Consider the following 138,898-nt stretch of genomic DNA (forward strand, 5'->3'; position numbering starts at 1 on the left):
ATGAAGCTTTTAAAAGTGGGAGGAACTTCCCTGGTGGTGCAGTGGTTAAGAATCCACCTGCCAATGCAGGGGACACTGGTTCAAGCCCTGGTCTGGGAAGATCCCACGTGCCGCAGAGCAACTAAGCCCGTGCGCCACAACTACTGAGCCTGCACGCCACAACTACTGAAGCCTGCGCGCCTAGAGCCTGTGCCCCGTAACAAGAGAAGCCACCGCAATGAGAAGCCCGCACACAGCAAGGAAGAGTAGCCCCCGCTTGCCGCAACTAGAGAAAGCCCATGCACAGCAATGAAGACCCAACGCAGCCATAAATAAATAAATAAATATTTTTAAAAGTGAGAAATTGTGCTTCTAAAGCCTATCAGCTCCCAGATGGGCAGCTACCCACTGGAACCCCGGCTGGCTTCTATAATTGGTATGGATCCAGTACTTTCAAGTATGTATCTAGCCCTAAAATGGCCAGGACAGGACTCTTGACATTCCAAATCTGATTTTTTGCACATTCAGTTAAAGAAAGCTAGCTTGGCAAAACATCTTTTCAAAATTCAGACCCTGAGAGAACAAAAGTACTCCTAGGAGAACGCTTGATGTTATGACACTTATCATGTCTTTGAAACGCAAGCAGCACACATTGCCTGAGACAACAGCCTGGGCTCAATTAGTAGAAACTAAAACTGAAAAAAATAAAGGGGAAACTTTTAAAACTCAAGCAGGAAAACTATGAGATCTCTCTCTGTGTCCATCTGGATGTATGTAGGTCTTTGTGTATTTATAAATATGATCTGTCTCGACCTGTGGATAATATTATCAAAATTAATTTGTAAAAGAGCTCTATTTAGTTGACTTACATGTAAGTGCTTACAAATCAACTATTTCTAAATAAAGCAAAAAACTAACCTAATTTTTAAAAAAGGAATCATGATCTAGGATTAATCTTTAATAAATGAAAATAAGTTTAAATCGTTGGTTTGATTAACACAGACATGTCTTTAGAGCCATCAACATTAAGTATAATACTTTTATTGTATCCAGGTTTACTACAAGCCAATCAGCTCACGGTACACATTTTTTTAATCTCAGTTACAGAATTTGTCAACAAGAAATCTAACTTGGTATGATGATATTTTCATAAATAATGAAATAGAGATCAATGGGATAAATGTTTTTAGGTAAACTCTTCAAGAATAATTATGGTTTTAATGGAGTACTACTCAGCCATAAAAAAGAGTGAAATCATGCCATTTGCAGCCACATGGATGGACCTGGAGATGATCATACTAAGTGAAGTAAGTCAGAAAGAGAAAGACGAATACCATATGATATCACTTATATGTTGAATCTAAAATATGACACAATGAACTTATCTATAAAACACAAACACTCACAGACAAAGAGAACTGACTTGTGGCTGCCAAAGGGGGGGGGGAGGGATGGATTGGGAACTTGGGATTAGCAGATTACATATTATATATAGGATGGATAAACAAAAAGGTCCCACTGCATAACACGGGGAACTATATTCAGTATCCTGTCATTAGCCATAATAGAAAAGAATATTAAAAAAAAGAATGTCTCTATGTGTATAACTGAGTCACTTTGCTGTACAGCAGAGAATGAAACAACACTGTAAATCAACTCTACTTCAATTTTTTAAATTGAAAAAAAAAGAATAATTATGTTTTATGGTATGTCTACTTATAAACAGTTTCTCCACATTTTGGCAAATTGAAACTTTACTTTTGCTAAATTAAGTTAAATGATGGGAACTCATTGAATATCCAGATCATTTCCAATTAAGGTAAAAATACTAAGACATTAATTGCTAAGCAAGTCTAAGTTTACCTACTTTGTCTGCTTACTAGAGAAAAACTAAAGATGTTTGGGTTTATTGGTGACATGTCTTGTACCACACTGAGGGAGGAAATAATGCTGTGAGAAAATGTATGTTTCTAGAGGTTATAGAATATGTTCATAAGTTTGCCAATCAGGAAATGCTGGTATGACAAACAGTTCAGAGTTGCTTGCTTCTCGGTTTTTGCTAGAGATTCAGGTTTTTTTAAGGGTTAAAAATTATAGTATATATGTAATTAAAGAGACTTTAAAAAGGGAAACATTTCAGTATACAATGAAAGTAAGAAGGAAAATAATAAGATGTATGTTTTCATTAAAAATAAAGGTATGAAAAATTGAAATATATTTTGTTACAGGAAAAGGAAGTGAAGCATTTTAAAGAGAGATATTAAACTAATTAGGCTTATCTGGTACATTAAGTTACATGGGAAGCGTTATCAAATAAAAGATAACATTAAGCCTTCTTTATGTTATGTCTATATAAATATATATTATGTGTTCCAGAAATTGTACGAAATTCCTGGAAGTCTTATATGACCTGACATAAAGTGTTAGCTGACATTAAAACTGAGCCTCACACTAAAGGCTGAGCGCTGAGTATTAGGGAAATGCCTTTTCCTGCAAAGGGAACAACAGAATCTGTAAAGTTTATGGCACATGTAGATAAAGTCCATTGTGCTTCTACAAAATTAATCCCTCAGTGTCAGACTTTTCCCATCCTGATGTCCTAGGGACATGACAACAGTCTGGTTCTGAATCAGAGAAATTAAGATGGGTAAACAATGGCTGTAAATTACATGAACAGTCAGGGCTGTGGGAAAAATTAAGATGGGTAAACAATGGCTGTAAATTAAATGAACAGTCAGGGCTGTGGGAAACCAGAGAAGGCAACTTGATTCTTCCCATCTCCCTGGCAAACCACATTTTTTATTTGATGGATCAAAGCCTTCCCTTGCTGCAAGATTTATGCCCTCATGGTGACAAAGAAATGGTTGAAAAGTGTGTTTTCCACTTGGGATATACCTTCCACAGTCTCCAGTAATCAAGGCACCCACTTCACTGGGCAAACCACCTGAGTCTTCACAAAAAAAACTCACAAACTTTTTGGAATTATCATTGTCACTAACATCCTCAATCATCAGGCAAGGTCAACAAAACTAATGGAAAACCTGGACTTAAACAGAACAAAAATTAATAATATGGCATTGAATGAACTGATAAGTGTGATTTTAATTTTTATGACTTTTTGTCTGACATATTACCAGCTTTTAATCTTTGTTTTTCAGATGTAAGGGAACCTTTCCCCTTAAGCTTATTATGACTTATAGCAATTTAGTAAATTACACCTCGGTAAACAGAATCGAAGCAATTATCTTTTCTCTCTACCTGATCCCTCCAGAATTCGGAAACTCTTATGTTCCCAGCATCCTTTCCAGGTGAATAAGGCAGGCCTCTTCCTGGTAGGCGCAGGAACCTCAACATGCTCTGAACCTTGCGAAGGGAGGAATCCACCTAAGTCTCTAGGCATTGCTTTCCTGGCCATGAGAGGACTTTTAAAAGTCCAATTTGAGATTCTTTATGAATAGTTACAGCACAGCCAAATTTAAAAGAGCCTGTAACTCCAAAGAAGACATACTGATGGCCAACAGGCACGTGAAAAGATGCTCAACATCGTTAATCAACAGAGAAATGCAAATCAAAACCACAGTGAGATATCACTTCACTCCCATCACGATGGATATCATCAAAAAGACCACAAATAACAAATGTTGGCGAGGATGTGGAGAAAAGGGAACCTTCCTACACTGTTGGTGGGAATGTAAATTGGTGCAGCTGCCATGAAGAACAGTATGGAGGTTCCTCAAAAAACTAAAAATAGAACTACCATATGATCCAGCAATTCTACTTCTGGGTATATATCCAAAGAAAACGAAAACACTAATTTGAAAAGATACATGCACCCCAACGTTTATAGCAACATTATTTACAAAAGCCACAACATGGGAACAACCCAAGTGTTCACCAATGGATCCATGGATAAAGAAGATGTGGTGTATATATATACAATGGACTATTACTCGATTATATTACAGCCATAAAAAATGAAATTCTGCCATTTGCAACATGTGGATGAACCTAGAGAATATTACGGTTAGTGAAATAAACCAGGCAGAGAAAGACAAATATTCTATGTTATCATTTATAATGTGGAAGCTAAACAATAAAACAAATGACTGTATATAACAAAACAAAAACAGACTTAGAGAGCTAGAGAACAAACTAGTGGTTACCAGTGGGGAGAAAGAAGGGGGAGGTGCAAGATAGGGGCATGGGATTAAGAAGTACAAACTACTATGTATAAAGTAGATGAGCAGCGAGGGTATATTGCACAGCACAGGGAAATACAGCTGCTATTTTGTAATAACTGTAAATGGAGTATAATCTATAAAAATGATGAACCACCATGTTATATACCTGAAACTAATATAATATTGTAAATCAACTATACCTCAATAAAAAATAAATAAAGGAGCCTATATGTTCAATTACACTTATGTAAATAATCAGGCCAAATTTATTGAAACTAGACTTATTTTTGCAAACAAGACTATTTGCAATTTGGCTATATTTGATGCAAATAAGGATAATTTTTGAGAGAAAAATTATGTTTCAGACAATATACCTTTGTGGATATTAAGTTCTAGTGCTATTGTCTTTGAGGTTTGGTATTTTCTGCCTAAAACTCACTTCCTAGATGACTCCTTGTTACTGTGTTACAGTATTGTAGAGTTTAATTGAATTATTAAGAGGATATTCTAAGCTTGTTTCTGAAGCTGATCACAGTAAATTATCTTTGGTTGAAGATCAGATGCTCCATGACCTGCACCCAGGAGATTGTGCAGACTGGAAAAGACATCATTTAAAGGACTATCTCCAACCTAGATGGAAGGACCCTTATCAGGTGCTCTTAACTAGCTCATGCACAGTGAAACTGAAGGGAATTGACTCTGGAATTCATATTTCCACTTTAAAAAGGCCTCTGCATCAGACTCGTCTATAGAGAGGACTGCTGACCTCAAAGTCACCTTAAAACAACCATCAAGACAGAACAGGAAGACGATTACAACACTGGAGACAGAGCTGACTCAAGAATCCAGGCCAGGCCTGTAAGACCCATCCTACTAGTTCAATTGAACTGTTATTCAAATGTTTGTCTCCCTATCAAAATAAAAAGTTACTGTTTTGGCTATACTTTTTCCCCATTGTTTAGGATGGAAAAAAAAATTCTTTGGTAAAGTTGTCACAAAAGGTATAGCTACCAGCAGCAATCTAACCAATTGTTAGCTCTGTCATCAAATTCCTCAGTCAATACAAGACTGATATAGACCCCTCAGAATACCTGTCACTGACTTCTCAGGTGTTCCTAATGTAACCACTTACCTACACCAAACCTAACCTTTCAGGTTCAAATTCTTCAACATATGAATGTGTCCGTCTCTTGTCTGGTACTACCCTCTGTCCTTAGAGACCAAGCACAACTTATGGTAGGACACCCCCACCCCCACTCTGTTCCTTACTTAATTAACAAATGTCGTAAAGAGAAAAACACAAGTAAATTATGCCAGCAACTCCCTTATGTCAAATACCGTACAGATGGCTTTTGGAAAGAGTGCAAGAGAAATGACCCATGGTTTAATACCATGTTAACTAAACTTCCAATTAATGAGGCTATCAATGAGAGCTCTCTGGGAGGATCACTTTCACTCCCCCAGGTTTTGTCTTCTTGTGTGATATTGGAACTGATCCACCTTCCCAAGGATGGGCATATAAATGTCTTAACAGCTGGCAAATAGATTTATGCTTGTTGGGTCATTAGTTTACTCCATTGTCAATACACAAGGAAATAAATGAACCTCCTTTCTCTCCCCATTACAGAGTCAACAAATCCATGTTAGCAGGATACCAAGAAACCTGGTGGCAAATTATCTTAGAAAACCTAATTCCTAATGCAGGAATGTATGTAAACAGGAGGTGATCGGAAATCTATCAGCCACTGTTGGTCAAATAGCTGAGGAGACTGCAAAAATCACTGAAGCACAACAGACATCCCTAAACTCCTTAGCCTAAGTCGTATTAGATAACAGGGTTGCCTTAGATGTTCCGCTGGCTAAACAAGGAGGCATTTGTGCTATTGCTCACACTACTTATTGTGTTTACTTACCTCCGGAGAACTTGAGACTTGTCTAGAAAGAATTTCCCAAAAGGAAATTTCCCATCTTGTAATTTCTTACAAGATGTAAGAAAAACTGACGCTTTAAATGAGCTGTTTAGTTGCTCTCTTCAGGCACCAGTAACTTTTTCTCTCTGCTTTACAGATGATTATTATTTTCATAACATGTATTTATCACTCTTTTCCTAACTATCAATCGACTTGTGACATGTATCACTGCCTGCTTTAAGCCTACTGCTAAAATCACATGTACAATGTTTGTGTGAGCATTCAGCATAATGGATCAAATGTATAGCCTATAAAACGTTTCCCCATTAGCGTACTTCTGTGCTTGTTTATACTATGTCTGATTAGTTTCCCCCCAACGTGGATAACTAGGCAAATCTCTATACACATGTAAACAAACAGAGGAGGCCTAACACCAAAGGGCATGACGGACCCAGGGCGGATAGCAACCACCCTGGCATCAAGGGACAAATATGTGGATCGTCAATGCTTTCTACTGAGATTTTATGATCAAAGGGGAGAAATAATGAAAGAAATTTTCGCATATTCAGGTTTGGGGAAATCATTCTGGCTTATACATGATTTAACTTGAATTTTATGCTAAGAAAAACAGCCTATTTGTGGCCTAGCATACATGCATTGTACATCTGCTTTAATCATTAAAGAAAAGAGCGTATTGACCAGAAGTAAAGAACGTCCACGTTAAAAATAAAGAAAAATGGCTCCCTTCCTGGGATGCCAATGCTAGCCCTCCTCTGATGATAAGACTCCCTTCCCAGGCGCCCAGGCCATGCTGACTCACTGTGTACGTGCTGATCTGTTTTTTCTCGAAAACTTGAAGGAATGTACCCCTGACTTGTTTGATGTTCTTTGTTCCAAAAAGACATAAAACTGTGCTGAGAACCATGCTTCTTGGGAGCAATCCCTCAGCGTTATCTGAAAGGCTATCTTCTGGGTTATAGCCCTCAGTTTGGCTCAAATAAAATTCTTTTCTATTCCTATTGTAGACTCTTTGAGTATTTCTGTCAACATAAGTCTTCAGAGGGGTGTTACCTGGAGACTGAATAATTCTGTACTCCACTAATTTTTCATCCAGTCATGTCAGTGATGACCCTTGCCTCAGTCAAGCATCACATTAATGAAGATTTTCTCGTTCTATCCCTCCCTCTGCATTTATTAGCTGCATTCTTTCCTTCCCCTCAACTGACATCTGTGTTCTGTTCATCTAGTTGGTCTGAACTGGCATCAGTGGTAGTTTACTTTTGATTTCCCATTTGCTATGATCACACAGGTTCTCTTTTCTGTGAGCTGATTACTCCCAACTTGGCCCATTTTTCTGTTCAATTGCTTGCCTTTCTAATGGTATCCTAAAGTTCCTTATATATCCATCCTCCGTGTCTGAGGGGGATTGGTTCCAGGACTCCACAGATACCAAAATCCAGGGATGGTTAAGTCCCTTATATAAAACAGTGATGTGTTTGCAACCTAAGCATATCCTCCTGTGTACTTCAAACCATCTCTACATTATCTATAATATCTAATGCAATATAAATGCTATGTAACTAGTTGTAAATACCACATAAATAGTTGCTGGCATGCGGCAAATGCAAGTTTTGCTTTTGAGAACTTCCTGGAATTTTCCTTTCTGTGCATTTTCAATCCGAGGTTTGTTGAATTCATGGATGCAGAGGGCCTACTGTATACATTGAATACTAATTCTTCATCACTGACATGTGTTACAAATATCTCCTCCCAAGAGATGCCTTGCATTTTCACTTGCAGAGAAGTTTACTTTTTAAACTTTATTCTTGTTGAATTTATCAATCTTTCATTTTATGATTTGTGGGGTTTACACCTTATTTAAGAAATTTTCCCTGATAGGAGAGCTTTCTGATTACACTCCTATAGTTTTTTCCTAAAATTTTGAATGTTTTCTTTTTCAGACTTAGGTCTTTCAATGACCAGGAATGGATTTTTGGTGGATGGTATGAAGGAGGACAGCACTGTTATTTTATTTTGTTCTCAGTGGATAGGCAGCTGTTTCAGCTGTAAAAGAATGTTGCCCACCACCCAGTTCCACCTACAACACACCCTGAAAGGAATTCAAGGCAAAGATCAGGAATGAGACACTCAGTGCTCTGGGAAAACAGGCAGAACAGGCCCTCAGGTAGTTAGATATTTTCAGGAGAAAATTTATGAACCCAGATTCTTGCATCTTCTCATACTTAGAAAAACACTAAAATCATTCACTGAGGTACCTATTCCTCGTGACCAGCAGCAAACTTCTACCAAGATGTGCTCTTGATGGCACGTACCCCTTTGCCAAAATCACATATATACTGATCACCCTCTCCTACCTCTTTGGAACAGTTCCTCAGAGCTACTGCGATGCTGTTTCCCAGGCTATAGTCTTTAGTAAGACCCCAAATGAAACTGAAACTCACAGCTCTCCCATTGTGGGTTTTTATTTCAGTCAACATATCCCATACTTTCCCCGTTTTTCCTGGCACCATATCTGCCCCCCCAGCAAATCAAGTTCCCCTGTGTGGGAGGCTTCACTCTCTTTTCTGTGTCCATCTGGGAGCAGACATTCCAGCGGCTTAGGGAACCCAGCTTCACATGGGAGGGTGCCTGGTAGGTCAGATTCCCCAACCTCAGTCTTCTGATATTCAGACCCCATTTCCTTCCACAGGAATTTTAGAATCAGTGTCAATTTACGTGTGAATCCATATTGGAATGTGGGTGAGTTGCCCTGAATTCACAGAGTAATTCAGGGAGAACAAACATTTTAAAGATCTTGTGGAACATGGTGACATCTCCAGTGACGTAGCTCTTCTGTAATACTTTTCAATAAAGGGATTTTATTATCACTCTAATTATCTTGCACATCTTTTGTTAGATTTGTTTTTATCCTATGTTTTTTACATTTCTCTTGTAAATGGCATCTTTGAACATTGCCTCCTACCTTTCGATTTTTCTTTCTTATGCTCACATGCACACATCCTCACACTTCTTAATTCTAAAAACTTAGAATTGCAGATTTTCCTGGGTTTCCTTATAGACAGTTATTTGATTGTGAATAATGGTAGTTTCTTTTAAGGGACTAGTAGGCAAGAAAACCTTCTAACCTTTTACTGTTAAGATGATTTGCTGTAGGATTTTGGAAGATGTCTTCCTCAGGTTGAGGAAATTGCCTTTTATTCCTAATTGACTAAGAATTCGTAAACTGTGTTCTGTGTCATCCAATTTTTTTTCCCCAGCCTTTAAACTGTTTATGTGTCATAAATCATCATATTACTCAGTTTTCTAATATAAAACTAATTTTGCATTAGAGAGGACCCCCTTGGTCATGATGTAATTTTCAAAATCTTAGTATTTTTTGATGGGGAGTTGTTTAATTGTTGGTTCAACATCTTTAAAATGAAGTCAGTCTATTCAAGTTTCATGCTTCAATGCAGTAAGTCTATTTCCCCTGGAAACTGGCCACTTTATCTAGTTTTCAAATATACTGTCATAGAGTTGTCTATGCTGTGCTCTTACTGCTAATTTAGTCTCTGCCATCTTTGTCACATGCTCTCTCTTCATTTCAATGTGGTTTATGTCTTCTCCTCTTCCTACCTGATTTTCATGCCAGACGTTGGACTGTTTTATCAGTCCTTTTGAAGAGCCAATTTTTTACTCTGTTGACCCTCCCTGCCAATTTTGTTTCTTTATTTTACTGCCTTCTTCTCTTTTCCTTACTCATTTCCATGCTTCTCTTTTACTCAGTTTTAGTTTTTTGTTCCTTTTCTAACTTCTTGAATTTGATGTGTAACTTATTAAATATATGGGTGTCCCCCAACCCCAACCTTTTCTAATGTAAGCATTCAGGCCCTGACATTTCCCTGTAGGTCTGGAGTCAGCAGCACCAAGTTCTGCCCTGGTCCTGCATTATCACTCAGCTCCAAGGTGCTTCCCAAGTCCCATCCCAATTTCCTCTGTGATCCCTCAATGATTCAGTGGGTTTTTGCATTTCTAAACATCCGCTAATAAGCTACCTGCCCTTGGTTCTGACTGGGCTGCAGATCGTTGGCTGGGACATTCCCATTAGAGCTTGAGACTTGTTCTGAATCCTCCTCTATAATCTGCTTCTGAAATGTTTCACACGCCACTCTAGATTGGAGGAACAGTGGCCCATCAATGTCCATCAGTCGAGCCTAACTGTTTTGTTTGAACCTCAAATGCCTGCCCCCTCAACTTAGATCCTCCTGACCCTTCTGTGACTATGAGATGTGCTTGAAAATCTCCCACTCAGATCCCGGACTTGTTCATTCCCTGGGTTTCCACCATGTGTGACTCAGCTCACATTGTTCTGAATCTGTACAGTCTCGGTGAGCTGAATCTGCTTCTCACGTGTGCTGACTGCCTCTCCCCAGGGCAGCTTTAATCCTGTTAGTTCTGTGCGAGTGGAGGGACAGTGCTAGGGGGTCAATGGACCCCACCATTGACTACGTGAAGGTGTTCGTCTTCGAATCACTGCAGGAAAGCACACTGGCTGTGCTCAGAGTATTTACACCGACTGCAAATAGCCCTGTTGTGTGGGGGGGGGCCGCGGTCCACGCATATTTATGGATGTATATTGCGGGGGAGGGTACATGAGGGGGCATGGATGTGTGTGATGGGGTGCATGCCATGTGCGTGCATGTGCAGTCTGGGCGGGCGACCTCATTGTCAGGATCCCGGCCCCCATGGCAGACTGATCGGGGAGGCTCCCTACTTTCCACCACTCTGCAGAGCCTTCCCAGGGGGCGGTTCCAGACTCCAGCAGCTTCCTCTGTGGATACTTGGCTGTGCAAGCTTGTATGTCTTGATCCAATTTTTGTGATTTATATTTTCCGTAATTCTATTTGGTCAGGACTTTCAGAATTATTACACAGTGAGCACTGTATTCTCAGATAATATAGAAAGAACGGTCTGTGTTTGCTGTGTCTGCTCCCTGAAACGTGCTTTTCCACTCCTTTCCTGGGGCTGTGTGCACCTCTCATGCTCTGGACTCTCCTCCTGCCCCATCTCTGGGGGACATTTGTGAAGTGTCCATCTGTGCCCTGGGCCCGCCTCCCAGACCCCCTGCAAAGGCCAAGCTCTACTGCCCCAAACCAGCTTCAGAGCTGACCCGGGGGGCTGGGCACTGGGGTGGAGAACTGAGCAGTGTGTGGGCTCTCTGAGTGGAGACAGGAGGTTCTAGGGGTGAAAGCCCGTTGACAGAAGTGTAAGCCACTGGCAGGGAAGGGAATTAACAGTAGAGCCATGGCCCCACGGTCTCCGGAGCTGACCCCTAAGATGAGCGCCCAGGGTCCTGCGGGCCCCCTAGCTGTAGAATGGCCACCCCCCAGGGCCCCATCCATGAGCCAGGGCACACCTGTCTGAGGGGAGTCTGCTAGCTTTATTTACAGACCCCAGAGGTTGGGGGCAGCGAGGACAGAGACACAGGAGGTGCCTGGGAGCCAGATGCCTCCACGTGGGCCCCACGGGCTGAGAGTGTCTGCCTCTGGGAACCTCTTCGGCTGCTTTACCTCCAGCGCCCGCCGACTTTGCCCTTGGCCGTAGTCCCAGCCTTCTTGCTGCTACAAATGGGAAGCAAGGTGGTCTTGAGCATGAGGGTAGGCAGGACCCTGGCCAACCCTTTCCCTGGCCACCGGCAGACCCCAGACCCTGGCAGCTCTGCCCGGCCCGGCTCTGGAAGCCCCAGCGTATCCGCCAGCTCCAGTCCAGCAGCAGTGACTCACCTGTACCTGCCCAGCCAGGCTTGGGCGGCTTTGTGCAGAGGGAGTCTGTGAGGCTACGTGGGGGCTGGCGAGAGCCTGGTGCCCCTCCCCCTCCCTCCCTTCCCCACCCGAGGGGCTCGAGGCACAGGCAGCAGGGAGACTCTGGGGCCCTACGTCAAGCTGACCCAAGCCCGCACGGGAAGCTGCCACCTTCCCAGTTACTTTGTCCTGAAAAGAGTCTCTGCCCCCTGAGTCACAGCCTCCTGGGGCAGTGGACTATTCTGATCCTTCACTCCAGGCCCGCAGCCCCAGCCCGATGGACTCGGCAGCAGGGAGGCTTCTGTCTTGTTCCAGAATCTCGGCCCCTCAGCCACTACTTAGAACTGGATCCCGGGGCCGGGAGGTCCTACCCCAAGGGAAGGTGGTCCTCAGGAGCCCGCCCCATCTGTCTGAGCCCTCTGCACCAGGAGCGCGTGGTGAGCCAGGAGCGAGCCTCTGAGCCAGGAGCGAGCTGGGTGCCGAGTCAGGACGGGCTGGTGACCAGAGCTCTTTTATGGACAACTTCGGGCTGGAATGGGCCCTCCATCTCCCAAGGCTTTAGGAGAAGGCCTGGCGCCGGGGCTGTGCCCACAGCCTGAGAACCCTCCCAGCCATGCCCACGCATGCACACACACGTGCTCGTGCACACACCTGGCCAAACGGCCCCCTCTGGAAGGGACCTGCAAAAACCCCTGCCCTGCACAAAGGCAGGGAGGAGGGCGTGTCTCCTTCACCAGCCCCGCTGCTCACCTTGGGGCGTGCCCCATCTCAGCCACCAGGCTCCGGGACAAAATCCCTCTCTGGGCCTTACCCGGCAGTGATTGTAAAGGGTCCCATGGACCCCGAGGGTTCACCGTCCTGAGGAACCAGTGATTTCACCCAGGGCCACGGAGGAGCTGGTGACAAAGCCCAGGCCCCCGATTCCTGGTCCCAGGTCACCTTTGAAGTGACATGCTGCTGGCACGTCCAGGAGCCCAGTCTGGCTTCACCAGGCCGCTCTGAAGGCTGCCCAGGGGGCTCCTGCCGGCCCTCCCCCAACCTGCCACCCTTCTGGGCTCTGGGGGTAGGGCTGAGAGGAGCCTGCGGGTCCAGGGGTGCAGGGTCCCGACATGCTGGCCCACGTGGCCGGCTGGTTCGTCCCATTACTACTCTGCTGAAGGCCGGGTGCCACCGACACAGGCTAAAATCGCCAGGCCCCTGGCGCAGCAGTGGCCACTGCCCCGTGGGGCCGCGTGCCCCGTGCAGAGCAAGGGACAGGCAGAGCTACTCACTGCTTCTGGGCCTGGTCGATGCGGCTCCTGAGGTTGGTGACCTGCAAACAACACAGGTGACTCACCTGCCGCGTCCACGCAGGGCCAGGCCGGGTAGCGGCCTCCTGCCCTGTGGGCCCCTTGGCGGCCCTGGCAGGTCTTGGCACTCTTACTGTGTCCCGGCTTCTTTGGTTGGAGGACCCTTGGGCTACATGCACTGTAGCCTCCCTCAGAGGGAGGACCCTCTGACCTCTCGGTGGCCTGAGCTGGAGACCTGGGCTATGACACGCAGCAGCCCAGGAGCTGTTGGCCACTTACCTTCCAGCCTCTGCGGGATGTGGGGCAGGGGGCACGGGGCGGAGGTGAGGCTTGCAAACAGAGCCCCTACCTGGTGCGCCCGAGCTCAGGGCCCTGCGGCGTCTCACTCCTTGGCCCAGCTGCTCTCTCCTGCCGACTGCCCGGGGGAGGCTGGGGGAAGGCAAGGCCCAGCCCCTGCTGCCAGCCAAGACAGCAGGTCAGCCTCAGCAGCCCCCAGGTGGCAGGCAGGGGGGAGGAGGAAGGCGGGAGGAGAAGAGGAAGGCCTCCGGGGTCTCCGTGCCCCCTGCCGCCGACACCTGCAACGACCCAGGTTTTTGCCACATGCAAGAGGCCCACCGTGCATGAACGCTACGAGCCTGGCCCAGGGTGGACCCCGGCTACTTACAACTTGGCCAGCATCTCCACTCTGGCCCGGACGTTCATGATCTAGAAAGACCGAGACGGTGAGGGGGCCGGCTGGGTAGCTGAGGCTGCAGCACCCACCGTACGCTGTTCTGGGCCAGAGCTCTTGTGGTCCTTTTAGCCCCCGGGGACCCACCGTGGGCCACGCACAGTCTGCCAGGAAGCTGCTCGTCCCTGGCTCAGCCTCCCCTACATGAGCAGGGCCAGTCTGGGCTCTCTCTGAAGCCCATTTCCAAGGCCGGCCCTCCCAGGGGAGTATCAGCAGAGAGCAGCGATGCCCCCGGCGCCTGGCCCTGCCAGCCAGCCAGCAGCGACACACAGGCCCCTGGGGGTGACCTGGGAGGGGCGAGGCCCTGCTGCAGTTAGAGGTGGGGAAATGGAGGCACAGGAAGGCCAAGTAGCTCGCCCAAGGGCACCAGGATCCTGAGAAGGAGCCACAACTCGCCTGTCTGTCCGTACTGGTCTCCCACACCCTCTGTCTCAGGGGCCAGTAGGGGAAGCTGGGAGAGGTGCCCTGAGAGTGGAAGGTCCTCCCCCGGCACCCTGGAGGCCAGAAGGGTCTGTGCTTCATGCAGCGGGTCCTTCCCCAGGACTGGTGCCCCCAGCGCCACCCCCAGGCCCAGACTCAGAGGGACAGTGTCCACCCAAGGCTGCCGTCCTGAGTCGTGAGTCCCTCTCCGGCAACTCCTGGCGCCCAACCCCCGGGGGAGGGGCACTGTCCCAGCCCCCTCCCCAGCTCTGAGCTTGGGGACCTGGGAGGGGGCTGGGGAGGACCCCCACCACAGAGGAGCCTAGTGCCAACCTGGTGGGCTTGGGACAGCGCTGGCTTTCCATGGTCTCCCCCTAGTCCCCTGAGGGCACTCTGCCCCAAGGCTCCCTCCCGCCAGCCCTGGGAGCCAGAATGATGCGGGGACGCTGGCCTGGAGGACACCCAGGCAGGGTCCCCAGCAGGACAGGGGCCTCAGTCGGGGTCCGAGGGGACTCGGGGCTGCTCGGGGGTGCCCGCTGGCAGGTGAGGGCAGAGGGGCTTCACTCACTTCGTATTTCTGGCGCTTCAGCTTCTCCGCGTAATCAAACTTGTTGGTCTCCAGCTGGTACAGGGTTTCCCAGAGCTCCTTGGCCTTGTCCCTGGGGAGGGAGCAGCAGAGAGGGAGGGGTGGCAGGTCAGCCCCGGGAGGCTGGGGCCGGTCAACCCCCACCCCAAGGGGCGTCCTCACATGAGCTTCTCCTGGCTGAGGTGGTCGATGTTGAGGGGCTTCCGCCTCTCGGCCAGGACTTTCTTCTTCATCTCCCGGGCCGTCTGCTTCTTGCCTCTCTTCTGGTCAGCCTGAGGGGACACAGCAGTGGGGATGTGGCGCCGCCGGCCTGAGGGCATGGCGGGGACCCCCGGGCCCCCGGCACCGTGCTCACCTTGGCCAGGTAGCTGCTGTAGGTGGCACCCATGGAGGACAGAGCCTTCTTCTTCTTCAAGTCGTCCTCGGCCCTCCTCTTGGCCTCCTCCTCCTCCCGCCGGGCCTTCTCCTCCTGCGGAGACCCCACCCCAAGACCTCAGGGCAGGCATCCAGGATGCCTGGGCTTGGAACCTTCTGGAAGGTCCAGGTCCTGGTCGTGTGTGCCCTCTCGCGGGGGTCCTGCAGGGCGTGGGGACCTTAGCCCCCGGCCTGTGTCCTTGGCCGATGTCGAGGGAAACATCGGGAGAAGGGAGGTCTGGGAGCCGGGCACCTCCCGGGCCAGGAGCTGGGGGCCGGGGGGGCCGGGGGCCGGGGGTGCCTCACCGCCAGTCTGCTCTGGCGTTCCCTCTCCCTCTCGGCCCGGATCCTCTGCTGCTCAGCCCTTTCCGCACGGCGCTTCTCCTGCAGCAGGACGAGGGGCAGGTCACTCCGGCCTGGCCCTCGCCGGCCCCGCCACCACGTCCAGCAGCCCCACCTCCGCCCACAGCTGCCGGGACTCACGATCCTCTCCTTGAGCGCGACCAGCTCCTCTTCCTCTTTCTTGCGGGCCTCGAAGTGGCTGTCGATGAGAGCCTGCAGCTCCAAGAGGTCCTTGTTCTGGCGCTTCTTCTGGATGTCCTGTGGGGACAGGCCCGTCACCCCACCCCTCCTTTGGAACTTCGGGCTCCCCAACCCTCCTGGGGGCCAGCGGCTGCCTGCTCCCTTAGCCACGGGGTAGGAGCGGTGCCCTCCCCGCGGGTGAGTCCAGGCAGGGCGCCGCCCTGGGGTTAGTCAGCCCCCTGGGATGGACTGGCCCTGACGTGGTGCCGTTGTCGTGCCCAGAGGTGCCCTGCGTGGATCAGGCAGAGAGGAAATTGGGGAGTGAGGTAGTCTGTTGGATACACAGATGGACGGGTGGGTGAATGGATGGGTGAGTGGATGGGTGGGTAGGTGGGTGCCTGCATGAGTGGGTAGATGAGTGGATGGATGATGGGTAGATAAATATGATGGATAGATGAATGGATGGATGAAGGATACAGATGGATGGAGGAAAGGACAGATGGGTGGATGCACAGATGGATGGATGGGCGGGTGGATGGATGGATGGATGGGTGGATGAATGGATGGGTGGGTGGATGGGTGGGTGGGCGGATGGATGGGTGGGTGGATGGATGGATGGATGGATGGGTGGGTGGGTGGATGGGTGGGTGAGTGGATAGATGGATGGGTGGGTGGGTGGATGGATGGTTGGGTGGATGGATGGATGGTTGGGTGGATGGATGGATGGATGGATGGATGGGTGGATGGGTGGGTAGGTTGGTGGAGGAAAGCATGGATGTGTAGATCGGTGGGTGAGTATCTGGATGAGTGGGTGTATGATGGGTGAATAAATGGATGGATGAGTGAATGGATGGACAGATTGATCAATGGATGGATGAAGGATACAGATGGATGGAGGAAAGGACAAATGGGTGGATGCACAGATGGATGAGGGGGTGGGGAAGGAGGGAAGAAAAGTGTCCATTACTGGAGGAGTTTCTTCTGGTCAAGGAATGAATTAAAGCAGAATTGCATGGAACCAGGAAGCCTTAGCTCTGGCTGCTCTAGAGGAGGTGACCTCCTCAGGCTTAACCTGGAGCCTGAAGGCTGGGGGCTGGGGGGAGAGTGTGTTGATCTGGGTCCCGGAAACTTACATCGAAGTCTACTTTCTCCCCTTCCGGAATCTTAGGAGCAGTGAGTCTGAAGAAGAGAGAGAGGCTCATGAGTGGGGACGAGTGGAGACCCCGCCAGGACAGCTGGCCTGACCCAACTTGGCCTGGCCCTCCCGCCCTTCGCCCTGGCACCTGGCTGAGGGCACACTGCCTGACATTTGCTCTCATCAGATGTATAACCCACTGTCCCCAGAATGGCTTGACCCTTCGAGGAGGTTTCAAGCATCCCTCTGTTTTGCCAACTTCTGCACCTCGCAAGAGCTGTTTCACCCCCCTCTGTCCAGGAAGGGTAGCCTTGCTTTCTTTCTCAAACAAATAAACAAATGTGGCGAGGTCAGACCAGAAGGCAGGGTGGTCACCGCACACCCTCCCAGGGCCTTTGGCCTCTGTGGTCAGGAACGGCTGTCTCGGATGACCCTTTGCGTTTCTCTGGCCCCTCTCTGATCTTTCTTTCTGGGGACCCAGAGGAAGGGGGGCTGGGCAAAAAGCAGTGTGAAGAAGAAATGAGACCTCTCCCTGAATCCGGCCGGCTGTAACAGCCATGGTCTCCACCCTCCCCTGAATACAGTTCAGATGGAGCAAAGAGTTAAATCAACAACAACAACAACAACAATTACTTCAAAAAAGCAGAAAGTGGAACTGAATATGGACCGGGATGCTGGCGCAGGAAAGGATTTTCTAAGCTCGGAAGGTCCTGCTCGGGAACTCCATGCAAATGAAAAACTTATGGACATGGAAAAAGGCTCAACGCAAAAGGGGGGAAAGAAAAACCAGACTAGAAAAATCTTTTCAGCAAATACAGAGAAGACTTATATCCTTATGCAAACTGATGATTAAGAAAACACAGAGACACCCCCGCCGTTAGATAAATGGGCAGAGAGCGTAAGCTAGCAGCTCCCCAAGAAGAAAGACCACCAGTCAACACACGAGGGAAAGGCCATCAAAGGAATGTGAAGGAAAACAACCCAGAGAGGCCGTTTCTCATCCATCCGTCAGAGGCTCCGTGTGCAGGCACGTCGCGGTCCCCGGGCATGCGGCATGGAGACCGCGCTGGCGGCCCTCGTGGAAGCCGTTTGGCAGACCATATCAAAAGCCTTAAGAACGTTCCTACTCTTTGACCCAGTAATTCCATTCTGGGAATGAGGCCTAGGGAAATAACCCGAAAGACAGAAAATGCTTTCCACCCTGCGTTATTTATGATAGTAAAATATTGGGGAAAGCCTTAATATCCTGCAACAGAGGAATGGTTAGGAAAATTATGGTTTGTTCAATTGATGGAATATTATGTGGCCATTCAAAATATTTAAGAAGACTATGTAAAAACATGGAAAAATACTTAGGAACAGCGCTGCATTTGAAAAAAGCAGAATTCAAGGCTGTATAGACAGGACGATGTTTGAAAAACAGCTCAGAGTTTCAGTCTTTTTTTCCGAGCCCTATGCATGGAAAAAGAGTAGGAAGAAATAAGCCTTTTTATTCCTTTCTACTCTTTTCCGCAGTCTGGCAGGCGGGGTGGGAGAGTTATAGATGATTTTTTTTCATTGGACTTTTACGTATTTTCCAAATTTTCTTTAATGAGGTGTTTTATTTTCATAATGAAAACACAAACATTTTTTTAAAACTAGAAAATATCTTGTGACCCGGCAGCTTTCTTTAAAACTGCTGAAAAATAAAGTGTAACGGATGGAAATGTGCTGGCTATACGTTCGCATATTTCCAGTCTTCTTTGGAGAGTCCGTAAGGCTCCCCTAAGTGGGAGCGAACACTTGGCGTGCGCTCATACGCGCTGACATTCCATCCCGTGCAGAGCAAAGGCAGGCGTGAATCCTCTGAAGGATAAGGGGGGATGAAGCGTGTGCAAAGTGCCGTGGGTTCGTACGTACTTATCAGAAACAGAAAAGTCAGGAAAGTCGGATTAAAACAAAACATCTCTGAACCACTCACTGACATGTGGGCAAAACGAGGGAAAGAAAGTGCCTTCGAACAAGGAAGATGGTTCCCCAGAGAGGGTCGAGGCCCCCGTGAAGGGAGGGATCGTGGCTCCGGTCAAAGTTTTGTTCCCAAGTGGGTTTCAGGGGTGAGACCCTCCTTCCCACAGCCCCACTTCCACACCTATTTCACATCTAGGGCCCTGGGCGATGGGGGGCAGCAGGCTGGTACAGAGGGGCCGGAGAGGGCACAGGGGGCTGCGTGGGCCTCCCTCTCTCTGCCCTGTGTCGTCCCCAACTTCCTGCACCCCTTCCTCCCTCCACCCATTGTCTTCTCCTAGAGGAAGCCCTCCTTGCCAGCCCTGGATGATCCGGGGCGGAGCCATGCCCGACTGGACTTCCAGAGTCCGTCTCTGCCTGTCTCTGGGAGGTCTGACCCCCACCTGTGGGGGGGGGCTGTCCCCAGTGACCCCATTCTCATGACGTGCCTCATCAGATATCTGGAACCTTCAACACCAAACCAAGGAGCAAAGAAGCGGCTGCTGTCCTCAGGGCTTTGGGTCTCCAGAGCCTAATGCACTTTGTTGCCTTCCTCGGGGGGCCCGGAGCCCAGCCCCCACCAGCCCTGGGACACCTGGTTCCGCAGGTGGCCTCGGGCCCCGTCCAGCCTGCCCACCCGGGCTTCTCCTCCAAGCATGGGCTCCAGGCCTCACCTGGCCCGCCCCGCCCGCCCGGCATCCATCCTTGCCAACCCCACACTCACTTGAGTCTTGGCTTCTCCTCTGGTCAGCAGGACACCGGCGTGGGGAGAGGGGAGAGGGGAGAGAGACCAAGTGAGAAGGACAGCACACTCTGGCCAACGGGTCCCTGTGGGCCTCAGGCTGGGGGCCGCTTGCCCCTCCAGCTGAGCCTACCCCCCGCCCTCCCCACCCACCGGGGGCAAGGGGCCTTGCCCCCACTCTGGGCCCACGGAGGTCCCTGTGGGGTCTGAGGAGGGGAGCTTGGGTGCGGGGCCCAGGACACTAGCGGGAGAAGGGAGGGAGGGAGAAGGGAAAACGGAGCCCAGACATAGAGCCTCCTCAGGGGGCAGAGGCAGGAGAGAAAGACCAGAGATGGTGGTGGGCGGGGGGGGCGGTGGCAAAGACCGGGGATAAGGGAGCATCCCCCCACCCAGGCTCCGGTCTGCTGGCCGTTCCCCACTGACCGCCCCATCATATGGTGCCAGGCAGTACTAAGTCCCGAGGCGGATGCAGGGCGAAGCAGCAAGGCCTGGCTTTGGAGGCCCTGGTGCCTGGAGGAGAGGACAGACGGCAGACAGGCGCGTGTGCTGGTCTGTGCAGACGCGCTGCGCGCAGCCAGGGGCTGGCCCTGACCTGCCTCTCCCTCCCACTCCCCCTCCGTGGCATCTTCAGGAAAGCGCACATGCAAGAGAAAGCGGCGGGGCTGCAGGGGTGAGTCGTGGCGCGAGCAGGGGCACGGCTGAGGGCCCAGGGCAGGCGCCAGCCAGGGGGCACACCCCGACCCCTCTTGCCCTGGGTGTGCGTTGGCCTGGACCCTGTTTGTGACCCCAGCTGAAGGCCAGAGAACTTGCGTCTGGGGAGCAGCTGGAGAAGCTGTGCGCCCGGGATGCCCCAGGAGAGCCCCGGCCCCCACCCCCGGAGGCTGGCTGTGGCTGGAGAGGCCACTGAGGGCCTGTGGGTGCTGGCTGCTGGCTTCTTTGAGTCTTTCCACTGGGGGTGAGCGGTTCTGGGGACCGAACGCCTGGGTTTTGTTGGGCTGAAACCTGAGCGGGTCTGGAACAACTAGGTTAATAAAGCTTCTTGGGGCCTCAGACCTGCAGAAGCCTGGCTGGTTCCAGTCTCAGCCCAAGGGGACGAGGGTGCTCAGGCAGAGCCCCGAGGGGCCCTGGGTCAGCTCAGCCCCAAGGTGGGGGCTCCTGACTCCCACGGGAGCCTGTCCCAGCCCCTTAAGAGGCTTCTCTTCCAGAGCCAAGCTGGACCATCTCACAGGACTGGCCTTATGACAGGTGGCCTGTCCAGGCTGCAGCCTTCAGACCTGAGACCCCACCTGCCTGGGCTGGCCCAGCCTCCTCACGTGGGGGGCTGCCTCCTTTGATCCTCCCTGCCTCCCCGGGCCTCGGGGAGCTCCTGGCCGGCCTGGATGCAGCCTGGGATCTGCAGGGGGCCTGGCAGCACCCTAGCCCCGTCCTTCAGTCCCTGCTCTGGGCCCTTTGGTGGCAATGACGCCTGGCCGTCAGCCTGTCTGAACCGCCAACGCCCCCCTGCACTTGGCCTGGCCCCAGACCTGTTGGGGGTGGGAGGGCTTTTGGCAGGGTCTCCCCTCACATCCCCCTCAGCTCACAGATCACTTGGTTCCTTAGCAACCAACCCCACTCCCACAAATAGCGCCCCCAGCCCTCTGGCACTACTCAGTTTTCAGGCGGGCCTGACATCACGGCCCCCCCGCACCTAGTGGGGGCTGTGAGCGTGGGGACCCTGAGGGAGATGGCGCTTTGGGAGCAGACGCCAGGGGGGGTATGGGGGGAGGCCAAGGGCCACGCATCAAAGCTCCCCAGGCAGCAGGCAAGTGGGCAGCGGCCTGGCACCGCCCCCCACCGTCTGTCTGTCTGTTGGCCTCAAGGCTGGTTCCAGGGTGACCTGGTGACCTTGTGACCACCACAGCCCTTGCCTGGACCCTGGTTCCTGCAATGCTCAGCGTTCACTGCCAGACCCTCAGGGCCGGCACGTCCCTTTCTCTTACAGATGGCCTCGCTTTGGTGGCTGTGCTCCGGGTTCTGGCCCAACCGGGAGGCCCCCTGTGGCCCCTCGAGACGTTGTGTAAAGGCAGGGGCTCCCCGACTAGGGCTCTGGCTTGAGCCTGCACCTCCATCACCTCCACCCCGGGGTACGGCCAGCCCCGCTGCGGGTAGGGCAGGGCCACCCAAGGGGCCTCCTCGTGCCTGGGTGTGTCTGGCTCTGGCCCAGAGCTGGGTGGGATGCCGGGACCTGACTGATCGCTCGTTTGCACGCAAGGCCCCCAGCTGTTCCGGGTCCCCGACATCCCCACCTCAGCCTCAGCCTGACTTTCTGCTTCACCCCACTTGCCTCTCCACCCTTCCTTTAGCCCCCGCCTTACTTCCCCTCTCTGCCTCACTATCTGGGGCAGGGCGGAGGCCACCTGCCCTGCCTCTCCTCCTCTGCTCCTACCCACCCAAACCTGGTGGATCCTGAGGGTCCCAGTGGACCCCAGCACAATCCTCCCAAGGCCCACACCCCTCTCAGGCCCTACACTCGGCTCTGCTCTTGACCTCGAGGCTGACCGCCTCCATCTGCCTCTGCTGGTGACCCGGGAATGGCCTTGTCCCCCCAGCCCTGAACGCCCTCCGCCTGCTTCCCGCCAGCCGGTCCCGCCTGAGCCAGCACCCAAGGACTGACTGTCCCCTCCCTGTCCCCAGCCCTCAGGAATGGCGGCGAGAGTCATGCAGGGAAGGAGGAAGAAGTGGTGGGGGCTCAGGCCCCGGGACGGGGACTGGGGTGGGGGACGAGCCTACCTTCCTGGACTTCCTCTGCAAAAGCGGCACCGTGGGGGGAAAGTGGGGGAAGAGAGAGAACCAGCTGTGAACCCTGGGGCAGAGGCTGAGGGGAGGGGGGCAGCGGGCGAGCAGAGACACACGGGAAGTAGGTTACGCGGCCCCTCTTGTTCCTTCGGGGCCAGGAGGCAGCTCACACCCACACACGGCCGCGTGTGCGCATGCGCCCACACGGGACTGAAGGCATGGCACATACCTGGTTCATGAACTTCATGGACTAAGGAGGGCCATGGAACAAGAGGCAATGCGTGGGTCAGAGGTCAAAGGAGAAAGGATCCAAGGTTAATGGAAACAGCCGGTCGCCATGGCAGGGTCAGTGGCCGAGGCCGAGGGGTGGGGAGGGTGCGGGGAGTGAGCGAGACAAGGTCAATGTTGGCCCGGGGCAGCGTCCCCTCAGGTCCTGTCCCTGCCTCTCCTCGGAGTTCCCAGCCCGGCTCTTGGTCCTGTCATGACTTCGCTGCTGGTCACGGGGCTGTCGGGGTCCTGCCTGCCTCTGCCACCTGCCCTCTTCCTGCCTTCTTCAGGCCCCCCAGAAGGACGTCCATGCAGGGGCAGGGCTGTGACCTGGCGGGGTGGCACCAGGGGCTGCGGGCCTGTAGCCCAGGAAGCTTCCTACCAGCCCGAGGGTGGGGGCACGCTGCCTTTTCTTTCTGAGCCTGCCAGGGCACTTGGACAGCAGGTGCCAGGCCTCAGCTGCTCAGACCAAGGATCCAAGCACAGGCTCCCCCACCCTTCCGTCCTCCACGCCACCGACCTGACTCCCTCCGAGGGAGCCCACTGGGGCGGGCCGGAGGGGGGCTGGGGAGTGACAAGGGCTCTGGCGGGCTGCTGATGGGCCCGGCTCAGGGCACTGACGCGGGGCCTGTTCCTCCATCGCCCTGTGCTCACCGAGATCCAGCCTGGGTCCCTGGCCCTGCCGAGGGGTCGGGCGCTGCAGGGCTCTGAGGTACCCACCCTGGGGTGGAAGGCTGGCTTCAGGGCTGTCTCTGGGGCAGCTAGGTCTACGTCTGGTCCAGCAGTCCCCCCACTGACCAGCCCTCCCTGGGCGGGGGGGTGGAGGACCCCGTCTGCCACCCTGACCACGTTTGGGGGTGCGGGCCCTCGGGGCCCCCTATCTGGTCAAGCTCTGGCCGTGGTTAGTGGGTTACGCTGGGGCCACATGTGGGGGCCCCTTGGCTGGCTGGCACCTGGCTATTCCCCCCGCCCCACCCCGCTGCGTGCCCCAGCCAGCCCCGGGCGCCACATGGGGCCAGAAGTCCTGTGTCCTCATACCTTCCTCGTGGACCTCATGGACTTCTGCAGGCGGGGGGGGCGCTGGGTGTGCGGTGACAGGAGGAGAGAGGAGAGGTTAGGCCGGGAGCACACTGCATGTCCTTAGAGGGGTGGGGGCACACAGGGTCACTGAGGTCGGGGGGAAGAGGGTCGGAGGGCGGGCGGGGTCTGGGGTCCTGGACCCCACTTACCTTCCTCCTGAGCCTCTTCTGAGGAGGGAGCCGGAGGGCGCCGGAGGGAGAGAGGGGACAGGACAGCTGTTAGGGGCCGCGTGGCAAGGGCAGGGAAGGGAGGCAGCCCCGGGTGCGGGCTGTGTGGCGGGCAGGAGACGCTCCAGGGACCGGGGAGGCTGGCCCTGCTTCGAGGGCCTGCAGGGCCTCGGAGAGCTCGGGCCTCGGCCTCGCCTCGGTGGCGTGACCTCCTCCCGGCCCTGGGGGTCTCCGAGCCCCTTCCCCACCCGCGGGGAGCCTGCTCTGGACTGCGGTGCCTATGCACCGGAGGGTCTCGCTGAGTCTGACTCTGAAGGTGCCGGAGGTGAGACGGGTGTTGTGCGACAAGCCCAGGAGACGGGGCCTGAAGGCGGGCAGCCGAGGCAGGTGTTCGGGGACCCAGCTTGGGGGACCTGTCCCCCCAGCCCCGTCGCCTTCCCTGGGGAAGGGCGGCTCCCGGGACCACGGTTCCCTCTCAGAAAGGAGTCTTTCTACCTTTTCAGCAGAAAAAGAAATGTTTTGCTCATGTTGTTAGGGTAGCCAAGTGTTTTCAAAATATTTTCAAAACCTAGCGCCCAGAACACCCCACAGGAGAAGCCTGGCGGAGTTCGGGAAAGCCTTCCCGCGGTTGAGCGGGTGCCAGCGGCCGCGCACGAGCGCCCGTTGGGCCTGAGAACCACCCGTGCGCACCCTTCCCAGGGGCCGTGGCTCCGCTCCCACGCCTGCCTGGGCATGGCCCACCGGGAGGCTCCCACAGACTCAGGCTAGGGAGGGGTCTCCAGATCGGCCTGGAGGTTCCTGCTCCCAGAGGGAGGGGGAGGGGGAGGATGCCGGGAGAGACAGAGAGAGACAGAGAGACAGAGGCACAGACGGAGACAGAGAGAGACAGAGCTGGGGAGAGACAGGCAGGGCCCCCACACACCCAGGCTTGCTATTAACGAGGTGAGCGTCCTCACAACCAAATCCCAGGTAACTCCACACGCCATGGACACCGTGGATGAGGTTATTATGTATAAATAATACATAATAATGCAAAAAATATCAATGAGCGATCCATTGAATGCTTTCTATTAATCGAGTAAAGAGGTGGGCAGTCGGGGTGATGGCAAGTGGGGATTAAGAATGAGGAAGGTGCACGGTTACTTGGTGAGTCTGTGGAGGGGCCGGAGGCCCCCTGGGGACGAGAGTGGACACATGGAGGGGCGGGGGGGGGACGCCGGGGTGGTGGGGGGCGAGGGCACTTCCGGGGCTACCTCGGTTACCTTCCCTCTCTACTCCTTTGCCCAGGGTAGAACAAAGGAGAGGGTCCAGCCTGGGAGGGGAGGAGGGCGGCGCCCGCCTGCCCCACCGCCCACTGTCATGTCACTCCGGCTGGCCAGGGAGGGGACCGCACGAGGAAGAGGCTCTGGTGGTGCCTGCAGCCCTCAGGGAGCCCGGCTCCTCTCCTGCGAGGGTGGCCCCGCTGCCCAGACGACCCTGCAGTGCAGGCCGGGCGGCTCAGGGACTGGGCCCAGGGCCCTGGCCTTTGAGAAGAGGTGCAGGGCCAGGAGTGGGAGCCGTTCACAGAGGGGGCGATTGGACGCGGCTTCCAGCGGGGGCTCCCCGGGAGAGGCGCTGGCAGTGGCTGGCGATGCCCTCCCCACCTGGACTTTCTGTCTAGAGGCCGATGCAGAGACAGTCTGGCTTCCACACTTACCCTCGAAGTGCTCACTGTGGGGGAGAGAGGGGGAGGGGAGTGAGGGGGGTGGGAGCTCTCGGCAGGGGCTCCTCTGACCTCTGAGCACAGCCGAGGTCCAGGGGTCCCGAGGCAGGGTGGGTACTCACACTTCCTCCTCGTCCGACATGGTGGGCGGGTGGTTTCTGCAGCGGGGGAGGGAGACCAGGGCGAGGATTAGGAATTGCCTTGACCTAGAGGGGCTGGAATGGGTGGGGGATGGGCCCTTGGAGTGGGGCTGCGAGGGGACCTCCATCAACAGGGGTCTTGGGCCAACCCTCCGGCCTTGGGCGGGCCGGCTCCTGCGCTTGGGGCCTCCTCAGCAGGCGGCCTTGCTTCCTCCAAGGCTCCAGGCCCCCCAGCCCTCTTCGCCCCTGATCTGATCCCATTCCGCCCCCCTTCCTGCCCTGGCTCCAGCCTGGAGCTTGGACTCCCGGAGCTGGACGGGATGCTGGAAGGTCGTGGCAGGGCAGACATCCTCTCTATAGCATTCCCCGAGGAGGGTCATCCAGAATGCACGCGGCTCGTCCAGGCCAGCGGGGGACGGGGGGTGGGGGCATGCAGGCTGCTCTGGACCGCGGAGAGGTGCGGCTGATGTTGCCTCAAAACCTCCCTCTTGGTGGTCTCTGCTCTTGGGCCTAGATGGGGGGGGCTCCCAGGGAGCCCCCAAATTACAGAGCTTGGCACCTCCTGATGGGAACCTTGGACTTTCCCTGGCCTTCCCTCCCGCCATCCCCACGAGGCCCCCTCCTCAGGTGTGAGCCCAGGCTCCCTTCTCTGACTGATGGTTTTCCGTGAGGACCCCGTGTCCTTTTATGGGGGTGCCCAGGGATCCCCTGGCATCTCCCATGGCCCTCTGCAGAGCCCTCTTCCAGAATCACAAGAGTGCACGAGACATTCTGTTACCCCCCCAACCCCCGTCTCCGCCTTGCCCCAGCAGGTAGCAGACTGAGCCCCGGCTCGTGAGGACGGGGTCTGGGCTGTTTCTCTGTGTGGGCCCCCCAGCCTGGTGCCCACGCCAGGCGCACATGTCTTCCAAGAACTGAGTGGACGGCCCCGTCCCTCCCTCAGCCTGCTTTCCCAGGCCCTGTGGATGCCCTTGAAAGTGTCAACGTGTGCGGGGAAGCCTGTACCCGGGCCTGGCTGCACGTGTCCAGGTGTGGCCGGCACCGGGCCAGCGCACTCGGGGACCATCTATCCGTGAGCTGGCCACCGCACAGACCTGAGGCAGCCGGGCCTGGGAACGCTCGGAGCAGCTGCATCAGAATGTTGGCCCCGGGTTTCGAAAAACAGAGTTCATGACAACTTGCTACAGCTTTTACTTGAAGACAATGGTTATGGCCCCCCGCCCCAGGAGGTTTGTATAAGAAAAACACAAGTTCATCATCTAAAAATGCGTTTACATCGCATTGCTAAGGTGGGAACAGTTTTCCAAAGCCTCTGTCAAGAATGTTAATTTTCCCAGAGCAATTTAAGCTCCATGCAAAATTAGCCAACGGATGGGTCTCTGCTAACCCCTCCAGGAAGCTGAGCAGCCTTTTCGCAGCCTGAAGTCTCTTCCCGGGGCTCTGCTGCCCCCTCAAGTCACAGCCTCCTGCTTTGTCTATAGCTGGGGTCTCACGGTCTCTTGGCCCAAACCCTCCTGGTGGGCCCTGCCCCTGGGTGTCGGGCCCCCGCTCCACCCAGGCCACTGTCCTCGCCCTACTGTGCCCACCTCTCCCCCTGGCAGGGCCCGACACCTGTCAGTGCCTTGAAAAGGGGTGGTCATGGCCTGAGTCCAGGGGTGGGTTATTTTTAAGGAGCCAGTGGCAGCTGAGACGTCCAGAAATAGGCACCCAAATTAGCCAAGACACCTCTGCCCAGAAACCCAAGACGATGGGAGGGGGACTGGGAAGGCAGCCCCCTCTCAGGTCTCGGCCTGCATCCCCTCCCCCACCGACCCCCCCGCCGGCCTCCGGGGCCGGCCCTCTTGTCTTCTGGGCCAGAGTGCCAGGGGGCATGCAGGCGGGCTCCCACAAAGCCAGGCAGGGTGCCATACCCTCTAAAGAGGGAAACTGAGGCCCCTCTGGGCTCCAGTTCCTCTTCTCAGCAAAGCCCTGGGGGTGACACCACGGGCTGCTCTGTCCCATCCGCCCTCCCTCTGAGAGGGGCCCAGGGTGGGGTGTGCTTGGGGGCAGGGTGGCATTTCGACAGCTGAGAAGGAAACCAGTTGTCCATTTAATGTCCTGCCCTCAGAGGGGCCATTGTGAAAACAGCCTCTGAGGTCACCGCTCCTTGGGGACACCCTCTCCTTCCTTCCTTCCCAAGTGACAAGATGGGGGCGGGGAGGCAGGAGGCCCTGCCGTTCGCTTGCTGTGGGCCCTGACCCTGTTCCCTGACCCTCGGGCCCCATCCCATCTCCTCCCAGAATGATTGAGGGCACCAGAGAGGTTGCTTGCCCGGGGAAGGCGCCCCCATCCCGTGACGTCAAAAGGGTCAGCTGAGCCCTGGTTCGAGGGGGCACAGGAAGGGCAGGAGGGGCGTTGGGGGCCAGGAGCTCAGGCGGGGCCTCCTGGGAGCTCCTGTTCCTCCTGTCCAGGCTGAGGTGGGACACGTCTTCCTAGGGCAGACAGGACGGACGCCCAGCTCCCCACTCCTCCCCCTGTCTGGCCCCAGCCCAGGCCCTGTCCACTGCAGGCCTTGGCCTCCGGACGCTGCCCCCCGGGCTGCTGGGGTCCCCGCCACCCCTCCCCACAGACCCACTCCTGCAGCGAACCCCACCAGCCACGTCGCAGTTGCCATCTTTACAGAGGCAGTGGCCGCTGGGCCGAGGGCCCCAGCCTCCTGGGAGAAGCTGGCTGAGGCGCCCCTCAGCTTAGCAGAGCCCCGTGGAGAGGCCGTTGGGGGGGAGGGAGGCTGCACTGTGGCAGGTAGCCTCGAAGCCCTGGGCAGCGCCCTTCCCGGCTTCTTTACCTCGAATCGTCACCGTTCTCCAGCTGTCTGCCTCGGGACCACCCGCTCACCCCCAGGCCTTCCAGGGAACCCCCTCCTTCCTCCTTCTTGGGCCTCCCCTGCCCCTGTACTCTGGTCTGAAAGGGCTTCCTCTGCCTCTGATGTTCAGAGAACGTCACCCCGCGATGCCAGCACCCCAGACCGTGGGGACCCTGCGGTGGCTTCCTGGGTCTCCAAGACACCATGCTTAAAGGGGCCAAAGGCTGGGGAGGCACAGCGTCCTGCACCCGGGACCTCAGGACGCATCCAGGCCCGCCGGCACACAGCAGGCCGGCCCGGTCCCAGGGCTGCTCTCAGATGTACTGACCTGCGGCTGGGTCTGGAGAGATGGGCAGGAGCTCCCTGTGGACAGGACCGGCTCAGGCAGTGCCCGTTCGGCCGCACGCTCTCATGTTATAGTGACATTCGATCTTTCCCGGCAGCCCATTGGCCAGGGGCTGGGTGGCCAGGTGCGTGGGACGGGCGGGAAGGGGCTGTGCCTTGAGGCCCCTTACCAAGTATAGGAAGAACAGAGGAGGGGGCCCAAGGAGGCGAGGATGGGGGGGAAGGAGATGAGGGCCGCCCTCCTCCCCCAGGAAGTGTCAGCTTCTATTTTTACTCTCCTGACAGTGGGCACATTCTTCGTGGGTGGAGGAGGGGGAAGGAGGGCATCGGGTGGCCCTAGGGAGGAAGCTGAGGTCTCTCCTTGGGCCAGGCTGGTGTGGGGTCCCCAGATCTGGGGCCCCATCTTCCCCAGGGGAGCTGCCCCTCCCTCCGAGGTGTCTGCCCAGGAAAGGGGTCTGCCCAGCCAGGCTGCATTACGCAGGCCCCAGGCCCGCCCCGCCTCCCCATCAGAGGCAGCGGCCCAAGGTCCCTGAGACTCCCAAGGAATGGAAGACCCTGTGAGTCTTCGGCCAGGCCCTCAGCAGGTCTGAGTCCCACTGCGTGGCTCTCTGAGTGATGGCGTTGGGACACACAGCAGAAATGGTCAAGAGAACTACTAACCCAAGTCTGACTGGGGAGTCTGGCATCTCCCCAGTGGCTGGTGCCTCTCAACGCCAGGGGCCACACCTCTGAGGTCTGCCCGGGAGCTCCCTGTCTGGGGGTCCCGACCCTGCAGGCCTCTCTCTCGCCACGGGCCAGCCTCAGTGTGCCACCCACAGCGGGCTCCACTGTTCGCCCGTGGAGCCCAGTCTTTCTTTGCTCGGAACTCCAGGTGGCACCATCCAACCGGCAGACACCTCACCCAGGGCTTTCCATGGTCCCCACGCTGGCCAGTGAGGCCACGAGCTCCTACGGCCCCACCCCTCGGATCAGGGAAACCGAGACGCAGAGTAGGAAAGAGCAGCCCCAAGCCTCCTTCCAGACGTGGAAGGCTCTAGGCGAGGGCCTGGTCGGTCACGGATGGCGGGGGCCGTGGATGCTCCATGGATACTCCGTGGATGCCCCATGGGTTCTCCACGGATGCTGGCCTGATCCAGAGCAACGGCTGGCGGGCTGGAGCGCAGGACGGGGGTTGGTCCCGAGGACACTCAGATGAAGCGCCTGCCCTCTGGAGGCTTATGGGCGTCAGGACGACTGGCTCTCACACCCCAGCCCTGGCTTCCCCTGGCTCTGCGCCCCACTCTGGGTCCCCGGAGCCTTCTGGAAGGTTTCTCTCAGCACCTCATCCAATTTGTACACATTGGAAACAAGGCTACGGGGACCCGATGGGCTAGCTGGGCCCATCGTCCATGGCGAGGGGAGCCGGAGCCCTGGGCCCCTGGTGGGCAGGACAGAGCCCCTCCCCAGAGCTCCTGGGGGCGGGAAGCCCCCACGGCCAGAGTTGCTGGGGCCGTTCCCGCCTCCCTTGTCGGAACTCTGAATCCCCCCTCCCGTCCAGGTCCTCGGATGGGAGAGTGTTTGACGGGCCACACGCGTGCCCGACCCTCGGATAACTCTGACCCACTTTCTGTCCAGTGGGGGTCAGCTGTAGAGCCGCTTCCGAGAAAGGCCCTGAGCGACTGCTGGGGCCGCCCCGGCCCAGCTCCTCCTCACGGTGGGAGCTGACAGCGCTTCTCAGGCTGGGTCCTCTCACTCCACCTAGAGTCTCACACCACCCCCCGCCCTGCAGTCGCAGGTGCGTCCCTGGGGAAAGCACAGCTGGGAGCGCCGAGTCTGAGAAGCCCCGTGTGCACCAGCCCCACTGACTGTGGGTGTCTTGCTCCTGGGAACTGCCGGCCACACCTCGCACAGGCCTGGGGTGTCCTTGGGGGCTGCACACACAGGTGGGCACTCCATGGCCCTGCAGTGGCCCCGCTCGGCCAGCAGAGGAAGGTGGCTGCCCGCTCAGTAGCCTCAGGCTCTGGCAGGTACTCTCCCGCGAGCGAGCGGGCGCTGAGGCCAGAGGGATGGGGCAGGTTTTATTTTGGGTATCGGCAACCTCCTCCTCGGGGTGCCAGGCCCGTGGCGCAGCAGGACAGCATCAAGCAGGCACTGCTGGACGGGCTGCCGGCCGCCGAGGGCCTGCGACAGGTAATCCACACCCTGGTCCACCTGGCCAGGCCGGGCTGGGGTGGGAGGAGAGGGGGGCAGGGCAGGGCAGTGCAGGGCTGCCCCTGGGGGCTGGAGGGGGGCTGGAGACCTGGGCTGGAGGCACGGGATGGGGTGGCCCAGCCCAGGGTGGGTGGGGCACGGATCTGAACCCCAGGAAGAATTTGAGGGCTGCTGGGGCAGGGCCTCCACCCGGGGACAATAGGAGTAGGGGTGGGCTTCTCAAGTCTGCCAAGCTGAGCTGAGCCAGCCAGCAGTGAGGAGGCCGTGGGCGCCCAGTCCCCCCAAAGATTTGGCTCTAGGTTTCTGCAGGGGTGACCCTCAGGGTGGTGGGGAAGGGCAGGGGTCCCTCAATCTTGGTCCTGGGCCGCAGTGTGCACGGTTGAGGGTGGCGAGGCCCAGGGACCTTGAACCTCGCCTGCTAGCCCTGAGCTGACCTGGGTGCCCACGCCAGTGCCAGCCAAGCAGCCCAGCCCACGGGCTCGGGCTCTGCCAGGCCCCAGATAGAAGCTGCTGACACAGCACTTCGGGGATGAGCCTTTCCCAGCCTGAGCAGCTGCCACCCCACACGCCCTGGGGGCTTCTGCGGGATCTGTAATAGGTTTGCTCTGTGCGGGGCTGGCTTTCAGTGCCTCGAGCAGGGCAGCAGGAGGGTGCCTGGTGGAGCCTCTCAGGCCGTCAGAACGGAGGGCAGAGGGCCAGCACCCAGGCAATGGCTCCTCTGAGCCTCTCCACCTCTGTGGTGGGCAGGCCCTGACCCCCAGGTTCTGCAAGGCAGGGGCTGGTTGTCACCACCGCAGAGGAGACAGACCCTGGGTCCCCGTCCCCGGGGCTGGGCCGAGCGCCAAGGAGCCCGAGAGGGGCTGGGCTGCATCAGGGCTGAGTGGCTGGCTGCTTTCCTGGCACTGCCCACCCTACCTGCCACTCGCCCCTCAGTGCTGTCCACTCTGGTCCCCTCTGGCCGTCCAGGGGGCCATGTGGCTGCCTCTGCCTGCTGCCCTCGGCTAACGTCCCACCCAGCCAGGTGGACAGAGCACAGCCCCGATGCACCCTCAGAAGTGGGCCACGGGCAACAAAGGTGTGACATAGCTGATTTCTAACACCTCCGAGCCGCCCATGTTCACGCTCCCCTTGGGAGGCAGCAAGGTTTTGACCACAAAGACTTTGGAAAACAGGTTCTGAGCAGACCCAGGCCTCGAATGCCAAAGGTCTAGGGGCCCTGCTCTTCGAAGGGGCTCCCCTGACTCCGAGGGCAGCAGGGTCTCATGTTAGACCTGTGCACAGGCCGGCGGTGGGGGGTGGGCTCTGGAGGACAGCCCTACCCCGTCCCCGCCTCCACACGCTGCACCTCCATTTCACAGGTACAGCCTCACCGTCACTGTCTGTTTCCCTCCCTCCCTCCTTCCCTCCTGCCTTCCCCCCTTCCATCGCCCATCCATCCACCCCCCCATGTGTCCACCCGCCCACCAGCCGTCCACCCACCATTCCGTGAAGCGGGCATTGATCTGACTGCCTCTCCATCTCTTCTCCTGTCTACTCTCTGCACAACTACTTTTCTGCCCATTGACCTCTCATCCCTTCTTCAGACCCACCCATCCACCTGTTCTTTATCTATCCACCCATCACCCAAGGATTCAACACCTCTCTCCTCTCTTTCTATTTAGACACCCATCCACCCTTCCATCCACCCATCCATCCTTCCATCCACCCATCCATCCATCCACCCATCTACCCACCCGTCCACCCACCCATCCATCCATCCATCCACCCATCCATCCTTCCATCCATCCATCCACCCATCCATCCATCCATCTATCCATCTATCGATCCATCCATCCATCCCTCCATCCATCTACCCACCCACCCACCCATCCATCCATCGATCCCTCCATCCAGTCATCCATCCATCTTTCCATCCATCCATCCAATCACCTACCCATCCATCCATCCCTCCATCCCTGCATCCATCCATCATCCATCATCCACTCACCCATCCATCCACCAAATCTTCACTGAGACCTCCTGGGTGCTGGGAAGGGATGACCCCAAGGTGGGTCTTGTGCTCAAAAGGTGCACAGTCTAGGGGCACAGACCAGAAGTGCACAGTGTTTCAGGGGCTGTAGAGTTTATAAGGGGCCAGTCAAGGGGCAAGTACCACAGTGGAAGAGGATGACTGAGCCCCCACCCATCACATTCACCCTGACTACCCTCAGAGACCCCAGAGCCTAACACACAGAAGGTCACTGGACAGGACAGTGTCCAAATCTGAAGGCCAGAGGCCTGGGCCCTGCCACTGTGCAGGACGGATGGCCTTTCCAACGGGCCCTGCTCCCTGCCCCTCCCCCATCAGTGAGCCCCAGAGAGCCAGCACATGGAGACACCGGAGGGAGTTTACTGCACAAAGTGGAGGGCTGCAAGCGGGGTGGGTGGGGGGCCCAGTGCCGTTGCGAGTGTTGGTGGCTCTTGACACGGAGGCCCCGGCACGTGGCCTCTCTCTGCACCGGCTGCGCCTTCCCTGGGAGCTTGCGGCTTGTCTGGAGGTGGTCCTTTGGCCAACCAACAGCCAGAGTTCCTTTTCTCCCAGAACTGTGAGGGGCAGAGCTGGGGGTCAGAGGAAGAGGTCGGAGGGTCCAGGAGCGAGAGGTGGCGGATGTCGGGGGTGCATGCGGGCCAGGCAGACCATAAGAAGCAGCTTCTTCGGCAGGGCCAGTGGGGGGCGGGGGGGTGTTCGTCTGGCCGGCCTCTCCCCTGTGCACGTGGGTCAGGAGCCAGGAGGTGCCGCCGGCGGTGCTGCAGTCTTGGGAAAGCTGAAACACAGGCCAGGGGAGCATCAGGCTGCAGTCTGAGGAGGGGCCGTGGCTCTGCCTGTCCAGGCCTGCAGCCTCTCTCTGGGGGCCCCTGGCCTGCCCATCCCACCCTGCTCCCCCGGGCCCAGGAGCAGCCTCCCTGCGGCAGCCCCCGAAACCCTGCTTCCACCTCCGGCCCGGAAGCCTGGTGCCCTGGGCCCTGCTCGGGATTCAGGGTGGAGGGGCGCTGCCTATTGCCTGTTGGCCAGCTGGCCTGACAGCACACCCCTGGCTAAACCTGGGGTCCCGGCCCCCCTCACAGAGGTGGGCAGCAGCCCAGAGCGAGCCCCGGCAGACCCCTCGGGCCCCTCCCCGAGCAGACGACGCGCTCCTGCCTGCCGGAGCCGGCCTCATGGCAGCGGCCCCCAGGCCTCCCTCCTCCTCCCCCAGGCCTCCCTCCTCCCCCAGGCCGGCGGCCCTGGCTCGGCCCAGCCGCCATTTGTCAACGTCCTCGGGAGCACGTGGTGCCCAGAAACCAGGGCGGGCGGCTTGGCCGGGACCACCCCTCCGGGACGTCTGCGGGAACATCCCATTTAGCGTAGCTCAGCGAAAACTGCTCACCTCCCAGCCCGTCTACCTCTGATGATGCAGCCGCAGCTTCCCCGAGCCTCTGGCCGCCACCTCTCCCCTGGCTCGCAGCGCACGCGCCTGTGGTCAGGCCGGCGACAGCAAGGCGGCCCTCACGCCCGCGGGCGGGCACGCTTCCTGCCCTCGCAGGCGGCCGGCCCAGCACGTGCCTCCAGCTTGGCGCCCGCCCGCGGGTCCCCCGGCCCCTGCTGTGCACACAGGCGGCACCCAGAGCCAGGCCCCAGCCCTCCTCCGTCACCCACGGGGCACCTCGGGCCTCCGTGGGCTCGCTTCTAAACGTGGGTGACGGCGGGGCCGCCCCACAGCGTCACCCGATGCAAGCGCTCATGCCCAGAGCGTGCCTGGCAGGGCCCATGCGCTCAGGGAGCCGAGCTTCTGACGGTCAGGCTGCAGGCCCTCTGGGCCTGGGTCCCGCCGCGGGACTAGGGGCTGTGGGCCCTCCCATAGGGAGGCGGCCTGCGGGGAGGAGGGCTGGGCTCACGGCTGTCCCTCCCGCACGCCCTAGGGTGCAGCAATGCTCACCTCGGCTGCCTCCACGGCCCCTGAGATGGCTGGCCGGTGCCCCCCGGGGCGCCCGGGACCCCCGCCACCACTGCTGCCCAAGCCCGGGAAAGACAACCTGCGTCTGCAGAAGCTCCTGAGGAAGGCAGCCCAGAAGAGGATGAGCAGGCACGGGGCGCCGGCCCCGCCCGGGGCTTTCCGCACCTCCTTATCCCCCGTGAGCGAGGCCAGCCACGACCAGGAGACCCCGGCCCCACGCCCCGCGGAGGCGCCACGGGCAGTGGCCATCCTGCCCTGCTCCCCCCACCCCCGCGTAATCCACCACGTGGCGTCCCCCCTGCAGAGGTCCACATTCTCCTTCAGCCTCACCCAGCGCAGGAGCCTGGCTTTGCGCTTCACGCCCACGGGGCCCCGGCTCACAGCCCCGGTCCCAGAACCCGCCCAGTCCCCCTGCGGCTTTGCCCAGGTCGCAGGCCCCACAGTGAGGGGCACCCACATCAGCCAGGTGCACTTCCGGCGGGCCCCGTCCCAGCAGGCCGGGACCCCAGAGCCCTCCCCGATGGCCCCGGATGGCGGGCCTGGCGGCCAGGACCAGGACACGGCCCTCCGCCCTCCCGGGGCTCAGCCCCCGCTGCCTGTGGCCCACGTCCACTCGCTGCCCGCCAGGGCCCAGACCGCCAGCCCTCAGCACGATGAGCCCTCTGTGCCCAGGCAGGCCCCCGGCTTCCAGGCCTCGGTGCCCAGAGAGGCCAGCAGCCGGCCGGGGGTGTCCATTGCCCCTACCTACCACTCCCCAGGACCCTCGCCGTACAGGCCGGCCTCTGTGGCCCCCAAAGCTGGGCACCGGGAGGAGCCCCCCCCGGCCGGCCCTGCCGCGGAGGCTGAGCAGGTCTCCAGCCCCCGCGAGGCCTCATCCCCTGCCCCACCGTCAGGCCCCCACCCGTGCCCTGTCCCCAGAGTCACACTCAAGCCCCAGCTCGGCGGCTGGACGCGCCTCAAGAAGCAGCTGCTAGAAGAGGCCCCCTTCTCGGGGCCAGAGCTGAGCCCGGGGCATGCGGAGTGGGGAGCGACAGCCCCTACTGTCCCGGCGCCCCGGCCAGCCCCCGCCTCCCGGGCCTCCAGGATGTGGGACGCAGTGCTGTACCGCATGTCAGTGGCCGAGCCCCGCGGCGGCCAGGTGGGGCCCCGGGATGGGGTGCACACCCTGCCCGGCCTCAGCCGCCTGCCCTTCCTTTGCTGGCCTCGCTTCAACGCCCGGAAGCTGCAGGAGGTGGCCGCCCGGCCCCCTCCCGTGTGCCACCCCATCCTGGTCCTGAGCCCCCAACCCAAGAACTTCGATTGTTCGGCAGCTGGCTGGAGGCTCCAGTGAATGGCTGGGGGGACCCCAGGACCGTGGGGTGGACAGAAGGGGGGCTGAGGGTCCAGCTGGAAAACCGCAGCCACTGAAGAGGGGAGCGCGGAGGGACCGGGGGTCAGGAGGGGAGGTGGCACGCGGCCGGGAGCAGCTGGGATCAAGGAGGTGGTGGGTTTGGATGGTGTGGAGAGGCAGGGAGGGGTCTGCATTGGGGTAGAGTGTGGGGACTTCGGGGGTGGACTTTTGGGGAGACAGATCGTAGAGGAGTCTGCTCTGAGGCTGAGGCTGTATGCGTGACCCTGCAGGGCAGGGCCAGCCCGAGTGTCCCCACGGGGCTTGGGGCAGGGCGTGCAGAAGGTGGTCACCAGAGAGACCTGGGAGGGCCTGCCTGGGTCCAGGGAAGCTGCAGGCGGGGATCAGGGCCCAGCTGAGCCCCGGATGCTCTGGATGACGAGCCCTGGTGCTTTGACAGGACGTGCAGGATTCTGGGGCCCCCGCCCTTCTGCCGAGAAAGGTTGGGGGGTAAGTTCTGCTGCCATGCAGAGGGGGAGTGGTCAGGATGGCTCAGTCGCGGGCACCGTGGGCTCCGTTAGCTGCATCGGCGGCTTGACAGCCGTGCCTCCCAAGGACGGAGGCCTTACAGGGGCGGGCAGCCAGGTCCAGGACCAGGTAGGAGCTGGCCCCACACCCCTACCCCTTCTCTGCCACCTCTGCTTCCCCCGCCTGGATGCAGAGCTTGAGGGGGACTCGCTGATGGGAGACAAAGGGGTGGGGTCTCAGCCTAGATGCTGGATGAGGAGGGAGGTCGGAAGTCAGCCTGGCCAAGTGGGTGAGGGGGGGCCGTGGCCTGGAGGGGACAGCGACGGGGACCCCAGGCCTCATGCAGCTCTGGGGACCCCCAGTCTGCACTCAGCTGGGGTCTGACTCGGGACAAGCGCTGGGGCTCAGACAGGGCAGCCGTGATGCGAGAGGGACACGGAGGTGCTGGGGGGAAGCTCCAGCCACAGCCCCGGGAGCAGGACCCGGAAGGGGAGGAAGCCGTCAGGAGGGGGACACGAGGGATGCTGTAAACGGATCCTGGGAGCCAGGCCGCTAATAAATGTGTGTGTAACCATGGCAGCTGGTCACCCTTCTGACTTCACCAGGTGACGGGGTGGGTGGTGGAAATGGGAACGGCTCCCCACTGGGGCAGGAGGCAAGGACAAGGCTCTGGCTCCTTTGAAACCCTCAGCCCACTGCCGGGTGGGGCCCCGGGCTCCCGGGGCTCCATGTCATTCCCCTCCTGCCATGCGCGCCCCGTGCTGGCCGGGACGGGCTCACCTGCCCAAGGAGCCCAGTTGGGACACCACGGCCTCCTCCCAGCAGGGAGTCTGAGCTTCCCTGTGGGGAACAGGGGCAGGGCAGGAGGCAGGGAAGGGTGGGGGTGGGAGGGGGCACAGGTCTGTGGGCTGGAGACCAGCAGAGGCAGGCCCTGGGCAGCTCTGAGGCCGGGCATTCAGCCCTCACGCATCACCTTGCAGTCCCTGCCACCCACACCAGAGCGGCACACGTCACCCATGACACATCACGCTCTGGCCGCTGCCCCCGACTCACCAAGAAGGATGGCCTAGGGCGCTGAGCCCTCGTCCACGAGCACTTTCTCGTACTTCCCGTGTCCAGTGGCCACAAACTTGTACCTCTTTGCAGACAGGGTGCTCTGTCGGGCAAGGAGAAGGAGGTGGAGAGCAAAGGTGAGGGACGCAGAGGGAGATGGCGCTGCCTCTTGGAAGCCCCCCCAGGTGCGCTGAGGGCACCTCCTCTCCCCTCTCCGCCACTGGACCCGCCCTCCCGCATCAATCACATTCCGACTCTACCTTAAGCGTCGGGGAAGCCTTGGGGCCTCCTTTCTGCTCCCAGAGGCTCTTCTTGCTCATGTCTCCAGCTACAATATCCTGGGGGCAGAAGGCGGCCACGTCACAGGGGCAGAGCCCTGACTTGGGGGCTTGGAGCCCCGGTCACTTCTCCTGCCTGGCCTCGCAGGGCCAGGGCCCCGGGGCCCACACACCTGCCCCCTGGGGTGACAGCCCAGGGGAAGAGGCCGGCAAGGGAAGGTGACACCGTCGATCTTCACCTGGCCCAGCAGCCTTCCCGCCCAGCCCTCCACAGGGGCCAGCCTGGCGACCCCATCCCCCATGCACCACTGTGTCCTCTGCCCCTGCTTCAGCCTGGACAGTCTCACACTGGCCTTCCAGAGGGGCCCTAGCCGTGCCCCAAATGGGAGCCTACCTTGCAGGAGGGGGACTTGGCAGAGGACTGAGCCTGCACCTCTCCCATCTCCCAGCGGCTCTTGGTGCTCGCCACGGCCATGCTGGGCAGCTCGATGGATGGCTGGCGGGCTAGCTTTGAGGTCCGGCCAGAGGTCTGCAGAGGAGACAGAGCCCAGCACCACTTTACTGGACAGCCACATGGAACACATCAGAGAGGCCTGTGTGAGCCGCTTCGGCGCACAGAGGACGTCCTCTGTATGGTTGCATTCCCCCAGGACTGCTTTTCCAACGCAGGGCTGGAAGAAGGCACTCCGGGAAAACGTGCCTTCCTCCCCTCTGTGTACTTGTGAAACACCCCCCTTGTTCTGCAGAGCACAGGTGATGGGTGAGACACGAGACAAATGTGGGGCTGTCCTCGTGCTGTTCCTGGCACAGGGTTGGAGGAGCAGGGGTTGAATGGAAGGGTGTTGGTTGGATGGAATGATGGTTGGATGGAGGGGAGTTAATTGGATGAAAGTGCCTTGGTTGGAGGGAGTGGTGTTGGTTGTGTAGAGGAACGTTGGTCAAACAAAAAGCATCGGTTGGATGAAAGGACACTGACTGAATGGAAAGACATTGATAGGATGGAGCGGTGTTGGTTGGATGGAGGGATGTGGGTTGGATGGAAAGGTGTTGGTTGGATGGAGGGGTGTAGATTGGATGGAAGAGTGTTAGTTGAATAAAAGGGTGTTAGTTAGTTGGATGGGGGGAGCTTGTAGGATCAATGGAGGGACCTTGGTTGGATGGAGTGGGTTGGTTGGATAAAGGGATGTTGGTTGGATGGAAGAGTGTAGGTGAAAGGACAGTAGTTGGTTGGATGGAGACATTGGTTGGATGGAGCAGAAGTGGAGGGGACCTGTACACACCTCGATGGCCTGGGTGTACTGCTCTAGCCGCTCATCAATCGTGGAGATGGGCAGGGCTGGCTGGGACTTCTTCACACTGTTACTGCAGGAGCGGAGAAGGGTCATGGCCCCGGCCCCCTCACTCAGCTTCTATGCCCACCCTGAGCTCCTACCAGAGCTTTCTCGGGCTCCCAGATCTCCACCTATTGGGTCCCCTCTTCAACCCTCCCTTGGAGAACCCCGCATCCTGCCTGGGAAGCCACCAGACATACCTCTTCTGAATGGAGCGGTGCAGGGACTCAGTTCTGTCACTGAGCTGTGGAAGGCGGGCGGAGATTGAGCCTCCGAAGCCAGAGCAAGGTCCCCAGCCCACCCCTCCCCGCTGCTCCCACCCACCAGTCCCACTCCCAGTTTATGCATTTCACGAGGCTCTGTTGAGAGCCAGCCTGGCAGAGAAGGAGCAGGCTGTGCTCCTGTCCTGGAGCTGCCCTGTGGCTGCCTCTCTGGGACTGTCATTGGTCATGAGTCCGGGACAGAGGACTAGGCTTTGGGGCTTAACCTACTTTGGTGCTGGGGCTCAGGGGAGGCGAGCCCGGTTCCATCCCCTCCAAGACCAAGGGGCTGGGTGTCCTGCGCTGCTGGCATCTCTGGTGCTGGGGACAGAACGTCTGAGGTTACGGGCTCTGAATGATCGCCCCCTTTGCACCCCTCCTGCCCCACCCGGGACTGGCTGAAGGAAACACTTTCCCCTCTCTGGGCCTCAGGTCCTTTCCCACCCTGCCATTCTCTGGTTTTGGAATTCTCCACAGCAGGAGCTGGTGAGTCCGGGAAAGCGTTGTTCCATCAGGCAGAGTCACCAACCCCACCACCCTCTGAGACTGCAAGGGTGCCGGCTCCCTCTGGGCCCGTCCCACGAGGCCCTCAGGGCGTGCAGGTAGCAGAGGCAGGAGAAGCCCGGGGGCCGGGGTGGGCCCGGACCCTTTGGGGAGCCACCAGCACCTGTTCATTGGCCTCCTTGGTCTCTGCCAGCCCTGGGCTGCCCTGGACGGGTCCCTCGGGGCCTTTGGGCTCTGTGTCCTCTGTTCCCGGCCCCTCCTGGGGCTCTGAGTCGGGGCTCAGATGCAGCTCCTCCAGACAGACCCCGGCTGGGGTCAGTTCGTCGCCACCCTGGCTCCCAAAGGTGTGCTGGCGGGGCCTGTGGCGGGGAGGGGGAGGCAATCCAATAGATTGAAGGTCGTTTGATCACTTCGAGTCCCTTCCCGTTTCCAAGCCTCAGTTTCCCCCCCTGTAAGATGGGCAGTCAGACCAGTTAAGCGCCCAGGAATCTCGAGACCCCAGCCTCTTTGGGGAAATGAGCCCAAGGACCTCAGAGCCTGCCCTCTGTCCCCGGGGCCATGTGACCAGCACCCACTGCCCCTTCCCTGCACACTGAGGCTAGTCCCAGGCTCCAGGCCCTCAGGACCAGCCCCGGCCCGTGTCTGGCTTCTCGGTGTACACCCTGCTGGCTGGCCTCCTGGGGCTGGGGCTGCCTGGGCCCCCTGCTCCTGGCCTGCTCCGTGTTGGGGCAAAGTGGGCCTGGGCGGCAGGTGGGAGCTAGGTGGGGTCTGAGGCTTGTTTGGGGGCTGGTCAACTGAGGGACAAGGCAAGGGCTGGGCTCACAGCGAGGACCGCAGCCCCGAGGAGCAGGGCTGACCAGGCTGGCTGTGGGGGGCGGCGGGGGGGGCCAGCCGCTGGCAGCCTGTGCGACTCTGCACTGGAGCGGGACAGAACCTGGAGAAGAAGATGGGAAATTCTCGCATTTTCCATGATTTCAGGCCCCTTGGTGTTCGTGCCAGCCAAGACCCAGACCACCACCCAAGGTGGGCCGGGGTCCGAGCCAGCGGCAGGCTCACAGAGGGCCCATTCAGCTGGGCTACAGGAGGCCAGGCAGGTGCGGGGGGCAGGGAGGCCTGGCGAGAGCAGGAGGGTCCACAGAAGAGCTATAGTGCCCCCTGCTGTTGGGCGGCCAGTTGGGGACAAAGGGAACGGGCTGCAGCCATCCCAGCGCCAGCGTCAGTGGACAGGCCACCCTCCTGCCCCCGCCCCCCGACCCCAGCTCAGAAATGCAGAGTGTGCTCTGACCCCCAGAGACAGATGAGGGAAACTGAGGCCTGGAGGGCGGCCGTGGGCAGAGGGCCACGCCAGGAGCAGGGCCCGGCCAGGCAGCTGGCTCTGGCCATGGATGGGAAGGGGTGGTGGAGGGACGGCAGGGGTCTTAGCGAGAGCTCGGGGCTGCTTCAGGGGCCTTGGAGGGGACGGGAGGTGGCCCACAGGGGCTCCGGCGACCCTCGAGGCCACAGGGCGCCGAGCCTGGAGCTCCCGAGCAGAGCCGGGCCCCTGAGCCCGGCCTGTGGGGTGCTGAGAGCAGCTCAGACCCCCGGGGTGGGGGCGCGTGAGGCTCCGGAGCAGACCCCAGCCCAGGGCCCCTCCCCCTGCCTGCCCTGGTTCAGAGCGTCTGCACATCTGGAAAGCTTGTCCCCCAGGCCGACTGGCGGCCGCACATCTGGAAATACCTGCTCCCCTCCGTGGGAATGGAGCTCGCTGCCCCGGGGGAGGAAGGGGCGGCGGCGGGGGCGCAGGGCCTCCCTGACGTCAGCGGGCTGCAGATGTGCTGATGGAGCCACAGCCCGGCCGGCCGCAGCTGGTCTGGATGGGGCCCGGGGGCCCTGGGGAGCCCGGGGGCCAGATTCCTGCTGTCCCACCCGCAGCACAGCACCCCCGCCGCCGCCCTCCCGTCTCGTTCTCTTCCTCCTTGTCCCCCTACGGCCATGGGGACATTTTGGGGGGCTGCTGGGGGGAAGGGACCAGAAGCAGTTGCTCGGACACAGGTTGGGGGGCGTGCACAGAGCCCCCCACCTCCACGCTCTGACCCCCGCTTGCCTGTCTTCCTCCTGCCCCAGCTCCGGACTCTCGCCCCGAGGGGGGGTCCCTCCGCCCGGGGTCTCCGCAGCCCCCCAGCGCTGCAGCCGCCGCTCTGGCTTCTGGGACCAGTCGCCGAAACCCTCATCCTCGTCCAGTTCAGGGCCCTCCGGGGGCTTCGGGCTGAGGCTGAAAGAGCAGGCACGTTCTCAGGGCTGGGCCAGATGCGGGGTGGGGGGCCGACACCCCCGTCCACACCACCTCCCTCTCTCAGACCCTGGGCTCTGAGTGCGGGAGAGCCCATCTATCCCAGGGGCAGCACCCCACGGCTGGGCCGAGGATCCCCTTGTCAGAGAATCCCTGAGGGCAGGATTGTGTCTCCCCCACAGACTGGGGCTACCTCAGGCCAAGATTGGCCCACACGCTATGAAGCCAGGGCTCCCCAAGAACAGGGCTGTGTCTCCCCGCTCAGCCTGGGGCTCCCCAAACGCTGGGCTGTGTCTCTCCCTGCTACATACGGTCCCCGCCCGTGGGTGCCGAGTTTCCCCGTGCTCTCCCGGCTGAGCCTTGCACCCTGTCCCCGATGGCAGGCCTGTGGCCCGGTGGTCCCTGCCTGCCCCCAGCCCCTGCCTGCTAGGCCAGGGAGCTGGCCCGCGGGGCCTTGACCGCTACAGCACCCCCTCCACCCAGAGCTGCTGACTCGGAGAAAATGGAACAAAACAGGGCCGGGAGGAGGGGAGCATTATTGGAAAAACAGCCCAGCCCAGCTACAGCGGCCTCCTGGGCCCCGGGAGGGAACAAGCCGGCCCTCGGCCCGCCAAGTTGGATGTGGCCTCAGTGAGTCACAGACAGCAAGGACTAGGGCAAGGGGCTCGGGGCCCAGGGCCCCACAGCTGCACTCAGACTCAGTCCAAGCGAGGGGGACCGTGCAGGGTGACCAGGGCCTGAGTCAGGACCCCGGGAGGCTGGCCGGTAGGGGGTGGCTCCACACGTCTCCGGCCAGGTGTCCAGCAGACTCCGCTGGCACTTGGGGCTGCAACGACCCTCACCCTAAGGCCACCCCCAGCCCCCCGCCCGGGTCCCAGGGCTGGACCCCGTCCCCCTCGTCTCAGCTGCTCTGGGGCCTCCAGGCCAGGGCCTGACCCCCAGAGGACCCCCCTGCCCACGGGAGAAGGGAAAGCGAGCTGGCAGTGTCGGCTTACAGCTTCTCCTCTTCCGGCCGCTCCAGGGACTGGCCTCCTTCAGCCTCATCCTGGGCCCGAAGCTGCTGGCACTGCCCCTGGGCGGCATCCTCCTCGTCTTCCACGCTCCACTGAGTGGCGATCCTGAGGGACACGGAGAAATAGTCAACACCGGGGCCTGTACCCCACTTCCCCCATCCCAGCAGGCCCCAGCATGGCCTCTCTAGGCCTCAGTTTCCCCATCTTTAAAGCAGAGACCTTGAGAGGTGGTCGGGAAGGTGTCCTCGGGTTAGGGGAGGCCCCGGGGCTCTGTTGGTCTCTGGACGCCCACGTGCCTCCTGGTGACGTGGGGGCCCCAGCGTCAGACAGATCTGGGGAAACCCCAAGGATGGGATGAGACCCTTCGCCCTCTTCCAGCAGGCTGGATCCCTGGACCCTGGGGGAGCCAGGACACTGGCCAGTGTAGCTTTGGCCCCCGGCAGGGCCCAGAGGGCACGGGAAGAGCCTGCTGAGGTGCAGAGAGCTGGCCATGGCTGCCGGACAGCTGGGGTCACTCGTTCGTTCCACCCGAGTCAAGTGACTGCAGCCTCGGCCACTTGGGCGCTGGTGGCCTGGGCTGAGGTCAGGCCAGAGGTGGCCCAGCTAGGCAGCCGCGCCCCTAACGCGACCATCCCAGCAGGGGCGATCCTTCCCGCCCCACAGGGGCACAGCGCTTTGGGAGACAGCGGTCCTGCTAGAGGACCCGAAAAGGGCCTGCCCTCAGCCGGGACCTGACCTCTCAGCTCACCCAACACCAGCCCCGGCCCTGCCCCCGGCCCCCGTGCGGAGTCTCTCTGGGCTGTACCGTCAATGGGGAAACTGAGGCCCACGCAGAGCCGGGTGCGGGGTGCCCCACTCCCACACTTCCCGGGGTTCCTCCCTAGGGTCTACACAGGGTCGGCCTGAGACCGGGGGTCCGGGGCCAGGCCAACGGCAGATCTCGGGCTGTTGGCATCCGGTGGGCACCGCGGGCCTTGGCCAGCTGGCACGGCCTGCCTGCCCCAGCTCCCCCAGAGCCCGGGAGAGGGGTCCTGGGTCTCCGCTCTACAGCGTTCACTGTCCCGAGCCGGGGTCTCAGCCCCTTCCTGCCGTGTCCCCCGCCTGACCCCGCAGCCGCTCCTCCAGGGCCCCCGTCCCCTGGCCAGGGCGGGCCGGCTCTGTGGTCTCGGCAGCCGTGCCAGCACATGATCTAATCTCTCCTAGGTCTCCTCAGAGCCTCCCAGACAAAAGCCAGGCCCCTCCGTAGCCCCAGCTCGAGGCCCGCTCCCCCCGCGGCAGCCACACGGGACCCCAGCCACGCAAACCGAGCTGCCTGCCCAGCCCTCGGCACCCCCAGTCCACCCCCCGCCCCGTGTCGCTCCTCAGAAGCGACTTTGGCTCCCACCCCCTCCCCACCCGGGCCCCAGGGAGCCACTTAATCCCCCACACCTGGCTCCCATCAGCCTCCCGCTCCAGGCCCTCGGCTGGGGGCTGGGGGCCACATCCCGTCTGGGGAGGAAGTGCCTGGGGTGATCTCGGGGATGTTGGGGGCCTAGGGCCCAGGGCTCCTCCCCACCATGGGCGCCAGCGCCCCTCCAGCTGGACAGTGGAGGGAGGAAGGTGTCCACAGCCCTCTCCTGGGGCAGCCTGGGGGCGCCCGGGGGGTTCCTCCAAGGGGTGAGACCGGCACTGCCTCCCTCTCACTGCCATGTCCAAGCGGCACACGCCCACGGGTGTGTTGGGCGTTTGGGACTTTTTGGCCAATGTGTGGTGCTGGGGGCGTGTGCACGGGCCCCCGGTGGCATGTGCGGGTGGGGCCAGGTGGGGCCTCTCTCCGGACCCCTCCCCCAAGCCCGGGGACCCTTCATGGGCACGGCTGAGTGCACAGGCCACATGGTCTGGTCAGCCCACAGGTAGGGGATGTGTCCTGGCCAGCAAAGCCCCACGCAGGCCTGCACTCAAGCACGCAATGCACAGCGGGCCTCCCTGGCACACACGCACGCACACACACACACACACAAACACGCACACGCACATGTGGCAGGAACGCACACGTGTACGTACACACTTTCTCCTGAGCCCAGCACTCAGGCCCACGTGGGCACACACCCCCACACTCCACGCGTGGGTCCCGACGCCTCCTACCAGGCACACGCGTGCACACACGTGTGCACACGGACGTCCACGTGCTGACAGACTAGGGCAAGGGAACAAGGTGAGGGCAAGGTGGCAGGCCCAGGCCCCCAGGCCCCTCCAGGGGGCCCCGGCACACTGTTTGGTGTTTTCCTGCCGTCGTCCTGACAACGCGCCTGGCCAGAGGCCAAGGCATGTTTTCTGAGAACATTACTCCTGAGGAGCTGGCCCCTCCACGGGTCACCCCTGCTCCCCGCCATCTCCGTGTGACCTCCGAGCCCTCAGCAGCAGGGAGCTCGGGGGGGGCAGAGCGGGGCAGCAGGGTAGGGGTCTCCAGGGGTCTCGCCAAAGGCCCACTCTGGGAGAGGCTGCGATGGCCCCCAGCCCCTGACCCAGAGGCCCAAGGACGGAGCCGGCTCAGCCCCTTTCCTCCGGGCCTCCTCCCTTCCCGCCCGCCTGCCCCAGGATGTGAGTAATGCGGCCCCTCCTGGCCCCTCCCATGACCTCACCCCCTCGCTGTTCCACAGCTGGGTTTCGTTCTGGGAACTGAGAGGGGGGCGGCTCTCCTGGGGTGGGGTGGGGGCCTCTGGCCTGGGAAAGGCGCCCCCGGCCGGCGGCCCAGACCCCTTGGCACGCTCGGCGGAGCTGTCAGGATGCTGGCGTCGGCTGGCCGGCCCGCCCGTGGCCCTGGCTCAGCCCGTGCGCAGCTGCGAGGGATTTGGTGTTCCTGCACAAATGCAATTATCTCTTTCCTGCGTCTGCTCTGGCTCCGGGCGCGCCCAGGGTTCAGCCCCAGGGGCTGCTGAATGGGCTCTGCACCCCCTTTCCCTGTGTCACGCTCCAGCGCGGCGCCTCGCCCCACCAGGTACACGAGTGTGCACAGACCCCGGCCGGCCGGCTATGGCCCGCTGTCCTCAGCGGGGCTCCCCAAGTTCAGGGGCTACCCCTGCTGGTCACATCCACCGCCTACCGGGCCCCTCCTCTCCTTCCTCCGCAGCCCCCCAGTCTCCACCAAGGCTTCGACGGTGCCAGTCCTGGGCCTGGTCTGGCCCTCCCCGCTGTCCCAACCTCCTTCCCCCCCTGCCCTGTGGTGGCTCCAGAAGGGGCATCAAGCCTCGGTCCCGTCTCGACTCTGCCCCCTGCAGGCAGCTCACGGCCGCCCCACCTGCTTTCTCTGCAGCAAAAGCTTTTCAGCGTTCTGGAAAGAGCGTTGAGGCTCAGCTGGGGGGCCGTGGCCCAAGGGAGGACGGCCAGACCGGGCCAGGCCAGAAGCGGGGAACTTCCCCTTGAGACCTGCAGGGCACCCTCCTGGCCTTTGTCCCCTGGACACCACGGGCAGGAGCTGGCTGGGAGGCCTGGGGAGCTGGGCCGGTCACCCAGCCAGAGCAGGGGGCCCCTGCCTCCCTGTGATCATCAAGGTGTCCAGTCCCCTCCCGTGCCCCCCGCCCTGGGGTCTTGTACGCCAAGGTGGACATCTGAAGAGCAACCGGCGCCTCAAGTGACCACAGAGGCCACGTGTGAAGGGACAGGGTGTGGGGGGACCCAAGCCCCAGAGAGGCCACTCGGCCTGGCTTCCAGGGCTGGGGGACAGCACGCACCCCCAACCACCTCGGCTTAGAGCAGTCCCCGAGCGCAGAGACTGGGCCCCGCCGGGAGCTCAGGAGAGGGCAGTGGTGCCTGGGCAGCACCTGCACCCCACAACTCCAGGGGTGCCCCTCACTGGTGGGCAGCATGGGTCCTGCCCAGGCAGCCCAGGGGAGGGTCCACGGCGGGCACCGAGATGCTGGCTGTCACTCATCCGTGCAGTCAGGCAGCTGTGAGGGGTGAGCCAGGCACAGAGATGGCCCCGAGCGAGCAGGTGGGCAGTGGGTGGGGTGGCAGAGGGTGTGGGCACGGGAGCCGCGGCTGCTGGGAACATGGCCACCACCCCCCTGCCCTCCCGACTGCCCTGGCACTGGTCCAGCCCCCCTCCCGGCCCACCCCCCTTCAGCAGTGCCTTCCTGGGTGGGCGTGTCTGTACCCCACTGGGTGTCTTATGCCAGGGAGACACCCCACAGGGCAAGCCCCGCCCCACCGTCCAGGGAAGCTCAGGAATCGAACTTGAACTTGAGGCTGAAAGACGAGTAGGGGTCTGTGGGTCAGACCCCAGAGGCTGAGGGCAGGAGCAGAGGCCGGGCCAACGGGCAGGCGGGAGAGCTCCAAGGGTGCCCCGCCTCCCCTGTGGGGTGTCCCTGGGTGAGCCCGTGCCAGCACAGGTGCTGTCAGATCAGCATTTGCGAAGGAGGCCCAGCTGGGACATGGAGAAGGGGGAGATGCCAGCTGTTGGGGGGAGCAGTTAGGAGGGGGAAGCTGCAGCCTGGGTGCTGCAGGGGCAAAGGGACAGGCCACCAGAACTCCCCAGGAGGGGAGAAGTGGGAACCTGGGAGGGGTCAGCCTGGGGGGGTGTGCAGGGTGAGGGGATCACTGAGTTGAAGTTGGATGTGCGGGGTGCGTGGGGACCTCGGGGAGATAGTAGGAAGGAATGGCAGGTGGGGAGGGGCCTCAGCTCACCTGGGGATGAATAACCTCTAGGGGAGCCATGGGGACCCCGAGAGGGAAAGGCTGGGGAGCAACAAGCCCCTAGGGGCTCTAGGCCAGAAGCTCCCTCCGGGTTCCCTCCCTCCGGCCCCTCCCCGACCTGCAGGGCACCTCCAGGGCCTGCTGTCCAGGGGAGGGGCCACGGGGTTTATGGCTGAGGCCCAGCCTGCACGGCCAGCCTCCAGGGGGCCTCAGGGTCCCCCCCTGCTGGGGGTGCGGGAGTGCCAGCTCCTCCCAAGCCTTCCTGCAGCTGTCAGTCCCAGCACGGTGGGGCAGGACCCGGGGGGCAGAGCAGGACCCGGAGGACTGGGTGCAGAGGCTAAGCTGTGGGTCTGGGCGAGACCGAAGGTTCCAAGCAGGGAGGAGGAGGGTGATCGGAGGGGACCTGAGGTGGGGAGCCCGTCGCCATCCTCGGGGTGCCCCCATGAGGCCCGCAGGGACGGGGCATGGAGGGGAGGGAGGGATGGCTGTCAGTCACCCGGCAGGAGGGAGGGCCCAGGCTGCCCGGGGAGGGGCAGCTGGTGGGCCTGGGAAGCAGTCCAGGCACTCGAGGGAGGAGAGGCCAGGTGTGCCAGGCTGTGGCTCTGCCATGTCTCCCTGATCCTCCTCCCCAGAGTGAGACCTCAGGCCCAACCTCAAGCTCCCCAGCCGTTAAACGGGGTGCTGACCCACTGGGCATGGTGAGAACTGAGACCACCCCCCGAGGCGGGCCCAGCTCCCGCTTTTCCCCACGACTGGCACTGCCGCAGACCTGTGTCCCCAAGAAGGAGGCTGCACTCCCAGCAGGGGTAGACCCGGCCCGCACCCCACCCCATGTCCCTCTTGGCCCTGTGAGCAGGTCACGTGAGGGAAGCCTCCCTGGATGAGGGGACATCTACCTGCAAAGCTGGCTTTCCCCACAACCACAGAGAGGAGGCCACCCCAAAGGGCGCGGGCCAGGGCGGCTGTGTCTCCAAGGCACCGGGCCGGAGCTCGGGGGAGGGGGCCCAGCCACAGCCTCTGGGAGCCCGAAGCTAGCAGGAGAGAGGCCAGCCCTGCAGGGGTTCGTGTGCCCCGAAGCTACAGCACCCTAGGGCGGTCCGGAGATGAAGGGCAGCGCGTCCTGCCCGTCCTAGGAATGCACCTGCCTCGCAGCCCCGGGGGAGCAGAGGGCTCTGGCACCTGGGCCGGCGGCCCCGGGTCAGAGGCCAGAGCAGCCTGTGGGCGGGGCCTGTTCATCCACCGTGCGTCAGCCCAGACCCCACCCCGCCGCCGCCGCCGCCGCCGCCGCCGGCACTGCCTCCTGCCCCTGGGAGGCACCGCCCCCTCCTCACAGCGGAGGAGGCCGAATCCCGAATCGCCGCTTCACTGTGTGGCCTCCGTGCTCAACACCCCTTCATCTCCTCCCAGTGGGGCAGTTCTTGGGGGGGGGGTGCTCTCGTTCGGGGAAACCCCTAGCTGCCCTGCCCAGAGCCCCCAAAGGCAACGACCCCCTTCTGCACGACTTTCCAGCCAGCCCCGGGGCAAACTGGGGAGGCTGCCGCTGCCTCTTCCTCAGCCCTCCAGCCACCAGGGACCCTCGGGCCAAGCCCCTGTTCCCGTCTCCTCTGGGCCTTAACCCCACTGGCCCCTGGGGGCCACGTCTGCCGGCTCCAGACCCCGCTCAGCTGGGGCGGTTCCACCGCCTGGTTCTTGGCCGGCTCAGCACCCCACTTTAGAGCTGAGGAGAAGGCAGGAGGTGATGCTGCAGGGCCTGAGGTCTCCCCTGGGAAAGGGAGACAGGGGACCACAGCTCCCCCGTCACCGCCCAGGCCTCCCTCCCTGGGCCGGGCTACCCCGGACGACACCCCGACATCTGCCACATGCTCCACAGCCTCCCAGCCAGCCCGGACAGCTCCCCTCAGCCTGCCTGGGATGACCTCTGTTCTTCCGTTCCTCCATCCCCAGGGCCTCTGTCTCCCCACGCCCTCCCCTCACCCCCACTTCCCTCCCCCTCCCTTTCTTTGCCAGCACTTAGTTTTGTCAGGTGCTAGGGACCCAGAGATGGGTGACATTTCCTCTGCCCTTACAGATCTTAGAGGCTGCCAGGAAAACCAGTGCTGACCCCACAGTGTGGCTCGAGGGCCCCAGAAGAGGAGCCCTAATCCAAGCTTTATTTTCGGGGTGGTCACTGGCAAGAGGTCCTCTCAGGTGAGGGGCCCCTGTGCCTGCACCCAGCCTGGAGGGACAAGGGGCCACGGTGGGTGGGAGGAGGCCCTTGGAGAGAGGAAGGTGGCCACTAGAAGACACGATGAGGGGGATCGTGGCCAAGGGAGGCAGAGATGGATGGGGCACAGCAGACAGAGCCGGGACCCCCACCACAGCCCCGCCTCTCTCTTCCCGTCCTCCCGCCGGGGTCCAGAGGTGAAGCCCACCCTCTACTGTGTGACCCACAGTCCCGGTACCTCCCAGACAGGTGCACCGTCTCCTGCCTCCCCATCTTCAGGAGAGAGTGGTGTGGGAGGGGCTTCTGCTCCCATGGATTCCGGCTGCACATCCTGCTCCAGACCTGTCCCAGCCCCCTCACCTGTAGCGGCTTCCCCATTCCCTGGTGCTGCCCGCCCGCTGCACACCCCGTGCAAGACCCCACCCTCCTGCCCTCTGGATGGGACCCCATCCCTCCTTCAGTCTCTGCTGCCCACGGTGCTGTGCCTGACCCTTGGGTCCTTGCTGCCTCCTACCCAGACCTGGGACGCAGCGGCCGCCTTGGGACCCACGCAGCCCCCGGGGGGCCAGGCTCTGATGCTGGTGGGGACAACAGCAGGGCAGTCCTGCCCGTCACACCACTGGCCCCAAAGCCGTCCAGGCTGGTCGAGTGGACCCCCCCACACACACCCACCAAATAGCCAGACGGGAAAGGTGCCGAGCCGGAGTTCACTGTCACCCAGACGCCCACACACTGGCAAACGGCCCTGCCTAAGCAGTCTGTGACCCTCCTCGTGAGGCTTTACCCGCTCTCACAGCTCGGCCCTACAGAGCCCCACGCCTTGGGCCCCGAAGACCCCGCCGAGCCGGGAAAGTGGGCATGTGACCCCTGAGCCCCTCTACCTCAGGCTTCCCCTGGGTCCTCAAGACTGGGTCCCCAGAGTGGGGTCCAGAGCGGAGCTGAGTGTCCTGCTGCCCAGCCTGTCACCTCCTCTGGCTGGATGGCCTACCTCTTGTGATGGGCTCCATGGTCAGCCTCCTTGCCTTGGCTCTTCTACACCTCTGCCCCCCTTCGCTCGGATCAGCCTGCCCGTCTGGGCTGGGGGAGGCTGGCGTGCCTGTGGCCGCGCTGGCCCTGCGCTCGCCGCACCTCCCTCTCTGCCCTGTGGCCCGCGCACACGGGTCTTTCCTTTCCCCTCCGAGTCACTGACCACAGCGCCGCAGGGGCCCGGGCCAAATGCCGCGGCAGCCCAGGAGACCTCCCTAGGCACCCCCGCCCCATCCTTCACATCAGTGAGTCGCCCTGCCCACCCCTACGCCTACACACTGCATCACCCGGGCCGACCTCCGGGGGACGGGACCCGGGGGCCGACCGCACAGCACCAGCTCCAGCCGCATCCCCGGGCCCGGCCCAGTCTCCTCCTGGCGCCGGACGGCCCTCCAGGAGAGCCGGACGCTGCCGAGCCCAGCTGAGACTGCCTGGCACAGCCCTTGGAGCACTCACGAGGCCAGGCCCTGGCACGCTCCAGGCCACGCGACCGGTGGCTGGCACCGGCTGGAGCCTCTGCCACCCCCTCCTCCTCCTCCTGTGCGGAGCCCCAGGTCCACCTCCCACTCCCCAAGGCCCCACACATGGCTCTCCCCGCGCTCGGCGCCAAAGGGGTTCTCCTCCTCAGCCGAGTCCCGGGGTCTGCACGTCGTCCAAACCTGTCTGCCCACCTGGGCAGTAGGTGCCGCCTGGGCTCTGACCACCTGTCCGTCTGCTCCTGGCTCCGCCCTCCCAGAGATCCCTGGGCCCCCAAGTGCACGGGGCACCGGGGCCCTCTCCCTGACGCCTCCACACCACTTCTGCCACCGGAGCCCCCAACACCCAGCCCCCAGCCCCTCCTTCGAGGTGCTCCTTCATGCCTGACCCCTCGGGATTGATCATTCTGGGGGTGCAGGGGCTTTGCCATTGGACCGGCCCTAATTGACTCTTTGTCAAGCCACTCCTGGCTGTGTGTCTTCTGATTCTGCAGACCCTGTTGCCTGTCCCCCAGGACGGGGGCAACAGCCAACCCTCCCCGAACCTCAGCCTCCCTGTCCACACGGATGGGGGCATGGAGGCGGCCTCAGCGGTTCTGTGGGGCGCTATGCTTCTGGATGTCCCACCAGACCCTGGTCCTCTGTCCCCAAAGTCTTGGCCAAGAGCTAGGGACTCGGCCGGAATGACCCCATTAAAGGGACAAAGGGACCCCTCCACAGGCAAGGAAACTGAGGCTCAGAGATGCAGCATCTCATTGGGGGGCCCCCACCCCAAGGAGGCACAGCCAGGGTCCCAAACCCACAGCCCCTGGGTCACCATCCAGGAGGACCCAGCCCAGGAATGGGATGCCACCTCGGGGCCCCCCTGCCTCCTTCCCTCTCCTCACTGGGTTTTCCTCTCCTCTTCCCTTTTCTCCCCTTCTTCCCTTCTCTTACCTGCCTGCCCTCCCCCACCTTCCCGGAAGGATCGCCGCAGGCGGTAGCCAGTGCTGCCCCAACCCCCATACTCGGTGCCCACTCCACCCAGCCCCCGGGGGCCCCTTCCTTCATCTGCAGCCTGGGGTTCCCAGGACCCCTCGAACATCCCCATCTCCTGCCTAGTCCAGTCCCTCCTTTGCTGCCTCTCCCTCCTTTTGACCACTGTCCTGTCCCCACACGTCCCCTTTCTGTCTTCACAGGGGCCCCGCTGCCCCTTGCCCTCTCCACTCTGTCTTCCCCCCATGTCCCCCACCCACCACCGGGAAGGACGCATCCCGGCGGGAGAGCCTCAGGGTCCACAGGGCACACCCCAGCCACAGCCTCGCCTCCACAAGCCTTAGCACCTCCCTGCCCATCATGGGCAGCAGCCGTCCCTCACATCCCCGGCACGCTCGCCTTCCGGGCTGGGCCGGGGTCTGGTGCCACCCAGCTCCCACCTGCAGTGGGTCAGCCCCTGGCCACCAACCTGTGCTGAGCCGCTCTGAGCCCAGTGAGGCGTTCCTGGCACCCACACCCTGTCCAGCCATCCCTCAGGGCCCAGGAGCCATGGGGCGAGGCCCTGGCGGGGACAGGGGCGCCAGCCCCCAGGTGCCCGGTGCACGCTGGCCGCCGCTCGCTTGCTGCCCTGTCCCACTCTGGTTTGCGGGCTGGGGCTGGAGACTGGCCTGAACCTCAGCGCTCTGGGCTCCGGCCCTGACACCCTGCCCAAGGGGCTGGGCCACTTGGTCCCTGTACCCCCTGCTGCTGGCTCGCCCAGGCTCCCAGGGCAGTCCCCGCTCTGAACGACAGGCCACCGGGACCTGTGGCAGCACCGCCCACAAGGCGCCCAGCCGTGCCAGGGCAGGGGCCACCGCACCCCCGGATGAGGGCCCTTGGGTGGACCCAAAGCAGCCACGCCCCTGTAGTTTCAGGCCTGTAGTTTCAGGCCTGGCTTCCCCAGTCCCCTTGGGCCGGCCCAGCACACAGCCGGCCCAATCCCTTGCCCTCTTGCCACTCCGGGTTCCCTAGAGGCCTCCTGGGAGACAGGCTGGCCAGGGTGGGAGAGCCAGGCATGGAGACCACCGATGTGTCCGAGGTGGGTGTGTGCTGGAGCAGCGGGCGGGGGGCTCCTCTGGCCCCAGAGCTTCCCCTGGGGGCCCGGGAGCCCCCTGCACTGTACCAGCTCAGCCCCTACCTTACAGAGCCAGGCCCTTGAGGACTGTGTGACCTGGCAGGTGGCCCCGAGTCCAGCGCCCTCTAGAAGTGAATGGACTCAGGGTCCCCTCGCTGCCCTCTGAAGGCCCCTAACCCTGGCCAGGCCCAAGGTGGGGGCCTGGGGAGAGGCTTGAATCCCCCAGGGTGGCTGGAGGGGTCCGGGAGTAACTCCCAGCCACCTGGGAAGGGTCAGAGCTTGGCATGGGGGCACGGTGGCTGGGGAGGGGCTCAGCCCTGGCCTCCGGCCCTGCCAGCCTAAAGCCTCCTGCGAGCATCCAGGTGGCCCCAGGGCCGCAGCCCAGAGTGAGCCAGACTCAGATGAGGGCTACGGGCGGGGCGGGTGGACGCGTTCCCTACAGGCCCATAGGGTCGCTTTTAATCCGCTTACACTGGATTCAGTCTACACCCCAGCCACTGCTGGCACCAGCAAACCCTTGCGCCGCTTGTCACGGAGGGGACGGTGACCCCTCTGCAATCCCCATTCTCCTGTGCCCGGGTGTCCGAGGTGAGGGACCGGAATGAGGCAGGGGCCGAGGGGGGCGGGTTCCCCACTCCCCAGGGGACCTGGGGCGACTCATAGCCTCTCTGAGTCTTGTTTTCTGTTGCCAACCGGGGACAAGGGACCTGTCGGCCGGCAGACCCATTAGGTTCGGCAGATGCATCAGATTCGGGAGAGAGGGTGGCAGGAAGTTGCGTCTGTGTGTGGTACGTGAGTGTGTAGCCCCGCCGGCCGCTGGGTCAGGGGCCTGGAGCGTGTGCGGGTCTGTGCACGTCAGCAGCAGCATCACCACGTGCAGGGGGCTTGCTCAGCGTGGCCGGACGCACAGATGCGCTCCATGACTCTTCACGAGGGACCCTCGCGTGCTCCCCACCCTGCCCCACCCTCCACAGCGGGAGTTCCCAGGGAGTTCAGAGGGAGGCCTCCTCCTGTCTCTGCCCTGGCCGGCCACCTGAAGGCCCACCTGCCCCCTGTCCGGGTCCTCGGGGCTCGCACCCGAGCCTGCCCCCACCCTCAGTCCAGCTGCACCCTCTGAGCCCCACTGGTGCCTCCAGCTCGCCCCTGGCTCACCCAAGTCAGCAACCTGGCACCAGGTCTGGGAACTGAGCCAAAGCCATAACTGGACGGATGCTTGTGACAACGGATGCTCGTGCACACAGCCAGGCCCTGGTGCTCTCCCTGCACCCCCTGCCCCGCAGTGGGCTGGGCAACGTGCCCCCATGGCTTCAGTTTCCCCATTTGTTACGTGGCGCTGGGGAGACCCGGGGACTGACCCAGCAGGCACTCCTCTGTTCCTGGACCACAGTCTGGGGACAGGGGGACAGCGATGACTCCTGGGAGGACACATCCCAATTGACAGGAACGAGAGGTCCCACCTGAGACACGTGGATTGGGCTGGTGTGAAGCCCGGGAGACCCGGGGGGTCTGCCTTCTCCATGGGCAGAGCGGGGCCCCAAGGGAGCACGCCCTGCAGGGCCCCCTCAAACCCTCTCTCTGGTCCCCACCCTGGGATCGCAGCCCTAAGGCCAGGCCAGGGTGGGGCGGGGAGAGAGCTGTCCCTCCGTGACTGGAGAGACCCTGCTGAAGGGTCCCCAGGCTGCTCTCAGCTCCCCTCAGAGGCTGCTAAGCATCCTTGCCAGCACACCTTGCCCCTCCTCCTCCCACAGTCAGAGCTGGGGTGGACTAGGGGTGCTGAGGGACGCCCGTCCCCCTCCAGGAGCTGGCAGTCTGCCCAGCATGTGCCATGCCGTCCAAGGGGGCCAGGAGCAGGCCTGCAGGCCTGGTGGAAGAGGGCAGTCCTCCGAGCTTAGGAGAAGCCCAGGCGGGCTGCATGCAGGAGGCAGCATTTCCGCTGGGCCTTAGATGCCTGGAAGGGTGGTGGAGGAGGAAGGGCATCGCAGGTGGCTCAGAGGGAGGAGGGGAGACACCCACAGTGCGCAGCAGCTCTGAGCCCACCTGTGGCACTTTGCTTCTGCTCTCTTTCCAGGACTCTGTGAGGCAGGTGCCACCAGAGCCCGACTTTACAGAGGAGGAAACTGAGGCCCAGAGAGGACCGAGCACTGGCCCATGGCCCAAAGATGCAGGAGCCAGGATTCCAGCTTGGGAAGATCCGGCTCTGAGGCCCAAGCACTCACGTGGCCCGCGGCCCCTTCCTCGCTGGGCTGGTGCCCTAAGGGCTGGGGTGGTGAATGTGGTACTAAGTCCAGTTTCATCATCTGTAAAGTGAGGGGTGACTGGACAGTCCCCGAGGGCCTGCAGGACCAGAGGAGGCCTCGGAAGCCGTGCTCTTTACCCGGGGAGCGCTGAGCCTGGGCAGAGACCCAGGGCGCTGGGAAGTGTCTTCGAGCAGAGAGTGGCCACTGCCTGAGGCCTGGCGGTGCAGGTGGGCGAAGAGGACGCGATGTTGGGGGCGCAGAGGAAGGGACGGGCCCACGTGCACGCACCCACACGCACGTGCGCACGCCAGGCCCACAGCCTGGTGCGCCCCACACCCTGCCCGCGGCACAGGGGCCACAGAGCTGCCGGGCTGGGGCCAGGCTCCTGGGGGAGGCTGGGGAGCCCCACGCCCAGGTGGCCCGGGCTCTGCGGTGCCAGTCCTCCGTGGGTGGCACCAGCGCGGGCACCCTGCCCTGCCCTCCGTGCCCCAGCCTGGGCGGAGGGACCTACCTCAGGAGGCTCTCCAGGCCCTGTTTGCTAGAATTCCTTCTCAGGAGCGCAGAGCTGCTCATGATGCTGGCGGCCGCCCGCCTGGCCTGGCCGGCGACCTGGCCTGACCCCAGCCCTGGGGACAGGATGCTGCGGCCGCTTCTTCGAAGGCGCCTGCCTGTGGCCCTCTGCGGCTGCCCTGCAGGCACTCCTCCTGCCACTGGGACCCTCTCCCCTCCTCTCTCTCCTTCCCCCTTTCCCTCCTTGCTCTGTCGCTCCCTCTGTCTGGCTGGCTGGTCTCTGGCTCTGACACCCCCTCCCCTGTCTCCTCTCTCTGTCTGCTGGTCTGTGGCCCTCCGTCTGTCTGTCTTGGCCCCTCTGGCCCCCGGGGGTCTCCTTGGCCAGCTCCCCACTGGCTGCCCCCGGGCTGTCCGAGTGCCCCCTGTCCCTGACTCTGGGTCTCTCGGCCCCTCTCCTGCTCCAGGACGCCTAGCAGCTGCTTCCCGTTGGTTCCCCCCAGCCCCCTTCTCCGCCCCCCTCGGTCTCCTCCACCTCCACCTCCCCCTCCTTCTGAGACTAGTAAAACTGTCAGAGAGAAAACCCTCGCAGCCCAGCAGCCTGGGGGCTTAGCAGGACCTCAGAGGCCTGTGATGGGCAGGCGGCAGCCTCCGTTCCTCCTCCTCTCCCCCCCCCCCTGCTCTGGCCACCTTGGCGGCCGCTCCCTGCCTTGCAGGCCCCTCCCTCCTGCATCCCTTCTCCATCCGCTCACTGGTGCCTGGTCCCCCACGTCTGCGTCTCCATCCCTGCCCGCCTCTCCCCTGCCCAGCCCTGGCCCAGCTGCTCTCTGGCCCCCTCCCCACTGCCCTGCCCGGCCCGGCCCAGGACCCCCGTTCCTTCCTCCGTTGCCCCTCGGCCTCCCTGGTCCCACACTCGGCCCCTCTATCCTCTCTTTTCCCTCTGGTGTCTCTCTGTCTCTATCTCTGTCTCCCTCCTTCCCTCCCCCTCCCTTCCTCTCCCCTCCCTTCCTCTTCTCCCTCCTCCCCCTCCCTCCTCTCCCCTCCCTCCCGTTCTCCATTTTCCCTTTGTTTCTTTCCAGCCCTCTTCTCCTGTTATCACCTCACGGGGGAGGCCGGGGCACCCCAGGAATCCTGTCTGCTCCCCAGTGGGGAGGCTGCTGCCCTCCCCCGTCCCCTGCCAGATGGCACTGGAAGGTGGGAGCAGCGACGCCCCGCAAAGCAGAGGCCAAACACAGCCTCTCCCGTCGGGATGGGAGAGCCATGCTCCCCAGAAGTGGCCAGTGGCACGAGGTCGGCGCGGCGGCCTGGCCAGCAGCCCCCCTTGCCCCCGGGCTCTGGCCAAGGCCCCAGGAGGAGCAGCCCAGCCCACTGTTTCTCCGGTTGGGCTGAGTCACCGTGACTCACTGGAGAGCACGCGAGGCGAGTGGCCGGACCAGGGAGGGACCAGACTCGGACTAGCCGAGGGCCAGCTCCAGGCTGAGCCGTCTCACGTCCAGGAGCTCACCGGGCTCACCAGCGCCCACAACCACCCTGAGAGGCAGAGGCCACCGTACCTGTGTCCCAGATGGGGAAACCGAGGCTCAGACTAGTACCCGAGGTCGGAGAGCAGGGGCCCGGCACAGCCGGGGCCCAGCCCATCTGCCGACAGCTGGCCACCACAGCAGTGGCCCGGCCACCTCCCTCCATCCCGCGGCCGCAGAGGAATGGCCCTCTTGCTTCCCCAGCGCGTCTGACCTCCGGCTGTGCCAGGCGGTCAGGGCCAGTGAGCACCTTAGGCTCAGACCAGCAAGCAGGTGGACACGTGGGTGAACCCCTGGGTTCTGGAGGGGGCAGCAGCGTCAGAAAACTCCCACGTGGCCCATGGGTCCCAGTGACTCAGGTGGCGGCTGCCTGGTGGAGACTCTGTGGGGGTCAGGGCATCCGGCTCAGGCGCCCCCCCCACGTAACAGGCCGTGTCCCGCGGCCCGCAGCCTGCCCCTCCCCCCGCACAACCCAGAGGAGCCAGAGAATGTGGGGTGTGCCGCAGAGAACAGCTGTGCCCGCGCCCGTCCCCAGCCTCCAGCCAGAGCTGCGGAGACCTCAGGATTCTGGTGGGAGGAGGAGGAGGGAGGGCGACGGGGCCAGGCCTCGAGCTGAGCCAGATCACCCAGGGAAAGTAAGCTTGTGTTTCACTTCCATCTCAACCTGCCCATCTTCTCCTTGCCTCCACTCTTATAAGGTTCCAGAGAATCCCAGTCACAGACAGCCAGGCATGAAATGTGCCAAAGTATATTTTGGTTCAAAAGAAGGAAAAATATTTCCACAGGGTAGAGGGCTGCCTTGGGGTGGCAGGAGTTTCCTGTCACTAGAACTTAAATAGTGTTGCACGATTATTTATCGGACTGATGGGTGGGAGGTAGCAAGAATAGATCTTTAAATGCAGTGGTCAGGATTCAGTTTCAAAATTGGGGCCTGTCCCAACAGGAACAATAGGGCAGAGCATTTGATGTCAACTGTACCATTATTTGTCCATCCATCCATCCATTTATCCACCATCCATCCATCCTCCATCCATCCATCATCAGTCCATCCTCCATCTGTCCATCCATCCATCCTCCATCCATCCATCCGTGCACTCCATCTGTCCTCTCTATACACTTATCCGTTTTTCCTTGTATCATCTATGAATCCATCAATTTCTCAATATATCTATCCATTCAATTGTCCAGGTAAACAATATATTCTTCCATCAATTCATTCGATCCATTCGATATGTATATACCCACGTCCATCCCTATCTCTTTACATTTCTTCATTGAGCAAGTGTCCACTCATCTATCCCTCCATTCATCCATCCATGTACATACCCATCCATCCATCCATTTATTTAAATGCCTTAATACATGTAAAACATGTAAAGCACTTAAAAGAAGCATTTAGCTAGGCGTCCACCTCTCCTGAACATAATATCTACTCAATATGTTAATTACTGTTATCTATGTATTCATCAGTTTGTATATCTATCTGCCCATATATGCAACTGGTGAACTATTTGTGCATTCTTTAAGACATTCTTCTATCTCTCCAAATATTTTACTGTCCTCACATTTATCTGAATATTTTACTATTTATCCTTTCCATTCATAGATCCATTCATATATCTGCCTATTCATCCATCCATATGTCTAACCATCTTGCCACCTAGCAAGTCAGACATCCAATTGTGCATGAATACATATATGTTTTTCCTGCCATATACATAGTTGTCCATTATTTTGCCCATAAGGCTATCCAAATGAGTTAATACTTAAAACAGTTGTTGGGACATAGTAAATTGCCAATAAATGTTAGTTACTGTTATTTTCATTCATCTATTCATTCATCTATATCTCATCCAAACAACCACCTAGTCATTCATCTCTAAATTTATCTTTATATATTTTTCCACTTATCCATATATTTTCCAGCAAACTTATTGAATGCTGACTGTATTCACTTTTTAGGTGCTGGTGTTGTTTAGAATTAGCAAAGTTCCTGTTCTCACAAAATGACATTTAGTGGGAATTTAAAAAAATAAACAAGGAAATATATATTGCAATGTATCAGATGATGGTAAATGCTATAGAAGATGGAATTCAGGGTAAGAGGATATGAAGTTATGGAGGGGGTTGATATTTTGTATATGAGAGTCAAAGAAAGCCTCATGGGGAGGAATAAGCCTTTCCTTACTTGTAAAGATACTTGAGTACAATAGTTCCATACATCGATGGAATAAAGTGTTCTAGGAAAAGAGAACAGTGAGTGAAAAATCCCTGATTTAGGTCTGACTCTTCACCAATATATCTCTTCAATAGTTCATCCAGCACCAAGCCATACATCTATTTACTCAGTATCTGTCTTCCTATTCTTCTGCCTCTTTCTATATTTGCCCATCTGTTCATCTAAAATTCTACCCATTATCCAATTACATCTATATTCATCTGTCCAGTCGTTTATCTATAACATTCCATTTATCTACCCATCCACCAATTCATAATTCCACTCCGTGTGTCCATACACCAATTCATCCATCCATCTATCCATCTACCCGTTCATTCATTCACACATCCATCCACCCATTCATCCACCCATCATTCATCTATCCATCCATCTATCCTTCCATTCACTCATCTACCCATATATCCACCCATCATCCATCTTTTCATTCACTCAACCTCCATCTATCCAACTATTCACTCATCCATCCATCCACCCATCCATCCATCCACCCATTACATATCCAACCATCCATCCACCCATCCAACCACCCATCCACCCATTATCCATCCAACCACCAATCCATCCATCCATCCATCCACCCATCCACCAATCAATTCACACATTATCCATCCAAACATCTCTCCATTCATATATTTATCAATCCATTCATTCATTCATCCATACATACGTACACACATACATCACCCATCCATCTATCCATCCATCTGCCCATTATACATCCATCCATCCATTCACCTATCCATCTACCCATCCATGTACCCAAAATTCGTCTATCCAATCACCCGTCCATCCACCCATCCAGCCATCCACTCATCTAGCCATCATCCATCCATCCATCCATCATCCATATATTCACCCATCCATCCACACATCCATTCATCCATAATCCATCCATCCATTCATTCCTTTATTCACTCATTCATCCATCCACCCACCCATATAATCATCCATCCACCCATCTTTCATCAATCCATCTATTCACTCATCCCTCCATCTATCCATTCATCCACCCATCCATCCAACCATCCCGCCATTCTGTACCCATTCATCTACCCACCATTCATCCACTCATCCATTCACCCAACCATCCACCCATCCATCCATCCACTCATCTATCCATCCACTCATTCATTCATCCATCCATTCACCTATCTACCCATCCATCCACCCATCATCTATCCATCCAACCATCCCTTCATTCTGTACCCATTATTCTACCCAACATTCATCTATCCACTCATCCACCCACCCATCCATTCACCCTTTCATTCACTCATCCATCCATCCATCTGTCCATCTGTCCTTCCTTCCATCCATCCATTCATTCATCCAACAATCTACCCATCATCCATCTATTCATTCACCCTTCATCCTTCCATCCATTAATTCACTCATCCATCCACCCATCTACCTATCCGTCCGTCCATCATCCATCCATCCATCCACCCACCTATATCCATTCATTCACCCATCCATCTACCCACCACTCATCTGTCCAGTCACCCATCCACCCATCCATCCATCCACTCATCTACCCACCCATCTATCCATCCATTTGCCCACCATCCATCCCTCGATCCACCCATCCATTCACTCATCCATCCACCCACCCATCCATTCACCCATCCATCCACCCACCCACCCATGCATCCATCTTCCCACCATTCATTCATCCATCCATCTACTCATCCATTCGCTCACCCATTCACTCACCCACCCATCCCTCCATCCATCCATCTACCTATCCACCCACTCATCCATCCACCCATCCATCTACTAACAATTTATCTATCCAATACTCATCAATTCAGCCATTATTAGTCTATCTAACCATCCATTCATCCATCCACCCATCCATTTACCCATCTATCCATCCATCCACCCATTCATCCATCCATCCACTCACTCATCCTTCCATCCCTCCATCCACCTATTATCCATCCATTCATCCATCCATCATCCAGTTGTTCCTGCTTCCTACCTTTCTTCATCTACCTTTCCTTTCATTTACACTTTTCTCTCTTGTGGAGCCTTTTGTTTTCCTTTTTTCTTTCTTCTGTGACTAAGACATGGCTCATAAGCTTGAGGCTGAAGAACATAAGAGAGCATACCCTCTCCCCAGTAGGCTGAGTACCACAGTAGAACTTAAATAGGGGCTGGAGAGAGAGGGATCTGTCCTCTTGTTCAGATGTTATCAACACACACACATGCGCGTGCACACACACACACACACACACACACACACACGAGTCCACGCTTATAGAGCTGTATCCCAACGAAAGGTGCATTAAGTAGTGAGAGCCCATGGGGGGGTGGGGTGCAGAAGAGGGGTCAGGGCTGGTGGTTTCAGTGGCTCCTGGGTGACTCCAAGTAGAGCAGTGTTTCTGAGTACTCATCTGTCTTATATATGCCTAGGTCCAGCAAAGGGAGAGGAGCCAGGGTGGTGTAGTGGTGGGTACAGAGATGAAGCTGGGATTTGGGGAAGGGCTGGGACGAAGAGAAAGGCTGAAGGCTTCTTTCTAGATTCCTCTAGAATCAACTAGCTAGGTGCATCTGTCCCAAGTCCCATTTATCTTTCGAAGGGAGGCAACTGAGAGAGGAGGAGAGGGTGAGCTGGCAGCCTTGGGACCTCAGAAAGGAAACCATCAACAAAGCAGTTTCCTCTCCCTAGGAAGGAGGGGGTACAGACATCTTCAGAGTGAGGGGCTTGTGTTTTTCCCTGGGAGCAGCAACTGAGATCCCACCTGCCAGGCATAGAGCAGGGCAGTGACCCTCTCCTGGTCCTCACCAACAGCTCATGGGATAGTGGGGAAGCCGAGGCTGTACCCACCACTACTACCCCCCCAGTTACTGTCACCCCCACCCTCTGCCGGCTGCCCCTGCTGACCTCTGCAAACGCCCACCCCCAGAGCTGGCCCTGCTCCAGGCTCTGAGGCCAGAGCCCCGAGGCCCTCCCACTCCTACCGGGTGAGGTGGACTCAGTTCCTAGGTTCCCAGACAGCCCCTCCCTGCCAGCCAGTGAGACCAGACAGTGCTCCCCCGGCTAACCCACCAACTCCCACCTTCCCAGCTTGGAGGCAGTTAGCTGATGGAGTCTGCACAGACTGGCCTGACCCCAGGAAAGGGCCGGGGCTTTCCTCTCCCGCCACCGACACACCGCCCCCCCCGCCCACCCCACACCTCTTATCTGCCTGTGTCTGGCACTGCAGGGCTGTGCTGGCTGGGCAGTGTTAGGAGGCCTGATTTTCTCAATCCCCTTATCTCCTATAAACTCCACACCCGCACAGGCCCCAGCCCCCTCCCTTCAGGCTCATGGGTATGGGGGAAGGGGCAGGGGCTGGGCTGCCTTCCCCACTACGGGCCTGGATTCCCGGCTGGCCGAGCATCCCCTGGCCCTGCACCCCCAGCCTGTGCTTTCCCCTCCAAGTCTCAATTCATCATCGGCAGAGAGGGTCTGACTCTGCCTGCCTCGGTTGCACTTAGGGTTTGGGGAGTTCTGGGAACTCCCCTCACTGGTTGTCTTATGGCCCAGGGCCCCCCTAGAAAGAGGATCCCCAGATGCAAAGGGCTGGGGGCTGGGGCCTGAGAGAGAAGCTGAGGGCTCCTTTCCAGGTGGCTCTGGAGAGGACCAGCTCATCATGGCCATGCCAAGCCCCATTTCTGCTTTGGAGGAGGTCCCGAGGGGTGTCTTCTGAGCTGTGCCCTATTCGGGGTGGCCCTCGTCTTCATGGGAACCTCAGGGAGCAGCAGGGGTGGGGTGATTGAGCGCCTGCGAGGGCAGCCCAGACACCCCTGGGTCACCCTGAGTCCTAGCCGGGCCGCAGAGGGCCTGGGCTCCCCAAAGAGCCCCTGCAGGGAAGCAGCATTAGGAAACACATTCTAGCAGCAGGTTCAGCCCTTAAGCCTCAGCTTCCGCCCCTGGAAAGGGAGGCCCTAGCACCTGCCTCACTGGCTGTACAGTGAGAACCTTGGCTTGCAGAGCTTGGCCAGGCTGGCATGGCTGAGTGAGTGCTGAGTACCTACGACTCTGACTGTGTACATGGGGAAACTTAGGCCCCAGGAGCAAGCTGCAGTCGCCCCAGAAAGTACTAGGCCAGGCGCAGCAGCCGGTGCCGTGTGCCCTGGGGCTCTGTGCCCACCCACCTTCTCCCTGCTGCACCTGGAGCTCAGAGCCCAGGACAGTAAAGGCAACACCCACAGCCCAAGCCCCGCCAGCTCCAGGGGCCTCTTGCTGCTGCCAGGACCCCCATCTTCCCCACTGAGGGCTGGCCCGTTGCTCTGGCACCCTCTGAGGGATGCTGAGGTGGAGGCAGGCGGGGAGGGGGCGTCGCGGAGGGAGGGCAGCACTGCACAAACACACAGTGCCACCCTGGGGGGCCCGCCCGTTCTGGCCCGGAGACCCTCCTGGCTCTGCCCCAGCGGCTCCAGGGTTGTTTATGAGGAGACAACTGGGGACCAGGAAGGGGGTGGTCATGCAGGGAAGGGTTTCCGGCTTCCCAGATCAGCAGGGTGGGCCGTGCGGTGACTTCTCCAAGTGTGTGTCAAGGTCCTCTCCCTCTTCTCCACCCAAGGAGGGGATGGGAAGTGTCCAGATGGAGGCGGGAGGAGGCGAGGAAGGCATCCATCATCTGGGCTGAGCTAGGCCTCCCCCCTCCCCTGGGAAATTTCCAGGCGCCCGAGACCCCTGACGTGGGGAGGAGGAGACCAGGTCCACCTGGGGCTCCCAAGGCCTGACCCAGCTCTGACTGCTGCCTCTGGGTCTGGACCCCGGGCAGGTCTGGGGAAGGAGCCCCAGCGTGCGGCCCCCAATCCCTCCACCCCATCAGCCCGCTGCCGGGGCCAGGGCCTCATGCCGCCCGGCTCCACCCGTCCTCCTGAGTGGCCTTTGGCACTGCCCACTGCCCCAGGGCCTTGTGCCCGGATGTACCGGGTGGTGCCGGTCCTGCTGAGAGGGCAAGCGGGTGGGAGGGCCACCGGGTACCTGGCTGAGTGGGGGGCTCCCACCCGTGGGTTTCTGCCCCTCACACGCCACAGGCTCCTCCCACCCCCAGCTCCCTCAGGGGGATGGAGGCATCCAAGGCCTCCCGGCTGGCTCAGCCCCTCCCTCCAGCTGCCAGCGGCCCGCAGCCCTGTGGGGACCCGTGGCCTCTCTCCTGAGGACCGTGCAGCCCAGAGGGCAAGGCCGAGAGGGTCTGCAGGGACAGATGGCCGGGACAGGGACGCTGCCCAGGCTGGCCCTGCAAGCTGTCACCTCCCTGCCTGCCCCCTTAGCTCAGCACCCGGAGGAGTGACCCAGGCAGCGGCACCTGCGCACGGGCCACGCCCTGCCTGGCGGGCAGTGGCGCTCAGAGGCCTGGGGGCACAGTCAGGGTCCTCCAGGGCCAGAGCAGCCCAGCCCACCCGGGGCGGGTGCTGGAGAGGACAGACAATGCTCCGTGCCGGCCCCCGCCACGGGCAGTGGCAGATACGAAAGGAGCCTGGGGTAGCAGTCACCCTGGGGGAGGCGAGGAAAGCCTGCAGAGGGGGTAGGGTGGCCAGGTACGTTGAGGAAGGGCCTGTGCAAAGTCTGCGATGATTCCGGCACCTTCCAGAACTGGGAAGAGCTGGGACAAGCTGGGAAGGCCAGGCGGCGGGGGATGGGGTGGGGCCTGGAGACCACCCTGTCATCCGGGCCAACCAGGGAGGGGCTGGGCTGCAGCAGGGGGCAGCCCAGGGGCCGGCAAGCCTATCTCCAGATGGCAGCAGGACTCCCGCATGGGTGCAGACAGAAGAAGGGCCCAGCGTGGTTCCGTCCGGCCCTGGGGAGGGTTGGGGTGCACATGGGGCCTCCGAGGGGTCTGGGGCAGTCCGAGGGGATGGCCCCACTTGGCCAGTTGGAGGGAGCACGGCCTGCCCTGGATCCACAGACCTGAAAGCCCCCGTGGGCAGCACATGGGGGGCAGGGGGGAAGGCCTCACCTGCTCAGCTCCGACCCCAGCAGACCCTGGCCGTCCTGGGGGCCCCTGGGCGGGGCTTTCCAGCCTCAGTCCCCTGCCTAGGCGTCAGGGACTTTCTCCCTCACCCTGGACAGGAAAATCCCCGCTTCCCTTAGTCACCTTGAAACAAGAACCCCATCCACCCCGGGTCTCGGTTTCACTCTGAAATGTCAGCGTCACATCCCCCCCAACTGTGGGGGTGATGCCTCCGGGGCACCCCGGGTCCAGGGGTCAGGGGTGCATCCAGCCGGTTCTTCAACCGAGCCCCTGACAGAACCCGCACAGGTGCCGCCCGAGGCCCGGGGACAGGCGCCAGCGAGCCGCCGGGACCTGGGCTGGTGGCCGTGCCCTCCACCGCCGCCTCGCTCTCCTCGGCATGCACGACAGCTGGGAAGGGGGTCAAGGAGGGGGCCAAGGAAGGGGCAGGCCCTGCCAGGCCGCTCAAGCCGTGCCCTTCTATGGGCATGAGGTGGCCGGAGGCGCCCAGGGCCGGACAGCGCTGACGTGAGTAGCCATTGCTGAGCAGGGACACAGCTGTTACTCAGTCACCTGCTGTGTGTGGAGCGACCTGCCTCCCTGGAAGGATGGGGCTGTCTCTTCAGGGCACAGAGCCTGGGCCGTGCCCCCCTCCCCTCCTTGGTCCCATCTAACACGGCCTTCCCCCACAACAACAGCCCCCGCCGGACGACCTTCCTCCACACACACACACACACACACACACACACACACACACACACACACACACACACACGCCCTGCAGACATTTCTGTCCTCTTCTCATTATCAATAGAAGCATCGCCACAGAATCAGGTACGCTGCCACCAGCCTCCAGCAGAAGAGCTGGGGTTGGAATCCACTTTGCAAGTCAACTCTGAGGCTGTGGGGAGCCCTGCCATCAGGGGCTCATCGGGGGGTCCTAGTGGGCCCCCTTCCCCTGCCCTCTGCTCCCTTCACCCCCTCCCCCAGCAGCAGCTCTGGGGCAAGTGGGAGTCGGCCCTGGGCGGCTCCATCCCAGTCCTGTGGCTGCAAGCATCTCACCCCCCACCCACCCCCGTCTGGAGCCCCTACTCCTTCCCTTCCGCTTGCCTGGCCAGAAGCCGGCAGCCCCTGCTGGCTTCCTCCTAGGCCGGTGGTCTCTCTCCACACAGCTCCCAGCCCAGACTGTCAGAACACGCGTCCCTCCCCAAGCCCTGACCACTCCCATCTCTCTGGCACCTGCACCCTGGGGCAGTCGGACCCCCACGGTGTGGCTCAGCTTGGATGCCTGCCCTCAGCAGCCCCTCCCCCAGCCAGGGACCCCCCTGCACAGGCCGGGGGTGGGGTGGGGGAACACGGGGAGCTCTCCATGGAGCACAGCTGCCTCCTGAGGAAGCCTGGGTCACACAGTTTCCCTGCCCAGCTCTGGCTGCAGCCACACGGCTGGTCCTTTTCGCTGGCAAGCCACGCAGCCTCGGCTTGTGTCCCCTCACGTCTCACCGCCAGCCAACAGCGCCTGCCTGGCCCTCAGAACCTGCGGCAACCTCAGCCTCCATCACCACCGGGAGGGGGCAGCCTGCGGGAGGGGGCCCGGCCAGGCCTCAAGCACAGGCTTTGAGGATCCCGAGGCGGAGCATGCCCTCTTGGCCAGGCTTCGTGGCCCGGGGCCCTCCCCACCTCCTGCCCTCACAGCTTCGGCGCTGCCTGCCCACGGCCCGGTTTCTTCCCCAGGTGTCCAGGCCGCATCCTGGACCTGTACCAGGCGTCCGGGCTTCCTGGTCCTGGGTCAGCATCCCACTAGCTGGTGGGGAACTCGGACTCTCCCAGTGAGGCCCAGCTGCAGAGGCAGACAGAAGAGGCGTCTACCTGCCCTGGGTGAGACGGGGTCCTAGGAAGATGCCCTGCAGCCTGTGTGCCTCCCCTGAGCCCCGAGGGTGCCATTGACCTCCGAGTTAAGCGTCCCCCGCGTCCCCCGCACCGACAACGTGTAAATGCAAAGGTTTCTTCGGACCACGGCGCTCACGCGGCCCGGGCCCGGGCCTTACCCTGCGCCTTCTTCCACCAGCAGTGCCTGCTGTTCCTCAGAACCAGGGGGGCTGGGAGCTTCCGCCATCGCCATCGGGCTGGCGTCTGCTGGTCCCTGCTGCGTGTGTGTGCTGCAGCTCTCAGCGCTTCCTGGGGCCGCTGCCCCGAGCCTCCCCTCACCCCCAGCCGGGTTTCACTTCCCCCTTCCGGCAGCAGGTTGAGGTTTGGAGCATATCGGGGCTTGGGTTGGGGTGTTGTTTTTTAATCTGTTGCTGCAAGAGGAGAGAAAAAAAAAAACAGCCATCAGGAAACGTTAAGCAAGTTGCAGGGCCCTGGAGGGCAGAGAGAGAGCGGGTGGAGGCAGAGGTGGGTGCAGGGGTGCAGGGGTTGGGACACCCGCGAGCTCCCATGCTCCCCCTGGGCCCCCTGCAGCCCTGGCCCCGAAGCCCACCTGTGCGTGGCTGGTGTCCCCAAGCACAGGGCACTGTCCCAGTCCCTGAGCCTCCACGTTAAGCATGGTGACCTCTCTGGAGGGAGGTGTTCTGGATGCGTGCCCAGAGCTCAGACTCTCTTATCCCCAAGCCTCAGGCCATCACCTGGCTCACCGCTCACTGGTCTGTGCTCTCCAGGCGATTTCTGGGGCCTGGCACAAGCTGCCCTGTCTGCAGGCCCCGCGTCCTCTCTTACAGTTTTCTTTACTTTCCTGAACTGTTGGGGTCCCCGGTCTCTCTGCTGCCCCTGGACTCTGCCACCTCCTGTGCCCAGGGGGCTGGGAACTGGCCCTCACCCACCAAGCATTCACCAGACCCCGGGCGGGGCCCTCCGAAGCATGCCCTCTCTCCCCTCTGTCCATCCCCACCCTCAGAGGCCCAGAAAAGACTGATCCCTCCTGTTAACTGCTGAACTGTGTCCCCCAAATTCATAGGTTGGACTCCTAATGGTCAGCACCTCAGAATGGGACTTTATCTGGAAATAGGGTTATTGCAGATATAATCAGTTAAGGTGAGGTCATTAGGGTGGGTCCTCAACCAACATGACTGGTGTCCTTATGAAAAGGGGAAATTTGGAGGCCGACTTGCCTGCCAGGAGACGCCATGTGAAGACGAAAGCGAGATGGGGGTGGTGCGTCTACAAACCAAAGGTCCCCAGGAAACCACCAGAGGCTGGGGGAGGGGCCCAGGACAGTTTCTTCCTCAGAGCCCAGGAGGAGCTCCCATGACATCTGGGCCTCGGACTTCTGGCCTCCAAGACTGGGAGACGTTGGAACCGCCCCATCTGACACTTCCTGGGGCCGAAGAGTGGGAGACACCCCATTCTCCACGCGTGGCGGGTGGGAGCGCATGGCGGCCATGCCCGAGGATGCTCCGGGGATCTGGGGGCCCACAGCGTGCTGTGGGCCCAGATGCAGCATCCTCCAAGGTCATCCCAGGCCTCCCCTCCTGGTCCTCATGTCCCATCTTGCCACCTGGCCCCCGTCCCGGTCCCCTCTCAAGCTCCAGCTCCTGCCCTGAGACTCCACTGTCCCCAGCACTCAGCTCCTCCCCAGATCCCAGGGCCCCTTCCCATCCCCCCAGCCTCGGCTCCCCCATTGAGCCCATTTTTGTGTGTGTATGCTAGAAGCTCTCACGTCTTCAAACAAAAGCACCCTGGACCCGCCCTTCTCACACCTCCCTCCAAGGCCAGAGAGAGGCAACCCTGGGGACCCCGTGTCCAGGTTTGAGGGCCGTTGTGCCCTGCTGGCGGGTTAGGCAGAGCCAGACTTCCTCAGAAGAAGAGTCCACCCAAGAAGCAGACATGCCATCATCTGTTCAACTGGCATCGTTCACTCAAACTAGAGGGGCTGTTGAGAGGGAAGAGACCGCTTCTCGTCCCCCCCTCTCACTCCCACACCCGGTGCAGCGTCCAGCGACACAGTGAATGACCGAGGCAAACCACGAGCTAGTCTGAAGCCCGGACGCAACAGCCTCTGCAGGAGGGTGGGGTGGGCACCAGGCAGGCTTCTGGCCCCGGAGATGCTGAGCCAAGGGGCACAGGCCCCGAGGGGGTCTGGGCGAGGCAGACGGGGGCAGAGAGACACGGGACGCACTGACTCCGCCCTGCCTGTGGGACATCCAGGAGGAACGTCCAGGGGCGGCTGGGTCCATGGACCAGGTGGCCTCCAAGGCCCAGGTGGGATGGGTCCCCAGGGAGACCAGTGCCAGGACCACACGCTCAAGTGACAAAGTGATACCGGGTGACTAGATGCTGGGGAGAGGATGGGAGAGAGTGGGCAGAGAGACCAAGGAGGAGGGGTGAGGAACAGAGAAGTGGTCAGCACAGGGGCGGGTCAAGGCAGAAGAGAGTGACGCCTGTCTGGTCCATCTGGAGCGCCGAGGGCACGAGTCGGCCAGCACGGGTCTGAGACCGGCTGCCAGTGGGAGGAGGGCAGGTCGCCGAGGGTCGGAAAGTGGCCTTCCAGGGCCGAGGGGTGGCAGAGGCCACAGCAGCGCAATTTAGGGGCCCACTGGGGGCTCCGTGGGTTGGAGGCGGGACAGTGGGAGAAGCAGGATGGATGAGGAGGAGGGTGTCTTGATCCAGGAGAGAAATGTTGAGGCTCTGAAGACAACGGGGTGGGGCGGGGGGTGCGGCTGGAGAGAAAGGGGGCCTGGGACGTCTATGAGCTGAATTGTGGCCCCTAAAATTTCACATGTTCCGGTCCTGACCCCCAGGACCTGTGAGCTTATTACAAAATAAGGTCTTTGCAGATGATCAGGTTACATGAAGTCACCAGGGTGGGGCCCTAGTCCCGTAGGACTGGGGTCCTTATAAGAAGAGGAGGTCAGGACACAGACACACACAGAGGGACGACCCGTGAGGACACAGGGAGGAGACGGCCGTCTACACGCCGAGGGGAGAGGCCTCAGGAGGACCCAGCCCTGCCCACACCTGGATCTGGGATTCCAGCCTCCAGGACTGGGGACAGTAAATGCTGCTGTTTGAGCCGCCCCGGCTGTGGTGCTTTTTTATGGGTGCCCAAGACACTGATACAGGGATGTGCTAAGCAGGGAAGGAAGAAGCTGCTATAACAAACAACCCTACACGTCAGGGGCTTAGCACCAAGAAAGCCTCATTCTCAGCCCAGTCCAGGCCAACGTGGGTGGGAAGTGGGTCCACATTCATTCTGGGACCCCAGGCTCCTCCCTCCGAGGACCTCAGAGTCCCAGCTGGCAGGGGAGGGGCGGGGAGACCACGGGGGAGGCGGGGGGGGTCTGTGGCTTCACCTGTCCCCAGGGTGTGTGCCCAGTAGCAAAAGTTGAACAGTGTGGTGGGCAGCCAGCCATCTCCTGCCACCACGAGGTACAGAGGCCAAGGAGCAAGAAGATGGGGTGCCCAGATGTGCTAGGGGTCCAGGGGTGCCATCAGCAAGCACAGGTACGAAGCAGAAGAAGGTCAGGGGCACGAGAGGATCTGGCCGTGGACTCCTGGGGCTGAGGTGCTGTGGAAACCCAAGCAGAGGCGGTCAAGGCTGTTTGTGTGGATGTGGGCAGAGAGCAGAGGCACGGCGAGGGAGATGGTCAGCGGGTCAGCAGGCTGGAGGGGCGCCCAGGCTCTCCCGCTGGGGCTTGACCCTCAGTCCCGCGCTCAGGCCTCCCAGGCCGCTCACTCGGCCAGAGCGTGTGTGCACACACGCTGTCCAGCTTTGCCCCGGGGAGGAGCTGCAGGGTCTGCTGGTGTAGCCCCCTCCACGCTCCCCATCAGGCAAGCCGGGTCCTGGAGCCGGAGGTGCCTGGGGACACACAGGGACAGGGCAGGGAGTCTGTGGGGTGGGCGGGGGACAGACAGGTCGGAGGGAGGCCAGGGAGGACGATGCCAGGCAGACGGGGGTGGCTATGCTGCGCAGATTCACCGAGAGACAAGGTGAGGTGAGAGTAGGGGCAGCAGGTGGGTTCCAGGAGCCACCGGGGGACAGGGGACAGCGGAAGAGATAGGGGAGCAGATAAGGGTGTCTGTGCACACACGTGTCCCCTGATGGGGTCTGGGGGTCAGGCAGAGGGATGTGGCTGAGACCCTCCCCACGGGCCGGGTCTCCCTGGAAGGGGGTGGCTGCAGTGAGCCTGGGATTGCCAGAAATTCCCCCAGGGAGTCATGGCGTGGGCTCCGGAAGCAGGAGAAACCATGAGGAGGGGGCCCAGGTGGAGGGTCCATGAGGACCCCGTGGGTACAGCAGGAGGAAGCTGTCCAGAGATTCTTCCTACGGACACCCCCGCCCCCAGGGACGACAGAGGATGAAAGCTGGGAGTCCAGCGAGGACTTTGGTGATGGGGGTGGCCGGGAGGTAGGGCCACATGCGAGAGGAGCCCTGGGGGCCCAGTGTGGACGGTGGGCACGCCAACTCCTGCCCCGCCTGAGGGCTATACCTGCCCTCAGCATGGGGTTACCATGGCCTGGACCATGTGCCAGGCTCTCGGGGCTGAGGGCTCACAGAAGGCTTCTTTGAGGAGGTGGGGAGGGGGCAGCCGAGGGAGGGCCCAGGAGACACTTCCAGAACTGGCACTGAGGTGGGTGTTGTGTGGCAGAGAGGTTGGGGGGAGCTGGAGGACTCCTAGAAGGGGCCCGAGCTCCCTCCTCACCTGTCCATCCTGTGAGCCAGGTACACTCACCTGCACACCCATTTTGTTGCCGGGTAAACCGAGGTCCAGCTGCTGTGAGGAGGAGGCTGACAGGGAGGCCTGTGGCTTGCTGGTTAAGGGGCAGGGGAGCAGGTCTGGGCCTGAATGGAGGAGCTGGTGCTTGGGGACCAAAGGGGACAGGTGTGGACAGGTGGTCACAGGTGAAACTGGAGAGAGGGCGAGGTGGGTGAAGCCCTGCAGGTGGGTGCTCACGGAGGAGCTCTGTGTCCTCCAGGCCACGCTGGCTTCCCCCCTGGCCAGGTAGGGGTACAGGTAAAGGGGGAGGGGAGCCTGTCCCACAGGTGCAGGGAACCCAGGGGGACCGCAAGCCATCCTAGTCCTCACGGCTCCGCTCACTTCCAAGTGGACCCCCAGCTCCGCCCCATCCCCCGAGGCTGGCACCACCCGCCCTGCCCCGTCTCTCTGGCCCACTGCACTCACCCAACCCGCTGAAGAAGGGTGCGTCCAGAGCCCTCCCGAGACCCCTGTCTGGGTCCCCCACCTCCATCAAGCCCGCTTCCCTGTCATCAGCCCACTGGCCCCGCCTGGTCTCCCAAGCTCTCTGGGCTCGTCTGCCCACATCTCCATCTTCAGAAGTCTGGGCGATTCACCTTTGTTGATTCTGCTTCATCTATTCTGTGGTTGCTTAAGAGTGTTCTTGCTTAGGGCTTCCCTGGTGGCGCAGTGGTTAAGAACCTGCCTGCCAATGCTGGGGACACGGGTTCGAGCCCTGGTCCAGGAAGATCCCACCTGCCGCCGAGCAACTAAGCCCGCGTGTCACAACTACTGGGCCTGCGCTCTAGAGCCCGCGAGCCACAACTACGGAAGCCCGCGTGCACCTAGAGCCCGTGCTCCACAAAAAGAGAAGCCCCCGCTCTCTGCAACTAGAGAAAGCCCACGCGCAGCAACAAAGACCCAACGCAGCCAAAAATTAATTTAAAAAAAAAAAAAAAAAGAGTGTTCTTGTTTTGACATTTAAAGAAAAGTTTAATCGGGGGAAATGATTTCAAACTGACAGAAAAGTTTCAAGATTAACACAAAGAGCATCTTTAATTCTGTCGCCCGCTGTTGCTACCTCTCCGTCTCTCCCCTCTTCTACTCCTAAGGGCCTTGTGGCCTGTTTCCTGAAGCTGGAGCCTCCCTCTCCCCTGACCACAGTGCAGACACCCACCTCACTCTAGCGGACGTGAAACACCACAGTCATCTCACCGTCCAGTCTGTGGTGAGACCGGTCCTTGTGACCGGCTCCCCTCGGTGACCGTTTTTTGTTTGTTCTGCCCGCTTCCTTTCTGGCTCACCGAGAGGGTCCAGGCTCTCTGTGCACTGGCTGTCCCTGTGGTCAGCCATTCCTCCTGGAGCCCTGGTCCCTTCCTGGAGGACAGTGTACGGGACCAAGGCCCGGGAGCCCGGGCGCACTCACGGGGGCAGGTTGGGGAGAGAGCCTCGGGCACGATCCCGCATACGGCCCGCACCACGCAGGAGCACGCCTGCCAGCCTCGCCTGCCACCGCGGTCCAGCCGAGCCACGTCCCCCAGGGCTTCCTGTGGCTGCGTTCCCTCCCTGACCTCCAGCATCACTCACGGAGTGGGTCGCGTCCCCTGCACCTTTGCTGCCCTCCTCCTGCTGCCCTGCATCCAGCTCGGGCCCTCCAGGGGTTGCTGTCTTGCTCCGTCCATTGTCTGGGACATCGCCCAGTACTCACATCTGAGGACACCTAGACGTCATCTCCAGCCCGGACGCCTGCACCCAGCTGTCTGTGCCTGGGAACTGCCACGTTCCCCAGCCGCCCAAAATCTCAGCCCATAGCCAGCCCCTCACCTGCCCCAGGCTCCTGCCCTGGAGAACAGCCCTCCGCCCTCTCCCCCTCAGCACAGGCCTGGGCGCCCCTTCTCCCTCGTCCACCGAGTCCTGGGGTGCTCCGCCTCTGGAATCTCTCTCCATCCACCGCCGCCCTCCACCCACCCCAGGAGGTGACAGTGGCCCCTCTCCCACCTCCAGCCTCCACCATTCTCCACCCTGCAGAGATCTTTCTAGAAGGTGCTAGACTATGCACTTCCCCAGAATTGCCCCATTCAGCCCCACGTCCACATGGCTGCAGGGACACTGAGGTCACCCAGCAAGGGCAGTGGCAGAGGGTCGCAGAGGGGCGTGGAGCCAGGCCGAGTGGCGCTGGCCAGATGTTTGCTGGCTTGGTTTGGTTTAAATGGTCCTCTTTCACTTCTCTCATTCATTGGAAAATGTAACAAGTACCCATAAATCCACTGTTCCGCCCAAGAATTACAATAGCATCCCCCAAACCTACTTCTGCTTCTGTGTTTCCACCCCACCTGTCCCCGGTTTGGCCCCCACCCCGGGGAATCACTGTCTGGAATTCTGTGTTTGACATTTCATTGCCTTTTGAAAAGAAGACCATTTTCCACATCTGATGGAGTTGGGTCCTGCCTATGGGAACCGCATCCCTGGGGTCCCTGCACCCTGGGCAGGGAACTATGCCCTGGGCATAGATTCGCACTCCCTTTCCCGGCGGGCACGGCCCCTGCGCAGCTGCCCGGTACACTTTGCCGGGTCCGAGGCAGGTACTGCCTCTATCACTGGCAGCTCTCACCGCCAAAACCCACTCACTCCTTGAATTCGCTGCCTGCCCTGCCTGCTCTGGACTCCTCACGGGCTGAGCCTCAGCCAGGAACGTCGAGGGGTCCCCTCTACCCTGCATCCATGAGCAGGAAAGGCTGCCAGGACACCAGGCCTGGGCCTGAGGGCCTGATGAGAGAGCAGCCAGGTTCTGTGGGGAGCTGTTCGCAGGATGGAGCTGGTCCCTGGGCTGCTGCGGGGGTGGGGAGTAGTACTGGCCAAGGCCGGCAGGGCAGGATGACGTCTGTCCCTTGAGGCTCAAGGCTCCGGCCCTGGCACATCAATCGCTGGGGCCTCCGGAGGGCAAGGGCAGGGCGGACAGCCGCTCTGTCAGGGGCAGCAGCCTGGCCTCCCCGGGCTCCCCACCAAAGAGCTGAGCGCAGGACCTTGGTGGGCCACGGCACCATCCCTCACAGAGGAGGCTGGCGGTGGCCTTGCTGTGACATTTGTGTCTGGGCCTGTCGGGGACATCATCCCTTGATGTGTGTCATGGGCCAGGGCCGGGGGCTGTGCAGGAGGGAGAAGCTAGCCCTCTCCCTGGGCCCGGTGTCAGGCCAGCTGAGCCTGTCATCAGTCTCCAGTGGGAGCACGGACCTCAGCCCGGTGTGTCCCTGCCCCATGCGCTCAAGACTCCCCGGAGGGCCAGCTGATCCAGGACTGCCCCACGTGCCCCCTGGTGGCGGGGCTGGGGGGTCTGGGAAGGGGCACCCTGGGAGGAAGGGGCTGCCCACAGGGTACGGGACACAGGCCCACGAGGCCCCTGCCTGGACTAGTGCCACAGGGGCAGGGTCTCTGGGCCCTGTGGGGACCTTCACGGTGACAGTGACAATGGACCAATGGTCTTCTAGGGAAGTGGCTTTGACATGGCCCGGGCACCCGAGTCCAAGCTTCCAGGGTCTGACATCACCAAGCAGCCCCAGGAGGCAGGCGGGTGGGTGGGGCCCCAGCCGAAGTCCCCAGAGGCCCGTGTGTGGCTCCTCCGCCCGCAGCCCGGGGTCCCCGGTCTCAGAGTCCTTCGCACGGCGGCCTGTGGGCAGAGAGGCTGGGGCAGGGCCGGAGCAGAGCAGAGCAGAGCCTTCGTGGGGGTTGGAATCCTTTATTGACAGGAGCTAAGCCGGACTCGGGGGGCTTCGGGCGGGAGCGGGCGGCGGGCGGCCTAGGACTCGGACTCGAACATCTTCTTACGGCCCTCCATGCCCGACTTCTCCTCGATGTTCTTCCTCCAGTCTCCCACGTCACGCAGGTCCCGCTCCTGCGGGGGGCCGGGAGAGGGCTCAGGCCCGCCACCTCCAGCCTTACTTCCCCCGCAAATCCCATCCCAGCAGACCCGTGCGGGATCTGAGCTGGGCCGGCAGGAGGGGTGCGTGAGGTGGACACCCTACCTTCTCGGTCTCCTCCTTCTTGACCTGCTTGAGGTTGGCCCTCAGGTCCATGCACACCTTGTGCTTGGAGCCCAGCAGCGCCTTGAGCATGGCATCGGCCGACATGCGCACCCTTCTCAGCGGGGGCCTCTTGAACTTGCCTCTCAGGTCAAACAGCTTCTGGTTCATGTCCTCCAGCTGCGGGGTGGGCAGCAAGGCTGGGCAGAAGGTGGCGGGGGCCAGGACCTCGCGGTCGGGTCACCCCCCCCAGCATGTCCCCCTCCCCCTCCCCCTCCCCAACCTCTCACCTCCTTGCTGCTCTTCTGGACCTTCACCTCCATGTCGTACTTCTCCTCCTCGGCCACGTTGATCTTGGCGTGCAGCTGCTGGCAGAGCTCCTGGGGGCGGGGGCCGTGGGTGGGTGGCCATCCCCTCACTCGGCCTGCAGCCGCCCTGACCACCCCGCTTGCCCTGTGGCCCAAGCGGGAGACAGGGCGGTGGCAGGGGCTGCGTGGGCGGGAGGGCGGGCTGGGGGCCTGGCTACCTGCACCTCGGCCATGGAGCTGGGAGTGTGCAGCGGCGGGCAGTGCTCGGACAGGTAGCTCTGCCTCTCCTTCTCCCGCCGGCTCTCCTCCTCCTGCAGCTCCGTGGCTGCGATCTGGAGCATGATGCTCTGGGGGCGGGGGGGCGGGGGAGGCGGTGGTGAGGGGCTGCGCGCGCCAGGCTGCAGACGCCCGGGCAGCCCTCCCCAGGCCCGCACCTACCTTCAGGTGCTGTCTGCGGGCCGTGATGGCCCTGCGGCGCTTCTGCAAGGCAGGGAGAAGAGGCTCAGGGTCAGTGGGGCCGCCCGCGCAGCCCGGGGGTCCTGCCCGAGGGGCGGCTGGGCCTGGGCCTGGTGGGGAGGCTGGGCCCAGGACGCGGCGCTGCGCGGTGACCCTTTCTTTGCCCCGGTGGCCCTTCAGGTTGGGAGGACTGGGGTCTGGGGTCGGGAGAAGGGGCTGTGCTTCTGAGGCAGGGGGATGCTGGCGGGCCCAGGGGGCAGGGGAGGGGATGCAGCCCTCAGAAAGAAGAAGTGGTTCCCCACTGAGCAGGCCGCAGCCGCATTTCCGCTGCTCGCTGCTCGGGGAGCACTGGGGCACCCGGCAGCCACTTCCTCCATTTGTCAGTGTCTCCGTGGTGGTCGGGGGGCGGGGGGGGGTGTGCGGGTGAGGCATTTTCACAGAGTGGGGAGGGCTGGGCGGCCTCCCTGGGCCTTAGAACGGTGACCTCTGACCTCTCCTGACTTGGGGCCCCCACCCCCTCCATGTTTCACCCCCAAAAGCAGATACTCACCTCCTCGCTGTCCCGAGGGGGGCAGGCGGGGGGGAGGGAGAGAGAAGAGAGGTTAGGGCCCTGCCACGGGGCTGTGTGATGGGGCAGGAGGGAGGTGGCCCGGCGGGGAGATGCGGAGACCCTCGCCCAATGGGGAGTTGGGTGGGCAGCAGGGGAACCGGGTTTGGGGGGCTACACTTACTCGCCCATCTTGAGGTCCCGGGCTTAGAGCCTGTGGGAGGGAAAGGGGAGGGGTGTTAGGGCCACAGCCCAGAACCCCAGCTCTGGGGATGCAGCGCCTCACCTCACGCACTAACCCCCACCCCCACCCCCCCCGCAGCCCTGCCCAACCCCCACCTCCTTGGGGGACACTTCTTGGAATTCCCCGGGGGAGGGGAGGAGTAAGAGGAGAAAGTGTTCCCAAAATGTCCCAGGCCGGCCTGGTGTCACGGCAGCTGTCCCCGAGGGAGGGGGCGTCCGGCCATCACAGGTGCTGCAGGAGCGACCAGTTATTTTTAGCTCTGCTCTTTCAGCTTCTGCCCCAAGTGCATATAAGAAACGGCCCGCCAGTTGGGCCTGGGGTCCCTCAATCTGTAAAAGCCCCTTGCCGTGTCCCAGAGGTGAGGCCTGGCCGTCGGGGTGCTGCCCGGGGCCCCTTCGCCACCCCAGCCTGCCTCCTGATGCGTCTCCCTCTCGCCCCCTGCTCCGTGGAAGACCCCCAGAGAGGCTGCTGGCGGCAGCCCTGGCCCCCAGGCCCCCGGCCCGGGAAGTCTTCCTGCAAGCGAGCCCGATCAGCGCCTGTCCCGGCCTCCGAGCCGGCCTCACCTCGCGTCTGAGCAGCAATGCTTGGGAGCGGGGTCAGGCCGGCGGCGGCGAGCTGGGCTGGTGGGCCCAGGGGGAGGGGTATAAATGGCCTCCCCCAGGCTGGGCCCCTGCTCAGAAAGGGCATGGAGCCCTCCTCAGACCAATGGGGGCACAGGGACCTCCCCACCTGCCCAGGCTGCCTGGCCCGGCCCAGCCTTGCACTGCCATCCAGGCCAAGAAGTCTTGGTTGTTGGTGGGGGGGGGGGGGGGGGTGCTGAGCTTGGGTTGGTCTATTTAGGGCTCAGTGACGACTTCGAGATGCCTCCCTTGTATCTTACAAGGAGCCTGAGAACAGGACGACGGCCTCGCCCGCCGTGGCGCACAGCTCAGGGGTCAGCCAAGGGGTCACTCCGTCCTGGCCCCACCCGTTCTGAGTCAGGGTCCACACTAGTTTCCTCGGCTTCCCCAGGGCTCCGGGCCCCCTGGGGAACAGCAGCTGCCTCGCACTCTGCTTCTTATTGTCCCCTCCAGCCCAGCGGGTGTCTCGGGCATGAGCTGGCCATGTCCTCCCGTCCCCAAGCTGGCCTGGGGCAAGGCCGGACCCCCACACGCGGCCTCTGGGGCCTGCGGCAGTGCCCAGGATCTCTGGGGCAGGGCTGCCCTCCACGGGCGTGATCCCAGCTTCCCACCGGGAAGCAGGATGCGGGGCGCCTGGACGGACGTGCAGCTTTGCCTGGACCGCCCTGCCCGCCGGCCGGCTCCCGGCACAGCTCGGAACACATCCTTCAAACCCAGGATTTCGGCACCACCCACCTGGGAACCTCTCCCTGACCCGAGGGGGCCTGGGGCCCGCCTGGCTGCCCCAGGCAGGCCCGGCACTGCCCTTCTCACCCCGGTCCAGGCCTGCGCCCCCCGCCCGGGCCCCCACCCAGCAGAGGCATCCGGATAACCATGACTTGGCACCCTCTGAGCTGGGGGTGCACGGCCCCAGCCCTGCCGGCTTCTCGGGCCATGGGGAGGGTCAGGGAGAGCTAAAGCCGTCCAGATGTGCGGGGATTAGAGCTGCTTTCCTGGCCAGGCTGAGCCCCCAAAGGCCCGGGGCGGCTTCCGAAGGCATCTACTGCCCCCTGCTGCTCGTAAAGGGGACGCCCCGCAGTCACCATCCGGAGGGTTTGGGGGCCCCTCAGGGGCTGGGGCGGTCCCTGGGATTGTGTTCCCCTCTGTCCACTGTCACCATCCCCCAAATATCTCCCACTTGCCCACTGTGTCCCCAGGGGCCCATCCCTCACTCTCCAGCTGTTACTGATGGGGAGGGCTTCCCATCTCCCAGTATCATCCCCCTTGGGCCTGGAAGGGCCCCTTCACCCTCACTCAGGGGTCAGGCATGGGTCAGAGCCCTCAGGGCCTGGCTGAGCCTGGAGAGGAGACCCTCTCCTTGTCCTTGGGAGGGGGCCGTGGCGATGTCGGTGGAGCCCCTGGCCCTGCTGTGTCCACGGGGTTCAGGAAGGACGCACAGCCATGGGGGAGAAAGCGTTTATTATAGTGGGTCCCCAGCGCAGCCTGCACGGGGCCCGTGGCCCAGCACAGGGAGACCGAGGGCCGGGGCTGTTTTCAGGAGCCAGGCAAGGGCAGGCACAGATGGGGCTGCAAGGCCAGCGCCCGGTCCACCTCCCTGGCCGGCTGCAGGTGGTGCCACTGGGCGATGGGCGGCCGGGCATGGGCCAGCACGTCGGCCTAGTGCTGTAGGGGTTGACCAGAGGCCCGGGCGCCCAGCACAACCTTGCTCACGGGCTCGGCCTGGAACTGTGGGCCCTGGGCCCAGACGGCCAGCACCAGAACCACACTCTGGGTAGAGGCAGGCAGAGGTGCGGTGGGACGGGGAGAAAGACAGCCGTCAGTTTGACCCTGAGCGAGGTTCCACCTGGCCCCTCCTCCAGGCAGCCCACCTGGATCTGGCTGAAAGGCACAAGGAAGGTGAAGGCCTCTTTGAAGTAAGGGGTGGCCGTGCCCTTCCTGGCAGATGTCTTTCTCTTCTTCCACTTCCTCTGGTTCAGCACAAGCTGGAACTTCACGCAGGGCTCTGGGCAAGTGCAAGGGGTCATAGGGCATCCCAGATCGGAGGGCTGAGCACAGGGTTCCCTCCGTCCGTGTGGAAGGGCAGGTCCGGCTCTCACCTGCCAGAACTGGGCTCAGGCCTCGGGCCTCCAGCACGACCACGGTCAGCCAGCCCGAGCCGGCCACGTACTGGAGCAAGAGGCACACCTCCCCCAGCTGCTCGGGCTGCGGGCAGCAAGAAGGGCCTCAGCTTCCCTGCTGGGCACACCGGGCAGGGCGGGACTGGAGCCCGGGGGTCAGCAGGCTCACCTCGGCAGCGCTGGGTGGGCCCAGTGGGTGCCAGAGCTCCAGGACGGGCTGCAGATCCACGGTGCCCAGCAGCGGGCTGAGCACGCCCAGTGGCTCGTGCTGGGAGAAGTGCTTGTTCAGCACCTGCACCTGCAGGGTGGTCCGGGGCAGCTCCACGGGGGGGACCTGCGGGGAGGGGTGTGAGCGGCCCCCGCTGCCCGGCCCAGGCCCCTGGCCACCCAGCCCCGACTCACGTGGAAGGAGCAGGTCTCTTCGAACGTGGGGCACAGGGTACCACGGTGCACCTTTGTCTCGTGCCTGCACCCGGCCTCAGGGGAGAGGCCGACGCGGGCGTAGTGGTCCGCCGTGCCGCCTGGGCCCCGGGGCCTCAGGTCCGTGGCCTGCTTGAGGCCCACCTTGATCTAGGAGCCAGGGGGCATTTCAGCCAGGGCCCCTTCCTGGTCAGCCCCTCCCCACCCTTCCCCCATCGCCCCTCCAAACCCCCGCACGTCCTCGGGGCCCCTCATCTCCTGGCTTCTAAAGTCATACTCCACAGACAGCTGCAGGCACTGCCACTGCTGGGGCCCCCAGGGCCAGGCTCCACGTTACCCACATCTGGCTGCACCCAGGGGGTATCACGGGCTGGCGACAGCAGCTGCTGGGACTGTGCCCCCATCAGAGCCCCGGCGTGCCAGAGATCAGGTCCAGGATGGGTCACACCTCCAGGCCAGGCCACCACAAGGGCGCACACCCCAGCTCAGCTCCGTGGGACCGGCCGTAACTGCCCCAGGTCCACCTCTCAGCCCCTGCCCTCCTCCAGAACTGCTGTGGCTCCTGCAGCCCACACCCTCCCTCACCTGGTTCATCGCCTCGCCGGCCAGGCGGGCCCCCCTGCCACTGCCCTGGGCAGACCAGACCATGCTGGGGGCTGAGCTCGTCCCCAAGCCTGGACCTTGAGCTGCCTCCCGGCACTGACCCAGCTGGGGGCCCGCTTCTCACCAGGTGGGGGTTGATGGTGCTGCAGGTACTGCCCAGGCCCACGGCCTCCTCGTCTCCGGGCTCTTTCCCGTGGCAGCCGCAGCGGCAAGAGCAGATGGCACAGGCCAGGCAGGAAACAGCGAGGATGCCAGCCACGGGCGCAGTGGCTGTGAGCGCCCAGCGGAGCCCTGGGGGCAGGGCGGGGGGAGCACAGAGATGGGCCTGAGATGCATCCATGGACAGCGGCTGCCACCCACCCAGCCAGGCCATCCCCACGCCCCTTGCAGAGGTCCCGAAACTCAGGGGATCCGGGCGACCAGGTCCGGAATGAGCCTGGGTGCAGCCGTGGAGCCCGCCGGGGCCCGGGCACTGTGGGGGCCTGGGGTCGCCCCATCTCCTCGCCCTGCTGGCCTGGAGCAAACAGCCGGGGCAGCCAGGTCACTTGTGAGGGTAGCCCCTTGGGCCCCTGCCTCCCGGCCCATCTGCCCAGCAGCAGCCAGCTCAGCCTGCCTGGGCAAGGAGTCCGCCCAGGGCGGCCCGGGCGAGGGGCACTGACGGTGGGGAGCGGGGGGCAGCGCTGGGCCTTGGCCAAGGTGAGGGCTTAGCTGCCGCAGGCCTGGGCTCCCACCACCTCCCCTAGCCCCCAGCCCAGCCAAGCGGGCCAGGCCTGGGCAGCCTGGGCCCTGGCCTCACTGGTTCTCGCCGAGGAGCCCTCCCTCTCCTCCCCGCAGGGCCTCTCCCTCCAGGAAGCCCCCTCCCACCTGACCTCTCTCCCTGGGCCCCGGGCCCATCCTGGCCCACCCGCCACCCCACCCCCGACCTCGGGCCCACCATGGTTTGCCACTGATATAGGTGGAGCATGTTTACATGTGGGTCCCCGGCCCTGGAGCAACTGGGAGCCTGGGGATGGAGGCCCTGAGGGGTAGGGGTTCTGCTAGGGTCATGGGGGAGGGGAGGGGTGAGGAGTGGGGGTCGCCTGCCTGCGGGAGCTCCGTGTGAGCAAGTCTGGGCTGAAGGTGCATTCCTGGCGCCTGGGGAGGAGGGTGAGGTGGGGGCAGGCAGGGGTGGGTGTAGCTGGGAGAGGCCAGAACATTCCTGCCTACTACCTGCCCTGCCGCCCTTCAGAGCTCCGCCTGCTTTGCTCGGGGGTGGGAAGGAGGGTGGGCCCGGCTCGGCTGCGGCCCGTCAGGGACCCGCTCAGCCCCCACGCTGGGACCCCAGGCCCACGGCTGCTCTCTCTGGCTCAGCCTCCCCCGGCTGCCCTTCCTCCCAGGAGCACCAGCAGCCACGTGACAAGGACCAAGCCCAGGCCCCACTCCAGGAATAACCAGGCATTGGAGCCGGATCCCTGGGCCTCTGCACTCCTTGCCCAGCCGTGTGCCAGCGTGGGGAGGGACCGAAGCAGCCCCACTGTGATCTCAGAGACCCCTCCCACCCCCCATGCACACGGCTAAATGCCCCACTGCCAGCACCAAGCCAGCCTGTTTGCAGGAGGGGCCACAGCTCAAAGCTCACAGCTCAAAGCCCCAGCTTGGCCTCCGCTTCCCCCGCAAACGCGCGTGTTTTGTCCCCGCAAAGGCCAGGCCGGGGGGTCCACACGCACAAGGAAGGGATGTTGAGGCGGCCTGTGCACCGGCCCCAGCTCAGAAGGAGGGCCCGGCTTGCTTTACTGCCTGCTGCAGCGGACTTAAAGTTCTAACCATTTGCAATGAGAGGCTGTACGTTTCCTGCCTGGGCCCCACAAATTATGGAGCGGGTTCTGGCTCGGGGGGCCACCGGGCGAGGCCCCCGTGGTGCAGTGGGGTGCACTCAGGGGACTCACAGGTTGCAGCCGCCCCTCTGGTCACTGCCCGCCCTCCTCCCAAGGACACTCCCAGGTCAGCTGGTAGGGCACCCCTGGTGGCAGCTGGTGGCGTGCGCTGGCCTGAGAGCCGACGGTCCACAGGGGTCCCCAGAGCAGCCCAGCGGTCAAGGCAGAGAGGCCCGGCTGCCCTCGTGGGATTCTTACGGTTGAAAATGTGGGGGTCAATTGTCATTTGTCATCACAGAATTTCCATCTGTGCGTGCATGCACGTGTGCACACCTGTACCTGCGTGTGGCTGCGTGTGCATGCCTCTGCATGTGTGTGTGTACACATATGTGGGCATGTGTGTGACTCTCCCCACACCCCTGCTCGGTTAGTGTCCTGTTCTTGGCTTGGCTGGGGTGCGATGGGCATCGAGTCACAGGAATTTGGTGCTGCTGGCTCAGAGGGCTTCCCAGGCCAGCCCAGTGAAGGTTGAGCCCCAGAAACACAGGGGGTGCCTGGGAGCTTACCCGAGAGGATCCTGGATCCCTGGGCACACCAGCCACAAGCAATGGGCGGCCCTGAAGCCTGGGGAGGTGCGGGGTCCTTCAGGACTGCCCTGTCCCCGTGGTGGTGAGGGTTCCGGCTGGCACACAGCCACCAGGTGGCGCCGTCTGCTTCACTGGCCCCAGCTACGCCACGGTCCAGCCTCCCGGCCTCGGCTCCTGGGGGAAACTTGCAGGAGCCCCCCAGGCGGGCAGGTGCCCCAGGGGCAGCTCTCCAGGTCCTGTGAGGGCTGCCCCGTTCTCCCTGTCCCCGTGCCATGCCTCTGGAAGCCCTCCTGGCCTGGGCCACCCCTGGGGGGCACCTCCCGTGCCGACCCCTCAGAAGGCAGGAAGTCCCTCCTGGTGTCTACTTTCTGCGGGCCAGCTGGGGAAAAACCTCCAGGTGCCAAGGCTGTTTTTCCCGGGAAAGGGGGACAGGCATCCTTCCTAAATGGAGTCCCAGTCCCCAGCCACCTCCTCCAGGGCTCCCTCCCAGCTGCTCCGCTCTCTGCTTCCGGGCAGGACGGCCTCCTCCTCACCCCCCTCCCACCCCAGCTGCCAGGCTCTGCTCCCCGCTGCTCCAGGACCTTCCCACCCCCTGCCCATCCTACTTGGCCTTGGAGACCTGAGTGAGCTCCACCTCTCCAGGAAGCCCTCCCTGGTCACTCCTGGCCCCGGCCCTCGGCCCTGCCGGAGTTATGCTGGATTCCACCCTGCACCCTCCCCGAATCAGGAATGCCAGCTCTCCCAGGGGGAGGGCCTCCAATGTCAGCTGGGCACCTATCAAAGCTGTGCTGACTGACCCCTTCCCCCTTTGGTCTAACTGGAATTTTTTATGCTCTGATGGGACCAAGTTTCTTCGGGCCTCCCTCTGCAAGAGCAAGATCCCCCCAAGTGTTGGGGGTGGCAGCCACCCCCGCAGGTGTCACACACCCTCACCTGATGCCTGCACTTCCTGTGCCCCTGCCCCGGCCTCCAGGCCCTCCTCTCGGACCCTGGGCACTGGATCCCGTGCTCAGAGCCTGTGGCTTTGCTTGGCCTTTAGTGACCAGGGAAACTCTCCTTGGTGTGGGGAGGGGTGGGGGGGCAGGGCTTTGGGGAGCCCCACCCCAGGGCCGGAACTGCTGGCCCTCAGGAGTCGGGGAACTCCCTTGGGAGGAGGGCCCCTCCCGAGACCGAAGCACCCGGCGTCTCGGCCCTGGGACTGGGGCATCTCGAGCCCTCCTAGAGGCCTTAGCAAGAGGAGGTGCTGGACCATCAGAGCAGACCTTTGGGTGAAGCAGCGGGAGGGAGGGAGGGCTGGACTCGGTTCGTGAAAGTTCTACGCCCCAAGGGGGGTGTTCCGAGTCACAGGAACATCTGGGTTTGGAGGGGCCCAGCTCTGAGTGGCCCACCCAGGTCAGGGTGTCTCTCCAAACCCATTATCAACGGACGGCCAGACGTGGAGTGGGGTTAATGCTTAGCCAGCCTGCAGGACCCATCAGGCAGGACTTCTGGGAGACTCAGCCCAGGTTGAGGCTGCTTAGGGGACACGACAGGTGGGCCGTGTACGCATGCATGCACACACGGGTGTACCCCTGCTGGTCACGCGTGGCTCTAGGGACACGTGGCATGTGGGGCATGCCTGTCTCTTTGGGCACATGTTCCCCTAAAAAAGGCCTGGGCCCCTCTGCTCATCTCACCCAGAGATGGGGGTATAGAGGTGGCAGTAAACAGTTCCGGGGCTCAGAGGAGGCCTGTTGCAGGGCAGCGGGCATGCAGGCTCCCGTGCTGCGGCAGCGAGGTGCGTGGGTGGCCGCGACGGGGGTGCACGGCCGGCGGGATCCAGCCCGCAGCGCGTTTGCCCTGCATGCGACTCTCCCCAGCCTGACTGTGTAGGGCCTTTGTGCCTTTCCCCGGATCTGGGCGCCTCCGTGGCGAGACGGGCGTCTGAGGTTCCAGGGCAGGAAGGGGAAAACCAAACAGAGCTGGCAGCCCCAGGCCAGCCCTGCGGCCCCCGAGACGGCGGCTTGGCAGCCAAGAGCCACATGGAGACCCTGGCGGGGCTCCTGGATGGGGATGCTTCCTTTGAGGTTGCTTGGGGAATGTTTGAGGTTGGAACTCATGGCAGTCGCCGGCTTGGGGGAGCCGGGAGCTGCTGGCAAGGAACCGTGAGACGTGCTGGGACGGCACGCGTGCACCCTGCCCGCGCTGACCCGGCTGCCATATCCCGCTCAGCTGGGGCGCCCCACGTAGCGGGGCCCGGGCTGAGGACGGGAGCGGGCGCTCAGCTCGCCACAGTCTCCGAGGATTGGGGTACCCCGTGCCCATTCACTGGGTCCCAGCCTGTGTGTGATCCTTGATTCAGGCTAACCGTGCCCTCTTCATCCAAGTGCCTGTGGCTCGTCGTTGGCGTGTCAGGGGACCTGTACACATCATGTGAACTTCTGAGGAGCCTGCGCCCTGTCCCCTGAGTGAGCACCCTCCTCTGAGTGCGGGCATCGTGGTGCTGCTTCCTTGAGCTTCTCTCCGTCTTCCGAAGGTCTGCCTGGTGGCTGTGGGTCTGGATCTCCGGGGGATGCCAATCCCGCTTCTTGGAGTATCTTCGTGAATAATACCCCATTCACCTGGAGATTGAGGGGACACTTACCCCATCGTCTGACTGCACGTGTAGCCTGTAATCCATACACCAGCACTCACGTCAGAGACCTGGGGTTCTCCGTGACTCAGGCATCAGGGTCCCTCCTGGGGCCACTTGCACCCTCCCCGCATTGACAGCATCTCCCAAGGGCCTCTGGGACCCAGCTGGCCAGGACCTGGTTCCTCTGCATCTTTGGGGCCCCATTCACCTTCTCTTGGGGTATCTATTCATCGGGGCCCCATTCACCTTCTCTAGGGGTATCTATTCATCGGGGCCCCATTCATCTTCTCTTGGGGTATCTATTCATTGGGGGCCCCCTGCTGTCAGAGCATCTTTTCCCCACTCCTGTGGATACCTGGAGACACACCTGACCATCGGAACTTCCAGAAGCCTCTCACCTCATACCCAAGGTGCCGGGGGCATGCTCCCCACTAGCCTGGAAGCCAGGACTCTGTTCTGTGGTCACCTGGTTCCTGGAAAGTCTGTACCCATTTGTGGGGGCCCTGCGTGCTGAATGCCCCCTGACATGTCTCACATAGGCCTGAGTGCCAGGTCAGGGCCCGCGGCCTCGCCCCTGTGGTTTGGGATGTCCTGTGCCCCATCCACCCCTCCCCGCCCCCTGCCCCCCCATTGTGTGTCCCATTCATCCTTGTCTCTGGCTCTATGTGCTATTCATTCCCAAGCTGGGTGCCTGCCTGCCCTACAGCCAGGTGTCTGGGGCTGTACCTATGCTTCCCAAGAGCTGGACCCCCACCCAAGACATGTCTGGGTCCTACCCCCCATGAGCCTGGGTCCTGTTTGCCGCTAGTGGAGTGTCTGGGTCCTCTAACCCACTAGTGGAGTGTCTGAGGCCCCGTACCCCACTCTGCTTGGGAGTTAAATTGCCCAGTCCACATCCCCTTAAGATGCCTAGGGGCATCTCAGTGACTGAGTCCTTGCAGGCTCTGTTCGTGGGGCCCTGGGGCATGTAACCCATTCCCTGAAGAATGAGGGTGGCTTCCTCGTCATCCAGTGTGCTCTGCCTTCTGTCACCCTGATGATCTATGCCCATCTGACTGAGAAACTGGGCACCTGGCCCCCCACATGTCTGGGCATCAGGGCGACGTGCACACAGCATCTGAGTTTCTGGGTGCCAGGGGTCCCAGGCGTCCCAGGCACTGGAACTCTGGCCGAGACAGCCCAGCCCCGTGAGACGAGCTCACTCCCACTCCTCCATCAGAGGGTCTGGGTGCCCAGTCTCGGAATCTCAGCTGGTGCCGCTGGCACCCCACCCCCTGAATTCTGTGTATGCAAATCCTCAGGGGGTCTGGTAACTCCCTGTCTCTGCACCCAGCTCACCTGAGGCCGACGAATCTAACCTCATTCATCTGAATAGATGGGGCCAGGCACCCATCACCCTCAGTTCTGGATTCCCCGCTTTCCTCTGTTTTGAGTCCAGACCGCTCGCCCCCCACCCTCTGGGTCAGGCTGCAGTCTGTACCCTTTCCCCGTAAAGCCTCAGGCCCCAGGAACCCATGGCTCCATTGGAAGGTCCTGGTCCACGGTTTTCTGAGTATCTGGGCAGCCTGTACCCCACTCCTCTGATCACCACGGTAACAAGGACTCCAACTGTCAACCTGACGGGTACCCTGCCCCCCAGTTTCCAGGGCCTCTGTGCGGTCTACCCCCCATCCTCCAGGCTTTGGTGTACCCCACCCTTCACAGCGTGGGCTGTGGGCACCCTCCAGTTCCCACGTTCCCTTCTCTAGTTGCCTGAATCCCATTCACCATGGTCTTGAGCAGCGTAAACCCCACCGCCTGCCTCTCACGTAGGCCCACATCCCAGGTCTCGGGCCCCTGGTGGCTGGTTCCAAGTTCCACTGCATCTTTGGATGCCCGGTGCCCATTCATGGGTGTCTGGGCCTCTGTGAGTCCGTCCATCCTCGCCCTGGCGTCTCCACTGGGCTCACGTGTGACTCCAGGCAGGCTGCTCCCTGACATCCAAGCGTCCGAGGGTCCCCTACCCCTTCCTTGGGTGCCTGAAGCCTCCACGATCCATGGAGCGCCTGAGGGATGCGAACCCCATTCACGGAAGGCTCTGGGTCCCGCACACCCTGTGACGATGAACAGCCGATGCCTCGTACCCCCCGCTTCCGAGTCCCCGGGATGCCCTTGGATAGTCAATGTCCAGTGCTCACCTGGTTTTCTGGGCCCTGCAGCCTGCACCCCATCCTGAGGGCCTGAGTCAGGTGTGCCCTTGGGTCTGAGTTTCGGGGTGCTCTGTTCTCCATTCATTAGGGATTTTAGCAGTAGGGACCCTGAGTGGTTTACATCCCACACCTCACGTAGGCCCCACGTCCCAGGTCTCGGGCCCCCCGTGGCCAGTTCCAAGTTCCACTGCGTCTTTGGACGCCTGGTGCCCATTCACGGGTGTCTGGGCCTCTGTGGGCCCATTCATCCTCGCCCCAGTGTCTCTGTACCCTATTCATGCGTGGCTCTGGGCAGGCTGAACCCTGTCCGCCCACGTCTCCAAGACAGTCTGTGCTTTGTCACCCCAGTTCCAGGAACAGCTGCCGTGCAGCCAGCAGGCACATTCCGGGGTTTGGCTGAAAGCCAACGCAAACCCCGGGATTGCTGGCACCAGCAGCAAGTGGGGGCAGGGCTGGGGAATGACCCGGGGTGGGTCGCAGATGTAGAGGGGAGACTGGGGACCCTCGGTTTGGGAGCAGGCGATCAAAGCCTTCCCCACACGGTGCGTGTCCTGGACAGGCTGCCAACGGCTGAGCGCACATTCCAGACCCCTCCACTGCGCCTGGCAGTTCCTGCCCAGGCTGCCCTGCAGCCCACCCGCCGGCTGCCTGGCCAGGAAGGGTGGGGGCATCCTGGCTGCGAGACAGTCCACATCGGCTCGGGGCAGGGCCCCAGGGTCCCAGGCCAGAGTCGGGAGCAGAGGCGGGTGGAGGGGAACACCACCTCTGGTGGCTGCAGACCCCTGTCCCCCTGCCATGACCCTGGCCAGGGGCTGGCTGGCTACCTCCCCACCTCAGTTCTATGAAAGCCCCCGGAGGAAGGGCTCCTGGCTCCAGCGCCCCTTCCCCTTCAGACTCTGGTTGGGGCTGGCTCCATCGTGCCCCACCTCGTATCAGGATGTGAGGGTGTGCGAATGTGACCACTTCCTGCCCAGGGGGTTCCTGGGGGTCAGGGAGCATCCCGGTTTCCCAGAAGTCCCTGTGGGTGCCAGGACCTGAGCCCCACCTTCTAGGGACCCGTGTGAGGGGCCCAGTCCAGGCTCTCGAGGGTGGGATGCAAGGCTATGCAGGCTCTCCGCCTGTGAGGGGGGCTGTCCAGGCTCTCCAGGTTCCGGGCTGTTGTATTCTCTGGGCGGGCCCGCCGGGCAGGGTCCCCTCTCTCAGGATCCAGAGGTCCGGGTGTCCCCCCGGGTTGAAGGGCCCCTGGCTCCCCCGACCACTGCTATCCAGGCCAGTCCTGCTCTCCGTGGGGCTGCTCACTTGGAGCTCAGGAACTGGCTGCCAGCCCTCCAACCCTGCCCCTCCCCAGGCTCCCCAGGGCTGCCGTGGGCCCACCGGGCTTTCTGGCAAGATGCACGGGAGCCCCTTTCAAGCAGGCCTGCGGGGTCGGTGGGGGCATCCGAGGCTTTCCTGCATGTTGGCTGGCGGGTGGGCACCACAGGCCCGGACACCAGGGCCTGGGCCATGGTCTGTGAGTGCAGATGGGGCCCAGGAGGGCGTGCAGATGCGTCACTTCCAGGGACTGCTCTGTAGCCAGTGGCCCTCTTCTTGGTCACCTCTCGGGTCCCTGGGCTGCAGGGAGTCACCTGCCACATGGGCACAGCAGCTAGGGGACCCCGAGCCTGCGGTGACTGGACATCTCTCTGTTTGTGGGGACCCCACTATGTCATGATGACTCACAACAGAGAATCAGGGCACAGCTGGGCCACCCACCGGCCGCCTGCTCCCCTCCCAGTCCCCCTGCAGCTCCAGAGAGGGCTTCCGATCCAGGGCTGGGGGCTCCCGGCCACCCGGAAGCCTGCTGCACGCCCCTCCCACCCCACCTGGGTTTGAGGGGCCCGTGAGGCCGCTGTGAGGTCCCTGGCCTCTCTTCCCGAGTGCAGCTGGTCTCTGCAGGGCCCTGACCAGGCCCCCTGCTCTGTCTACAGGTGACTGAGTTACTCCCTGGACCACCTAGGATCCGGCCCTGCAGGTGCCCTCTCGTGGGCCTTTCTCGGCCGTCTAGGCGGTCACCCCCAGGGCCGCGAGCAGCCTGAGAGGACTGAACGGCCCATCAGTGACTTTGCCTGGGAGGCCAGAGCGGCAGGCCAGGGCCGAGGTGGCCGGGTGGTCCGGGCAGAGCCAAGATCAGCCGGGTTCCAAGCTCCCCCTGCTGTCTGCTGGCGCTCCTGGAGGAGCCTGACCTCCTGCTCCCAGGGACCCCGGCTCCCTCCCACCGGCGGCCTGGCTCCGCCCGCCTCCCTCCTGCCCAGCCCCTTGCCAGCCGCCCTGACAGGCATTTGGGCGCCCCCTTCCGTACACAGGCCTCGTGGTGGGCCCCCTCCACGCGCAGTCCAAGGTCTGACCCCCCTTCTCCCAGAGGCCAGGCCTGGGACCCGGACTGTTCAAGGCTCTCCATCCTGGGCCCCTCCCCTCAGAATCGCCGCGATGCGACCCTCTTCCTGGATAAAAGGCCCCCCACCCTGAGGGCCGGGTCTGCGCAGAAGCCCCCGAACTGAGGCCCATGGTGAGCAGCTCTCCACCCTGGGACACCCACCTCCCCAGACAAGCTCTGGCCAGGGCTTGCTGGGACGCCGGGAGACCCACGACCACCTGGGAAAGAGCTTTAGCTCCCTGATCTCAGATCGTCCCCCAGACGCTCACTCAGAGGGTCATATCAAGGCATCAAAGACCACCGATGGAGTCACTGTGTGGCTGGGACAGAGGAGAAGGGAACCCGGGATGCACAAGGACATCACCCGGCACCTGGACCCCAGGACAGGCTGGGGACCAGCCAGGACCATCCAACGGGACACAGGCCATCAGCCCACAGCCCTGGGGACGCGGGGCTGGGGCTGAGGCGGAGCAATGGGTGGGGCTGGAGGAGCTGTGAGGACAGGGGTGCAGGGTGGGGGCGAAGGCAGAGAGGTGGCGCGTGGGCAGCTGGAGGGCCGGCTGGGAGGGGAGCGTGGGCCTTGGGCTGCCTGTGGACCAGGCCTGGAGGGGGCGGAACGGCCCCCCTTCCCCCAGTCATGAAGCTGCTGCCACGCACCCAACCGGGCCCTTGGAGCCTGCGGGTTCCCGCCAGGCTGTGCGGTGACTCCCCGCACCTGCGGGCATGGGAGAGTGCGCATGCCGGCACACACACGCGTGCATGCACACACGTACACGTGCACGCACGTGACGCACTCATGCGCACACATGCTCTGTCTCTCCGGGAGCTGACTCTCAGCAGGCCACGTCAGCACCCCCGGGACCCCGCACGCCTGGGGCCACGTGCGCCTCTGCCCCGCACACCGTCTCAGCCACACCTGCCGTGGGGGGAGGGAGTCTTGGTTCCACAAAGGCCACCGGCGCCCAAGCACCCTCACTGCCCTGCTGGGCAGTCACACACAGGGTCCTCTGCAGGTGCTGCCCCAGCCCTGGGCACGAGTGGACACTGGCCGGGCTGCCCAGCGTTTTCCTGCAGGGCTCAGGCGGGGGGCTGGGGGCTGGCTGCCTGCCTCTCTGCTCTTAACCAACCACCGGGCCATGGCCCGGGGCCCCAAGCAGAGCACATGAGGTCCGATGCGGCAGCACCTGGTCCAGAGCCAGCCTTGTCCAGCAGCACGGGGGAGAGGCTGGGCACGATCCTCCTCCAGGCACCCTCTGCCCAGCCCCGCCCAGCCCAGCGGCCTGGCTCTCTGCCTCTGACCACAGGGCCTGTGCCCACTGCACTGAAGGCTGAGGGTCCGGAGCGCCCCCTCCAGGACAGCCTTCCATGCCCACCCCTTGGGCCTCTCCCTCCTCGCTGCCCTCTCCTGGACTGGACCTAGACAGGGAAAAGGGCCTCCACGCTGACCCTGACCTTGGGGAAAGGGCCTCCCAGGATCTAAGCAGGCCCACCGCACAGGGCAGCCTGTCCTCTCCTGGGGGTGCAGATAGAGGTGGGGTCGGGGGCGCCGGGCTGGGGTTGCCGACTGCCCACGGGAGGGAGAGGCCTACCTGTGCCAGGGGGAAAGGAGTTGGGGGTGGAGCCGGTGGGCATCCTAGGGAGGGGGGTGTGCATTCCTGACAGAAGGACCCTCACAGGCTCAGCACGGAGGCAGGAAGCGCGAATCCCGCAGGGCTGTGGCCCCAGGACGGAGTGGTGTGGCATTAGCTAAAGCAGGGATGGTTTGTGGTGAGGCTGCAGGTTTGGGAAACAGGGTCTCTAAATACAGGAACACAGGGGCACCCCTCCCCGCACCACCCACCCCCTGTCCCGAGGGCTCAGGCCCAGCCCTTGGAGAGGGGTTGGGGCCGACCCCAGACCCCGCCTGCCCTGCAGGGGCCCAGGGCTGTGGCTCCCAGACCTGGGAGGGTGGGAGTGGGGGCTGGGTGCTGCTGGCTTCAGAGGTTTCTTCAGCTGAGACTTGTTACCTGCTGCTGGTCAGCTCAGTTGGCTCTTGGGGGCCAGAAGCCCTGGTCATTCTCGGCCACCTCCCACTGGCCTAGGTGTGGGCAGAGCTAGACGGCAAGGGGCGTGGGGCCAGAAAGGTTCCCCACTGAGCACCTCCACAGGCCCGCTCAGTCGCTGCCCTGGGATCCTGGGAACAGACCTACCTGGGGTCTATGGTCTGCACGTGTGGGCCCCCCACCGGGGGCCCTGATTTTGAGGGCCCCTCTGTGGGTCTGCCAGGCTCCTGGGCTCCCCCACTGCTCCCATGTGTGTTGGGCTACTTCTGTGTACTGTGGGTCTGTCCCAGGCTGACCTCATCCCCGCGTCTGTGGCTCCATCTGACCTCTGGGGGCCTGCGTAACCCCTATGTTTCTGTGGGTCTCAGCTTGGTGCCTGGAAACACTTGGCACGGGTTCCTCACCCTGTAGCCTGTGACCCTGAGCTAGCTGGGTAGCCATTCCACATCCCACTTTCCTCCTCTGTAACTGGGAAGAATAGCAGCGGCCCCCTCTGAGGGCTGCTGGGAGTTAAACGAGTTACCACATGGGAAGAACGGAGAATGGTATGGGAGCTTTAGTGGCTCTTCCTCCTGGTGCATATTCACCACACCCCTGGGCTGTGTCTGCCTATGTATTCATGTCTGTCATCTCCTCCATCCTCTGTGGGCCCTTAACAATCAGTCACCCACCCCACACTCTCTCTATGCATGTGTGTATCTATCCCTCCATCCATCTTCCATCCACCCACCCACCTTCCCATCTATCTATTCATCCATCCACCAACCCATCCCGCCACTCACCCATCCATCCATGCATTCACCCATTCCTCCATCCATCTATCCTCCATCCATCCATCCATCCTCCATCCATCCATCCATCCTCATCTATCCATCCATCCATCCTCAATCCATCCTCCATCCATCATCCATTCATCCATCCATCTATCCTCCATCCATCCATCTATCCTCCATCCAGCCAACCACTCTCCATCCATTCATCCATCCTCCATCCTCATCCATCCATCCATCCACCCATCCATCCATCCTCCATCCATCCATCCATTTTGCCATTCTTCCCTTTCCTCCTTTCCTCCTTTCCTCCTTTCCTCCCTCCTTCATTCTCGCTGAGTCCATCTTGAGGGTGGGGCATGGGAGCTTGTACACAAGGATTCTGATGGTCTGGGTTGGGGGTGTCCACATGTAAGTAACCATTGACAAGCAATTCTCCCAGAAGACTTCCAACACCTGGAATGGGGCCCCTCAAGCCCCAGATCCCCCACAACTGTGTTGGGTAAAGATATCTGGGCCTCATCAGCTGAAGGTGTCCAACACTGGGGACACGTGGAGGTCAGCCTAGCCAGCTGCAGGGCTCACCAAGACCCTCTAGAAGACTGAGGCTGGAGCAGGCAGAGCCTCCAGAGAGTGCAGAGGGCTGGGAATGCAGGATGTGGGGCCCTGAGGCCCAGCCAGGAGGTTTGGGAGCACCACTGGCCAGCCTGAGACCCTGGCCTGCTCAGCATAGAACAAGGTAGAGGAAATACCAAGTCCCTGCCCCTGGAGGGGACAGCAAGAGACAGGGGACATGGGACTTGGCATCTATGGGCCACGGCAGCTCTGCCCACAGTCCAGGCTCTCAACCTGAGCTGGGTGAGGGCTCTGCACCAAAGGGGAACCAGCTGGGAGGTGACAAGATCTCTTGAGTGTCTGGGCAAGCCCCTAGGAGACCAGAGGATGCTGGAACCACCTGCAACCCAGGATGTGGTCGGTCGGCGACCCCACCTCTGACCCCACCAGGAAGCAGAGGCAGCTCTTGGTACATGGTACTTGGGTGGAGGCCAGTGAGGGAGGTAGACACTGGCCACAGGCCCCCGTGGTAAGCACTGGTCACCAATTCTTGTCCTGGCTTGCCCGGTCTGCTCTTATTCCCTTGAGCTGCCCCTGGTGCAGTCATGGTCTCGCTCTCACCCCTGCTCTGAGCCCCCGTGTCCCGGGGTAACTGGCAAGCTTCAGGGCCCACTGGGCCTCTGGGAACATGGACAGTGCCCCTCGAGGTCACACAGAGGGGAAGGATCTCACAGCTACCGATGGTGCCGAGACACATGCTCATAAACACTCAGCTACACCGCGAGCGTCTGGGGAGCTCTGGCCGCCGCCTGGCACCTGGCCCCCACAGCAAGTCCTTGGGGTCCCTTGACTCCCACAGCAAGACCCCTTCCCCTGGGCTCCCTTGACAAGAGGGGTCCCGACTCCCCCACAGCTCCGAGGAGCTCCCCACCACCCACCAGCCTGTCCATTAGGAAACCTTGTGCTGCAATCAGAAGCCTTTGTTGGGAGAATTCCACACACGTATGAAAGCATAGAGAACATTATAACTCTTACCCGGATCTGACAGTGACCACCAACGGCCAGTCTTGTGTCTTTGACACCCACCTACCTCACTCTCCAGATACTCTTAAGCAAACCTCAGACACCATATTATTTCTTCCATAAACACTTCATCCTTCAATGTCTGTGGGCCCCTACCCCTTCTCATATCTCTGAAACGTAAGAACTCTTTTTTAAAAAAGGCCCCATACCATCATCACACTTAAAAATACATCAATAACTCTTTCATATCATCAAACCTGTGGACAAATCCAAATTTTCCCAATAGTCTCATAAATGGATTTTGCAGATGATTTCTTCAAGTCAAGATCCACACAGAACTCACACAGGCATTATTGCCATGTCTCCAAAGCCCCCCTTTTATCCAAAAATATCCCCTCCTTAATTCTTGCAGTTATTTGTGAAGGAGCAAGGCCATTTGTTTTAGGGAATTACCAATATTCTGGATTTCATGGATCACACCGTAGTGTTTTTCCACGCTCTGTATTTCTTGTTAGCCCTGATCCGTTTGAGGTCAAATCTTTGGGCAAGGCCACTTCAAAGGTAGAAATGGCACATCCTGTTGTACCAGGGCTGGAGGCATGCAGTGGCCAGTGTGTCTCCTCTGTGAAACTGATCGGTGGGCGGCGTGTGGTCAGCCAGAGCTCCGTCAAGCTCCCCATCAGCTGTTCCCATGGTCTTAGCAGCCACTGGTGACCTTTGCTAGACTAGGGCTGGCAAACAACAGTAGCCACAGGTGAAATCCTGTCTGCCATCTGTTTTTGTAAATAAAGTTTTCCTGAAACACAGCCACGACCCTTTGTTCACAGACTATCCATGGCTTGTTTCATGTTACATTGTCTATGGTGGGCTAGATTCTAAGAAATCCCACTCCTGGCCAGATTTTCTGCCCTAATTCCCGGAACTATGAATAACATAAGAGATCCCTCTTGTGCTGTGTCATGTTACTAGCAAGAAGGATTTTTGAGGATGTAATTAAGGGTGCTTATCATTTGACTTTAAAATAGAGAGATGACCCAGGTGGGCTTAATTTAATCCCATGTGTGTCAGCTGGTATCAGAGGGGAATTCAGAGAAAGTCAAAGCAAGAGGTTGACAGGAAGGAGGTCGGTCAGAAAACGGGACCTCAGTCCGGCAGCCACAAGGAACAGCTCTGCCAACCACCGGGACGGGCCCTGAGGTGGATTCACCCCCACAGCCCGCAGGAAGGAGCCCTCCTTGACCTCAGCCTATGAGGCCCTAAGCAGAGAACCTGGCAGAACCCAACGGGACCTCAGTCCTTCAGAACCGCGAGCTGGTCGATGGGTATTGTTTCGGCTGCTAAGTCCACAGTCATTTGTTGTGTGATGATAGAAAAGCCAACAATATTTACTACCTGGCCCTTTACAGAATAAAATAATTGCCTGAGATCAGTTGCTCAGCCTTGGCAGCATTTTCTGTGCTGAAACAAATCACCACAGACTTATAAGAACACACAGTTGTTATTCTCTCATGGCTGCTGTGGTTCAGCTCGACCTGGGTGTGGGTTCTGCACTCTCATCTGAAGATTCGACTGGGGAGGGTCTGCTTCCAAGCTCGCTCAGGTGAGCAGAGTTCACTTCTCTGTGGTTATAGAAGGAGGTCCTCACCTCCTCTGGGCACCCAGGGTCCCCGTCACATGCCCCCCCCCAACAGGCTGTTCCCACATGGTGCTTCTGCAAGGCCAGCAGGAGAGAGTGACCCCAGCATCTTCAGTGGTGAGGTCCAGTCCCAGAAGTAACACCCCGCCCCTTAGCCACTCTCTGTAAGAAGAAGGTGTGGGTTCCCTTCAGGTGAAGCGGTGGGGTTGCATGAAGGCATGAACAACAGGGGGCAGGGTCAGGAAGAGTCAGCCCACCACAGACACTTCACTGCTGTTCCCTTGACGTCCATCAGTACCCCAGCCCCCCCCAAATGCCAGTGGTACCTCCTCCATCTCGACCCAAAATGTCTCCAGGCTCTGCCATCTGTGCTCTGAGGGATAAAATCACCCAAGCCTGGGCTTCCCTGGTGGCACAGTGGTTGAGAGTCTGCCTGCTAATGCAGGGGACATGGGTTCGAGCCCTGGTCCGGGAGGATTCCACATGTCACAGAGCAACTGGGCCTGTGAGCCATGGCCGCTGAGCCTGCGCGTCTGGAGCCTGTGCTCCGCAATGGGAGAGGCCACAACAGTGAAAGGCCTGCGTACCACGATGAAGAGTGGCCCCCGCTTGCCACAACTAGAGAAAGCCCTCGCATAGAAACGAAGACCCAACACAGCCATAAATAAATAAATACATTAATAAACTCCTACCCCCAACATCTTCTTTTAAAAAAGAAAAATCACCCCAGCCTGAGTATCGAAGGCCTGGATCCATTATCTCATCAGGGGCTGCAAAATGGCAGTTTTCTAAACCTAGCATTTCTTTAGCATTTATTTGTAAGAATTTTTCTATAAAGATACATTTCCCCACATCACATATTTGAAACAGGGAAGGCAGAAAAGGTCCAGAGATACTGATTATTATATATATACATACACATATATATATATACATACATGCATATATATCTTATGAACTCATGAATTTGAACATATTTAAATATATTTCATGCATGTAGTAGTTTTTATTGCTGAGTGACGATCGCCACAAGCTTAAAGGTTTAAATTCACACGCCATCAGGATCTCGCATTTCTGTGGGTCAGCAGTCCTGGTGTAACTTATGACTGCGCCAGTCCTCTGCCGGGGGCCGAGGTGTGTGCTGGGCGGTGCTCTCATCCAGAGGCTAGGCTGGAGAAGGCCCCACTCAGCTCGTGGCAGGGTTCATTCCCACGTCTGCGTCCTTGAGCCTCTAACTCCAGGGAAGGCCTCAACCTTCTTAGAAAGGGCCTTCCTGATCAGGTCAGGCCCACCAGGAGGAGTTGCCCTTGACTAACTCAAAGGACCTGTCACTTCTGAAAGCCCTGCACCTTTGCCCTCACCTGCAGGTCAGAAGCTAGTCACAGACCCCCACCCATGTTGAGGGGAGGGAGTTGGTTTTGTCACAGCGGGACTCATGGGGGTCACACCAGGTGTGTGGGCTGAGACGCATGTCAGCTTATCGAACTTATCCCGACCGGTGACCAAGGGGTCAAATCTTGGACCAAGTTCGCCAGTGTGTCATTTTGCAATGATGCGGCGGGATTTGATAGTTTCCATGCATTCAAGCAGGACCCGAGGTTCTCCATTCACCTTATATAAGCCCCCATGCCAGGCTTTTCTCCAGGAATCCTGAACTCCTTCCTGGAGGGACTTTAGTGGGTATTCAGGGATCCCACTTTGGGTTCTGGGGTGCTCATTGCTGCTGGTGTGGTCTTTGCTTCCAGGCCTTTTCAGTGGACAGAATTAGGACATTCATATTTTTTCAATTATTTTTATTGTAATAAAATACATAGAAAATTCAGAGTCTTAGCCATCCTTAAGTATACAGTTCAGTGGCATTAAGTGCACTCCCACTGTTGTGGAACCATCACACCATCCACTTCCAGAACTTTCCATTTCCCAAACTGACACTCAGTCCCCCATTAAGCACTCACCCCATCCCCCTCCCCAGCTCCAGGCCCCACCATCCTACTATCTGTTACTATCTGTCTCTGTGGTTTGAACTACACTAGGAACCTTATTCAAGTGAAATTGCACAGGATTTGTCCTTCTGTGTCTGACTTAGGAAATAGGAATTTTTAAAAATAAAGAATATCCTGACCGATATTAACAATTCCAGTGCAGAATTTCAAGTCTTTTTCTTGACTCCTTCAATTGTGTATTTATATCTGCCAACTTGAAAATTTGTTTCCTAATGGCATTTTACACAATTACACACATACACACACACACACACAGCATATAAATGTAAACACACACACACACAATCCACCACATTTGACAATTGTCTTCAAATTACTGTGCTTTTTTTTTTTTTAAAGAAGATGCTGGGGGTAGGAGTTTTTATTAATTAATTAATTAATTAATTAATTTTTGCTGTGTTGGGTCTTCGTTTCTGTGAGAAGGCTTTCTCAGGTTGTGGGAAGCGGGGGCCACTCTTCATCGCGGTGCGAGGGCCTCTCACTATCGCGGCCTCTCTTGTTGTGGAGCACAGGATCCAGACGCGCAGGCTCAGTAGTTGTGGCGCACAGGCCCAGTTGCTCCGCGGCATGTGGGATCTTCCCAGACCAGGGCTCGAACTCGTGTCCCCTGCACTGGCAGGAGGATTCTCAACCACTGCGCCACCAGGGAAGCCCTACTGTGCTTTAAAGTGGATTGAAATAAAGTCCTTCCGAGTGGTTAAGTCACCGACTCTGTGTGCAGTCAGTTCTCTATTTCATCTTCTCCCCTTTGGGGCTGATTTCTTCATTTTGACCCCATTGGGTTTCACACTCCATTGCTCATTTCTGTGATTTTGAAGTTCCAGCTGTAGCGCACGGGAGGCTCCGCAGGGCAGTCTCCCCTGTGCCCTTGGGTTATCTTTTTTGTTAGCTTTGATTTACTCTCCCACCTGTTTAAAATGTCTTTATTCACATCCAGACCCTTTCTGAAAAAATCGACCCCCGGTCCTCACCCCGTCTGCCCGCGCATTTCCCCCAACTGCAGCCCTGGGGACCAGCCTCGCCCTGTGGGCCCGCTCCTCCCCTGCGCAGGACCCCGCACCATCCAGCGGCCACCCCAGGGTTTGTCCCACCGGACCCCACTCGGGGACCCGTGGGGCACCTCCAGTTTCCGGCGCCCCCGGGGCGTGCGTCGAGCGTGGGCTAACACACGCCACCTTGTACGTGTCCAGGCAGTTGTTGCCCTCAGCTGCCACCTGAAACTCCCGTCCGGGAAGCTCTGTCCTGGAAGCACCCACGCGGCTCTGCGGCTGCTCCCTTTTGGTGCCTGGACCCGGAGACCAGCGGCTGGTCCCCACCCAGGGGGACAAAGTCCGCGTGACACAAAGGTCACTGATAACGGAGTAACGCGCTCACGCTGGGGCAGCTCAGCCGTTTCAGATGATGGCTTATCCTCTGGAAGGCCTGGGTCCTCAGTGCGCCCGGATGGCACACACTCCGGCTCCGCTCGCGGATGGAGACACTGCTGCAGACTGCATGGCCCTGCCCTGCGAAGGCAGCGCACGCGGTGGGGTTTGGGCCTCTCTCCTGGGACCCGGCACCGCACCGCCCACGACGAGGAAAGCTGTCCTGGGCTGCCCCAAGCGCTGGCCGGCCAGGAGGTGACAGGGCTTGCTGAGGACCAGGCCACCTGTTTCCACGCCTCCCAGCCTGGCCACTGGCCCGCAGCCCCAGGCGTCAGCGCCCTCCCTGCCCCCCTGCCCGCAGGAAATTCCAGCGTAATCATCGCAGGACCTGGGCATCGGGTGAGGCTCTCCAGTAACAAATAACAGACGGTCCCCGGCCACCCCGAGCCGAAAAAAAGGAAAGGAGTCTTCAGGGGAGGAGGAGGGGCAGCGGGCAGAACCCAAGAAGGAGCCAAAGGACGAGGCCCAGGCTGGACGGGGGACCCCGATTCCTGGCTGGGGGACAAGTGAACACTCCCTCCGGGGCCTTCCTGCCATCCTTCCTTCAAGACCCGTGTAGGGGGAGCTTCGCAGGCCCACCGAGATGGCTCCAACGGAGGAGGAGGGGTTGTTTCTTGCAGGGAAAGGAGGTCTCTGTTCCCAGAAGCCGGGGGGCGGGGGGCTAGTGCAGGCGCCCAGAGGCTCCCCTGGCCACCTCGCACGGTTGCCACCCGGGGGCCACCTCCACGCCTCCCTGGTTCTACTCAGCACTCAACACCAGCACCTTTTTTGCTTTGTGGTCTCCTCTTCCTGCAGCCAGGCCAGTGCTGGGGGGTAGACAGGGGCGGGGGGCTGCCCCGAGGCTTAGACCCGGACCACTCCCTGACATCCTCCTGCCGTCTGCAGCCCTCTGGTAGGCCGGCCTGGCCGAGCTTTCCCACTGCGCCCTTCTGCATGTGCCCTGGGTCGCAGAGGACGCAGGAATCCCCTCACCTCCGCAGCCCCTGAATGTGTGCTGTGCAGCCATGTGATGGGCTGATCTGTGTCCCCCATAGTCATATGCTGCAGTCCTGACCCCCAGCATCCCAGAATGTGCCTATTTGGACCCGGGCCTTTAAAGAGGTTATTAAGTTAAAATGAGGTCACTAGGGTGGGTCCTCACCTAGTGTGACTGGGGTCCTTGTAAGAAGAGGAAGTTTTGCTCCAGGGTTGGGTGACAGACAATGAATGTGGTTAAGGCTTCAGGCTGTGGGACTTTGTTCTGGCCACCTGAGTTCACTAACAGAGCATTTAGGCAGGATATGGGCTCCATTGGCTGACGTTACTGGGCCTTTGGCAGGCTCTGGCGCCCATCCTGAGTCCAGGGCACAGATACAGGTTAGGGTCAGGTGTGGGTGGGTGGGTCTCCGGCTGGCACTAGGGGTGAGTTTCTCCTTAAGACACAGCAGCATCCGCCCAGCTCACCACTCCATCATCCCCAGCCAGTGGCCCTCGCGTCGCGGGCAAGGATGCCCGTTGCCATATTCCAGATGAAGGGAGCATCAAATGAATGGAGGAATGAAGAAGGGGGCAAAGGCCAAACAACTGCTGTCTCTCAGGGAAGGTTCCAGAAGCTGCTGGACACGGGCTTGCAACCACTGGCCAGAGCTCAGTCACCTTACCACATCAGCTGCAGAGGGTGGGAGGCGGGGCTGGGCATGGCAAGCATCACCGGAAGGTCATACACCAAGGTCAAATGATGTGCCGGGGAAAGAGTGTGCCTCCCTTGGGGACCAGAACCTCCATCTGTGCTGAGCCCAGGGTAGTGGGGCCAGGAAGCACACGGTCCCCCAGGGTGTCCTGGGGACTGATGGCCAGTGGCTACCCCTGCTCGGTGACAGTCAGCCTCACATGTCAGCTCAACTGGCCAAGGGAGGCCCAGATTGCTGGTAACACACGGTTTTCGGGGGTCTGTGAGGGTGTTCCCGGAAGGGATTAGCGTTTGATGGGTGTGGCCTCAGGAAAGTACGTGCCCTTCTGGATGCAGGAGAGCATTATCCAACCCACGGAGAGCCTGAATAGGACACGGGAACGTGCTCCTTGCTTGAGCGGGAGCCTCCGTCTTCTTCTGCCCTGGGACACTGGCCCTCCTCCTTCTCAGGCCTTCGGACGTGAACCGAATGACACCACCAGCTCCCCCAGCTCTCCAGCCTACACACGGGGCTCCACGATGGCCTGAGTCAATGCCTATAATAAATCTCCTCGGGTCTCTCTACAGCCTATCGATTCTGTTTCTCTAGAGGCCCCTGACTAAGCCACACGCCCACCCTTTCTCCTGGACCCAAGCGTCCTTCTTTGGGGGGAGCAGTGTAGAGATGGACTGGGTGCACGTAACTAATGCCGAAGGAGGACACCCCTTTCCTCCGTCGCGTTTCTCCAAGTGGTGCTTCCGTGATGCCTTTAGAGGGCCATCCCCGTGCTCCATGCGGCATGGTGTGTGACATGCCCGGTGGACCCCGTGCTCATGGGCCCTGCCCCGCATCTTCCCCTGGGGGCTCCCCGGCTGGATGCTCTGCTACATGAGACTCCCCGTCTCCCACCTTCAGTGCTTTGCCTTCGGGCCCCTGACCAGACAGCCCAGCCACTGGTCCCTGCACAGAGGTCTGTATTTTCTCAGCTTGGGCCACTTCCCCTTCCACACAGGTGGGCAGTCAGGTGCATGGCTCTCAGCCCCACCCATCGGGGTGACTTTCCTTCTCCAACCACCGTCTTTCAAGGCCACCTGAGACTGGGTGCAATACAGCCACCAGCCTTCTTGACTCGCACCTGCGTGTGGAGCAGCCTGTCGGGACGCTAAGCGCAGCCTTCTTCCTTCCCCTCACCTGGTCCCAAGGGACCCTCCTGTGGCCGTAGGCGTGGCTGGGGGAGGGGGCCCTGTGGCTGGGGACTCGGGGTTCTGGGCCAGCTGGTCACGTACCGTACGTGTGCACCTTGGTCCTGCTTGGGCTTGGTCTCAGAGTACCATCTCCAAGTTACTATGCACAGAACTGAGCTCATCGTGGGCAGGAATGGCGGGCAGGGCCCAGGGGTGTGCAGGAGCTGTTACTCCAAAGGCATATGCAGCTCTGGGCTGCGGGCAGCACGGCATCGCTCCACGGTCCCGGGAACTTGCCTTGCGGGTCCCCCCTGATGCTTCCCATGAGCTCCACGTTGTGTGTTTGCACGTAGCTGACACTTCAGCATCCCAGGGTCCGCAGGCCCTGTGCTCAGCTGTCAGGATTCCTCCCTCGGCGCCCGGGACCCCTGCCCCTGCCACGCAGGTGCCCCTCAACACCGGCAGGCTCGTGTCCCCCAGTTTCCAGGCCAGAGAAGATCCCCAGGTAGGGGACAATGCAGAGGGTGGGGCTGTGTTCAGACTCAGTCTGGTCAACGTGAAAAGGGAGAATTTTACTTTTAGTGGCCCCAGGGGGGCCTGGCAAGCATGCCATCCTTCTCGGAGAACGACCCACACCCCTCAAGACAGCACGTCTCCGTGACTGCTCTTTTCCTGAAAGGATCTGGGACTGTGTAAACATCTTTTCTACATTCTTCCAGGAAGCAATTAAGAAAGTAAGCAGGGACCTAATTTACAGCAACATGGAGAATAGAAAGCTTCACTATCTCCCCCATAAAAGCAGCCAGACGTGCTCAACAATGAGCCTTTGTGCTGAGCTTTCTAGAAAATAATAGCAGCTCCCAGATAACAAAAAAGGGAGGAGGAATCCAGCTTCTGGGAATGGCTGGAATTAAACTGTTTGACCTCTCCGGATGAGAACAACCAGAGAAAACATCAAAAGAACAAAAAAAAGAGTTTTTGAAGACAATGGGGGTTTAACAGGGCTGCACGGATTTATTTGTCTAAGATTCAGAGAGAAGATAAGAGCGCTGGGGCCAGAACCTTCGGGAGATTACATGTTCCTAAAGCAATTTCAGCAGCTGAAAGTTGGAGGAACTGAGGGGAGTTTTGTGTCTCCCACGGCTGGAGGGATTGAGTGCGCCAGGAGGGCCCAAGCTGGGACCCCAGAGCGCCACACTCATGGGGAAGGGGAAGTCGAAAGCCACCTGCCTCGTAAGGACTGAAACCCACTTTAGGTCAACTCTATTCTAGAGTGAATTACAACCATCCTCTTAGCCCCATCACCTGATAGATTATGAAGGAAACCCTCTCTGGAAGGTGATAACATCGTTCAGAGCTTCTGATCATCTCCTGGGACTTTTATATAACAGGTCTGGTCCTAAATCAGAAACAAGCAAGCACAGAAAAACATGAGAACCAAAACAGGGGGAAGAATAAACAAGAGGAACAGACGAACAGAAGATTCAGATGCTGGAATTGTCAGGCATCTCTTTAATGGAAACTTGAATACGATTTTTAAGAAATTAAACAACCAGATAGAGGAATATGGCAGAAAAATTGCAAAAAAGCATGGACTGGAAATTCTAGAATTAGCAATACAAAGACCTCAGTGGTAGTTAGATGGATGCGATATACATTAGGCACAGCTTAAGAGAGAATTAGTGAAATGGAAGATAAAATATTTAAAAGAAAGGAACATAAGAGCTTTATACATTCCCAATTTATATGGGAATGTAACTTGATGCAGCCACTAGGAAAAACAGTATGGTGGTTCCTCCAAAAATTAAAAATAGAACTGCCATATGACCCAGCAAGTCCACTTCTGAGTATATATCCAAAGGAAATGAAAATGGGATATCAAAAAGCCATCTGCACCCCATGTTGACAGCAGCATTAAGCACAATAGCCAAGACGTAGAAGCAACCTAGGTGTCCATCAACAGATGAATAGATAAAGAATTTTAGAGAAATGGGAATGTTTTATGTCCTAATGCAGTCAGAGTTCAATGAGTGTATCCATTTCTAAAACTAATTGTACTGTACACTTAACATGTGTTCATTGTATTGTCTTTAATTCTATCTCAATAAAGTTGATACAATAATTTCCCATAAACACTGAAAAAAGAATGCATGGAGCTGGAGAAGATATTTTCCACACGTGTGACTGAAAAAGACTTGAAAAACAACGAGGAAGTGGCAGATAATTCTACTGGAAATTGGCATAAACCCGGAACAGGTATTTCACAAAATAGCACATCCAGATTCCCAAAAAACACATGAAAAGGTGCTCATTGACAGTGGGGGAAATGCAAATGTCAACTACAATAATAAATTATTACACACTCATCAGATTGGCAATCATTTAAGTCCAAAAATGCCATGTGTTGGGAAGGATGTGGAACCTCAGAAATGCTTACACGTGTCTGGGAGTGTGTTAATTTGTGCATCCACTTGGGAAAGCCGGGTGGCATTGTTAAATTACCATCTGTGAGGGGACTTCCCTGGTGGTCCATTGGGTAAGACTCCACGCTCCCAATGCAGGGGCCCGAGTTTGACCCCTGGTCGGGGAACTAGATCCCACATGCCAAAACTAAGAGCCGGTGCAGCCAAAATAAATAAATAAATATTTTTTAAAACTATATATGTGTAATCGGAATGGCAGAAGGCAGAGACTGGGGCCAAATAATTTTTTTTTTTAATTACCATCTGTGTACATCAGATTTTGTCAAGTATTGATTATTTCATATATATGTGCATTTATGTGTTTGTACATGCATGTATACTACACATACATGCATACACTACATATACACTATGCATGCGTAGTCATACATTAGGCACACAAATGCATACATGCGTGTACATTCACACAAACATATATGTCCATCGATAGAGATACATACACAATGCAGTGCACATGCACACGTATCCATACACACATGTACACATATGGATGCACACACGTGTATGTGTACTGCACACATTCATACATGTGCATGCAAGCACACAAAACACATGTACCTCTGTGTGCACAGGTACACACATGTATGTACACGTGTGTATGCGTGTACATGCACATGCACGTGTACAAAATACTTGAATGCCTACATGTGCACATGCACATCTGGATCCATGTATACAATGAATAGATAACCGTGTGCGTGCACGTGCACACATCGTGTGTGCACGTATGCATACATGTGTGCGCATGTACACACATCATCGACACAAATCACACATCCTGCACCCACGTATGCCTGTTTGCATCCTCCATAATGCTGTTTGCGTCTGTAATCCATTCACTTTCATTGCCATGTTGTATTCATTGTACGAATATCCACATTTATTTATCCATTTTACTATTGAGGGATACTTGGATGTTTACCAAGATTCTGGCAAATACAGTGTTAGAATGACATCAAAACTGATACACATCAATAGCTAGTGGTTCCTAGGTGAGCCGGAGAGATTATGATTGAGTAGGGACACGTGAGAGCTCTCTGGAGAGGGCATAATATTCTGTTTCTTGACCTGCATAAGGGTTATGTGGATGTTTGCTTTACAGTAATTTATTAAACTGTACATATGTGCTTTATGCATTCTTCTGCATATTTCACAATAATAAATGAATGATTGAATGAAGGTACCTCTATTTGTTTTACATCCTTAATATTCTAAAGTTGTCCATCATCCCCCAAATGGTCTGTAGATTAAATGCAATCTTGATCAGAATTCTCACTGGTGTTTTGTGGAAATTGATAAACTGACACTAACACTTGTGACAAAAATGCAAAGGGCCAAGAAGAGTAAGACACTCTGGAAGAGTAAGAAGTCAGGAGAGCTCCCCAACCAGCGATCAGGGCAGCACAGAACTGTAACAATTGAGAGAGGATGGTATTCACACGTGTGCTAAGTGATAACTAAAAAGAATAGAATGGAATGCAAGCCCCAGGGAGCAATCTGGATGGGTCTGGACCACTGGCACGTGGCAATGCTGGCACCAAAGGACAGTCCCTTAGAATTCGATGCTGGAGCAACAGGGCACCCGTGTGGATGAAAAGAAACACACAACGTTAGTTATGTGGACCAATCCTAAGACATTTAGAAGAAACACTAGGAGAATATTCTCATGACCTAAGGTAGGAAAAGACGTCTTAAACCATATCTGAAAGGAAAATAGAATCAACTTATTTGACTACATTTAAATGTGCTCAATAGTTAACTCTCTAAGTTCTGTTCATCAAAAGACACCATAAAAAGTTCAAGGAAAAGTCACAAATTGGGAGAATACGTTTGGAAGACAGATAAAATACAAAGGTGTTGTATACAGAATAAATGATCCATGCCTGCAAATCACTGAGGAAATAAAACAGACAATGCAATAGAAAAATTGGCGAAATATTTAAACAGCCGTTTCACCAGCGTGGAAATTCAAATGGCCAGTAAACGCATGAAAAAGATATTCTACCTTGTATATAACCAAGGAATGCAAATTAAAACTGCAGGGATGGGTAGACAGTTCTCCAAAGAAGACGTACACATGGCCAACAGGCACATGAAAAGATGCTCAACCCCATCAGCCATCAGACAAACACAAACCAAAACCACAGGGAGATAGGACATCACACCTATGAGGCTGCCTAGAATCAGAAAGTCAGACAATAACAAGGGTTAGCGAGGCTGTGAAGAAACTGGGGTCTTCGTGGACTGCTGGTGGGGATACCCCTCAAAAGATTGAGCATAGAATGACCTTATGACCCAGTGATTCTACTCCTAGGTCTATTCCCAAGACATGAAAATGTGTGTCCGTGCACGAGTGCTCACAGCAGGTGTAACTCATAATAACCACAGGGTGAAAACAGCCTAAGTGTCCACCAGCTGATGAATGTATAAACAAGACGGGTCGTATCCGACAACGGTAACCAAAATAACTAAGTACTGCCGCACACAACAACGCGGGTGTACCTTGGAAACGTCGCGCTCAGCGACGGGAACCAGTCGCCAAGGACTTTGTCTTGTGTGATTCCATTTATGTGAAATGTCCAGAGTCCAAAATTAGTGGCTGGCAGGGGCTGCGGGATGGGATACGGGGGTCACGGCTAAGGGATTTGGGGGATGACAACATTCTGGACGTATCTAGCCGTGACAGTCACCCAACTCTGTCAATGTATTAAGCACCACCGAAGTGCATGTTGTGTGGTATGTGGATTATACCTCGATACAGGTGTGTTAGAAAATCACACTGACTTGCCCTTACAACACCCCAGAGAGGCTAGCATTTAGATGCCTGACTGAACCGAGCTTTGTCGGGGATGCAGATCAGAGCCCTCTTGCTGTGTTGTTCCCATGGAAACTGGTAGGACACCTGAGAACCAGTTCGACGTTACCTGGGAAAAGTGAACTTACGTGTTTCTTGTGGCCATCTAGCAACTCCACTCCTGAGTGCGAGGGCCTGGGTGATTCACGTAAACATGCATCGCACCACCTGAGTTCGTGAATGGCCATCGAGGCAGTGTTCATAACAGTCCCAGGTGAGGAACGAGACAGATGTCCACGTGAGATGGACGCCGTGATGAGGACGCAGAGTGGGGACACACGGGCTAAGGACATGCAAGGGAACTACACAGGAAATGTGTTCCACGGGAACGAGGAAATGCAAGAAGAAACGGTGAGTGAATTAACTGGGAAACACTGGGGTAAAACTAAGCAAATCTCAAAATAATAAATAACTAATCTGTAGGGATAAATGAACAAAGTAGAAACGGAATATTTGCTGATAACACATCATGTAGGAGAGAGAGATTGGGGTTTAAGGCTGTTGAGAGATTGACTAACAGGAAACTTTGTAAAGAACACATATTATATTTTAATGCATTTAAAATTTTACAGACAGCCAATTGCACTTTTCTGTGTACAGTTCTGTGAGTTTTGCCAAGAGTTATACAACCACCACCAAAATCAAGAGACAGAACAGTTCTCTTGCCAGCGTCCTGTGTGTCGTCAACCCTCCGCCCCTAACCTCTGGCAACCACTGATCTGGTTTCCGGCCCAGAGTTTGTCACTTCCAGAATGTTCTGGGGACGTCCCTGGTGGTCCAGTGATTAGGACTCCGCACTTCCACTTCAGGGGGCCCAGGTTCGATCCCTGGTCAGGGAACTAAGATCCCGAAAGCCGTGTGGCCAAAAAAAAAGAAGGTGATGTCTGGTGTTTCCAGCACCATTGGTTGAAAAGACGATCCTTTCTCCACTGACTTTACTCTGTGTCTTTGTCAGAACTCAATCGACCATCTCCGAGCAGGTCTGTTCTGGACGTGCCCTCTCAACCCACTGACCTTGGAGCCGGCGTGTCCACCAACTAACTCCGTGTGGCCTCAATCGCTGGGGCCCCAGAGCGAGTCCAGGTGCCGGGTGGTAAGACTCCTCCGACTCTGATCTTTTCCAAAATGATTTTGGCTCTTCTAGCTCCTGTTTTTCTCCACATGTTTTGGAATCCTGCTGATATTTTTGTTGGAATTGTCTTCAATATGTTGATGGATTTGAAGAGCACCGCCACTTTTGGTTACTGAATATGGTGGATGGTCTCTCTCTCCACTTACTTAGGTTTTTTATTTCCTTCAGCAGATTTCACCTTCCTGCCTGCCACTGTTTCATACACCCAGGGGGTCTGTGTCCCAGCTGAGGCCCCTAAGCTTAGGAAACCCCGGTGTTTTAGACGGGGCTGCTAGCAAGCCTGCCCCACTGTGGCCAGGGAGACATTATCTGTGTCATTCTGGACCATCTGCCTTCTGCCCCACAGGGAGGCACTGTCTTCCAAGGCTGTTTGCTTTACAAACGCTCTTAGAAAGATGGTCTGGAACCAAGTGTGCCGAGGAGGGAGGGCCTGTGGGAATTCCCTGGTGGTCCAGTGGTCAGGACTCCACGCTCTCGTGGTGCAGCCAAAAATTTTTAAAGGAGGGAAGAGCCATGTAGGGTGGTCTCTCGACACCCCCTCCCAGATCCCAGCTCTTGGTAACGTGTACTCTCTCTTTTCTTGATTAATTTAGCTAGGAGTTTTATCCATTTCTTAATCACTCCCTTTTATTTTTCTGCCTTTTACTTTTATCAATTTCCGCTCTTAGTTTTAGTTCTTCTACTAAAGTTAGCTTCATTGGTTCTTTTTTTCAACTTCGTTAGGTGGAAACCTAAATACCTAATATTAAAACTTTCTCTTTATTTATTTATTTATTTATTTATTTATTTATTTATTTTTGCTGTGTTGGGTCTTCGTTTCTGCGCAAGGGCTTTCTCTAGTTGTGGCGAGCGGGGGCCACTCTTCATCGCGGTGCGCGGCCTCTCTTGTTGCGGAGCACAGGGTCCAGACGTGTAGGCTCAGCAGTTGTGGCTCACGGGCCTAGTTGCTCCGCGGCATGTGGGATCTTCCCGGTCCAGGGCTCAAACCCGTGTCCCCCGCATTAGCAGGCGGATTCTCAACCACTGCACCACCAGGGAAGCCTTCTCTTTTTTCTTTTTTTTCTTTTTTTTTTCATTTTGGCCGTGCAGCTTGCGGGATCTTAGTTCCCTGACTAGGGATCGAACCTGGGCCCTCGGCAGTGAAAGCACGGAGTCCCTACCCCTGGACCGCCGAGGAAGTCGCTCTTCTTTATTAATATAATCATTTGAAAATGCACATCTCCTTCTAAGCACAGCATTTACTGCCTTCCACAGACTTTTGGTGTGCTGAGTTTCATCTTTATTCAGATCAAATGTTTTCAAATTTCCCTTGTGGTTTCTTTTCTTTTCTTTCTTTCTTTTTTTTTTTTTTTTTTTGCCAAATATTTTGAGGGCTTCTCTGGATATCTTTTAAAAGTTGATTTCTAATTTCCCCTGGGTTCAGATAATGTACTCTGTGAGACAAATCTTTGGAGAGTTTGGGGACTTACTTGCACTGTCCTTGGTTTTTGTATCGGAATGGGCTGGCTTCACAAAATGAGTGGGAAGTGTCCCACCCTCTTCAATATTGTGGAAGAGATTATGTAAAATTGAGGCTAATCCTTCTGGCATGGAGGTTTCTTTGTTGGGAGCTTTTAAATTGCAAATTCATTTTCTTTAATAGTTATGGGGGTTTTCGGATGATCTGTGTCATCTCAGTTGAGTCTGAGTTAGCTTTTAGGCGCCGGTCCACTTCTTTCCGTTTTTGTTTTTTTTTTAATAAATTTATTTATTTATATTTTTGGCTGTGTTGGGTCTTCGTTGCTGCACGCAGGCTTTCTCTAGTTGCGGCGCGAGCAGGGGCTACTCTTCCTTGCGGTGCGCGGGCTTCTCACTGCGGTGGCTTCTCTTGTTGCGCAGCACGGGCTCTAGGTGCAAGGGTTTCAGTAGTTGTGGCACGTGGGCTCAGGAGTTGTGGCTCGCAAGTCCTAGAGCGCAGGCTCAGTAGCTGTGGCACACGGGCTTAGTTGCTCCGCATCCTGTGGGATCTTCCCGGACCAGGGCTCAAACCCGTGTCCCCTGCATTGGTGGGCGGATTCTTAACCACTGCGCCCCCGGGGAAGCCCTGGTCCACTTCTTTCAATTTGTCAAATTTATGAGTGTAAAGGTGTTCTTCGTACCCAGCATTGACTTTCCTACTAGCAAGGCCTTTAATGGCTAGGTGGTCACCTTGAACTTGCAGAGGCTCACCTCACACTTTGTTAGAACTGCTCATTTCATCCCAAGCCTCAGTCTTAGGGCAAATCCCTATTCTGGGGGCACAGTCTGCTCTGAAGCCATGGTCCTTCTGGGGTTTTGATGGAAGCCCCACGAGGTATCCAAGCTTCTCTCCTGCAGTGAGATTCAAAGTCTAAGCTCCGCCACCTCTTTGGGGATCAACCTTTGAAAGCTCTGCTCAACTCTCACCTTCCAGCTTCAACCAGTCACCTGGATTTTCTCCTGCACATGGTTTAGAGGTCAGGGTGAGTTTGGGGTAAGTTTTGTGTGAATTTTGGGGTCCCCTCTCTGGGGCTCCCTCCTATCTGGGGTCTCCCCTTCACCCCCAAACCAGCCTCTGACACCTGAATCCACCAAGATTTGAACTTTCTCCTTGCACCCCAGCTTCCCTGCTTGGCACTGGCTGGAGGATCTGAGGGACCAAGCCCCCCGCCGCTGCATCTGCCCATGTACCTTGAACCCCACCATGCTTCTGCCTGCTTGTGGCTGTTCCCAAGTCCCTCCACAGAGTTTTTAAAATATTTTGTCCAGAATTATCATTGCTTTCTGCAGAGGGCTACGTGCAGTTTCTGAAACCCAAACTATAGATGATTTAATGATAGGTTAGGAAATCTGATGTTACAGAATGACACAGTTCCCTGTATCTGATATTTAGAGAATCACCCTTTCCTTCAGGCTCACGCCTGTGACAACTGACTGAGTTTAAGTCCATAAAGGAAGAATTTGTGTCATATTGACCCCACTATCTGACAATATTGCAAGTAAGTTAAAAACCACCACAACAGCAAGATAACCTAACATGCATTTTTAAGCCTAAAAGATAAAAGACGTTGTAAAATAGCTGGAGGCCTGAGAACAAGTCATAATAGAAATTAGATAGAATTTGGAACTAAACAATGATGAAAACAGAAAACACTATAGGCCAGAGTTTGAGGATGTCATTGCTGCTAAAGCAGTGCTTATAAGAAAATCAAAAGCTCTAAATTGGAAAGGAGCCAAGACTGAAATCAGGGAGGTAATCATCTAATTCATGAAGTTAGGAAGAAGGGCATGGTGACCCTCCCCTAAATTTGAAGGAAACGAAATTTTAAAAATACCATAGAAATTAATGAAATTGAAAACAAAGATGTGTTAGAAGTGCTCACAAGATCAGAGAGAGGAAGACAGACAGAGAGAATAAATCTACAATACCAGTAATGAAATCTACAATATCAAATACAAATGCATCCAAAGTTTTTAGAAATAATATGAGAATGTTACGAACTACTGCACGCCAAGTAATTTGAAATTGTACCTGAAATGATCAAATTCATAGAAAAAGATCACGTCAAACTGATCTCGGGTGGCCTCGGCCTGCAGCGGCTTGAAGCAGGGTTTCAGTTTCCCCGCCAGAGACCGAAATCAGGCCACGGGAGTGAGATCGCTGAATCCTGGCCACTAGACCACCAGGGACCAGTGACCAGTGACAAGGCCCTGGCCCATCAGCTGTGTAGAAATGAATTTCCACAGAGAGACGGGAAGTTGTGAAACAAGTAAAGTGTTTATTAGGATTAAAAAGAGTGCATGTGGATAGACACAAGGGAGGGCTCAGAGCCCTCGTGGTGGTTTCAATCACGCTTATGGGCCATTTCTACCAGGTTTCCTCTGGCCAATCATCTTGCTTTGTCTGGTTCTGAGTCTGTATTTGGTTTATCTCAGGGTCCTCCCATGTGTCCGTGCACATCTCTTAGCCAAGACGGATTCTAACGCAGAGGCCTGTGGGTAAGTTGACATCACTCTCTTTTTGACCTCCGAGGAGCCTCTCTGCCCATGTGTAGTCGGGAAGGTCTCCTTGACCTTAAGAATGAGAAACATGTGGTCTTTTATCTCTTATCTGGGCAGGACTCAGCTCCTCCTCCTCTTCCTCTTGCATTATCTGTCCACAGGGTACAGACTCCAGCTGCCCAGCCCGGGGCCCATCTACCTCCTGCCTCAAATCTGACTCAAGAAGAAAAAGAAAACCTGTCTTGACAGCACTGAAGCAGTTAAATCAGAAGTTACAACGTAATCCTAAGGAGGTGAGAGGTGGGGAATAAAAGACCAAACTGTTCCAACCTTACACACATGAAAGTAAGTTGGTTTTAAAGTTTATTTTATGAAACTAGTGTAACTTCAATACCTAAATCACACGACAGTCGAGAAAAAGAAATTACAGGCCAATAGCATTTGAACGCAAAAATCCTAAATAAACATGTTAGCAAATCACATCCTGAAACGTGACAAATTTTCCTGACCAACTCAGGTTTAAAGCAAGATGTAAGGATGACGTATTAGAAGCTCTATTAAAAAGTAAGGTCATATATGAAATGGAGTTTGGGGCGATGCCTCATTCAAGGTGATACTTGGTAGTGTCTTCTAGGTGAGCTCTCTGAGGCTCTGGGATTCAGCAGTGAATAAACCCCAACAAAATGCTGTCTCCATTCTAGTCGGGGAGACAGCTAATAGAACCAGCAGGTATTAAGATACCAGCTGTGTGTGGTGTGTGCTTTGAGTAAAAATAAAAGATACCTGTTCCATGATACCTACCTTTGCGGTTTCAGGGTAAACTTGCCCTCTGGGGGAACAAAGCCCTACCCGCAGTGACTCAGTTCGTGCCTTTCAATCTCCCACCTATTTCTTTCCTGCCCCCGCCCCACCCCCTCTGGCAACTACCTGTTTGTTCTCTGTATCTCTGACTCTGTTTCTGTTTTATGTTTGTTCGTTTGTCTTGTTTTTTTAGGTCGCACTTGTAACAGGGAAAGGCAAAATCTGACTTCTCGTTGGATCTCTTTCTTTTACTTTAGCCTTTGCTTTTCGTTGCTTTTATTATTACAGTCATCCATAATGGCCTGCCTCGGGGACCCCTGCCCCTCTGCCTGAATGTGAAACTAAAGTGCCTCTGTTCCGCTCACAGGGAGACACCCTGCCCACCTGTGCATGGCTGCAGAAAAGAAGAAAGTTACGCATCCCCGACGCTGGCCAAACCAGATGTTTTGCAAGACTGATGACCTTTTTACTTTACTTCCTCACCTCCACCTCCTTTCTGTTCTATAAAAGAAACTAGCCGCCAGACCCCGGTAAGCTGGTCTCTAGGACATTATTCTGCCATAGTATCTGTCTGCCAGCTTTCTGAATAACGTCGTACTCCCTGCCTCACCCCCTCCTCTCCTGAATGATTGGCCTGTCGCGTGGCGAGCAGAGAGAGCTTGGACTTGGTAACAGTTCCACTTTTTACTGTTAAATCATGGATCCGTCTGGAATTTAATTTGGGGTGGTGGTGAGATACACCCTCATTCCTGCCCCCGGCCCCCCGCAAGCGATGGTACCATCCCGATTTTCTCCAACACTCCATCTCCCCTGCTTTGAAGTTCCACTTTAACTCGGCCTCCACCTTTGCTCTGGGCACCTGGAGACAAGGAATATTTCCTGCCATATCTGTAAACAAAGGATGTCTGAGCCAGTGAGCCCTGAGGGAACTCAGGAGAGAAAGAATACCTGCCATCTAGCAGTCCTCAGACTGCACCCACTCCCCACGGGGCACGCTGAGGGCACTCAGGATGAGAAAGCTCAGGACACTGGCCGCAGGGAGCTGAGGTGCACATGAAAGGAAGGATTTCAGTGAGCCCAGACTCTTGTATCTTCCCATATATAGAAAAGAGCTACATTCCTTAACCTGGGATATCTGCTTTTCTTTAATTAACAGTAATCTTTTGACATTCCAATTACCTGCCCTTAGTTGCAAAACTTCTGTATAACCTAGCTCCCCCCCTCACTTCCTGGGAGCAGTTCTCTCAGGGTTACTTGAGATGCTGCCTTCCGGGCTTGAAGTCCTAAAAGTTCCTGCCTAATAAAATATAGCTCACAACTTTTAGGTTGTGCATATTTTTTAAGTCAACAACCCTCCATCCGCGGGGAGCTAATTCAAATTCCACGAATACACCAGCTCCCAAATTTTGAAGTCCAGCTCAGACCTCTTTCCTGAGCTGGACCCAGGAATCCAGTTCTCTGCTCAGCATCTCCCCTCGATTGCCCCCCTCCAAGCCTGAAGTGCCCCCAACCACCAAACCTTTCCTCCCTCTACCCCCAGATCTCCCAGCTCAGCAGATGGAAGCCCCACTATTTCAGGTGTGCACGCCACCATACCTTGACCCTTCCTCCCCTCAGACCCACTCCCAGTCCATCAGCAGGTCTCACTCAAAACACACAAAATAGATCCAGAGTATGACCACTCCCACCAGGGGCTGTTTGTTCCATGACTTCCCCCAGATCCCTAAGTGAGGTCTGGGAGGAATGCGGATCCTCAGCACCTGCAGGCCACGTGAGTTCGATGCCCTTGCTCTATTTTTCCATTCAGCCTATGTCCATATACTTAACGATGTTCCAGACACAGCCAGGGGGTGGGAGGTGGGCCTTTGACCCAGGTGAGGTTGGCTACATCTCCAGGCCACCTGGTTTGGAAGCAGATGCCCCAGCCCAGCCAAGCTGCTGCAGGTAAAGGAGCCCTAGAAATCCTGCTCTTGTTCTGGGGCTTTCAAACTAGTTCAGATCGCAGCGTTGGTTGTATAGTGGTGAGCATAGCTGCCTTCCAAACTAGTTCAGATCTAGTGTTCAAGGGCAGGGTGTGACTCCCCCACTGTCATCTTCCCCTAGGCTCGGGTGTCCTGGCGTGTGTGTTGTGGGGAATGACCCATGAAGGACAAGTCAAGTGAGCTGAGGTCCTGAGGAGGCAGCATTTACATCTGGGGCTGCCCACTGGCAGGTTGAAATCCTCTCCAAACACAAGGAAAGCCACGGGCAAACTTCCTCCTGTTTCTCAGAAACACGATGTCCATCTGTTGGAACCATTTTCCTTCCATTTAATCTATAAAAACTCATCTCTCTGTGTTGTTTTGCTATAAATCTCTGTCAACTAAAAAATAATTCACAGCTTAAAAGTTGAGAGTTATGTTTTATTCAGCGGGAATTTTTAGGACTTCAAGCCCAGGAGGCAGCATCTCAAGGAACTCTGAAAAGGGACTTACTTAGCGGTCCAGTGGTTAAGACTCTGCACTTCCACTGCAGGGGGCACAGGTTTGATCCCCGGTCAGGGAACTCAGATCCTGCGGGCCGTGCGGCCAAAAAAAAAATAAAAAACAAAAAGGTAACCCTGAAGGAACTTGTCCAAGGAGGTGATGGGGTGGGGGTGAGGGTAGGTTATATAGAAGTTTTGCAACAAAGGGCAGGTAGCCTGAACATCAAAAGGTTATTGTTAATTAAAGAAAACCAGATATCCCAAGCTAAGGAATCTAGAGCTTTTCTGTGTATGGGAAGGTGCAAGAGTCTGGGCCCACTGAAATCATTCCTTTGATAAGTACCTCAGCTACCTGGGGCCAGTATCCTGTGTTTTCACATCCTGAGTTTCCTCAGGGCTCACCAGCTCAGGGCTGCAATCGCTGATGGCTGTGACATCCTTTGTTTACTGATATGGCAGGCAATATTCCATTTCTCATCTCAATTAGATCCCAAGACAAAACAAAGCAAAAACTGGCTTCCCTGCTCTGGAGAGAGTTCTGGCCTAAACTTCAAAACTTTCTAAGGAAATAAAAAGAATGGGAAGAGAAACAGAGCAACCCCCCATCTGGGAGACTACTGCTTCCTGCCACGATGGAGTAGCAGGCACCAGATTACCCTCCAATCTGAAACACACAAAAATAGAAAAAAAATATATGAAACGCAAGTTTTTCAGATGTTGGACATCTGTCAGTGCAGGGCTGGGGTCCTTGATGGGGGCGGACAGATGATCTAAGAGTTGCAACAGCCAAACGTCTGCAGAGAGTTTCCAGGCTGCAGTGGTGGTGGGACCCGGGTGGAGCCTGGCGACCTCACTGAGGAGACGCGTGTGGAGTCTAGGGGAGTCAGAACAGCCGAAGTTCATACAGCAAAGTACCAGAGAGGAGAGAGCAGCACGGGGAGGGCCCCAGAGCCCTGCAAGGATCCCTCTCAAGTGTTTAGCTACGATCAGTGCATGCATTTGGAGACAGCTCCCCAAAATGGGGAAGGAACCGACCCAAGGGAAATGGAACAAGCCTCAGAGCTCACACAATACCAGGCAGAGTTGGTGTTCAGCCCAGCCAGAGTGGAAACACCTCATAATTCACAGGAGTGCCCAGAATTAAGAATTAAGGGAATTAAGCAGTGCCCAGAGAGGTCTTACTTCAATAGCGGGCAAAATTAGCTCTAGACTAAATGCTGCTTTGGCTCTGCTTAACAAGGCTTTCCACTGAGACCCAAGGAAATCAAACACAACTGGTTCCCAGAACAAAGTTCAAAAATACTTGTAGGAATACAAAGTCTCTGTCACTCAACAAGGTAAGAGTCACAATGCCTGGCATCCAATCAGGAGTGACCAGAATGCAAATAAGCAGGAAACTATTGTCCATAGTGAGGAGAAAAATCAATCCATAGAAACAGACTCGTAAATGACAAAATGGAAGAATTTGTAGGCAGGAGAGTAAAACAGCTATTATAATCATATTCCATACATTCAAGAAGGTAAAGGAAAGCACAAGCAAATTAAAGAGAGATGGGGAAGATGTGGAAAAGGTCCAAAGATGTCTAGAGATGAAACTACAGTGTCTGAGACAAAAATCACACTGAATAGGATCAATGGCAGATTAGTGAACTAAATATCCAAATGAAAGTCAGAGAGAGAAAAGACTGAAAAATAAAAAAAGAACACAGCATCACTGAGCTGTGAGAAAACTCTGAGCAGGGCAACATGCACCGAATCAGAATCCGCAAAGGAGGGAGGACAAAAAGATTATTTGAAGAAATACTGACTGGAATTTTTCTGAATTTCATTAATCCACAAATTTAAACACTTTAATGAACCCCAAGCAAAATAAACAAAAACAAACTGCCCCAAGATACATCATACTTAAATTGCTTAAAGCCAGCAATCAGTAATAGAGGGAATTTTTTTAAAGCACCTGTAAAAAAAAATAATGACATGTTGCATGTAGACGAATAAAATAAGAATGACAGTAGACATTATCAGAGACAATTCAATTTAGAATACAAGAGAGCAAGTTCTGAAAGAAGCTATAAACCTGAATTTCTATATTCAGCAAGAATTTATTTTAAAGTGAAGGCCAAGGAAAGCCATTATTTTCAGACATCAAAGAGCTGAAAGGATTACTAAGCAGAGACCTGCACATTAAGAAATTCTTAAAGGACATCCTTCAGGCAGGAAGAATATAACACCAGATGGAAATCTGGATCTACACAAAGCAGTGACATGTACCAGAGATGATATACATGGAGATTAAAAAAAAAAAGAAAAATTTCTATTGAAAACTATCTTTAAAAGAGAATTGGGGGCTTCCCTGGTGGCGCAGTGGTTGAGAGTCCGCCTGCCGATGCAGGAGATGTGGGTTCGTGCCCCGGTCTGGGAAGATCCCACATGCCACGGAGCGGAGCGGCTGGGACCATGAGCCATGGCCGCTGGGCCTGCGTGTCCAGAGCCTGTACCCCACGAAGGGAGAGGCCACAACAGTGAGAGGCCCGCGTACAGCAAAAAAAAAAAGAGAGAGAGAGAATTGGTTGTTCAAAGCAAAAGCTGGTACAATATATTGTAAGGTCTATAATGTGATCTAAGTAAAATGTGTAACAGTAGCACTAAAGCTGGGAGGGGCAAGGAGACATATACTATTGTGAAGCTCTTATACTCTACATGAAGTAGCATAATATTACTTGGAGATATACAGAGAAAAATTAAAGATATGCACTATAAGTCTTGAACTCACCAGCAAAATAACAAAACAAAGAGTTAAAACTAAAATATCATTGAAGGAAATAAAATGGAATCGACAGAAAAAAAGAACATATGGGACAAATAGAAAACCAATAGCAAGATGATAGACTTAAATTCAACCATATCAATAATCACATTAAATGTAAATGACCTAAAAATCTTAATTAAAAGGTAGACATTGTCAGATTGGATTAAAAACAGGAAAGCAAGACTCAACTATATACTATATATAAGAAACTTGTTTAAAACATAAAGACACTAGTAGGTTAAAAGTAAATGGGAAAGTATACACTATGTTAACAGTTATCAGAAGAAAACAGAAGTGGTGGGGGATAGTGGTGGCGTGATGAATTGGGAGATTGGGATTGACTTATTACACTAATATGTATAAAGTAGATAACTAATAAGACCTTGCTGTTTAAAAAAATAAATTTAATTTAATTTTTTAAAAAAAGAAAAGAAAACAGAGCTGGGATTTCCCTGGTGGTCCAGTGGTTAAGACTCCGCCTTCCAGTGCAGGGGGCGCAGGTTTGATCCCTGGTCGGGGAACTAAGATCCCACATGCCACAGGGCAACTAAGCCCATGCGCTCTGGAACCCACCTGCCACAACTAGAGAGAAACCCCGCACGCCGCAGTGAAGAAAGAGCCCACGCACCACAACGAAAGATCCCATGTGCCGCAACTAAGACCTGATGCAGCCAAGTAAATAAATATTTTTTAAAAAAGAAAACAGAACTGCTTATATTATCTTGGTACAAAGTACATTTTGAGCAAAGAATATTACCAGGCATAAAAAGGGTCATTTTATAATGCCAAAGGGGTCAATTTATCAAGAGAACATAACAATGTTAAATATTAATGCACTTAATACCAGTGCTTTAAAATGTGTAAAGCAAAAATTAATAGCACCGAAAGGAGAAATAGACAAATCCACAAATATATTAGGAGATTTCAACAACTCTATCAATGATTGGGAAAATGAGTAAGCAGAAATCAGGAAGGCTATAAGAGACTTGATCACCACTATCAATCAAATCAATGTAATGACATGTATAGAACATTCCACCTACAAACAGCAGAATTCACATTCTTTTCAAATACACATGAAGTGTTTACCAAGATAAACCATTTTGGGGGCCTTAAATTCCTCCTGAAATTTAAAAGGATTCAGATCATACAAAGTCAGGCCACAGTGGAATTAAATTGTCCATTAAATAGAGAACAGTATGTGGAAAACATCCAAATAGAGGCATGTGGCGGGCAGGGTTCCAGGACCTTCGCCCTCTGGTGCCTGTTATGTTACATGGACTGAGGGATTTTGCTATTAAGATAAGGAGATTACCTGGATGGGTCCAAGCTAATCACCTGAGTGCTTTCAAAGTAAAGGGTTTTCTTCTGCTGGCACAGAGGGGCAGGAGAGAGAGGCTCTTCTTTACTGAGGTGGCGGAGTTGAGAGTGACCCCAGGCCAGCAGCCAGCTGGAGATGTGGACTTCAGGCCTACAGCTGAAGTAACTCAGCTCTGCCACAACAGCAATGAGCTTGGAGGAGGAGGCCCAGCCCCAGGTGACATGGCAGGGGACTGGCTCCTTGCCGTGTGGGATCCTGACCTGCAGAACTCTGTGATGATGTGTGAGTGGAGCTTTGAGCCCTACATTGTAGTACAGCTGTAACAAAACCAGAACAGCGAGGAAATTAAATAGCACGTATTAAATAACACGTGAGTCAAAGACCTCAAAAGGGGGATTAGAAAGCATTTTCAACTGAAAGACAATGAAAATACAAAATATAAAAATGTGTTGGATTTAGCTTAAATTGTGCTAGAAAAGAAGACATTTCTCCAGTCAATTACCATCTTAAGAAAGAGGAAAAGAGGATTAATATATACACACTACTGTGTATAAAATAGATAAACAACAAGGACCTACTGTATAGCACAGAGAACTATACTCAATATCTTGTAATAACTCATAATGGAAAAGAACCTGAAAAAGAATAGAGATGTACACACACATATAAAACTGAATCACTTTGCTGTACACTTGAAACTAACACAACATTGTAAATTAACTACACTTCAATTTTTAAATATCATAGAAAAAGAAAAGCATGTTAAATTTAAAGTAAGCAGAAGAAAAGAAGAACAAAAAAAAGAGCAGAAATCTATGAAATATGAAACAGAAAGTCAATGAAACCCAAACTGATATTTTTAGAAGATTTTTTTTTAATGGATAAAGTTCTATCTAGGCAGATTGATCCAGAAAAGGGGAGAAGATACAAATTATCAGGAATATCAGGAATGAGCGGTGATTATAAGAGATCCTCCAAAAATGAAAAGAATAACAAGGATGTTACCTGAAAAACTGTGCTTGCCCATTGGTGAGTGTTGAGCCAAAAGACACAGCCAAAAGCCAAGGATCCAGAGAAGGAAGGATTTATTACTGGCTGCAAGCGAGGGGAACACTGGGGACCTTCTCCGAAGCAGTGTCTCCCCGGGGAGTCCAGGGTTTATTTGATTGAAGTCAGGCGGGTCAGAAAAGGTCACTCATCTTCACCCCTTAGATTCCAGTAGGTCTGGTGGTTGCGGCTTCAGGCTAATCGTCATCATTGAAACAAAACGGGGAGTCTTTACAGCTGGTACACTACCTTTGCTATTGCTACTTCTATTCTCTGATTACAGTTTGTTCTTTTGTTCCCTTAAGACCATTATGTATTACTGAGACCTGTTCAGGGGCAAGCATTGTGACCAGGCTTAGGCCCAAAATGGCTTCTCTTATGTCAAAAAGCTCTATCTGGTTCTTTTCCTTTGGGGACCCCCAACCCTATCTGCTTACAAGGGGATACAATAAACAACTTTATGCCAGTATGTTCGGCCACTAAGATGAAATGAACCAACCACCAAAGCTCACTGAAGGAGACAGATATGCCTCATGGCCCCATATCTGTCAAAGAAATTGAAATTGTAGTTTAAAACCTTCCCTCAAAGAAAGTTCTGGAACCAGATGTCTTCACTGGTGGATTCTACCAAACCTTAAAAGAAATAATACTAATTCTACACCAACTATACCAGAGAACTGAAGAGAAGAAAGCACTTCCTGGCTCATCCTCTGAGGCCAGCGTTGCCCTGACACCATAACCCAGCAAAGATTTTAGAAGAAAAGAAAACAACAGATAGTGAACATGACAGCAAAAATTCTTAACAGAAGTTTAGCAAATCAAATCGCAAAATACGTAAAAAGGATAATATATTATGACCAAGTTGGGTATATCCCAGGAATGCCAGGTTCTTTAAACATTTGAAAATCAATGGGTTTAACTCACCATATTAACAGACTAACAGGAAAAATCATACAACATCTCCAAAAGTGCAGAAAAAGCATTTCACAAAATCCAACTTCCATTCCTGATAAAAAAAACTTCCAGAAAACAGAATAAAAGGGAATTTCCGCCACAGAATTATGGAATTTCCATAAAAGGCATCTATGAAAAACTTACAGGGAATTCCCTAGAGGTCCAGTGGTTAGGACTCGACTCTTTCACTGCGGTGGCTGGGTTCAATCCCTGGTCAGGGAACTAAGATCCCGCAAGCTGCGTGGCCCAAAAATGTAAACAAAACAACAACAACAAAAATTTACAGTTAACATCATCCTTAGCGTGTAAGACTGAATGCTTTTCTCCTGAGGTCAGGAGGAAGGTGAGGATGCCTGCTCTCACCACTGCTGATCACCACTGGTTTCAGCCAGTGCAATTAGGGAGAGGAGAAAAGTGCATCCAGATTGGAAAGGAAATAAAACTGGCTTTATATGGGGAAGACATGACCATCTTTGTGGAAATCCTACAAAACTTATAGAAGAGTTACTGGAACTAATGTGAGAATTTAGCAGGGTCAAAGGACAGAAAGTCACTAGACAAAAATCAACTGTATTTCCATTCTCTAGTAATGAACACTTGGAAACCAAAGTTTTTAAAACACCGTTTACAAGGGAATAAAAATAGGAAATATTTAGATATAATTTGACAAAAGGTGCCCAAGACTTGAACTCTGAAACTGTAAAATATTACTAAGAGAATGTACAAAATGAACAAATGGAGAGATATACAGTGTTCATGGATAGAAAAATCTATGTTGTTCTCCAAGTGGCCTATAGATTCAACACAATCTGAGTCAAAACTCCAGGAGAATTTTTTTGTAGAAAATGACACACTGATTCCAAAATTTAGATGAAAATGCAAAGGACCAAAGATAACTAAAATAACTCTAGAAAAGAAGAATATTGAGCAGCTTATCCCACCTGACTTATTATAAAGCTGCAGTAAAGACCAAGCTTGTGTGGTATTGGTGTAAAAATAGACAGATAGATAGATGGGCCAGAATAATGTCCAGAACTGAACCCAAACACACCTGGCCAACAAGGCAATTCAATGGAGAATGGATCCCCTTGTAAACAAAAGGTATCGGAACAACTGGATAGCCATAAAGATGGACATCAACCCTTACCTCACATCGTAAACAAAAATTAATCCAAAATGGGTCACAGACCTAAAATAAGAGAGAAAATGGTAAAACTTGTAGGAAAAAAGCATAGATGAAAATCTTACTGACCTTGAGGTTAGCAAAGATTTATTAAATGGAGCATTTAAAAAACAGAAAATCAATAAATTTGACTTCATCAATGTTTTCTAAACTTCTCTTTGAAAGACATTGTCCACAAATGAAAAGACAAGCCACAGACAGGGAAAAAATATTTGCAAAGCATATGTTTTTTGCAAAAACACAAAGGACTTGTATCTAGAATATAAAAAGAAGTCTTTCCACTCAGTAATAAGACAACCTAATAGAGAAACGGGGAAAATATTTGAATGAATACTTCACAAAGAAGAAATGGTCAATGAGCACATGAAAAGATGCCCTAGTTCCTAAGTCACCAGGGAAATGCAAATTAGAACCGCGTGAGAAAACACAAACACCTATTTGAATGGCTAAAGTGAAGACTGCCAACCATAGTAAGTGCTGGTGAGGGCATGGAGCCATGGGACTCTCATGCACTGCCAGTGGGAGTGGAAAATGAAACAAGCACTTTGCAAACACCGTTTGGATACATCTTTAAAACTTACCCACCCCTCTACCATATGACCCAGCAATCCCACTCCTAGATATTTACACAGGAGGATCAAAAGTCTGCATCCCCACAAAGACTTGCACATGAATGTTCCAGCCATCTTTAGGCGGAATGGCTCAAAGCTGGAACCCACCCAAATGTCCATCGGCACATAAATGGATAGACAAGTAGTGGCACACGTGCATTATGGGACAGCACACATCAATAAAAACTAGAAACGCTCCTACACGGTTGGTGGGAATGTAACTTTGTGCAGCCACTATGGAAAACAGTATGGAGGTTCCGTTAAAAACTAAAAATAGAGCTACCATATGATCCAGCAATCCCACTCCTGGGCATATATCTGGACAAAACTCTAATTTGAAAAGATATATGCACCCCAATGTTAACAGCAGCTCTATTTACAATAGTCAAGACATGGAAGCAACCTAAGTGTCCATCGAGAGATGAGTGGATAAAGAAGATGTGGTACATATACACAATGGAATACTACTCAGCCATAAAAAAGAATGAAATAATGCCATTTGCAGCAACATGGATGGACCTAGAGATTATTATACTAAGTGAAGTAAGTCAGACAAAGACAAATATATGATATCGCTTATATGTGGAATCTAAAAAAATGAAACAAGTGAACTTACGTACCAAACAGACTCACAGTCATAGAAAACAAACTTATGGCTACCAAAGGGGAAAGGGTGGGGGAGAGATTAATTAGGGTTTGGTATTAAAATATAGACACTGGGCTTCCCTGGTGGCGCAGTAGTTAAGAATCCACCTGCCAATGCAGGGGACATAGGTTCCAGCCCTGGTCTGGGAAGATCCCCCATGCTGCGGAGCAACTAAGCCCGTGCACCACAACTACTGAGCCTGCGCTCTAGAGCCCACGAGCCGCAACTACTGAAGCCTGCACTCTAGAGTCCCTGAGCCACAACTACTGAGCCCACACACCACAACTACTGAAGCCCTCGTGCCTAGAGCCCGTGCTCTGCAACAAGAGAAGCCACCGCAATGAGAATCCCACGCACCGCAAGGAAGAGTAGCCCCCGCTCGCCGCAACTAGAGAAAGCCCGCGCACAGCAACGAAGACCCAACGCAGCCAAAAATAAATAAATAAATTTATTTTAAAAAATAAAAATAAAATAAAATATACACACTACTGGGGCTTCCCTGGTGGTGCAATGGTTAAGAATCCACCTGCCAATGCAGGGGACACGGGTTCAAGCCCTGGTCCAGGAAGATCCCACATGCCACGGAGCAACTAAGCCCGTGTGCCACAACTACTGAAGCCCGCGCGACTAGAGCCTGTGCTCTGCAACAAGAGAAGCCATGGCAATGAGAAGCCCACGCACCGCAATGAAGAGCAGCCCCTGCTCGCCACAACTAGAGAAAGCCGGCTTGCAGCAATGAAGACCCAACGCAGCCAAAAATAAATAAATTTATTAATTAATTTTTAAAAATATTCACAGTACTATATATAAAATAGATAACCAACAAAGACCTACTGTACAGCACAAGGCACTATCTCAATATCTTGTAATAACTATCTTGTAATAACTATCTCAATATCTTGTAATAACCTATAATGGAAAAGAATTTGTATAACGGAATCACTTTGCTGTACACTTGAAACTAACACAACATTGTAAGTCAACTATGTTTCAATAAAAATTTTTTTAAAAAAACACTAATGAGGTCAGAACAATGCTCCCTAAAGATGTACACGTGCTAACCCCCAGCACCTGTGATCACAAAGGGGAATTAAGTTTACTAGGCAGCTGACCTTAAAATGGGGGGATTATCTGGATTACCCAAGTGAGCAAGGGAATCACGAGATGTTTGAAAGTGGGAGAGGGAGGGAAGAGGAGAATCTGGGGGACATGTGACTGCCCCTGAAGGGCGGGGCACTGACCACTGCTGCCGGTGGCTTTGGCTCTGGAGGTGGGCCACAAGCCAAGGAATGGGGGTCTCTGGTAGCCGTAAGTGTCCGGACCCAGGTTTTCCCCGGGAGTCCCCGGAGGGAGCGAGGTCCTTTGACACCTGGATTCGGGCCAGTGAAAGCCGTTTCAGGCCTCTGACCTCCAACCTCCAGAATTATAAAATACTAGATGTGGGTTGTTTCAAGCCACTAAGCGTGCGAGACTCTTTAACAGCAGCAGCAGGAGACTCACACCTCGATGAAGGCAGGAGCGCGGCTAAATCTCCATCCAAGTGATGATGCCCTGTGACAGAGGCCAGCTGAAGACAGGCACGTGCTGACTCCAGCCCTGCCAGCCTCCAGGGACGTGAGCTCGGCTGCAGGGCCAGGAAGCCGGTCCGGGGATGCCTGGGACTGGCGGGGGGGTGGAGGAGGAGGGGGAACGCGGGGCGATGGAACCTTTGCGGTGGGTAAGTTTGCCTGTGACCCCGAGATGTGTCCACGGGGCAGCCATGGATGGAAACATTCAGGTGTGCACTTTAAAGACGTGTGGTTCATTGCAGGTCACGTGTGCACCAAATAAAATGGTGAAAAAATGGTGCAGCTGTTGAAAGGTCACGCAGCAGGCGCAGTGGAGGTGGTGTCAGCCGGTTCAAAAGAAATGAGGGCGGTAGATCTGGGCTGAGGGTAGACCAACCTCGTCAAGGGTTAGGAGGCGTCAGAGAGCAGCATATTGGGGGTAGGACCTGAAGCCAGGAGAGCGGGGCGGGGGCAGGGTGTCAGCACCCACAGGGCCCAAGGGGAAGGCACAGGGGCTGCTGGGGGAAGGGTCCCTGGGGTGGGCAGGGTCAGCAGGGATGGGCCGCGTGGGGCCTTAAGGCCTGGGGAGAACCAAGTAGGACTTGATCCTGTTTCCAAGTGCACCCGGAGTCACTGGGGATTTTCTGGAGGAGAGGAAAGGGGTTAGATGCACCCTTGAGGAGCCCCTGAGTCTGGGGGTTCCAGGAAGCAAAGGAGAGAGCACTGGTGGCCCAGGGTGGGCCTCGGAAAAGGGGTTTGGGAGAATGGGGGTTGGGAAGGGATGAATGTTTGGGGTGAGGAAGAATGTGCCGTCTCTGTCTTCCATACTGGGAAGTCAGCAGATGTCAGAGACAGAAATAGCACGGAACAGCATGCTATTTAGAAAGAGCTGCTATTTAGAAAGAAGGCCGTTATTTAGAAATATGGAGGTGAGTGTAGAAAGAATCTGCTGAAAGACAGAATGGGGTGTCGAGTGATGGGAAAACGGAGGGGGTCAGAGGGAGGCTGCCTGTGACGGGCTGGACGGTGTCCCCAAAATTCACACACTGAAGTCCTGACCCCCAGCACCTCAGAGCGTGGCTGTATTTGGAGCTGGACCTTTAATGAGGTGATGAAGGTAAAATGAGGTCACAAGGGTGGGGCCCTAGTCCCATAGGACTGGTGTCCTTATAGGAAGAGGAGGTCAGGACACAGACACACACACAGAGACGACCCCGTGAGGACACAGGGAGGAGACGGCCGTCTACACGCTGAGGAGAGAGGCCTCAGGAGGACCCAGCCCTGCCCACACCTGGATCTCGGATTCCAGCCTCCAGGACTGAAACGTCTGCTGTTCAAGCCGCCCGGGCTGTGGTTTTGTTACAGTGACCTCGGCAGACCCACACACTGCTTTTCTGAACAAACCTCTGAGTGCTCTTGGCCTCCATCACCAAGGGGTATAAAGCTGATAAAACAAAAACGTGGGTCTGTCCAAGTAAGGCATGGGAAGGGCCCGCTGACCCCGGGAGGCTGCTTCTGATGTGGGGACGGTGGCAGGAGGGGGGTAGTTCCCCGCCCTTTGTCCCTGGCCTGCAGCGGGAGGAGAGGTCAGGGAGGCCAGGCAGACCGCTGGGGCCATCCTGCCTGTACCCTCGGGTGGTGGGTGGGAGCTCAGTCTTGGGAGCCAGACCCTGGGGTTAAAAGCCCGACTCCATTCCTTTTTTTTTTTTTTTTTTTTTTTTTGCGGTACGCGGGCGTCTCACTGCTGTGGCCTCTCCCGTTGCGGAGCACAGGCTCCGGACGTGCAGGCTCAGCGGCCATGGCTCACGGGCCCAGCCGCTCCGAGACACGTGGGATCTTCCCTGACCGGGGCGCGAACCCGCGTCCCCCGCATCGGCAGGCGGACTCTCAACCACTGCGCCACCAGGGAAGCCCTGACTCCACTTCTTAATAGCTGCTCGCTCAACCTGTCCAAGCTGCTGTGTTGTCTCCTGGAGTGTGGTCAGGCCACCCAAGATGGCTGCTCTCTTGCTCTCTGTACGTCCCTGCTGGACCAGTCCCCGCCTCACCTACACCTCACTCACCTGACTCACCTTCCCTCTTAGTCATAGAGCCTAATCTATGCCTACATACTTGCCCCCGGGGCCCCAGCTAGTGATGACTGTTACAATCTTCAGATCAGAGCTATCTCCACTGTGACAGTTTATCAGAGGGGCAGTGAGGGGCACGCCCCTCTGTTGGTTTCCCTGTAATCCATGAGCCAAACTGATGTCAACTTCCCCCATAGCCAGTAACCTCCCCACCACGTCCCGCCCACCGTCTGCCCCGCACGGTGGGGTGTCGCTCCAGGGCCCCACTTCGGATGTGGAAGATCCCCCGCCCATTGAACCATCCATCGCTGTCTTTGTCGCTGACTCTGGGCTCTTTCTTGGGTCTCGAGGCCGGCCGTGCAAGTACAGGGCTTGCAGGCCTGCAGGGTGAAGTTTCCAACATCTGTGAAATGGAATCGCAGCTCCGTCTCTCGGAGCGAGGCGAGCTGATGCCCCTTCCTGAGCTTTCTGGGCCACATTCTGCCCCGACGTGGTAAACATACAGGGATGTAGTCATCACTCGGCTTATGACAGCGAGTCGGGGATTAGTGGGTGAGAGGGCAAGGAGGGCGGCAACCTCCCCGGCTGGCCCAGGGCTGAGGAAGACCTTCCCCTTTTGAAGCAGGAAAAGCCCTGGGCTGACCAGGATGCTTGGCCACCCTCCCTGAGTTCTGGGTCACTCTCCTACAGCGACCGAGCCAGTTACCACCGATGTCGGGCTAAACACAAATTCATCATCTTACAGCTCGGGTCAGGGGAGTCCAACACAGGTCTCATGGGGCTAAAATCAAGGTGCTGCAGGCTGGTTCCTCTTGGAGGTCCTAGGGGTGAGTCTGTTCCTGCCTTTTCCAGCTTCTAGAGGCGCTGCCTCCTTGGCCCCCTTCCAAACTCTCTCGGACTCTGACCCTCCTGCCTTCCTCTTGTCGGGACCCTCGGGACCACATTTGGGGGCCACCCCAATAATCCAGGGGAATCGCCCCAGCTTGAGATCCTTCCCTTAATTATATCTGCAAAGTCCCTTTGCCACGTGAGGTCACATATCCACGGGTTCTGGGGGCTCGGATGCTGTATTAATTGGAGCTCTCCAGAGAAACAGGACCAACAGGCTGTCTATCAATCTTACCCCACCTTCCTGTCTTATGAGGTGTTGGTCACGTGATTACGGAGGCTAAGCCCCAACATCTGCGGGGGCTCCTGGCTGGAGACCCTGGGGAGCAGGTGGTGCAGTTCCAGTCCGAAGGCAGGAGAAGACTGACGTCCCTGCTCAAGCAGTTGGGCAGGAGGAGTTCCCTCTTACTTGGGGAGGCTCAGCCTTCAGGCCTTCAGCTGATTGGATGAGGCCCACCCGCACTGCGGAGGACCATCTGCTTTACCAAGTCCACCGATGCAGATGTTCCTCTCATCCAGAAACACCCTCCCAGACACACCCAGACTCGTGTTTGACCGACCATCTGGGACCCCCATGGCCCAGTCAAGTTGACACATGAAATTAACCCTCACAGAAGTGGATATCCCTGGGGAATACTCTTCAACCTAGCACGAGGATGAAGGGATTCAGTGGCAGGAGGGGGTGGAGGGGGGTGGGAGAGAGGTGGGGCAGAGCCCCCAGAGCTGGGACAGGGCACAGCGACAGTCTCGCTGGAGCTCGAAGCCTGGGGGGCTCTGCTCACCGCCTGGCGGGTCTTCCGGGGCTTGGGGTAAGTGCTTCCTCTCCTGGGGGGGTGGGGGGAGGGTCAGTAGTGTATAGCTGAGGGTTCCATGGTATGCTTGGGTTTCTGCAGCCTCGGACTTGGAAGCTGAGCGAGGGGTCTTCCCCGGCCCAGATGTGAGCCGTTGGCCGGTTTGGGGGGAGGGGGGGGGCTGGAAGACCACGGCTCCTGCCGTGGGGGAGCTCGGAGTGGGCACCTAAGTCCTCTGCCCGTCAGGGACCCTGTCCAGGCCACAGAGGAGGGGGCTCTTTTCCCGTGGACACGGCAAGGAGGGTCTATAGTTTCTGGGCGGCGACCCAGACTGTGACCCTGACGGGGACAGTGGCTTCTGCAGAAGCAGGGTTGGGGGGTGTCCTTGAGCAATTTCCTCTGCGGGTGTCTTCACCATGACATGGGTGAGGACAAGGCAGGACAGGGGGGAGGAAGGGCTTGCGGGTGCAGCCAGGTGCAGGGATGTGCGGGCTGGTGGTGCTAGAGACCAGTCTGCGGGCAGACGTTTCTGGGGCCCCCGCACCTCGCCCCCCCCCGTGTGCTGGGACCCCATTCTCAGGTTGATCTCCTGACCGCCCTCCCTCCCGCCCCCAGGCCTCCCGTGTTGTCAGCCTGAGTCCCCGGCAGGAGTCCCACCCCCTGGAAACCACCGGCCTGCTGTCCCCCCGCCGCCGGGGTAATAACAGCTCCCATGTCTGGGCTCCCACGTGTTGTCTGCACCCCAGGAGGGGGACACCCCAGGCTGAGGTGCTGCCCCTGCTGTGGTCTAAGTAGGGGGGAGGAGGGGCAGCACGTGCAGGGCAGGGGGCCTGGCAAGAGCTGCAGCACCCACGGGCAGTGGCCGCTTCGGAAGGGCCTCCGAGAGCCTCTGTCCACCTGAGAGATCAGGCCTGTGGGCTGGGTGGGCAGCTGTGCTGAGAAGAGGAGCTGCCTCCCCTGGGGATGGAGCGGACGGAAACTGAGGCCAAGGCAGCTTCCCGTGGCTCCCGACACAGACAGCAGGAACCCCAGCCAGAAAGGGAAGGAAGCTGCCGGCAGGGCCAACGCTCGCGCAGAAAGCCTCCCCGGCCACCGTCACGTGCCCAGGGCCAGCAGGCCTGGGGCCCCGAGGGAACTCGGTGCAGGCTCTCGGGGAGAAGTGGCCACCAGCTGCCTGTGGCCGAGCCGGCAGCGCCGGGCGGTCCCTCCAGGCAGGTACCCGGGTCTCCTCTACCTCTGCTCTGCATCCCCCCCTCCCGAGGCCGTGGGGATGGACCACACCCTCAGCATCTCCTCTCCCCACCGGACCACTCGAGCTGCCCCAGCAAGTCACCGGGGCCACAAGGGCTGCCTCTGGTGGAGGCTCCCAGCCCCACCCTCTGGAAGCATCAGAGCATCGCTCGGGCCGACGGCCGGCTCCATGGTGGCCGCCTCCTGCTCTTGGCTTCCAGACCCTTTAACCGGCTCTGCCCTTCAGCCCCCACTGGGGCCCTCGCAGCGGTTCAGCCTGTCCCTCGGACGTGCTCCTCTCGTGGAGGCGTCTTCTTGGAGGTGTCCTTGGCCCCTTCTCTCTCTCCCCTCGGCCAGCCCATGCGCTGCCTCCCAGCCCCATGCCAGCCTCTTCCCTCCTCTCCCCCCCGACCCCACTGAGCTGCACCCAGTCCCCTCTGCTTCTCGGCCCTGCAAAGTCCCCACAACACCGGAGCCCTGCCTCAGAGGCCCTGAGCACTCCAGCCCAGGTCCCACGCCTCTCCCACCTTGGCGGTCCTTCCTGCAGCCTGTGAGTCTGTGACCAGAGGCGGCAAAGCCCCTGGGCTTCTGCAGTGGCAGCTGAGCAGCCCAGAGGGGATGGAGAGGGGGCGGGTTGCCCCTGAGCACTGGCTGCCCTGCCCCATACACCTGCCCCTGTGCTCTCTCCCTGCAGGAGAGATTCCACAGCATGACCCCATTTTACAGACAAGAGACTGAGGCATGGGGCAGCTGAAGAACCCATCCCAGAGGGCTGAGGGCTCGCCACTGGGGAGAAGTCTGCTCCAGGGCCATGCTCCCTGCTGCAGTGAATGGGGGAAGTGCAGGGGACAGCCCTGGGTCACTCACAGAGTCGGGGGCAGGGGGCGGGGGGTGTCTGAGTCCGTGGCTCCTGGTCCCTCCAGGATTGAAAGTCGAGGCCTCAGTACTTGCCTCCAGGTGGGCTGAGGCCCATCCTTCCCGCCCCTCAGCTCGTGCACTGGCTGCGACAGAATCCAAGCCAAGCCGGGTCTCAGAAGAATCAGGGAATTGTTCACGGGACACAGGCCTCCCCCCACCCCACTCTCCCTGCTCTGCTGAGTCACTGCTCCAAAGACAGTGGGTGTTGCAGCCCCAGACCTGTCCGTCAGGCTGCCCGGGTGGGGCTGGGTGCTGCAGAGAAGCTGGTGTCCCGAGAGCAGGCGGGCATTGACCTCCAGCCACCTGCCCGTCCCTGGGAACCGCCCCGCTCTGCCGGCTGTGGGCGCACCCACCGGGTGGGTGCGAGCTGCGGGAAGAGCGATAAGGTCTGTTCCTGAAGAAGGACTGGCCCTGGGGCTGGAGGGTGAGCCGACGCCTGGGCTGCCCTGCCATGGGCTCCCACCCACCTGTGCACCCACACCTGGGAGGTCATGATGGGGTCACCGTGGCCCTGCCCTCAGGGGTACAGCCATGTGGGCACCCTCCTTGCTCTGCTCTAAGGACATCTCGGGGTGGGTTGGGGCGCATCGAGGCAAGACAGCCTGGGCCCCCTTCTTGCTGGGAAGTACGCCTTCCCTGGGAGCTGCTGGCCCAGCGTGTGGCTGTAGATGGAGGCCAGCTGCCTGGCGGCGGGTCCCTGGCCGCATCTGGGGGCGGATGTGAATGCAGAGCTTGGGGTGGTGCGCCTCTGCTCCACCTGCCTCCAGCTGCCGAGGCACAAGTCACACCTCTGTCGTGCGGGCCACGTGGAGGGCCGGACAGTACCCCGGGGAAGCCGCAGACGTCGCTCAATTCTTCCTGACACTCACAAAGCCGGCACCGAAAAACAAGCAACCCGGCCGGCCCAGCCCGGCCCAGCAGACGCGGGCAGAGCCGTGTGACCACCATCCCAGCTGCACCAACGCGCCCCTCAGCCCTGCGAGCCTCCCAGGCCCAGCCACCCGCCCATCCCCCTTAGCCTCTCCGGGCGTCCGTCCTGCACGCCCCTCACCTGCCCACTTACTCTCTCTGTCCTGCTTCACCAGAGCCCCTGCCAGCGGACAGCCACAGCTCCACGCCTCTCCCGGCCCTGCTCTGACCTTGCCCCACATGTCCACGTGCCTTGGGGACACCTGTCCTAGCAGGACCAGCCCACCAGCACCGCACCCCCTCTGGGCCCCAAACTGAACTCGTCATCACCTTAACATTCCCGTTTTCTTTCTTTCTTCCTTCCTTCCTTCCTCTCTTTCTTTCTTTCTTTTTTTTTGCGGGGGGGGCCACCACGTGGCGTGTGGGATCTTAGTTCCCAGACCAGGAATCAAACCCGCGCCCCCTGCACTGGGAGTGCAGAGTCTTAACCACTGGACTGCCAGGGAAGTCCAATGTTCCCCTTTTCAACAAACAACAATGTGGGGGGTAGAATAACGCCCACTCCCAAAGATGACCACGTCCCAATCCCCCAAACCTGTGAATGTGTGACCTTCCATGGCAAAGGGGACCCTGCGGGTTGCGAGCAAGTGGAAGATCTTGAGATGCGACGTGGCCCTGGGTTCCCCAGGTGGGCCCAATGTCATCACGGGGGTCTTTATAAAGAGAGAAGGGAGAGGCTGCACCAGTGGCCCTGAGGATGCAGGAAGGACCACAGGCCCAGGATGCGGCGTCTCCAGAAGCTGGAAGAGGCAGGAACAGATTCTGCCCTGGATTCTCCAGAAGGAACCAGCCCTGCGACACCCTGACTTTCGCCCGACGTGGCTGAGTTCAGACTTCAGGTCTTGCGAGCGGTAGGGAATGACCCCATACTGTCTGTGGGGCTGTTCACAGCGGCCACAGGACACTGGCAGGGAGCACCTCCCCGGTGCCTCTCGCCACAACCGGGGGCGCCCTTATTCTCGGGAGGAGCAGACAGGGAAACAGTCAGTGCAGCCTGCTCCCTCTTCCTCCCCTCCTGCGTCCACCACTCCCGGTATCCACTGTCAGTCCCTTTGTCCCATTCCAAGGCCACCATCCTAGTCAGGTCCATCCCCTCCGCCTGCAGAACCCCCAGGCCACCGCCACGTGCAGGAGGTAGAGGCAGGTCACTCCTGGGCCCTCCGCCCTTGGCACGCCCCCACTGCCCTCGTGGCTTCAGGCCTGTCCCGGGAGCCGGCCTCATGGGGTCCGCGAGGCGGATTCCCACCGTTCCGTGCCTGCTGGTCGCCCCGCGAATGAAGGCAAGGCTCTTGCTCCGGGGCCCCCCACAGTCTGGCCAAGGCCACACTGGGAACACCTCCTGACCAGGCAGCCCGCCCCTCTGCCCGGCCCCCAACTCTCCTTGCCTCCCACCGGGGGCTTCTCTGCATCCCTGGAGCTCACTGTTCTCCATTCCACCCAGGCTTTCTCTCTGTTTTTTTTTTTTTGCTATGTTGTGTCTTTGCTGCTGCGTGAGGGCTTTTCTCTAGTTGTGGTGAGCGGGGGCTACTCTTCGTTGTGGTGCGCCGGCTTCTCATTGTGGAGGCTTCTCTTGTTGCGGAGCATGGGCTCTAGGCGCGCAGGCTTCAGTAGTTGTGGCTCACGGGCTCAGTAGTTGTGACTCGCGGGCTCTAGAGCACAGGCTCGGTAGTTGTGGCGCACAGGCTTAGTTGCTCCGCGGCGTGTGGGATCTTCCTGGACCAGGGCTCGAGCCCGTGTCCCCTGCATTGCCAGGTGGATCCTTAACCACTGCGCCACCAGGGAAGTCCCCCACCCAGGCTCTTTGCACACGCGGCTCCCCAAGCTCCAAAGGCCCACTTACCCCCACAACCCCCAGCCCACATTGTTCCGGTCCAGCTCCCTCTCACCGTTCAGGAGGGTATACGGTGGTCCTCACCTACCCCAGCCATCCCCTCAGCACAAGCCACAGCCTGTGACCAGGTCATGCATTGCTTGAGGACTCGATTTGGGTCTAGCTGCCCCAGGAAGGCAGGTCTGCTTCTGTCTTGTTTGTCCCCAGCATGCAGCTCAGAGGCTGGCACCTGGAGTGAGGTGGGTTCTGTTAGAGAACGAGGGGAGGGGTCCCTGACCAAACGGGGTGGGGGTGGGGCGCGGGGGAGGTGAGTCAGCGTGCCATCACTCCAGACGCCGGCCACAGCAGGCTCTGCACTCTGCCCAGGCAGGTCCATGACATGTTGGCTCCTGGGGTCCCAAGGGCCCCATGTGGCTACCAGTGCCCACCCCATCCCACCTCCCCAGAGAAACCATGATGCAGGAAGGCCATGGCTCAGGGCTCAACCCTTGGGGCTGGGATGCCTGCTCCAGAGGGCTTGTGAGCCACTGGGACCCTGGTCTCCTTTTCACCAGTGCCTGGACTGAGGCCCTGAGAGACCACTGGGTATTGTCTCCATCTCAGAATCTGGGATCTTGCAAAAGCTCAGCACAATCAACCAACTAGTGTTCATGCACACACGATCCTCAGTAGCACGGGCCCATCTGGACACTCCAAAGACACCTGCCCATGCAGCCAGGCCCCGCCCACAGCTCCTTGCTGGTCTAGAACCAGGCCCCGTGCTGGGCTCAGAACTGGGGGATGCTCATGGCTGGGGTGCGAGCCGTAGCAGGAGCCCACTGGGAGGGGACTCACAGGGTGACTGACGTTTAGCCACTGTAGGCCCTGGAAGCTGTTTCTCCCCATCGTGCAGAGAACTGGACTAAGGTGCAGGGGGCAGAGGCCAGGGCAGGAGGGACTGAATGACCCTGTCCGGGGGTCAGGGTGGACGAGGGCACTTCAGCCATGCCAGCTCCCTGCTCTGCAGGGCACCCAGGATCCCTAGGCCCTGGACCAGGGGTAAATGTGAGCACCTGTGCCCAAGCATGTACCCACCCATCCTCCACCTGTGCCCGGGCATGGACCCCCCCGATCCCCCACCTGTGCCCGGGCATGGGCCCCCCCGATCCCCCACCTGTGCCCGGGCATGGGCCCCCCCCAATCCTCCACCTGTGCCCGGGCATGGCCCCCCCCCGATCCTCCACCTGTGCCCGGGTACCCCGTCCTCTGCCCTAACTTTGCCAACCACTCACAGCTCCCACCCTTCCCCCACCAGTGGGTCCCTGTCCAAGATCAGCTGACCTGAACCTAATTCCCTCCCGTGGCTCCCTACAGCACTACTAGCCTGAGCCTACGGCTGGGGTCCCAGGGGCTGCACCGCCCCCTTCCTCCTGGGGCCAGGGCGGCCGGCTCTGGGCGCCTGAGGGCAGAGTGACTCAGGCGCTAGAGGTGGGCGGGGCGGTGAGGACAGGGAGGGGCGTGACCCAGCAGCCCAGCGGCACCTCCGCCCACCTAAGGGAGGACCTGGTGACAAAGCACTTCTGGCGGCGCGCGGGAGCATCTGGCCTGCTCTGCCCTTCGCCGGCCCCTCAGCTGCCGGGCCCACGGGGGCCTCATCCCTCCTTCCCTGCAGGCGCCAGGGAGCCGCGGGCTCACAGCTTCACACGGGGCTGGAGGCTCCGAGCCTCAGGCAGGGAGACCAGGGCAGAGACAGCCCACCGCCCGCCTGCGCCCCCCAC

At 58.0% G+C, this 138,898-nt stretch overlaps 5 protein-coding genes across 20 annotated transcripts; 1 reads left to right on the forward strand and 4 right to left on the reverse strand.

Moving 5' to 3' along the window:
• Positions 1–11,491: 11,491 nt before the first annotated feature.
• TNNT3 (troponin T3, fast skeletal type) lies at positions 11,492–29,132 on the reverse strand. 12 transcript variants are annotated; one of them, XM_067037840.1, is made up of 16 exons: positions 28,994–29,132; positions 25,806–25,841; positions 25,678–25,691; positions 23,964–23,981; positions 23,773–23,814; positions 22,697–22,717; positions 22,462–22,476; positions 19,675–19,693; positions 16,966–17,011; positions 15,794–15,910; positions 15,617–15,694; positions 15,252–15,365; positions 15,059–15,168; positions 14,879–14,969; positions 13,825–13,865; positions 11,492–11,691 (listed from the first exon to the last, which is right to left on the reverse strand). In XM_067037840.1, the coding sequence occupies exons 2-16, from the start codon at positions 25,823–25,825 to the stop codon at positions 11,637–11,639; spliced, it is 801 nt and encodes a 266-aa protein (XP_066893941.1). In that variant the 5' UTR covers positions 25,826–25,841; positions 28,994–29,132; the 3' UTR covers positions 11,492–11,636. The 12 variants fall into 12 exon arrangements, with proteins under 12 accessions (XP_066893941.1, XP_066893940.1, XP_066893939.1 ...); XM_067037839.1 differs by lacking the exon at positions 13,825–13,865 and adding an exon at positions 13,143–13,183 and having other exon boundaries at positions 25,806–25,898; positions 28,994–29,124; XM_067037838.1 differs by lacking the exon at positions 13,825–13,865 and adding an exon at positions 13,143–13,183 and having other exon boundaries at positions 28,994–29,123.
• A 1,979-nt stretch (positions 29,133–31,111) lies between these two features.
• PRR33 (proline rich 33) lies at positions 31,112–36,534 on the forward strand. The gene is made up of 2 exons (XM_059067985.2): positions 31,112–31,179; positions 35,137–36,534. The coding sequence occupies exon 2, from the start codon at positions 35,146–35,148 to the stop codon at positions 36,499–36,501; it is 1,356 nt and encodes a 451-aa protein (XP_058923968.1). The 5' UTR covers positions 31,112–31,179; positions 35,137–35,145; the 3' UTR covers positions 36,502–36,534.
• On the reverse strand, positions 33,570–69,008 carry LSP1 (lymphocyte specific protein 1). 5 transcript variants are annotated; one of them, XM_059067986.2, is made up of 11 exons: positions 68,699–69,008; positions 43,717–43,839; positions 42,536–42,703; positions 40,616–40,811; positions 40,180–40,269; positions 39,889–39,932; positions 39,638–39,719; positions 38,752–38,886; positions 38,340–38,417; positions 38,080–38,182; positions 33,570–34,004 (listed from the first exon to the last, which is right to left on the reverse strand). In XM_059067986.2, the coding sequence occupies exons 1-10, from the start codon at positions 68,770–68,772 to the stop codon at positions 38,093–38,095; spliced, it is 1,080 nt and encodes a 359-aa protein (XP_058923969.1). In that variant the 5' UTR covers positions 68,773–69,008; the 3' UTR covers positions 33,570–34,004; positions 38,080–38,092. The 5 variants fall into 5 exon arrangements, with proteins under 5 accessions (XP_058923969.1, XP_058923970.1, XP_066893953.1 ...); XM_059067987.2 differs by lacking the exon at positions 68,699–69,008 and adding an exon at positions 56,948–57,610; XM_067037852.1 differs by lacking the exon at positions 68,699–69,008 and adding an exon at positions 53,485–53,872.
• An 8,030-nt stretch (positions 69,009–77,038) lies between these two features.
• Positions 77,039–78,548, reverse strand: TNNI2 (troponin I2, fast skeletal type). The gene is made up of 5 exons (XM_059070414.2): positions 78,084–78,548; positions 77,864–77,992; positions 77,628–77,717; positions 77,341–77,517; positions 77,039–77,210 (listed from the first exon to the last, which is right to left on the reverse strand). Exons 1-5 carry the CDS (start codon positions 78,531–78,533, stop codon positions 77,115–77,117), a joined length of 942 nt encoding a protein of 313 aa, XP_058926397.2. The 5' UTR covers positions 78,534–78,548; the 3' UTR covers positions 77,039–77,114.
• A 2,497-nt stretch (positions 78,549–81,045) lies between these two features.
• On the reverse strand, positions 81,046–89,626 carry SYT8 (synaptotagmin 8). The gene is given in 10 exon segments (XM_059069264.1): positions 81,046–81,279; positions 81,381–81,514; positions 81,609–81,714; positions 81,799–81,963; positions 82,032–82,193; positions 82,287–82,363; positions 82,366–82,403; positions 82,778–82,943; positions 83,057–83,306; positions 89,474–89,626. Coding segments are annotated over 10 exon segments (1,485 nt in total).
• Positions 89,627–138,898: the final 49,272 nt, after the last annotated feature.

This window comes from Kogia breviceps, chromosome 7 (assembly GCF_026419965.1).
Source record: "Kogia breviceps isolate mKogBre1 chromosome 7, mKogBre1 haplotype 1, whole genome shotgun sequence".
Taxonomy (NCBI): Eukaryota; Metazoa; Chordata; class Mammalia; order Artiodactyla; family Physeteridae; genus Kogia; species Kogia breviceps.

Coding starts and splice junctions, on each gene's coding strand:
- TNNT3 (XM_067037840.1), bottom strand. CDS start 25,825: ATGTCGGACGAGGAGGAAGT. Junction 22,718..23,772: donor CCATGAGGTCCACGAGGAAG/GTATGAGGACAC, acceptor GGCCCTCCTTAG/TCCATGAAGTTCATGAACCA. Junction 15,911..16,965: donor GGGAGAAAGTAGACTTCGAT/GTAAGTTTCCGG, acceptor CTGTCCCCACAG/GACATCCAGAAGAAGCGCCA.
- PRR33 (XM_059067985.2), top strand. CDS start 35,146: ATGCTCACCTCGGCTGCCTCCACGGCCCCTGAGATGGCTGGCCGGTGC.
- LSP1 (XM_067037852.1), bottom strand. CDS start 53,615: ATGGCTGGACAGGGTGTGGGTGCCAGGAACGCCTCACTGGGCTCAGAG. Junction 39,720..39,888: donor CACCGCTCCATTCAGAAGAG/GTATGTCTGGTG, acceptor CCGCTCCTGCAG/TAACAGTGTGAAGAAGTCCC. Junction 38,887..39,637: donor AGTACACCCAGGCCATCGAG/GTGTGTACAGGT, acceptor TCTCCTCTGCAG/ACCTCTGGCCGGACCTCAAA.
- TNNI2 (XM_059070414.2), bottom strand. CDS start 78,533: ATGCCTCACCCGCACACCCCCCCCCGCCCCCCGACCACCACGGAGACA. Junction 77,993..78,083: donor CCCGCAGACAGCACCTGAAG/GTAGGTGCGGGC, acceptor CCCCGCCCCCAG/AGCATCATGCTCCAGATCGC. Junction 77,718..77,863: donor GCTCCATGGCCGAGGTGCAG/GTAGCCAGGCCC, acceptor CCCCGCCCCCAG/GAGCTCTGCCAGCAGCTGCA.